The sequence below is a fragment of the Carassius auratus genome, chromosome 37 (assembly GCF_003368295.1).
Source record: "Carassius auratus strain Wakin chromosome 37, ASM336829v1, whole genome shotgun sequence".
NCBI classification, from domain to species: domain Eukaryota; kingdom Metazoa; phylum Chordata; class Actinopteri; order Cypriniformes; family Cyprinidae; genus Carassius; species Carassius auratus.
Window position 1 is genome coordinate 8,731,971 of NC_039279.1, and position 144,179 is coordinate 8,876,149.

The window sequence follows — 144,179 nt, forward strand, 5'->3', positions numbered from 1 at the left end:
GGAACCGAAAATGGTTCTTATATGTGACATCACTGCGAAAACTTCCATATGGAACGTTTAGGAGTGTATCCTCTACTGTGTTTATGTAGGAACGTAATTTCAGTTTCTAAGTGGTGAACTTACAACTTGCAGTGTTACAACTCACCCCATGTTTCAACCATTCCCCGTCTGCCGGAACGTAGTTGAAATTTCTGCAATCCAGGCTTGGGACGATCAGTGTTTGGGATAATCAGAGACCAATACTTTTTGTGACAAGTGCCATTCAGTCTAATGATTTTAGCACTCCATTTTATTTGCTTTTTCGTGTGTCCCAATATTTGAAATTTAACATTTTCTCTTTCATAGTCATCATAATGATATGTTGTGTTAATTCTCACTGGTCTTACATAATAGAACATTTTGATGATTAAAATATAAGCTTAGAAACATTTTTGCTTGGTGAGCTTAATTTTGTAAAACTTACTTTACCATTCACAGTCATTACCATCTTAAAAACCTATCATTAGATTGCCTTGGTAAATGTGCTTTTTTTCTTTTTCTTTTTTTAGCCAAAGCAGCTTACTTACGGAGCCTTGTGATTACTAAACTGGAACAACAGGGTTTCCCTGAGAGCTCCTGATCAAAGCATTGATTGTGGCTTCCGCTTGGAAGAGGAAGATCCAGACACTGAAGTAACAGGAACAGGAGCGTTCAGCAGTGTCTGTTGCACTCAAAGCTTCCATCTAGTGGTCATGACTCTCCTCTGATCTGGAGCTTGACTAGTTTCTCAGCATCTCTTTTGCATTGACTGTAACAAAATCTTAATGTAACATTTGAACATATATAATTAATAGCTACATCAAGAAAAAAATGTACAGGAGATAATCTAATAACACCATGTATTTTATGAAAATTTGGCTAATATTTGGTAAGCCTTTGTTATTAATTTCTTGTTTTGTAACAAAGTGAGATTATATTTTGGCTCCAATTTCTGCAATAGCACTGGAATATTTATTGTGTGTGGCCATTGTTATTTAATACAATCTTGTTAATTGTTTATTTTAAAAGAAAAAGTGCTCGGAAATGTCTGTATGTTTCCCTGAAGGAACCATGTGTAAAAATGGCAAACTGTTGTTTGAATAAAAAATGTTACTTGTTAAAGTCTTGCCTTTTAGGTTCCAGCTTGACAAAGACTATATTTTGGTCCACCGTGTTAAATTCCACAGAACCTTTATAAAGTTTTTTTTTTTTTTTAAGCTATAAAACAGTTAGTGATTAGGCTTTACAGTTTAAAACGCACAGGCCACTATTTTTTTCAACGCAGGCTGTAGTTTAAGTATTCTAGTGAGTGAGTCTAAACTTACTGTACAATCTATGGTCTAAACTAGTAAAGTAAGCACAACTGATTTTTTTTTTTTTGTATCTGCCACAAGGTGGTGCTACAGCTCGGTTTGAAATCCATTTAAGACCACCTGAACAGCACTTCTCTCATAAACACACAAAATATTTAGCAATGGCTGATTTAAATAATTAACATAATGTTAAACATGTTAACATAAAATAGTTAACATGTTATTTTAGAGTTTGATTTACTTAATATAGGCACATAAAATTTAAAGTAAACAGAAAAAGTAGGTAGGCTTTAAAAAACTGAAACCAAACATTTGAATACACTGCAAATATACTTTATTTACACATAATACATGAATGTTACATCAGAATCATTGAAAACAGTCAGCGTTAAGCTATGTGATATAAATGTGTCCAAATGTGTGTTGATGAAAATCTACGTTCACTAAAACGCAATAAGCCACTTAAAAGCAAACCTTCCCAATCTGACATTGTCCAATACAACTTATTTAAAGTGACAGTGACAGCTCACACATGTATTCACTTTCACAGCATTTCAAATATGTGATTTATCTTCAAACTACAAAAGAGTCGTAACCAAGGTAGAGTTAATGTTAGCGTGTCTTTTTATTCATATCAACCTCTAAAATTTAAATTATTTTGTGCTCCATAGAAGAAGGTCATACAGGTTTAAAACAACATAAATTATAGAACTTTTGTTTTTGAGTGAATTATCCCTTCAACAATTAAGAGGGCTCATATTATGTTGCTAAAAATAACATTATTTTGTGTATTTGGTGTAATGCAACAGGTTTATGCGGCTTAAGATTAAAATAAATAAAAATACATTTTCCACATAATGTTTCTCCTCTATGCTCCGCCTTTCTGAAACTCCTTGAATTTTTACAAAGCTCATTGTTCTGAAAACTGAGGTGTGCTCTGATTGGCCAGCTGTCCAGGGCGTTGTGATAGGCCGAATACCTCAAGCTTGTGACGGAAATGTTACATCCCTAACAGTGTTGCCAGATTGGACACTGCAGTGCAGAGGTGCTAATGCTGATGTTGACATCAAGGTCATACTTTTAGCCAATCACTAGGGATCTGCAGACAGACATGATGATTCATGAGTGAAGGGTTTTTAGCGCGATAACGGATCTAATTTTAAATCTATGAACTGTATGAGTTATCATAATGCCTAAATATAAGTTACATGATAAAGAGTGGGAGAGTGTTTTAAATCTCAAAACATAAATTACACCTGTTGAGGGAGAAATGAGACAAAGACTCTAATATCACTGCAATGCCAAAATAAGAGCAGAGTGAAATTATTTAATCAAAATCTATTAATCTATAAATATATACATATATACACACACACACACATACATATATATATATATATATATATATATATATATATATATATATATATATATATATATATATAAATAATGATCCTGTCTTTTATATCATCTTTTTTAACAGTCCAGATTGGTATATCCTTGAAAGCTGCTGGACTTGTTAGTTTTGACTTTGCAAAGATCTTTAATGTTTTACAGTATGAACTTTATGAAAGACTTAAGCCTGATTCAAACGGTAATTGTTTCTAATGTGGACCTCTGTAAAAACACATTAACTTATCACCTTAGTGATAAAACTCATGGATTCAGATAGCGATTATTATTGTTGGATTATCATACAGTATGCATCAATGAATGACAACATAGTTTTGACTCGTGTGCATAAACAAGTGTGAAATACCTAATTATGTTGCCTTTTCCTATCACTTATATTGGGCACTTTTTTGCATTTAAATTCTGACTGTTGACATTGGAAATGCATGTGTTTTTTCAAGGGTATCAGTAAATTACTTTATTGATGTTTTGATGTTTTTCTTTAACATTTTTTTTTAAAAGATGAAGCATGCAATCATGGAAAGGGGCATTACATTTCCGACGTGTGCTTGCGGTGTTTGGCCAATCACAATGCACTGGATCAGTTGGCCAATCAGTGCAGACTGCGCTTGTCAGTGGGTGGGACTCTGTAGAAAACTACGTGTTGGAGAGAGGCGGGGCATAGAGGACCTACTATAATATACAGTATTTGAAAAATAACGCGTTTTTTGAACATTAAAGCATGTCAACATATTCTGTTACACCAAATAAACAAAATAAAAACTTTTTTTTTTTTAAAAACATCATAGGACCCCTTTAAAACTAGCATTGTAGACTACTCTCTCAAGAAACAGTCCTCTTCCTTCATAAAATGCCCTTCAAACATCTGAATGTTCGGGTTGAACTGTTCTGGAACACGTAACTTATGTAACAAATGTAATGTAACTTAACCACTGATTTCAAGTTGTGTCCTCTTTTGAAAGGCTAAACGAAGTAATTTCACTTTTACAATGGCGGCAGCTATACTGCAGTGAGAATAATGGTGCTTTCACACTTGGTTCGCTTGCCTGGTCAGAACCCGAGTTTCGCGGCGCCCACCCAAGTTCGGAAGACAGTGTTCACATCATCCAAACGAACCGAACTCTGACGTCAATCGAATACGGATGCGCACCAAAAGTGTTATTGTGAAAGCGCACTAAAAGTCATTCCTCCTTACATTGCGTGAAATTTTGGGCTGCATTATGCAAATCTTACCACATTGTGAAGTAGACATGGGGGGGGGGGGCATTTTAGCATTTGATTTAACTTCTATAAAGAATCTCTCTTTGTAGTCTTTCCAACTTTACAGACCTTGTTTATGCACCAAGAGCTTGTGCATTCACTCCAAAGAGCAAGAAAAAATTTAAATCGCAGCATATAATCCCTTTTAATCTTAACTTGGTTACAAATGTAAATGAGATATTCAACACTGGTACTGTAAAGCACAGTGTGCAGTAAAAAGCTTTCTTGTTGCACCGACCCAAGTAAATGACCATTATATATATATATATATATATATATATATATATATATATATATATATATATATATATATATATATATATATATATATATATATATACACATACATACACACACACAGAGAGAGAGAGAGAGAGAGAGAGAGAACGGTACTGCCTTGAAAACTGTCAAAATTAATTAGTTTTTGTGGACGGTTTTCAAAGTGAACGTAAGGCTAATGTTAAGGTTATCTAGCTGAGGCTCGTTTCACTTCAGGCATTGGCATTACGCAACTCCGCTTCCCTTCTGCCCTGTAAACCCGCCCAAGTACACAAGCACCCGACTCCATATTATTTCCTCTCTCCGCCACTGTACCCGCCGTAATACGACATGATGCCTTAAAAATACACATCCATTTGGTCTTACTCTAAGCAAGGTTCTGATTTAAGAGGGGAGACCCGATTCAGACTTCGACACAACATCCACATTCAAGAACACTGACGTTTTGAATGTAACTGTATCGGGACTTAAAACCGGTTTAAAGCCGTTTCCAGAAACAATAGCTCATATTGATATAAAACAAACCGTCCGCAAAGCCAATTTTCCCGATACATGTGGTTTCACGGAAGTCGATTTGGGTTTGATACATTAGCTTACAACCAAGCTCTTACTCCATTATCCGATTAGCCTTATAGACACAACCCTTATAAACAAAGTCTTTTCAGCTATAAGTCATCTTTTTGTGCTAAGAAATCCGTGTTATTGAATAATCTGAAACCAATTCAAAAGTTAGAGAACCTCAGTATTTTTTAAATGTACATAGATTCACAGCCATCCAAGCTCAATGCTAACAGGCTAACATGAACGTGATATAACTAACACATGATCGGTTAAAAAGTCACATCTACGTCTGAAACCATACAGGACCAGGACAGGACCAAGATCAACGAAAATAGCTTTTTTTAATAGCAAAAATCGATCAAAGTCGTGATTGTTCGTGTAAACGACTGTCTGATATATTTCTGGTGTCTATATCAATATGTAACAAAGAGACTAACGTTACATCAAGTATAAAATGTGACTGAACCTATAAAAACAACTTAAAAAGTTTTTTTTTTTTTACAACCATCTCTCTACACTGTAAACTACAATGTACTCAATCTATAAATATGTATCCGAATGTTGATTTGCCCTGATATAAACCTATGTACTCAATTACACAAATATATACACTAATATTTTGACGGTGTAAACTAATATTTCAAAGAAAATCACTTTAAACGGGTGCCGTTAATGTTCCCATTCCACAAAGAATGGCGGCTAACAAGCAAAAGCTCACTAGAAGTCGCTATGTAACATTACTACAAATTCATAACTACACTCTACACTAGCGACAACAACAAACAATATGATATAATCAAATTAAACCGTTTACGAAACATTGGATTTGCGATTATTTATATGAATATCGGTAACAAGAAAACTTAGGCTAGCGCCTTTTTGTAGAACACAATGGCCTGGATGTAGAAGTCTATTCTTTTTATTTTACATTGAGCTACAATAACGTAATAATTCTTAAAATTGTTACAAAAACATCAAATGTTTAAAATAACAACGTCTCTCGAATGTTTATTTTAATTTATAAAGCACTGTCCGAAGCCGCAGGCTTTCAGCGGAGTTTCCAGCGGATCATACCGAAAAAAGCGCATGCCGTCCCGCCATTGTTTCTAATCGACCTCGTGGATTCTTGCATTTTCCCGTAGAACACAAATAAAGTAAGGAAATCATAAAAAATAGTCCGAAGGATGTTAATAAGCTTACAAAATAAAAGCAAGTTACTAATTTGAATTACATACAAATCGTATTTAAAACGTAAATAATGTGTTAATCCTCGACGGTAGGTGTAGGCCTCTTACAAGAGCTTCTTTTCCAACAGTCTTAGCTGATCCAGAGCGAGACGGACGGAACAGCACAGGTTTTTTTTATTTTTGCTCAGAGGGTGAAAAAATATCAGTCGGCTAAAATCGGCAATGCTCGTAAAGAAGGCGGGCAGTAAGAAAGTTATTTTACCGCCATCAAGCGTTGGTTGCAATTGGGCAAAAGCTCTCTCCTCATGAATATTAATAACATGTTTGGCGAATAACGTTTCATATTGACGAAAGTTATTTAATATTAATGTTTAAAGTGTCTACGGATCCTCCCTTGGTTTATACGGTCCTATGGAATCTCTTCATATGGTTTGTCCCGCCTCCACCTGTATAGGATTCGCGGAAACAAAAGCGCACAATCTTATTGGTTATACGTCGATTTTAATTAATTATTCATAAGATGCAGTCCCGCGGCCAATAAGTGCACAGAAAAATCAATCCAGAACCCGCCCTCTGACTGTTCAGCCCCTGCCAAGTAGACTGTGTAGACCTGTAGCAAAGCGTTCAGTCTATATAAAGCCGTGTGAGAGCAGTTTTCACTCAGATGCGCTTAGAGCGCACTGGAGTGTAGATCAGGGAAAGGGAAGGGGTTTGCTGGTAGCTACAATAGCTAGTATATAAACACAAATTTAAAAAGCACATTGAATAGCAAGACACGGTGGTCATTGGGAAACCGCCATCGGACAAGTTCCGGACACCATTGGGTGCCAGGAGAGTCTTGGTGGCGTTTCAGAGGTGTTCCTTCTTACAAAGCGGCGTGCCGGGGGAGGACGCGTCTCTTTGAATAGACAGGATGCACGGACCGCCTTCCAGCGACAGCGCATGCCCATTGCGCCTCATCAAGAGAGTGCAATTCGGCGTCCTCAGCCCTGATGAACTTGTAGGTTTTGCTCTTGGGTGGGGGTATTCTCTTAATTCTTTGAGTATTGTTGTATTACTCAAATCATCATCGTGTTAAAATCATATTAAATACAAGTATTAACATACAGTGTCTTTTGTGAACATGTATTTTGCTAACTTAGCCGGCTAGCCACTTGTTCCTCAGTAAGAGCATGTGTTTAGTTGAAAGTCGAAGATGCACTACACAAGAGTCCTGCTTTAACAATTAGCAACAAGACACTGGAAGCCTTGTTTTAAATGTGTGGAAATTGAACTTGTTCTCTTTATTGTTTGTTTATTTTATTTGACAATTGTGAAGTCACATGGCAGACCCAGAGTTTCTCCCCAATTTGCCACATTGTTCCCTAATGTCTACCTTACTGGCAAATAAAATGTGAACTTTTATATGCATGCTTTCACTTATTTAAAATACTCAAATACGTGCAGTTCATAAAGTGCACTATGTTTTGAAATAAATGACGAGCAAAGAACACATTTGAGTTGATGTGATGCTTTTAAAGAGCGATTTAAAAAAACAATTGATTTTTATTCAGTAATGTCGTCATTCTTCAGAGCTTTCAATTGTTTTCAATTTATATTTGATCTTTTATATGAATGCAGACTTTAGCAATCTCTGACACCTCGTTTGCTGGTTATTGTATGTTGCACTTGTGGTAAAACCCCGTTATAGATGATAACTCGTTTACATTTAGAATGTAAAAAAAAAAAACTTAATTTTCCAGGTGACATCTAAATAATTGCTTGTTGCAAACTAATTTTTAAAGCTTTACTTGAGAATGTATTCATTGTACCAATGTTTTCCTGCTGTTGTGAATGTGAGACAGTTTAATGGCATTTCCGTTATTTTCAGAAACGGTTGTCCGTTACTGAAGGGGGCATCAAGTACCCTGAGACTACAGAAGGAGGGCGCCCTAAACTAGGGGGCCTTATGGACCCCCGGCAAGGGGTAATTGAGAGATCAGGCAGATGCCAGACATGTGCAGGTATGTTCATAAACAGATTTTCATCCATTTTTGGTTGGTATTAAACAATTAAAGCTTTTTCTTGTGTCTTACTCCAGTAATTTCAAACCTCTGCTTGTTTTGCTTGTCGTGGTTTAGGTAACATGACTGAGTGTCCTGGTCATTTCGGTCACATTGAGCTGGCAAAGCCAGTGTTCCATGTTGGCTTCATCACAAAGATAATGAAGGTCCTCCGCTGTGTCTGTTTCTTCTGTTCAAAACTGCTTGTGGACGCGGTATGCTGTTTTCAATTTGCCTTTCATTCGTGATTTATTTCTGTCAAAATATTCCTTCTTCCATGGTTCTTCTGATTTAGATCCTTTGGTCAAATTGTTCTGTAGTTTGTTTTAATTTCTAATTTTGTTTTACCCAGAACAATCCAAAAATCAAAGACATCTTGACCAAGTCGAAGGGGCAGCCGCGTAAGCGTCTGACTCACGTCTATGACCTCTGTAAAGGCAAAAACATTTGTGAGGGTGGAGAGGAGATGGACAACAAATTTGGAGTTGAGCAGCAGGATACAGAAGAAGACCTGACCAAAGAGAAGGTACAGACCTAAAGTTCTCGGAGCACACAGGGCAATTTTAAATGTTCTCCGCTGCATTTAAAGCTTGCTCTGGAAGTTTTAAAACTGATTTTTTACTTGCACATCTCAAGGGTCATGGGGGCTGTGGCAGGTACCAGCCACGCATCCGTCGCTCTGGCCTGGAGCTGTATGCGGAGTGGAAGCATGTGAATGAAGACTCACAGGAGAAGAAGATCCTCCTCAGTCCAGAACGTGTGCATGAGATCTTCAAACGCATATCAGATGAAGAGGATCTGATCTTGGGCATGGACCCCAAATTCTCCCGTCCTGAGTGGATGATCGTCACAGTGTTGCCCGTGCCCCCTCTTGCTGTGAGACCAGCTGTGGTCATGCAGGGCTCTGCTAGAAACCAGGTTAGCATTTCTTATTAAACAGTGGGAAAGGACTCTGATGTATTGCATGGTTCCGATAGCTGTTAGATTGTTTCAAATGTTCTCTTAATTTCCACTAGGATGATTTAACACACAAGTTGGCTGACATTGTGAAGATCAATAACCAGCTGAAGCGAAATGAGCAGAGTGGAGCTGCAGCGCATGTTATAGCAGAGGATGTCAAGCTGCTTCAGTTCCACGTGGCCACCATGGTAGACAATGAACTGCCAGGTCTACCTAGGGTAAGACTTACACTGTACTTTAGAAGATCTGAATCCATGCTACTGGAAGAAGCAACAATTGCATGATAATCTATAGTCGTAGTATTAGTAGTATTAATAAAAATATGATCAAAATAATAGTAGTAATCTTTTAATTTTTAAGTATAATTTATCAATCATTATCGTTGTTAGAAATTTTCAAATTATAATAAAATGCATTTGTAAAAAGTGTACACGCAAAATAAAACTGCTACATATGTCGTTGCAGCCAGTTAAAACATGATTGATATTTAATCTGTAATTATGTCGAGTGGGGAATCAATGAAGTGATCAATGAAGACTTTGCTCTCATATGCTCTTGTTTCAGGCAATGCAAAAGTCTGGTCGTCCACTAAAATCTATCAAGCAGAGGCTAAAGGGTAAGGAAGGACGTGTCCGAGGTAATCTGATGGGGAAGCGTGTAGACTTCTCTGCCCGAACTGTCATCACGCCGGACCCCAACTTGCAGATCGACCAGGTTGGGGTGCCCCGCTCCATCGCCGCAAACATGACCTTCCCCGAGATCGTCACGCCCTTTAACATTGACAGGTAGTAATAGCAGTTTTTATCTCTGTGTGAATACACATCTCACTTACAAAATATTTTAGTGTCTTCTGAGAGGTCTCTGTAACTCTGCCCCCCCTTAACTGTACAGACTTCAAGAGCTTGTTAGGAGAGGTAACAGTCAGTACCCTGGAGCCAAATATATCATCCGAGACAACGGGGACAGAATTGACCTGCGATTCCACCCTAAGCCAAGTGACCTTCACCTTCAGATTGGATACAAAGTCAGTTTTGACAGTCTTTTCAGCTTGTTTGTTGAATGCAATGTCATTTTTGGATTTAAAATCTAATTTATTTTTCTTTCTAGGTTGAACGGCACATGTGTGATGGAGACATTATTGTGTTCAACAGACAGCCTACGCTGCACAAAATGTCTATGATGGGCCACAGAGTGCGAATCTTGCCATGGTCGACATTTCGACTCAACCTTAGGTACACTGGATTTCTATGACTTGATCCAGCACATTGTTTATGGATTGATTCGTGGATAGGCACTTTATTGAATTGGTGTACTGTATCATCAGTTATAATTGCTGAAATTGTTACTAAGGTACAGAAAGTTAATGGTCATATTTAACACCTTTTAACATAATGCTTTTTGACTTCACGAAGATTTCAAACGCATTTAAAGAAGAAATTCCTTTCACTTTTAGTGTGACAACCCCATACAATGCTGACTTTGACGGCGATGAGATGAACCTGCACTTGCCACAGTCTCTGGAGACCCGTGCTGAGATCCAGGAGCTGGCCATGGTGCCTCGTATGATCGTCACACCACAGTCCAACAGACCCGTCATGGGTATAGTGCAGGACACCCTGACAGCTGTGCGCAAGTTTACCAAGAGAGATGTGTTCTTAGAGAGGGTACGTATACAAAGCTGTGGGATAAAATTGAATGTGATGAGCTGTTAGGGTGTGCAGGTACTAATAAATCATTTTGTGTTAGGGTGAGGTGATGAACCTTCTCATGTTCCTCTCCACATGGGATGGCAAAGTCCCCCAACCTGCTATCTTGAAGCCTCGACCTCTCTGGACTGGCAAACAGATCTTCAGCCTGATCATCCCTGGGCACATCAATGCCATTCGCACACACAGCACTCACCCTGATGAAGAGGACAGCGGCCCTTATAAACACATCTCCCCTGGAGACACTAAGGTGCAGTAGTGCAGCTCAAATATGGACATCGTTTATGCAATTTTGTTCTCATTTCAATTCATTTTGCAGGTGATTGTGGAGAACGGTGAGCTGATCATGGGCATCCTGTGTAAGAAGTCATTGGGAACCTCAGCTGGCTCTCTGGTCCACATCTCCTACCTTGAGATGGGCCATGACATCACACGACTCTTCTATTCCAACATCCAGACTGTTGTCAACAACTGGCTGCTCATTGAGGGTAAAAAAAATCAGGATTGAAAATGAACAGAAATAGTGCTGCACAATTAATCGAAATGAAATCGCAAAAGGCAATAAATCACGATTTGACAGAAGCTGCGATTGTCATGCGTATCTTTCTGTGAAGTACGGTTCTGTGATCAACAGTAAATATCCATCCAAAGGCCATAGGGCGCTCTCCCGCTGCATATGCAAATATCACTGCACCTGAATAAACAGATGATTCAAGACCTTGATTAGCTTGTTCAGGTGTTTGATCCCTCCAGGATCAACGTTCCCCTCCCCTGATAATCAAACAGCTGTCATTATCGTGAATGATTTCATCAATTTCATAATTCTACAATTAATTTGGGAAAGTCGTGGGCTAGTGGTTAGAGTTTGACTCCTAAACCATAGGGTTGTGGGTTCGAATCTCGGGCTGGCATTACCACGACTTAGGTGCCCCTTGAGCAAGGCACCGATCCCCCAACTGCTCCCCAGGCGCCGCAGCATAAATGGCTGCCCGCTGCTCCAGGTGTGTTCACAGTGTGTGTGTGAACTTTGGATGGGTTAAATGCAGAGCACAAATTTTTTGTATGGGTCACCATACTTGACTGAATGTCATGTCACTTTCATATCGTCTGCGTTTACGAATTCGATTTTGCACAGCTTGTCAGAGAACTACAACTGTGCAATAAATGCAGTTCCACCTGAAAGCAGGTGTTTAGAGATTTACTGCTTATCACAGAACCGGCTTTACTGACTAAATTTGCACTACAATCCCGATTAATTAAATGTTTAAAAGTATGTGCAAATATTTAGTAAATGTATCTTGTCTGCTTCAGGTCACTCTATTGGTATTGGAGACTCCATTGCCGATAAGGCGACATATCAGGACATTCAGAACACGATTAAGAAAGCCAAACAGGATGTGATAGAGGTGAGTTGACATCATTAGGGTTTTAGAAATATTACCGATCAGTGCTTTCGTACATGAGTGCAGTTGTGCATGATGATTTCTTTCTCACAGGTCATTGAGAAAGCCCACAACAACGAGTTGGAGCCCACCCCAGGTAACACTCTGAGACAGACCTTTGAGAACCAGGTCAACCGCATCTTGAACGATGCTCGAGACAAGACTGGATCCTCTGCCCAGAAGTCATTGTCTGAGTACAACAATTTCAAATCCATGGTGGTGGCTGGTTCAAAAGGCTCTAAAATTAACATTTCTCAGGTGAGAGAAGACAGTAGATGGTGTTTAAATCTTAAAATAGTTCAAAAGCAAGTTGCTGCCTTTTCCACACTGATGGTTTAAAGGTGCTGTATGTAAGTTTTTGACTCTACTAAAGCATAAAAATACCATAATATGTTTGCAGATATTTAAGAAACATGCCAAGTTAACATCAAGTCTGAGGAGGAGGGGCCGGGTGAAAAAAAAAAAAAGAAAAAAAGAACCCTTTCCAATATTTTGACCTGCAATACCTAGTTCAACCACTGTGTCAATCCTACATACAGCACCTTTAATATAATCCCAGATGGCATTAATCTCAGTGTGCATGTAAATGTGTTCAGTTTTTCACAGTCTCTGTATTCGTTCTTCCTCATCTTCTATGAAGGTTATTGCTGTGGTGGGGCAGCAGAACGTAGAGGGTAAGCGAATCCCCTTCGGTTTCAAGCACCGCACCCTCCCTCACTTCATTAAGGATGACTATGGTCCAGAAAGTAGAGGCTTCGTAGAAAACTCCTATCTGGCCGGTCTCACACCAACTGAGTTTTTCTTTCACGCCATGGGAGGCAGAGAGGGTCTGATCGACACAGCTGTCAAAACTGCTGAGACAGGTAATGAACACGCATGGACTGAGCAGCTATTGAGGGCTAATACTAAATGTAGTCTGAACTTCAAATCATAATACATATTTCTAGTCTCTAAGTGAGATGTCAAATTGTCATCGGATTTGTGGCTGAATTTGTCTTCATGAGTTTTGAATTTCTTCTCGTTCCTTCAGGTTATATTCAGCGTCGTCTGATCAAGTCTATGGAGTCTGTAATGGTAAAGTATGATGCTACAGTCAGAAACTCTATTAACCAAGTTGTCCAGCTGAGGTATGGAGAGGATGGACTGGCAGGAGAGGCTGTCGAGTTCCAAAACATGGCTACCCTCAAGCCATCCAACAAAGCCTTTGAGAAGAAGTGAGTGCTTTTGTGTTCATTAAAGTTTAATTTGTGTCCATCTACTGTTTTCAAGACAGATTTCAACTTTCTTGCCTCTTTCTTTAATTGCACAGGTTCAAGTTTGACTACACCAATGAACGAGCTCTCCGCCGCACTCTTCAGGAAGATGTGGTGAAAGATGTGTTGACCAATGCCCACGTCCAGAGTTCTCTTGAGAGAGAGTTTGAGAAGATGAGGGAAGACCGAGAGATCTTGAGGGCTATTTTCCCCACGGGAGACAGCAAGGTCTGACCCTTAAGAGCACCCTTTAAAGCGCCATCAATATCCATATGCTCTTAGGATGGGATTATCCTCATTCTGTTACAACTGTATCAAATGAAATGCATTCATATCACTGTATTTGAACACTTCTATAGAATATCCATAGACCCATACTGCTGTGTTTTTTTTCCATAGGTGGTACTACCGTGCAATTTGGCCAGAATGATCTGGAATGCTCAGAAGATCTTCCGCATCAATCCTCGAACACCGACTGACCTCAACCCAGCACGGGTAGTGGAAGGTGGGTTAAACACATTTGTTTGTACTTTGAGCCTGTAAAGGGATGTTAGTTAGGTATTTTTAACTAGCTTTTATTTTATCTTATTTTGACATGCACACTGTATGCACTGCTTTAAACATCTTAAGACTTTCTGCGTTTGAGCGGGTCTCCCAGCTAAATAAAGATTAGATAAAGCCTGCTGACGATTGATCCCTATAGCTTACCACTGTCTTGTGGCAGACCTGTGCAAGCTGATTATAAAGCCCACGTTTACGTCTTTAGGTGTTGACTGAAGAAATGACTTGTCATAGTCATGGCACCACCCTTTTGTTGTGGTATTATTGGAATGAGCTGTAAGCGTGTTGCCTTGTAATGATCGCACATTAATATTTGCTCTGGTTTTATGCAGGAGTTTATGACTTGAGTAAGAAGCTGGTGATCGTAAATGGTGAAGACCAGTTAAGCAGGCAAGCCCAGGAGAACGCCACTCTGCTCTTCAACATCCACCTGCGCTCCACCCTGTGCTCCAAGCGAATGACTGAGGAGTTCCGGCTTAGTACAGAGGCTTTTGATTGGCTGCTGGGAGAAATCGAGACCAAATTTAACCAGTCCATTGTAAGGAATGCTTGCTCAGAGTAATATCTTTTATCCATTTATCAAGTTGTCTCATTGCCTGAAGCTGGACACTTTCTTACTGTTTTTCTCAGGCTCACCCTGGTGAGATGGTAGGAGCTCTGGCTGCCCAGTCTCTGGGAGAGCCTGCTACTCAGATGACCCTGAATACATTCCACTACGCCGGTGTGTCCGCCAAAAATGTCACACTCGGTGTCCCTCGACTCAAAGAGCTTATCAACATCTCCAAGCGTCCCAAGACCCCCTCCTTGACCGTCTTTCTCCTGGGCCAAGCAGCCCGTGATGCAGAGAGGGCCAAAGATATCCTGTGTCGGTTGGAGCACACAACCCTGCGCAAAGTCACTGCCAACACAGCCATCTATTATGACCCCAACCCTCAGAACACTGTGGTGACTGAGGATCAGGAGTGGGTTAACGTGTACTATGAGATGCCTGACTTCGATGTGACCCGCATTTCACCCTGGCTGCTGCGTATAGAACTTGACCGCAAACACATGACTGACCGTAAACTGACTATGGAGCAGATTGCAGAGAAGATCAATGCAGGTGGGCTTGAGATTATCACTGAATAAATTCATGTTAATACAACACTTAAAATGGCAAACAGCATGGACGCCGAGGTGATGGGTAATTTTCTAACTCTAATCTTTGTCTGTCTTCTAGGATTTGGGGATGACCTCAATTGCATCTTCAATGATGACAATGCTGAGAAACTGGTTTTGCGAATCCGCATCATGAACAGTGACGAAAACAAGTTTCAAGACGTAATTAGAATTTTTACTGGTGAGCTCGTTACTGGCCTCTCCTCTCGGTATTGAATTATAATTGTTGAATCTTGTGCCCAGGATGAGGAGGTAGTGGATAAGATGGATGACGATGTCTTCCTTCGCTGCATCGAATCCAACATGCTGACAGACATGACACTGCAAGGCATCGAACAGATCAGCAAGGTATTTTTCATCCTCCTTTTGCCAGTATTTAACTTCACTTTTAGTAAACCTGACAGCCCATCAAAAAAGGCACATGGCACTTAAATGCTCCTGGGTAATAGGGAGTGCTAATTGGTGTCCAACTGAAATTTTAGATGACCATGAGATTGGAGTTTAATTTCTCATTCTCTCTGCCCTTGTAGGTGTACATGCATCTACCACAGACTGACAACAAGAAGAAAATCATCATTACAGAAGAGGGAGAGTTTAAAGCCTTGCAAGAGTGGATCTTGGAAACGGATGGAGTCAGTCTTATGAGGGTCCTCAGTGAGAAGGACGTGGACCCTGTCAGAACCACCTCCAACGACATCGTGGAGATTTTCACTGTAAGAATCATTTTATAGCTTGTGTAAAGTATGTGCTATCAGTCCTTCGATCAAATTCAGAAATGTCTGCTCTTCAATTGCAGGTTCTTGGTATTGAGGCTGTGCGTAAGGCTCTGGAAAGAGAGTTGTACCATGTCATCTCTTTCGACGGTTCTTACGTTAACTACCGCCATCTTGCTTTGCTGTGTGACACGATGACCTGCAGGGGTCACTTGATGGCCATCACTCGTCACGGTATCAACAGGCAGGACACTGGTCCGCTGATGAAGTGCTCTTTTGAAGAGACGGTGAGACTCTTTAGTGTTTTAAAATGGTATTTAGGTTGATCTTTTAAAGAATTGTTTAAAAATGTTGTTCCTTCTGTAGGTGGATGTGTTGATGGAAGCCTCATCTCATGGTGAATGTGACCCAATGAAAGGAGTGTCTGAGAATATCATGCTGGGACAGCTGGCTCCTGCAGGCACTGGTTGCTTTGATCTGCTATTGGATGCTGAGAAGTGCAAGTATGGCATGGAGATTCCCACCAATATCCCTGGTATCAGTGTTGCAGGACGTAAGCCACACTTGCTTTCTCTTTTTGAATGCTTAAACATTGTTTTTTGTCCCCATATTTAAACCTTTGGTTAATCATTGCTTTTCCCACCACAGCCACGGGTATGTTCTTTGGCTCTGCCCCCAGCCCCATGAGTGGCATGTCACCTGCCATGACTCCCTGGAACACAGGAGCCACTCCTGCATATGGTGCCTGGTCTCCCAGTGTTGGTGAGTGAATAAATACTACATACGGTTTTGTTTTACTGCCACCCTTATTTACAGCGCATTTTCTTGTTCGTTTCCCTTTTTTCAATTCGTGCCCTGTTCTTTTTCCCTTACAGGAAGTGGAATGACACCAGGTGCTGCAGGCTTCTCTCCCAGCGCTGCATCTGATGCCAGCGGCTTCTCGCCTGGCTATTCTCCTGCCTGGTCTCCCACTCCTGGTTCTCCTGGATCCCCTGGACCAGCTAGCCCTTATATCCCCTCACCAGGTTACTTCACTGTCTATTTTGGTCTTGTTCTGTTTTTAATAATAATGTTCTTATGTTTGCTTGGTTGTATTAGTAGGTTGCAAACCAAACAGGCCACTAATGCAACCCTTTCCATTTTTCTCTTCAGGAGCCTTGTCTCCGAATTACTCTCCAACTTCTCCTGCCTACGAGCCTCGTTCTCCTGGTGGATACACCCCGCAGAGCCCTGGTTACTCTCCGACTTCGCCATCATACTCTCCAACTTCGCCATCTTATTCTCCCACCAGTCCGAACTACAGCCCCACATCTCCGTCCTACTCGCCCACATCACCCTCCTACTCTCCGACTTCGCCGTCTTATTCTCCAACATCTCCAAGCTACTCTCCGACTTCGCCGTCTTACTCTCCAACTTCGCCGTCTTACTCCCCGACTTCGCCGTCTTACTCGCCAACATCCCCCAGCTATAGCCCTACGTCCCCCAGCTACAGCCCAACCTCACCGAGTTACAGCCCCACGTCTCCATCTTATTCCCCAACTTCTCCATCTTATTCCCCGACCTCCCCGTCTTACTCTCCCACCTCTCCAAGCTACTCTCCAACCTCCCCGTCCTATTCTCCAACATCTCCGAGCTACAGTCCCACTTCGCCCAACTATACGCCCACGTCGCCAAGTTACTCTCCAACCTCTCCATCTTACAGCCCCACCTCACCTTCCTACTCTCCCACCTCTCCCAATTACACCCCAACCAGTCCGAATTATTCCCCCACATCTCCTTCTTACTCCCCAACTTCGCCGTCCTATTCTCCATCCAGTCCACGTTACACCCCGCAGTCTCCCACCTACACCCCAAGCTCGCCCTCTTACAGTCCCAGCTCTCCATCCTACTCTCCCACCTCTCCAAAATACACTCCCACCTCTCCCTCCTACAGTCCCAGCTCTCCCGAATATACCCCAACATCCCCAAAATATTCACCCACTTCCCCAAAGTACTCTCCCACTTCGCCCAAATACAGTCCCACTTCTCCAACCTACTCCCCAACTACTCCCAAGTACAGCCCCACTTCCCCTACTTACTCTCCAACTTCTCCTACCTACACCCCAACCAGTCCCAAATATTCCCCCACCTCTCCGACTTACTCTCCAACTTCTCCCAAATACTCACCCACATCCCCTACCTACTCTCCAACTAGTCCAAAGGGTTCAACCTACAGCCCCACTTCTCCCGGCTACAGCCCCACCTCTCCAACCTACAGCCCAGCCATCAGCCCTGACGACAGCGATGAAGAAAATAATTAAAGCTGGTTGGCGTCTGGGTTTGTCCCTCTTCCCTGATTGGCACACTGACCCTGGGATAAAGACTGAAGGAAAGCCACTCAGCTGGGGTTGTTGTGGTTCACAGGGAAGGCTGAGGAGACCGGGAACCCACATGTGACATCCTCCTTTTTGATTTTTCTCTTTTGGACTTCTTGAACCATTCTTAAATGGCCTCACTAAATGGGCTTCAGTGGTTGCATTTGTTGTGTCAGAGGTTTGAACTACAAGCCAAACAAGGCTGTCTTTGTATTGACTACTTTGGTCGCTCTAAGTTTAATGGGAGAACCATTACTCAAAATTGGTGGAAAGATGCGGGAGATTGACTGCAGTAATTTCGATCTCCCTTAATTCTTTCAAAAATTCAGTGTTGGATGTAAAGGAAATCTAAGAAGAATTGCCAAAAGCCTTCAAACAGAAAACAGTGGATTGTAACGGAAACGTTTCAAATGAAACCTTGCTAAATATCTATAACGTTAATAGAAAGGGGGAGAAACTAACCTTTCACACATTTTACAGCTTTTTGTTTCTTCCTCTGTGTAAATAAGTGCTTGCTCGCGGTTTTGATTCATTATTCCAGGTCAGAACTTAGAACTGTTTAAATATTAATGTTGGTTTTCTGTCTAATTTGAGTTCACTTGTTATTTCCAAAGAAGCAGGAGGTTCAAAATGGCTGTTTATTACAAACGTGTTAAAGAAAGCCGACACACTTTGTGCAGATTAAAAATGTCTTAATTTAATACTGTAATCTGATGTATGCCAGCCCATGGCATGGTTAAGTGTTGTATAGTGATCGCCCTCTTTAAGAATCAGAGAGAGGGAATGGATGCTTGATTTGAGGCATCAACTTCTACTCAATTGTCCCCAAAAGATGCAAGCCTTATCCTTCACCAGCATCTGCCCAGTAATTTACTCTTTCAAAAAACTGCAAAAATAAAAAGTGGCAGCAGTCTTCCACCTCTGAGTGCACAGTGGAGTGTGAAGTTGCTACATTTTTGGTCTTATTTTTCTTTTTAGTCTGAGTGAGGTTGGAGCACGGCTTTACGTAAGATACACTTTTAAACCCACCTTGGTTCAGATCTAATGAGTCCTTCCTTGTCCTCAGCACTTAAACCTTTAATATAATATAAGTGTGTAATTTTTTTTTGTTTGTTTTGATTATTTGCATAATTATACCTGATGATATCTTATGTGAATTTCAGAGGAAATGCATTTATTGTACACAGTTTTTCTTGTGCTGGCTTCAGTGTCGTTGGGTCAGCTTTGCTTTTTGGATTAAGTGCGAGGGGGGTGGGGGAGTGCAGTTTGGTTTGTTTCCTTTCAAACATGCACTGTTTCATATCTGACGTCATTCTGCCCCAGACCTTGTGGTCATTTGTTAATCTAAATTTCATTGGCTGATTCCGAATTGTCGTCTTGAACAGTAGAGGGCGACAGAAGCCGTTTTGAGCCATTTCTATCTTTTTGAGTGCTACCTTTTTAAAACCTGATCGCAAGTGGCTACTGCGGTTCCCTCAACTTACTCTTCCAACCGGACAGTGGTAGTTGCAGGTTTTGTTGACTTGTAAAATACTTTAATTCTCTTGCACATTTCGGATTTAGTTTTAAGGCCTTAGGTCTCACGTGACTGTCTCTTTAATGCCCTTGTTTGCTTCAGTTTCATGGATCTTTCAAACAAGTCCAGTTAATACTCTATACCCAGGCTCCCAGTTACGGTGTGTGTGAGTGTGCAAGTGTGTGTGCATGGAAGCATAAATGGAAAAGACAGGGTTTTCTTGAGTTTGAGTAATAACTGGGTCGGGTTTGTGACGAAAAGAGAATTTAAATTAAAAGAAATTGCCACTGTATAGACATCAAAATGATACTTCATTCTCTGTATGTTTTGTTTGTTTTTTGACTTGAAAAATAAAAAGTTTGACTAAACTATTGTTCATTTTGTATTTTTTTTAGCATGGCTGTTCGGTGTATGGTTTAGACCTAGTTTTCTTACAATCATCATTCATTCGTTCAATCGTCATTCATTTCAATACGACATTGTGCTCTAAGATACTTCTGCAAAGTACTGGATCTTGTAGCACAATGTCATTGAATTTGATGAATTGCATGTCATTGTTCACTTAAATTTGGTGTCACGTTACTTGTGTTACACAACAGGCTGTGTGTTTAGGATGAACTTCTGTTTTATAGCCTGTCGAACATTTAGGAAGAGAGATCTCCATAAGTGCACTGCTTGATTTTTTTTATTTTTTATGCTCGTTTACCAAATGTATCATTTTGAATTTCTAAATGAAAGTGTGCAATTTGAGTATTTCTTTACATATACACATGCCTCTTGTTCCGAGGTACCTGAGCCAATCTTACAGATGTTTTATACCTTACAGGTTCTTGTTTTTAATAAACAACTGAAACCGCAGTCTAGCCTCAGGATTTCCTGAGTGAATGCAGTCAGTTACAGCTACGGAGTGTGTAGCCTAGCTGCATGTTTTAAGTTATGACTATGGGCTATCTATTACGTTCACTTCTTTTGTGTCCACGGGCAAGCCCTGACATTATCAGGAATGCTTTGTGACTGACTGGGTGTGACCTGTGTGTGTATATAACAAGAGAAACCGAGAAACCTCTTTGACTAGATGTGATTTTGAGATATTTTCTACTCTTTCAGTCCACATAGTCCAGGTCTTCCTGCAGTCAAATTTAGTCACAACAGGCCATGCATTTGTTGGGACTATTAACAAATCTGTGAATGTCACTCTCTGTGCCTTTGCCTTTTCCCCCTCAGTTTTTGACATCTGTTAGTTTAGGCAGGGGTGTATTCAAGGGGGCTGGGCCAGAACTAATGCAGGAAGTTATTTTGTACACATTTTCTCTCCTCTCAAATCCTCTTCCTTTCTTTCTTGAAACCGTAGGGTTCTCCAACTTCAACAGCTGCAAGGTAAGCACTGTAAAACTGCTCAGAAACTCACCAAATTATACATGCATAACCCTCGAAATTAGGCCAGATTCATTTTAGAGCAAAGCAACTTAAAGCAGAGAGAGCTTTAAGAGAGAAACTCCCACAGCTCCACACCTTTGTCCTTAGGCTCACATCTAGCTTATTTTTTTCTTAAGTAAATGTGCACTCAAATTTAAAAATGTGTTTGTTTAGAAATGCTGCTTATTAACGTTTAAAACATAAAGGTAAGTCGAATATTTTGCACATCTTGACCTTGACTCTGAATTTTTAAAATAAGGAACTTGGTGAGCATCTAAAAAGAAATGCATTTATACAGAAATAGCTTGTGTTTTCTTGTACACCAAACAAACCCTCCATTGAGTGATTGTTACATGATAACACCTCGATTGCAGCTCCTTCTAAGAAAAAAATATTTTTATGGCTCCACCATTGTCTCTTGCAATTTATCTGTTTACGATCTACTTGCATGAAAGATATAGGCTCTATCTATATAGATTATTTATCGGTTTGCCTTATCAATCTCTTTATCTGTTTTTCATCTCACTTTTCTTATTTAACTGCTTTCTTATCATTGTTTTCTCTGTTATGTAATAATGTTACGCTGACCAGGCATTGTGTTTTTCTTTTGCGTATTTATAAAAAAAATTTTTTTATTTATTTATGAGGCACTTGGCCAAGCTCATATTGTTACCATACATTTTAAGAATTATTAAAGATTTTTATATAAAAAAAAAGTGTTGCATGAGCCACAAAATAAAAAATAATAATAATAATTTTTAAATTTGGTAAACAATAGTTCAAATTTTTATTGTAAGTGAATAACTGTCTTGACTTGGTAATTGTTTTGCATTTGGTTCTACCATTGGTTCATATATTTTTGGAAACTAACCATTTTTGGTCTACATTAACTGGTCATTTGCATTTGTTTTGTAATTTATGAGCCACTATGCAAAGCTCCCATTGTCAGCATACAATTCATCGAAAATGATTAAAGAGCTTTTAATACAAAGTAAACTAATTAATTAGATGACACCTCAAAAATGGTGTCAAAACTAATAAATGACATTTAACGTCTTGACTTGGTAATAGTTTTGCGTAGGATTCTACCGCTGGTTCACAACAGCTGAAAAATTCAACTTTTTGTCTTAGAAACAAAAGCCATGTTTTAAACAGTTTTTCCATCGACTCCCTCTGATGAATGGAGGAAAGATGGATGGTGGCTTGCAGTAATGATCACGCTAGTGCTTAGCAATTGTCAGGCAACCCGACTCTTCTCGCTGTGGGCCATACTCAGCAGGGCCGCTCAGATTATTCCCCCGTGTCCAGTTACTGGACACATATAAGCTAACCAGACCAGGTAAATTCACACACACTGGAACAGGCAGAATGGAGCTGGGCTCAGAAAGCATGCTGGAGCAGGCCAACGGGGTTTTACAGTTAAGTGGACAAGTGTGTTTCGTAGCATTGAGTGCATTCTTTACTTACCAAGGGACACTATGAGCTTCTGTTGTCATCCCTGTCTTCACATTACGCGCATGGGAACTCATTCCACTATCCTGCGCTGTACCTGTATGTTTGTCATATTTCATATTGTTTTGTAGTAGACCGTATACTAATATTTCCAATATTGTGTCCCAATATGGGTGATCACTATTTAAAGCGAAAGTGTGTATTCTTTTCAGTGCTAAAATGCTAAAATCTTTGTGTACATTGCGACAACTACAAGAAAACCATTTGAAGGTTGATTTACAGTAGAAGTGTAACACTGAAGCTGTTTGATTCACTCCCAGCTCACAATATCAGTCAGTCAACCAATGGTGTGGCAGAGGGGGCAGCATTATTTGTTTGTTGACCAAAAGAAAATGGGAGGAGTGTTTAGGAAACATGTCTGAAAACAATCCTGCACACTACCTCTCTATAGTAAACGAAAAGCAGTGCGTTAAATTACTATGCCCGAATTAGTAGCATTCATAAAACACTAGACTGAAGAGCGCATTTAATAGACAACTTTGCACTTGCAGCATGGTGGATGTAGTACATCTGGATTACATTCATACTAAACGCATACATACTTTATATAACATGTTTTTTAACAGTCACAAATTAGTTATGCTTAAATCGTACGTACCTACACTAAAGCTGTGTCCACATTTGCATGCTGTCTGAATTGGTACTACATTTGTTAAGAAGTTTGCGATGATTGTGTTTAGTATGAATGAAATCCGGACATGCTACATCCACCATGTTGTCATTGCCATGTTACTTTTGGGTGTGTTGCTTCTCTGCTATTCACAAATCTTCTCATGTGGCCTCAGGGGTTTGTAAATGCTCCGCTGGATGCAAACTTCAGAATCTCGTCAGAAGTAGTAAATCATCGGGGTACTTTTCGCCTGCGTTTCTAATATAAATTCAGACACAAAACTCTTTTCGTGTACTGTTTTTTGCCTACCAAATAGTAGAGAATATTCGGGCAAGGTGTTAGTATGTGATTTTGGACACAATATTTTGTTTGAAATAATCTCTATAATATGAAAAATATAAAATACTATATAATGTAAAATAATTAGTGCTGTCAAATGATTATTCACGATTGATCGCATCCAAAATAAAAGATTTTGTTAACATAATGTGTGTGTACTGTATATATAAATACAAAAACCTATATTTAAGAAAAATGTTTTGTTTCAAAAAAAATATTTATATATAGTATAAATTATATATATATATATATATGTGTGTGTGTGTGTGTGTGTGTGTGTGTGTGTGTGTTTGTGTTTTTATATACACATAAAACATACACACACACATTATGTAAACAATTTTTTTTGTTTTGGATTGTGATTAATCATTTGACGGCACTAATAATTTTTCTTTTCTTTTTTTCATAGAGGTTATGACTCGAGTTACTTACGCTTATTCTGAAAGGCAATGACCACGGAAAGGGATCATTAGATCCATGTCTGTAATTTTGTTAATGAATGGGTGTTGCATCCTGTTTCAAATCAGACAGTAAAGGGGATCAGGCCCTTATCATGCTCAGTTATTATTATTTGTGAAGCTTGTGGGTCGGTGTGTGTGTGTGTGTGTGTGTGTGTGCCAGCTTGCATGTTCTTTGCCCTCTGGGTTTGCATGACTCACTGTAGTTGTGCGTGTCATACACACTTCTGACCACTTTGCTTAAACTGAGACACTTTCACGTCTGCTTACATGAGAAGCCAGTATTAGTTCCTGCTTTAAACCTTGCTGTAATGTGAGGGTGAGGTGTAAGGCACTCAATGAAGTCAAGACATGTTTGTGACATGGAGGGCACATAAACCTTCTGTCTAATCAGATTAATTGCTTAATGTATGGCTCTCACACAAGCAGGTTAACCAAAGGCTCTACGTGCTCTACATATGATCATTTTGAAAAGGGTCTGATGACAAACCGTCTAGCTCACTTCTTTCCACACTGACCTTTTTTTTTACAACTCATTACATCCTCTATCTTCTCTATAAATGGCAATTGCTAACTGACTGTATTTGAAATATAGAATTTCTTATACATTCTTTGAAACCTATCATAAAGTGATGAACTAGGTTATGCTAAAACCGAAACATAATATTTATGAGGGAGTGATTCCCTGCTAGTGCTTCCTTGTAGTTTATGAGGTGGCATTCCAAAATGGTGACTAAACAGAAAATGTGGCACCGAATGAACAGATAAGGAGGGTGGAGCAGTGTCATTCAACTCTCTCATAGCTGTTTATTTTATCCGTGTTCACAACAGTGAATATGTGAGCAGATTCTTTGGCATTGTAAAACTGGACGTGTCTGAATCACTCTATTGCAGTGGTTCCCAAACTGGGGTGCGTGCAAAGATCGCTCTTTATTATTTTTTATGTATTTAACTGAGGTAAACTTTACATGAAAAGGTTTTATTAGGAAATAAAATTTCACATTTCACATTACACACTACATTACTGTATAAATTACAATTGATATAATTTCATTTTACAAGCACTTGTGTCACAATAGCCCCGCCCTGTTCTTTTAGTTCATATTAGGTGCTAACTGATAATTCGTTCATTTTTTCACTTACTACATTCAACAGAATGGACACCTGGGGCCGGATTCACAAAAATCTTCTTAAGAAATAAATTAAAATATTAAAACGTTCTCAAATATATTCCTAAGAACATCTTAATTTTTTTTTTCTTTTTTTTCGGCTGTTAATTTCTAAGAAATTGACAGCCGTTATCTGAATAAATACATGTTGCTGCTAAACTCACTCCTGTAGATTACCCTAATAATCATGATCATAAGCACGCACCAGACTGTATATTTTTGTTGCGACTTTGAATGGCGTTCAGCTTCATGTTTTTAATGCGGCCTGTTTTTGAACAGTTACTTTTAACTTTTTAACTTTTACTTTTAAAATAGCCTGTCTTAAGCTGTTTCATTAATTTTTGTGTCGTGTTTTTGCACTTTCATCTGAGTGAACGCTTCCGGTATTTTAGTCCGCGCTTCTACAGCAAATGCATCCTGCGCACTCATATGCACCGAATATTGCCAAAGATGATGTATTAATAAGCTAAAATTAACCCTGACTCGTTTCAGGGTTGCTAATGAGTTTTGAAGTCAGCAAAAAGCAGCGTCACACACAGGCTAATCATGAGCGATCATGTTTACATCATCGCTGTCCCTTCAGAAAACTTGTGCACATCTCTAGTCCTCCTAGCTGTTGCTGTAATGTTAAAATATAACAATTAATTTCAAATAACCCAATAAATTCATTAAATAATTATTATTATTTGGATTTAAGACAAGTCTGGGGCTGTCCTAAATTTAAGAAGATTATCTTCAACAATCTTAAGAAAAAATAAGTATATTCTTAAGATGAATTTTTTTGGGAATACAAAATATCCTTAGGTTTTTTCTAAAATTAAAAAATAAGAAAATGGAAGTTGAGAAGAAATTTCTTCTTAAGAATGTTTCGTGAATCCAGGTTAAAGACAGGCTTTAAAGAAATTAAATATTTATATGTATATATCATATATATTTAATGTATATGATCTGTGTGCAAACATGCAGGCCCATCCATCTCACAAAAAAAGGAAGTGATCTTTTATTATTATTATGTTTTCTAATTTACAGTGAATATTTGTATTTAGTTATTGCAATTAAAAATGTGAAATCTAACCAGAGTAAGGTGTTGGGGGGTGCTTGACAGGTGCCAAACACTAGAAAGGGGTGCATGCTGAAAAAAGTTTGGGAACCACTATGGCATGTCTTCGAGTGACATAAGATGACCTTTTAGGCTTCTTCTTTACATAAGAGTGAAGTAATGCAGCTCCTGTCAGTGTCAGAACATCACAATAGCATCCTAATTAGACTGATTGGTTTATTTCTACCATGCCAAATAAACACATAAAAGAATCTGAAATCAGATGTCTGCTAACTGTAGTCTTTTTGGGGACTTTATTTATCTGTTGTTCTTTTTTTTTTTTGATTGTCCCTCCTCGCCACTCTATGTGTTTCTCTGCAGAATGCTCCCATTTCAGGCCGCTCCGGGACAGTTTGGGGATGAGGTCAGGCAGCCGGGACTGAGATGTTGGCGAGTGGAGAAGATGAAGGCTGTTCCTCTGGCCCAAGCTGAGGTGGGGGCTTTCTTCAACGGTGACTCCTACCTTGTGCTGGATAACCGAGGTGACCAGGGAGCAGACCTCCACATGTGGATTGGTGAGATAGCTACTGATTTTCTCTGTTTGTTCATCTTGTCACTTACATCTGTGCTGTCTGAAAGACACTTTCAGTATTTAAGTTCAGCATTGCACTTTTAATAATAATTTCACATGTAACAAAATATGGTTCTATTTATTTATTATCATGATTATTTATTTAATTGTTTTTGGTTGATGTTGATGATTTTAAAGGGACAGAAGATGTGGGTTAAAAACAATTTATTTAACATGCCAATGACTTCAAGAGTCTTTATTAATTCATTTTTTTATTTGTTTATTTATGTTTGTTTCAGAGTCTTCAGAATACTTTCATCCTTAGACTCTGATTTAAATAAATATTTTTGTTACATTTGAAGCTTGAAAGACATTATCATTATGAATGGTGTTTTATGGGGGAAAATATGCATTAATAAAAATCGTTACAAATCTTTTATTTCACATGAATAAATATTTATATTTATTATTCAGTTTTGTACATGTTATCAAAACAAAGAAGAAGACTACACAAACACTAGTACAGGTGTACTGTGATATCATAATTGTAAAAATTCTAAACAGCAAGTTAAAAGAAAGAAATAATGAGAGAGAGGATTTTTCCCAGAGGAAAAAGGCATGGGTGGGTATTTTCATAGCCTATTAATGTTTCAGCAGGCCAGTGACAGCACTTCAGTTAGGTCTATTGTCTTATGGTGTATCCGGTGCTTTAGGTTACACAAAGTTGGATGTCAGCATGATGAGCCATCTTCTCCCGTGCCTTCTTGTTAGCCATGCCTCATCAAAAACACCCTCATCTCTTCTTTACTCAGAATAGCTTTTGTCAGTTCCTAACCCCACCATATTATTCATTCATGAACCTTCTACATGTACCACCATGCTCTAAACATCCACAGACCTCTTGAAGTATGATGATGTACATAGTGCCATGCATAATTTTTTTTGGCTATGCCACAAACCAGAAGGCTGCTTAATTAAAGGGATAGTTCATCAAAAAACAACAATTCTGTCATTTACTCACCCTCAAGGTGTTCCAAGCTTGTATGAGTTTCTTTCTTTTGTTAAGCTCAAAAGAAGATATTCTGAAGAATGTTGGTAACCAAACAGTTGACAGTATTTTTTTCCATATTATGGAAGTCAATGGCTACCGTCAACTGTTTGGTTACATTATACCTATTATTTTTCAGAATATCTTTTGTGCTCCTCAAAAGAAACTTGGAACAACTTGAGTGTGAATAAACGATGACAGAATTTTGATTTAGGGATCTATTTAAGGTAAAAAAAAAAAAAAAAAATATCTTGATTTAAATTATTATTGAGATCATGGTTGTTTTACAGGCCAATTGTTTTTTTTGTATTTTTGGACACATCATGCTTTTATTGAATTAAAGAACACTTGAAATATACTTGTGTTGAAAAAGAAACACAATCAATGTTAAATAAATAAATAAATATTCACAAATTAGACTCTAGAAAAATATTGTCTTTTAAAATCATATTTCCTTAAATCTTAAGTATAATTCAACTGAAAACCGAATTAAAAATCATCATGGGTGGACAATCAATAAAAAAATATAAATCACAATAAAATCATATAAAACTAGTTCAAAATAAAATAATTTACAGTATGTTGTAAGGCACTTCCATAACCTGCTGAAAACTACTAAACATTTAGGAATGTGCAAAAGCTCACCAGTGTAAAGGAGAGGGTGGCGCTTGGTTTAACATGAGACAGAACAAGAGTATCATTGTGAAACAGAATGCAGCACAATAATCATTGTTTACTGATTATCTTTTCAACATAATCGTTGAAAGCCAAAATCGTGCTTGAAAATAAAATGTGGTTAATCGCCTAGAACTACCACACACTGCTTTTCACTTAGGTCAAACAGCTCAACATCTGGTATATCCGACCGAATAACTGTTGCTCAAAATCTAATTGTGCAGATAGAGGATGTGTTTGCGTAGGAGGGCTGAACTGTGCAATATTGCACTATTGTTAACACACACAGCGTTTCCAGGAGCAACCATGTTGACGGAATGTTGAGCTGTTAAGCCTAATTGCTTTCTCTTATCTGTTTTTGCTGACTTTTTTACTGGCATTAAAAGATGAAGTTTTTAAACTATATAGCACATGCAAATTCCATATTCTGTTGGAAAGGTTGAATATACATCATCTTCTTTCTCCGGTTTAGGAGAAAAATCATCCCGTGATGAGCAGGTAGCTTGTGCCATGTTGGCTACCCAGCTGGATAACTTCCTGGGTGGAGATCCGGTCCAGCACAGACAGGTTCAAGGCTATGAGTCCCCAGAGTTCATGAACCTCTTCCCCCGAGGTGTCAGCTACAAGGTGAGATATGAGATAATGTTGTTAGCATACAGTACAAAATACTAACTTAAAGGTACATGTTAAGTGTACATAATATGTAACCGTTTGAAAGGGAACTGCCTCAAGGACAGTTTTCTATCTTTTTTTTTTTCTGAGAGAGCCATGTATACAAACAGACTTGATATAAAAATAAACTTATTGTACTAGTTATACTGTATGCATAATTAAATGAAAGAGTGCTTGTGGTTTTTGTATAGTCCCACTCTTTTGTTTCTACAGGAGGGAGGTGTGGAGTCTGGCTTCAGAAAAAGCTAGTCTGGATCTGGACCCGTTCAGAGGTTATACCAAATCAAAGGGAAGCGTAACATCAGAGCCAAAGAAGTGGATTTGAGCTGGAAGAGCTTTAACAAAGGGGACTGCTTCATACTCGACCTGGGCGAGGTGTGTGTATTTGTGTATGTCTCTCGACTATACACAGTACAGCGTACACTTCCGTTCAAAAGTTCGGAATCAGTAACATTTTACTTTTTACATTGAACATTAGGCAAGAATGCATTAAATTGATCAAAAGTGACCGCTATAATTTCATAAAATGTTTCAAATACATACTGATCTTTTGAATTTTCTGTTCGTCAAAATTACCTGGAAAACATTTGGTACCGTTTCCACAAAAATATCAAGCGCCTTCAACACTGATGATGATTAGTAAATGATAATGTGTCTTGATCACCAAATGAGCAAATCAGAATGATTTTTGAGGGATCTATCACGTTGGAGTAATAGCTGAAAATGTAGCTTTCCCATTACTGGAATAAATGAAATTTTCAAAAACATTACATTATACAGTTATAACAGTTACATTAAATTCAATTCGATTTATGCATTTAGCAGACACTTTTATCCAAAGCGACTTACAATGGATTCAGGCTATTAATTTTGACCTATCATGTGTTCCCGGGGAACCGAACCGCCAACTTTGCACTTGACAAAGCAATGCTCTACCACTTGAGCTACAGGAACAGTAAAATTACAGTTAAATTGTAATAATATTTCAAACCATGTAGCTTTCGTCTGAAATGAATATCTAAATCTTTTGATTCTGCGCAGACGATTGTGTCATGGATAGGATCTCAGGCAAACATGTTTGAGAAGCAGAAGGTGAGGGAGATCGCCGCTCTGATCAGAGACACAGAGAGACACGGCAAAGCCCAGATCACTAACATCAGTGAGGGAGACGAGACTCAGGAAATGCTACAGGTAACAACAATGCCCGTGTATTTTGGCAACAACAACAACAACAAAAACTATTGTTGAACTCTGCCCTTCTGTGATTCTTCCGCTTTACACTTCCCAATTCAGTCACTGGTTATATTACATTGTCTGTCAAAGTTTCCTTGTCTAAAAACCCCCTCAGTACTCATAAGGAAACAACAAATGGTGCTAAAGGACACTCGTTGGGCGCTGTAATGCTACCAAAAAATGTCACGATTCTAACCTATATCTTCATATCCAAATCTCAGACCAGACACAGTGATTAATCCTTTCTGAATCATTCAAATATTGGTGGCCGGAGACAGTTTTTAAAAGCTTAGCTTACAAATGTGCTATAAATATATAATGCTCATTAAGGCTGTTTAAAATGAAGAGGTTTGGACACAGAAGCAGTGTCAGTGTTTTATGTTTTTGTATTAAAATTATTATATAATTATGTATTAAAATGTCCAAAGGTTCTTGGTCCAATGCCAGAGCTGAAAGAAAGCACTCCAGAGGAGGACAGCCAAGCAGATGCATCCAATATTGCCTCCCTCTACAAGGTACCAAGACTACATGTGTATGTTAGAATGAATCCTAGCCTTTAGGTATTTCATCCATACTTATAATGGATGAAAATTCCTTAAAGGTCTAAAAAAAACATACATTGTCATTCCATTTCATGTGCATCCAGTATGATTACATTTTTTTAATTCTTAGGTCTCAGATGCAACAGGGTCGATGAAGTTGACCAAGGTGTCAGAGAAAAGTCCATTTGCCAAGGACTTGCTGGGACGTGATGACTGTTTTATCCTGGACAGTGGGGCCAATGGAAAAATCTTTGTTTGGAAAGGTATGAAAATTGTACATGTTTATCACAATAACTTAGAAATGCAGCTAAAATAGTTTTGTTTGGCCTGTATGTGTCTGGTTTTATTTTATTTATTATTATTATTTTTTTTATTAATAACTTTTATTCAGCACAGATCCTTTCAGCTTATTAAGAGTGACAGTAAAAACTTCTACATTGTTACAAAAAGTTTTTTTTAACTTTCTATTCATCAAATAATTCTCAAAAAAAGTCTCACAATTTTCACAAAAATGAATAAAGAAATAAAACTGTTTTCAACAATAAATGTTTCTTGAGTATCAAATCATAACATTGACTCGTGTCACTGAAGAAGTAATGCTGCTGAAAATTTAGCTATGCATTCACAGAGATAATTTGCATTTTTCTATATATTACAGAAGAATACTACTATTTTAAATTATAGTAAAATTTCACAGTATTACCGCTTTTACTGTATTTTGATTAAATAAACGCAGCCCTGGTAAGCAAAAAAAAAAAAAAAAAAAAAGATGAAAAACATCTTACAGACCCCAAACTTTTGAATGTTTGAATATAGTGTACATACATGGATACACACAATTTGAAAGAAGTATTTCATTGAAAGTAAATTGTTGTAAAATGTTTTTTTCTTTTCTTCCTTGGCAGGAATGGGAGCCAATGCAGAAGAGAAGAGGGCAGCTCTGAAAATGGCAGATGACTTCATTCAGCAAATGAATTACGCCAAGATGAAAACACAGGTCAGCTAATGCTGTTGTGCCTGGCTTAGTTTGACCGCTTAAACAGATTTGACTTCCTCTTGGTGCTGAAAGTTATGTACACGTACAATTCTGATTATAATGAGGGTGAGTGATTTTCAATTAGAAATGCCAAATATCTTCAACTGAATGCAGCATACGATCTTCCCAGTGGTTTACAAAAGTATTCTAGGGTTTACTATTCTATGCTCATTGTCTTTGTTTAGTCTTTTGAGAAATAAGGCAAAATAAATTATAACACCATTCCTCACTTCATAAATAGATCCTAGACCATCTGTAATCTATAAATGTTTTTGTCTTACAGGTGGAGATTTTACCACAAGGCAGAGAGACTGTTATCTTTAAACAGTTTTTTCAAAACTGGAATTAAACTGCATTTCAACCGCATAAACTGTATTCAACCAGCTGTAATGCACTTAAATAAGGCCACAGAGATACTACATTATAAACAAATTACTGTTTTATCAAATAAGATCAGCTTTTATTCGTTGAGGGTTGACGGTAAAAAATGCATATGAGTGAGAGAGGCTTTACTATTTGTCTGTTACCACATTTTTATGGCTTTTAAAAGATGTTTATATTGATTAATACAAATTTAAAAGAGCTTTTAACTATTTTCCCCTATTTTGATTGAGAAGTCAAAACTATTTTGCAGCCTTCATATTGATAAACCCCTGAGTAGATACTACTTCTACTTAAAATCATTATAATGCTACTAACCATTTTCAAGCCAACGCACAATTTCACAGCCTGCTTCCTTTTTTATTTTTACTCATTTTGTGTATGGCAATATGCATGGCAATAAAAAAGCATATATGCAAAAACAGGAGACAATCCTAGGATTATTTCTCAGAAGTGCAATAGCAACAAAACCCTGGAATTCCCCTCTAGACAGAAAAGATAAGATTACACTGATACGGCAGATACAGTCCATGGGAATCCTTGCCCGCTTGTTATGATGTCTTTTTTATCATGATTTTCTTTAGACATAGATGTTTTATTTATTTTTTTGTTCAATGCTGCCACATTAACACAGCCATCAAAATTGTATTTATAAAACTTTATATAACTTTATAAGATAAGTATTGACATCAAGCAATTTAACAATATAATATAAGTTAAACACTTTTAACCCCCCCCCCCCAATTCTAGAAATTAAATTACATATAATGAAATTTAAATGTCAAATAAGTATAAATGTCTTCTCGTGGCTTTTTAGAAATTAAATGTTTGTGTATAAAACACATTGTGTGCAAGTTTAACTGTGTTTATTTAAATAAGTTGAAAGAGCTTATAATCGTTCTATGATTTTTTTTTTTTGTAGTTATGTTTTAATTCTATTTAAATTAAAATACTAAGTACAATTCTGCATCCTGCTTGCTACCTCAAATCAAATTCAGTTTAACTGAAGCAATAAAGTTTATTCATTCAAATCATTTTTTGGTTAACACGAAAAATTCAACTAAACATGGGGAACGTGGACAGTTTCAAGAGTCACAAGTTAAAAGTTGGAAAATGTCAATTACCACCAAAATAATTTCCAAATCTTTCCATCTCACCCTTATGGAATTTTACGGTGTGAAAACATTGTTAATAATGTTGTAGCTGTGTCTTCAGCAGCTGCAATAATCAACAATTCCCCTCAGAAAGGTCAAGCATCATTACATGTTTGGCTGTGATAATACCAATACTTGCTTGTGACCAAACACCAATTAGAAATGATTTATATGAACTGTCATCAAATGAATATCATGCAGGAACTTACTCTATTGGCTTTTCGGGAATTTAAAGTGAGCAAAATTGCTCCGTTCAGTGGATCAAATTATCATACTTTTATAATACTGAACTCTCTCACATGTGGATAGCATTCATTTTTGGATAGTTATACAACCCTTTTACAGTCATATAACCATCAAAAAAAAAAAAAAAAAAAAAACATGCAGAGGAATGATGCTAACAAAATGTGAGATCTTTGAGTATTATGCAAAAGGTTAATCTGATGAACAACTCCACATACAATCTGTTAGAGAGTGTTCAGTGAATCAGTAAATGCACATGTGGCATGATAGCTAATGCATGACAATGCAATGTGTGAGTGTATTCACTCTTCTTTTTTGGCATCATGCCATTTTGACTGCTCTCTGAATCATTGCCGGGAAAGACCATATCTCAGCACGTAGCTGCTCTCCACCTCATACAGTCATGACAGTAATAATCAGGTCCAAAGTTCAGAATGCAGGCAGCTTAAAATAGGGATGACAGAGCGCCAACGTTCAGTTTTGCCAGACACCCTCAGTGTTCACTTGCCTCCCCAACACTTCATCATGGGTAAGTCTCATTTGAGTGTCATGCATAGCTTTATTATGTCAATTATGTCTTATTTTGCATTCAATCTATTTATGAGTTCATGCATTCCTTGGGAATCAAGCCTATGATCAACAGGAATATTTTAATAATGATTATTATTATGCTTTTCATCATCATCCAGATTTAGTGATTTTTAGTCAAATATAATAACACTTAAGTTAATTTGCATTAAAAATAAAAATACATCCATCTAAAAAAAAAAACTTTTTTAAATATGTCTCTTGTATAGGTGAACAGACAAAGACTCTGAAGAGCATCCTGAAGGACAACAGTATGGCTCTTATACATGTTCTCTTTCTCTTTCCTAATATAACACAAGAAGAGCTGTCTGTAGTGCATGCTTGTGTTTCTGTTTAACTGTAACACATTACATTCATTTCAAACTGGAACCACAGTCATTCAAAAGTAATATTTCTTTTCCACTTTGCCCGCAGTGCTCCAGAAGCAGAGTAACTCTGTTGGGGCCGTGCGCTGGACAGTATCAGAGAAAGATATTCAGGTCCACAGTTCTGCCCCCACCTTCAAGAACAGTAGTGGATTTTCTACCCGTTCACAGGTATTACTAACTGACTCACAGATGTTAAAGTGGATCAATGTTCAGCCATGATCACAATAACTTGTACACCACACTCTTGGTAATTATTATGTGTTTGTTTCCAGCAAAGGCAACGTCAGCAAGGCCTGAAAGATCTCCGGAGCCTGGATGAGTGCATCAGATTCATAAACCACTGGAAGCAACAGGTGGCACAAGTCTGCAAGGTAGGCCATGGATTATTTACTATTTACTACCAGTATACTATAAAAAAAAACATATATATATATAAATATTTACGCATATATTTGACCCCGGACCACAAAACCAGTCTTAAGTGTCAAAAATTATCTAAAAACTGAATAAATAAGCTTTCCATTGATGTATGGTTTAATAGGATCGGACAATATTTGGCCGAGATACAACTATTTGAAAATAGAATATAATGTGAAGATGAAAATAATAATAATAGTACTTAGAAAATCGTCTTTAAAGTTGTCCAAATAAATTTTTAGCAATGCATATTACTAATCAAAAATTATGCTTTGATGTATTTACAGTAGGAAATTTACAAAATATCTTAATAGATCATGATCTTTGATTAATATCCTAATGATTTTTAGCATAAAAGAAAAATTTATAATTTTGACCCATTCAATGTATTTTTTTGCCTATTGCTAAAAATATACTTTCGCAACTTAAGACCAGGCTCGCACATGTAAATGTATTTATTTATATAAAGAGGAAAATGTGTTTCACAGCCTAAGTAGCAGTTTCTTGGGAAACTCCTCTCTCTCCTCGCGTGCAAACTCAGTGGCAATCAATGTCTTTTATTATCCATGCTATCATATGATTAGTGTTGCCACGTGAGAAATGTATGATGCTAGATGATAAATTTATGTTTGCCCAGGATAACCAATAACACACCTATATCAATAACATAGTAATTCTTCATGTGATATTCTGGGCCTTATCACACTATGTATGTGGTGAACAGTTTTCAAATAATATTTCAGTTATTTTTATTTCTTTTTATATAACAGCATAAAAGAAAGTAATTTTTTTAATGTCTGTAATATAACATTTATTTATTTTCAAATACATTATCAATTTGTCTACATTAATATGGCTGTTTCGAAGTTTCAGAGAGAAAGGCCTTGCAAGGGCATTGAATATGATGCCTGGAAATATTTAATAAACAGTTTGTCTCTGACATCAAAAACAAAAAATGCATCTGGAGATGGCAAAAGAAGAAAGAGTTTAAGGATACACAGATTTTAGGCCAATATTGATAATTCAGTGTTTGTAGTCATGGTATGGTCTATAAACAATAAACAGACAATATGAAAATAATATCTTTATTATTTAGTTTTAAATAAACAAATGATAAAACACTAACTAAAAATCCTTTTAAATGCTTTAAGTAAATTTAGGTATCCCACCTTTATAATTTACAGTATAGATATTCATTTAGAAATTTGCTAAAAATTACATTTAAAGTGTAATTTTATTTTCAGTGTATTTAAAGATGAAGTGAGCATTAGATGATGGGAAATGTAAAAATAGAGGAAGAGAGCATGCCAAATCAAATATCCAAAATCAACTGCTAATATCTAATATCGTCTAATAATCCATAAATGTGTGTCTGTGATTTACAGAACGAGGATGATCCTGGTGAAGGGTGCAGCAGACAAGCAGAGCGTCAGACAGACCCCAGAACTGAGCGCAGTCTTGAAGAGAGTCGAAAGCTTATTCTGCAGTGGGCCAGCGAGCTTCAAAGTGTAGACAAGGTGAAAATGACTATACGAAAAAAGACAAAAGTCTCAATCGTAGGGTTCTGTTCATCATATATGATGGCTTGCTCAAACTGAGCTTTCTTTGTTCCTGTGTCAACCCAGCTGTCTGAAAAGCATCCGTGGATAAAGGAGAGGACTGATCAAGAGGTGGACACGAAGGAGGATAAAGATCAGAGTGAGGCTGTACATGAGAGGATCACGCAGTGGGCCAAAGAGATTCAGAGTGTGTCAGAGGTGGGACAGCATGCATATCTATATTATCAGATCTCTTATCCATTTGTCACAAAAACATTAAGTTGTCCTAAGTCCAGTCATGGTTTTCTGCTTTTGTGGAATTAGTTTGTCTTGTAAAATGGCACTTTAATATTCCGTGCATTTACATTTAACTAGCCTAATGGATAAGATCATCAGAAGTGATGCAAAGTATGTTATATTTGTTCTTTCTGTCGAAATGCAGAGCTCTGGAGTGTTGGGAGATGAACTGGCACGGCTGTTACGTCTCCTGGGGCTGAAGAAGAAGAAGCTGGTTTCCCTCATGCCACTGCTGGAGTTCATCACTTGGAGTCTGCTGAAAGAAGACGGCAAGGTTAGATGGCTATGAATGCACTTCTGTCACTATTTGTGCTTGGGAAGTGGTGTCGTGTAATACTGGGAATGTTTTGGAAAGTGGTGCCATTTAAATGAGGAAATGGTGCTTATATGAATGAAAACCAGAGACTAATATTTTGTCAGTATTGCAAAACTTTATTTTATTAGGGGTACAAACAATATCGCTTGTTCACATATATACAATAGTTCCATTCCTGTGATAGAGGATGCAATATATTTTATATTTTCTTATCAGGGGCAAGTGTGAGGCTATAAAAATAAATTGCTTTAGAGATAGTGCTGATAAATACATGGATGAAAAAAAAAAAGAGGTTTCACTCAGGCTGTTTACGAGCAAAGAGCAATTGGGCAGCATTGGTTTACAGCAAGTTGACCATTTATTATAATCTTTGAGAGACTTTTATTATGTACTGTATGAACAGTGACAGAGAAACATTATATCTAATTGTTTGTTTAAAAGTGATAAAAAGAATTTCAGAATGATTTCAAAATCATAAGTTACTTCAAACAACAAAGTCTGTAAATACATCATACATCATGTAGTTTTAATCCTAATGTACAGTATAAGAGGGTGTTTCATAAGATACCTTTATTAAAATTGCTTGCTGCTAATTCATGTTTTTTATATTTATTTCAGGGCATGGTTCCTCATCTATGGCTTTCAGCTAAACAACGCACCTGGAAAGCTGGTGAGGGATCCAAAATCTAACCTTATGTGAATAAAGCTGAAAAGTACACTGAAAAGTATTAATACACAAAGTATATTAATACTGATTTTGTAAGGATTTTTTTTTTTTTTTTTTTTGTCAAACAGGCATGCCACGATACATCCCTAATTCAGGTAACTATTGCTTTTATAAAAACTATTACTTTTATTACTTTTATTTCTCCCATGGAGAACATTTGAGATATTAAAAAATGATAGCATTTCTATGACTTGCCAAAAGAGGAAAAAAATATTGAGAAAATGATTAAGTTTCTAAAGAAAGATGATTAAGTTGCTAAGCTAATCAGTTGATTATTAAAATGTGTTGTCTAAACAAAGTCTACAATATTTTTCTCTTATTTTTCAGTATGGAACTGGATTTTGAGTTCAAAAGGTAAGTTTATATAATATTTAAATATGACCCATACCCACGTCTCCTGAAAAAAAGAAATAACACCACACTCCAGCTTTAACAAAGTGTTAAATGCATTAGTCCTAATGCCTTCACATCTTTCTGTCAAATAGCTGATGTAACTCTTGATCCTATGACCAACCAACCTTGGCTGCAGCTCTCTGATGACCACAAGAAAGTCCAGGAGGGTCAAACAGAGGCCAATCTGCCTTTCAGCCCTCAGCGATTTGATAGCTTGCCCTGTGTCCTAGGCTGGGAGGGCTACATGATGGGCCGTCATTACTGGGAAGTGGAATTTGCAAACAATGGTTATTGGAAAGTTGGAGTGACAACCGCTTCATCAAAAAGGCATGGCCGCTTTCCAATGAATCCCTCTACTGGTTACTGGGTCCTGTGGCGCAGCACACGACAGTTTTTCGCATGCACCAATCCCGAAACAACACTCCCACTGCTGCTGGTGCCCCGAAAGATGGGAATATACATCGATTACGAGGAGGGACAGATTTCGTTCTACAATGCAGAGAACAAATCACACATCTACACCTTCACTGGACATTTTCGTGAGAAGCTGTACCCTTTCTTTGCCCTGCTGGATGGCAGGGGAGTTATAAGCATATGGTCTCCTAAAGAGCAGAGCCACTTCTAACAGCAGAGTAGATTTAAAAGATCATCTTTCATTTTGCGCTTCTGTTTGAACATTTATACCTTAACAACTGATTCTTTGGATCCCAGTCAAAAGCTACTTCTTATCGTGACCTTTCCATTCAGACGAATCAACACCTTTGTGGGCTGGAACCACTTAATGAGAGCTATTAAAAGTGATTCCCATTAGTCCCTCAAAATGATTGCTACACTAATGTCTCTCTTTATTCATTTATATAATTTATCTATGCATATTTTATGTGGCTCAGTGATTATTATAATGTATCTAAGCTTGTCTACTTTCATGTATGCAAGTAACAGTATGTGTTTTGACACAAATTATTTCTCCGAGTGTTGTCTGTTAATCCTGTAACCATTAATAAGATGACTACAACAAGATATTTATTAGGCTATATCAGTGTTTATGTGTGGGTAATGTCTATGCACTTGTTAATCGTTTTATTTTTATGGAAGCTCTGAATGATTATACATATATAATAATAAAACATAAAATACAGGTCACAATATGTCTTATTGAACTGCCCTACTGTACTGAGAACACACCTGTAATTTAAGTCTAACTGAACATAGTATTTATTCGACAGTACAGCTTTTATTAAAAAGTAGTCTTTCTTAAAATAATTGTATGTGGACCTGTCATCAGAAAAATGGGGCCAGAAGAGGATCTTAAGCAAGCCTCCTTTATATATATATGTATGCTTGTATGTATGTATGCAGGGTATGTCGTGAATATGTATATACACATATACATAGCTGTGAGGAATCTGTTTATGAAGTGAAGTGACATACTGTCAAGTACGGTGACCCATACTCAGAATTCGTGCTCTGCATTTAACCCATCCAAAGTGCAAACACACAGAGCAGTGAACACACACACACAAACACACTGTGAACACACACCCAGAGCAGTGGGCAGCCATTTATGCATTAACAGCACCCAGGGAGGCAGGGAGGGGGGATCGGTGCCTTGCTCAAGGGCAACTAAGTCATGGTTTTGTCTGCTCGAGACTCGAACCAACAACCTTAGGGTTAGGAGTCAAACTCTCTAACCACAAGGCCATGACTTCCCTAAAGGGCAGGGAAGGAACCATAGTCAGCACGGCAATTTTTATTTAAATATAGCCATGTATAATCATTTTTGCTATAAATCACTGGCAAATTCTCATGAACCTTTAAAAAGCAATGCAAAAGCAGAATGTAAATTGAACCCTTTAAACGACTGGTCAAAGACTAGCGTATGTTCATATAGGCAAGGGCGTCGGACTGGGGGTAAAACCAGTACTGATTACCAGGGACCCAAAGGAAGAAAGGGCCCTTGAAAAGCCTGGAATATATATTTTTAAGGGGAGGGGGGCCCATTAGAACTGCCTATGCATAGGGCCCGGGATCTTGTGCAGTGCCCCTGCATATAGGCTAGTGAAAAACAAGTGAACAACTTAAAACCGTTTCGGTGTGAATGGTCACTTGTTCACAGGACTCAAAATGTAGTCTTTTGTTTCAGTTCTTTGTAGTTGACTGCCCGCTTCATTTGGTACAGTTGTGTCTGTGTTCTTGTTTGTTTTGCTGACTGAGTAACCGCTTAAAATGATTCAGCATAGGTGGAGGGTGAACCAACTCCAGGGTAAGTCTGTTAGACTAATATTAGTGTAATATCTGTATACGTTTATTTGTGTTCACTCAGAATAACAACAAAAATGTTGTGTTTCTGTAAAATAATAAAAGCAAAGATGCGTTTTCTGCTGTCTCGGTCATGTGATCTTGAGCTACAAACTTCAAAACTCTATGTATGAAAAATAAATCTAAGGAGAGTGAAATGTCTACATTCAAATGAAAAAAAAAAAAATTTAATAAAAAATAAAATAAAATAAAAAACGTCTGAGTTAGCATGGATGACATCATTTAATGTGTGCGAAGTGCAGTGTGCGTTTAAGATGGCTTTCAGCTCAATAAAATAAAAAATAAAATAATTAAATTTTGAATTTATTTAACTAAAGTAGGCATGTTGTGATCTGTACTGTATTTTTAAACATATTTATTTTTTGCTATGACAAATCCCGGCCAAAAAAAACAAACAAAAAAAAAACAACGACAACAAAAAATACAACACAGGAGTGGGAGGGAGTCATTCTTCCGGGGTTGAAACGGGAAGGGACGGGATTTTTTTTTTTTTTTTTTTTTGGACTGGGACGGGAGAGATTTGAAAATCTATTCCCGTGTCATCCTCTGCTCCAGACCAAGACGACATCAGTCAGCTTCAGCTTTAAATATTTGCATCAGATCAGTAAGTAATTGTCATTTCTGTTTTTCCTATGTGTTTCCTAGTGTTTACATTTTATGAAAGTGTTAATCCTTAAATTTAAATGTTCTCACGTAAAAAAAAAAAAAAAAAAAAAAAAAAAACTATATATCGAAACTATAATATACAGCTAAATGTTTTGTTTGTTTAATGCTCGTTTTGAGATGAAACATGATATTCGTTTGCTTACTTAAATTCCTACAATAACATTCTAAATAAACATTCTGAGACGATATCATTTAAGTTGCATTGTCTGGGGATTTTTACATTTTTCAGTCTCCAATTTCTGTTCAGTATTTCAATGTTTAAATTTGTGTGTGTATATATATATATATATATATATAAATTTAAACATTCAAAACATGCACTCTCAGAAAATAAAGTACATAACTGTAACTTTAGGGATACAATGGCTTGTCACTGGGGCTTTACCCTCAGTTTTTGTACCCTTGGCACAGGCTTGGGAATATATATGTACCTTTATTGACCCTCAAAAAGGTACATACATGTATCTTGAGGTCCAATAATAAGCCCTAAGGGGTACGTTAGTGTAGATTGTACCTTGGGGGACAGAAATGGACTCCTACAGTACCCCTATAGTACCCCTATTTTGACAGTGTGATATGTGTACTTTGAGCCCGTCAGTCAACATTAACTTGCCGTCCACAGGCTGAATAACACTAGGACATTATATCTCTGCCAAACAATACTATAAAGACATTTAGCTTTCTTGAGTTTATTATAAAATAGCACTATGACCCAGAATTTTGCCCCACCTAAATTCAGGAGCCGCTACTGAATTTGTGTTTAACGTAATCAGTTCAATAAAAACATTTGTGAGCTACAAATGATTTCATTATTTTATTTTTCCACTGTTATTCAAACAGCGAATAAATTATAAAAGGCAACATTTACATATATAAAGAACATTTACATCATAATATTATCACTGAATATAATTTAGTGAAGACATCGTAGCTGTCAGTCAGGACCACTCAGTCAGTTCCCTTACAAGGTAGCCGTGTATTTTGTTGCAATTATTATAATACTTGACCTATAAAAACACATTGTATTTTTTCTTGATTCTTGTTTGCAATATAATGATGAAGAGAAGGTAGTTTTGTGATGCATGCCCACGGTCATAGAATATGAGAGGGATGTGTCTCCCATAATTTTTATAACATATAAATTTTGAGGGGATGTGAACAGTACGGAGCACTAAACACTATCATTTGTGTGTGTGGTTTGGCCCCCATGCTGATGCTCTTCTTAAGCAGTGTTAAAAACATAACTATATGATGACATAATTTCAGGCTTATGCTCTGATTAAAAGGGTGATGTATTCAAGCAGGTGTAGTTGTGTTGGCCTATTTTGATAACAGATGCATTTTAGGGTAGGCCCATCTGATTTTCTCTGGGCCCACCCACATTGTGTTTCCTGGCTACACTATTGATTCTTATACGCCTGGTCGTGCATCTGATTGCACAATGACCAGTCAAAAGCGAACAGCAAACATGCATCCCTTCTATGTGTGAATTGCCATAAAGCGCATTCTTAATCTGCACATTGGGGTCTTGGAAAACGTGTGTTGGAAATGTGCAGATTGCATCTTAATGCACATCGTTGTTGTGAGATTTGTTTATTATAAAAAAAACGCACATTCTTGACGTGTGCTTTGGAGTCACAGAAAACTTTTTTAAAGTGTGTTTATCATAACAAAAATGGGCGTCAGATGTAGACTGATTGGCGATTAAACATTACAAACATGCTGCTACAATAAAACCAATAACATTAAAATACATTTAAAACAATGTATTCCTATAATCCTTCTGCAGTAACTTAAGCAGCGCGCCAGATCTTTGTCAAGAATGTGGTGACACCAGCAGCGTGGACAATCGCCTCGACTTAATGTAAAAATAAAATATCTTTTACGTTTTTTAAGACAGATGTACTTTAGTTCTAAGCGGCCATGCATTATTATTATTTTTAACTACATAATTTTCTCGTGATGTCGACATAAGTTATTTTCTCATTATAACGACTTAATTTTCTCATTATCTCGACATAACCAGTTGTTTTCTTGTTATAACGACTTTATGTCGAGAACACAAGAAAATTATGTACTTTGTTACTAACATAACCTCGGTTCCCTTAGATACGGAACAAGTACTGCATTGTAAACTGTTAGGCTAATACACTACGGGGAAAAGTCCTGTCACAGTGTCTGGGTTGTGTTCCCTGGGTATCCACTAGATGTCCTCTTTTCCCATGGTGTCTGTCACTTCATTAACCACATTCCTCACGTCTCTGCCTAAATCATTGCACCCAGCTGTCACTGGTTATTAATCATTGCACTCAGTCATTTCCCCATTAGCGTTTGTCTCTCCCTGTGTATTTAACCCGGTCTGTCTTAGTATGTGTCACGGAGTCCTTGTTAATTCATGTCCGTCAGTCATCGTGCCCTAGCCTTGTGTCCTTGTCTAATTCATGTTTTGTTTATTCTTGATTTGGTTTTGTTTGGTATCGACCCCTGCCTGGACTGTTTATTCTCTTTGGATTGCCCCTTAAATAAAGACGTAACCACAATTGAATCTCTCACCGTGTATCCTTGTATCACCGGTCGTGACAGCATCGTAAGCTGTTTAGGCTAAGATGCTACAGGGACAATACAATCATGCCGTGCTATCAGGAAGGATGACCGGGTAGTAGCCCAGAGCACTGAGAAGGGCTTGTAACGAATATGTAAAGTATACCAGACCAGGGGAGGGAGTTTCAGCAGTCATCTTACTGACCTCCTACAGTTCTGGCGCCAAGGTGCCTGAGAATATGTAGGGGATTTAAGCTAACACCAAGGACCCAGACACAGTTGATCCCAGGCTGGACAACAAGCAAAAACGAACCATGACGGTGGGATTATGCTGACAAGACCTGCGTTTGTAGCGCAGGAATATCCACGTTGTAGAACCTGACAAACGTGTACGGCGAGGCCCAGCCGGCCAACTCACAGACACACTAGTAGACCACGCAAACGAGGAGGCCATGCTTCTTGTGGAGTGTGCCTTAACTCCTATCGGACATTGGAGCCCAGAGGACGAGTAGGCGAGAGCTATCACATCCACTATCAATCTGGATAGCCTAGGCTTCGAGACCGAAAGACCTTTGGTGTGGCCTCCGAAGCACACAAAGAGCTGTTCCGACTGTCGAAATTAGGCGGAACGGTCAATGTAGGCTCTTAAGGCCCTGACAGGGCAGAGTAAGTTAAACTCCTGATCATCCTGAGAAGGAGGAAGTGCAGAGAGAACAACAATCTGGTCTCTGTATGGAGTGGAGAGAACCTTCAGGACATACCTGTGCCTTGGAGTCGCCAGGCCTGAATTCAAGACAAGAAGGGCTCATAGAGAGTGCCTGTAAGTCTACCAACTCACTTAACTGATGCTAGCTCCACTAGCAGAGCTGTTCAGTGACAGAGAACGTAAGTCTGCAGTCTGAACAGTTTGAAGGGTGGCTCTCTGAGGCCCCTAAGAACCGTAAATAGGTCCCATGTGGGGATTGTGAAGGGGCAAGGAGGGTTCAGCCTTCTGGACTACTTCAGAAACCAAACAACCAAGTTGTTCTTACCCACGGACTGCCCAGCTATAGGAGCATAAGAGGCTGCGATAGCCACAACATAGACTTTAAGGCTAGAGGGAGTAAGACCCCTATCCATTAAGTATTGGAGGAAGGACAATGTCTGAGATATGTCACCATTGAACGGGTCTTCACCCTGGGCTGTGTACCAGAAGGTGAAAACTTACCATTTAAGGCTATAGAGGTGCCTTGTTGATGGAGCCCTAGCCTGTAATATGGTATTCATGATGCTCTCTGGGATGTCTACAAACTCCCATATAGAGGCCATATATGGAGAGCTCACAGCTCACGTCTGGGGTGCCGTATCATTCCGTTCACTTGAGAGAGGAGGTCCCATCTCAAGGGGATTGGCCATGGCTCCGCTAGTGACAGCTGCAACAGGTCCATGGTTGGCTCCTCCACAGAGGGGCTACTAGGTGGACCTTGTGGGTATCCTCCCTGATTCGTCTGATGACCTGGGGGATCAGATCTATCAAGGGAAAAGCATAAAGGAGGAGCCTGGGCCAGTCGTGGGCCACAGCATGCTTGACTTAAGTACTTAAGTATTTTACTCGTACTGAATGTTGGCTCAAAGATGCACTAGTCCTCAACACAAAGAGATATTGTAGGTCAATGAAAAACAAGAAAGTTTATTTTTGAGGTTTTACCTCCTAATATTGAAAATAAATCAAACACCTCAATATTTCGACATGGCAGAACAAAACACAGATCAAACAAGTCTGTCCAAGTCAAACTCAAGTGTTCAAAAAAAGGCATGAGTAAAACATTTTCACAAAAGGTATTTTCAGTAAAATGGACAAAAAATTCAAATCAGAGTTAACTTTGATATAATGTACCTCTCGGTCTCAGAGAGGGGCAATATTTTCATTCAACTTTAACAATAGCTGGTTTTCAAAGTTCTTGGAATTTATTCTAGCTCTTTTTGGACTTTAAATGAGGCCAGCAGTGCTAAAGAGTCCCTCACAAGCAGCAGATGCAGGTAGGGGAGTGTTGAGCCTTAATGACAACTTCTATAGAGGTGGGAAGGAAAACCATGTCATCAACAGCACACATCAAATAGCCATTAAGCACTGCTGGTCCTTGTTGTGCCTGGCATGACTTCAATGGCTTGAAGAAATCCTCTTCCTCTGAAGAAGTGGCATCACTTGTAAGCTGAGAGGTCTCCTCCATATTTCCCTTTATGAAGTCAAGACCTACAATATAATACACATTTAGTAATGTTTCTTCAACAATTTAATTCAAAAGCATTTTTAGTTCTTTTAAAAATATAAAGCTCATGTGTACTTATCCAGTTTCAAATATTGTCTCAGCATTCCACAGCTCAAAAAAAAAAAAAAAAAAAAAAAAACACACATTACTGATAAAAGTAAATAGAATATTCCCAAATGTCCCAAAAATTATATGCAATACTAGAACACCCATTATTTCATCTAAATGTTTGTTAGTTCCAAAATCAGTTTGCAAACAAATCTGCACTAATTAGCATATCACTGCATTTCATTTAGTTTTATATGCCTGTCAACAAACCAAGTTTGAGGATGGCAGCATCAGTTGTCCAATAGGTTTTAAACTTTGGAAGCAGGATTGCAGCCACTATCAGCTCAGGATCATTGAGAATGTCACCAAAGTACTTGTTCACACCTGCAAGGATTGCATCTACCAGTCTCTTGCACGGTTTCATGAATATCTTGGCTCATTTAGTTTGGAAACCATGATGTTGAGAGTTGGAACAAGCCATCCCCTGGTTTCTCCTTGCAAGATATTAATCACTTTGGCAACAGGGGCCATGGTGGTGACATATTCCCCAATAAAGACTTTTTCTGCAAGAGTGAACCTATAAAAGAAAAACCTTGTTTAAGACTATTTAAAGTATCTGAATACTGCAAAATATAGATGCTACTCAATCATTATAGACATCATAGGATAATAGAACATTTTGCACTGATATGAAGTGATTTGTTGCTACCCCTCCTGTATCCCATTTTTGAATTAATATTAAGAAAATATCCATTATTTCATCTGACAATTCAGGATGCCTTGATGGCATACAAATATTCACTTTTGCTGGTGGAAAAAGGCATAAAGTCTCTGAAAGAAACTATCTGAAAGAAAAGTCATTACATTATAACAGTACTCACATGGGGATAAACTGCAAACTACAAATTCTCTTCCATCATCTCTACAGCTTTGTTGGACTGGCCACTCTTGTTCCAAAAGGCCCAACATTTGGAGAACGATGATCTTGATAACCTTTTGTATGTTTCATCCATTTAAGCAGTGTCAACATCCATGGTGGAAACCAGGTTCAGAAGATGGCAATCACAACGTTGGTTCTTGGGCAAATGAAATTCAAGATCATCCATGGCTAGAATTTCAGTAACCTCAATATATTCAATCTCCTCACATTTCTCCTCATCTTGAGTGTCAGATTCATCCTCGTCTTCCATGTTCTCACCTCCATAGAAATGAAATGCTTTCAAAAAACTTTATCCATTTTCTGTTGTTATACAGACAACTTTCTCATGGATCTCAAATTCAGAGTGTATTTCATGTATCGTAGCAGAAAGTACATCAAACATGTGAGACCCCTTTAACTGTCGACAGGCAAGTGCTGCAGAGCATCAGTGTAGATTGTCTGGGTCAATCCAGTGCGCCGTCATACCTATAAAGCTGCGACATCTTGAACTCCAGCAATCGGTGGTTGTACAGATGTATTCTCATGGCTTCTGTTCAACTTTTCTTCATTTCTCCTGCAGCTTTCTCCTGCATTTAACCCCATCTTGGAACAGATGGTTGATCATGACCATTCAGTAGAGTCAGGCTGCAAGTCACGAATCAGGCCCTTAAATTCATCTTTTTCAACCATGTTGAAAGGTTGGAGACCGCATACAATGAATCTCAGTACAGCTTTATCAACGGTTGCTTGAGAAATTAACTTGGTCTCTCCAATGTTGAGTTGTTTTGTCAGGGGCTCCATAGTTATGCTTATATTCTCTTCTGAGAGGTCAAGGTCAATTCTGAGTTGTTATTCAAGTGGTTTGGATGTTTTCTCTAATAAAAATGAAACCGAGGTGCAGTGTTATATTTCAACTTAGTAAAATACATATAAATTAAATGATAAATAATCACAAATTCACAGCTAAATACACCTGATGCACAATTTATATTTGGTTAGCAGACTTCCCATATAGGTCATTAGATTTCAGTGACTACATTCATTCGCAATGCACAAAAAATTTGTTGCAGTGTTTTTGTTTAACTATTTGAGTAACTGTATTAATTTTTGGTATTGCTAACAAACTGCAATGCTTACAATACCACTGTAAAGTCAAACATGGTCTATATATATTAATTTGGCTAAATCTACATAAAATTGGCACTAAATAGGCTCTTACCTCAATGTGTTTCCTCAAATTTGATGATGAACTCTTAAAAGCACTTATTTTCATGGCTCGTGGCAAACAAAGTAGACACTGCATTATGTAAGAGTCATTATGTACACCGGTAAATGAAAACATTTCTTTCAAATAAGGCCAGGGTTGGTTATCATAAGTGCTGGCACTGCATTATGTGCTGGCTTTGGATTCATCAGTAGCTGCAGCCATTGCTAATTTACTTGAAACACCTGTCGTTTGGCAGGCTGCTAATTCACATTCACAACGGAGTAGAACATATAGGCAAATAACATCCAGTACCTTCAATAACCTGCAGATGGCGATATCGCCTCTTATGCTGTGTTCACACCAAATGCGAATAGAGCGTCAAATTCGCGTCTACCGCGTCTAGTTTGCTGCTTGAACATTTTGAATGCATTCGCGGGTCTAGAGCGAAATAGACGTGCATAGAAAGCAAAAGTTTGAAGCGAAATTGACGCGCGTCTGAGGCAAAATCCGCTTCTTGTGGAAGGGGTGAGTACTAGCGGTTGTCTGTTTGCAAGATGGCTGATGTTGATCGAGCACTCGGGCCTTTTCCACTTTTTCCTGCACACGTTCTCTGAATAAACACTTTATCTTGTTAGCGAAAAGTAGCTGTAGGCTATATAAGGGGGAAATAGTTGTAAAAAAACAGCGGTAAACGTGTACGTGACTCAAAAGTTAAATATGTATTTACAACACACTCTTCCAAGTGAGGTCCTTTTTATTCCTGAAATATGAACTTGTGTGTGATACTTGTGTCATAAAGCTCCGGTTGACTGCTCACTGACAACATCAGTTGTTCCTCCGTGTTGAATGAGTGACGCCAAAGTTTAAATTTTCCAACTTGGGCGGCAAACGTGAATTTGCGTCAAACACATAAATGCACATAAGAACAATTCGCGTGTAACACGCCTATCGTGCCAGACGCTCAATTTGCGTCATTCGCGTCTTCCTCGCTGCGCTAAACGTCTCAAGGTGCGGTCACACTAGCCTTTGAACGTGCAAAATTATTTCGGACGCCGCTGCGAATATGGGCGGGAGCAAGATATAACGGTTTCCCCTCAGTTATCACAACATGGATTTATCTGTGCTTGTACTGTGTCTTTTGCGACGGCGTCGAAAGCGTCTTATTATATAGTACTCTCCGTCTCTCTCTCTCTATAAATACACACTTAACAATAAAAAAATTATAGAACGTGTCCTCATTTAAATGTACCATCTGTTCCTGTTCCTGTTCCTGTGAACCATGCAGCTTCTTTTTTTATTATCTTTTAAATATGTATTATATAAAATAGGATGCTGCTAAAATTAGCACTTCCTTCATTTTTTTATTTCTGTACAGAGAGGTCACGCAGTATTGATCATCTACTGGACACAAGACTTCACATGATGCAAATTCGCAGGTCAGAGTTCACCAAACTTGAACTTTCGAACGCAGCGAAATGCGAAAATTTTCGCATGAGCCTGCGTTTCCGGTCTGACGCATTCGCATGCGTATGAATGGAAGTCAATGGAACGAAAAGTGCAGCCCCTTCATTCTCGCCACGAGGCCTCCAGACGCGCGTAAACGCGCCTTTGCATTGACTTAACATTGAAATCATTCGCGCCAGATGCTCTATTCGCGTTTGGTGTGAACACAGCATGACACAAATGAAATAAGCCACGACAAATAAAGTTGACTTGACGTCCACAAACACAATGTAGCGAGTAACAGTAAGTGTCAGTTCAAATGTAGTGGAGTAAAGAGTACAAGTATCAATCAAAAATGTAGTTGAGTAGAAAGTAAAAGTTGCTTATATTTTTGATACTCAGTACAAAAATATTTAAGTACAGTAACAAAGTACATTTACTCAAGTACTTTACACCTCTGTGCAAGAATATGGCTCTCATATGGGTTGAGTCAATAATTGTCCCCAGGAACGTGATATGATGGCTTGGGGACAAAGAACTCTTGGAAAAACTGATCCTGAGCCCCAAACAGTCTAGGTGGTTGAAGAGGAGGGATCTGTGAGCCACCAGCTCTGCCTATGACTGTGCCAAAATGAGCCAGTAATCGAGGTAATTCAGCATGCGAACTCCCATTTGTCTCAGAGGGGAGAAAGCCACATCTATGCACTTCGTGCAGGGAGCCAGGGACAGCCCGAACGGATGGACCGTGTATTGATAAGCCACTCCCTTGAAAGCAAATCTCAGTGATGGGGGGCTATCTGGATGTGTAAGTAAAGCATCTTTCAAATCCAGGGAAAATAACCTCATATTTGCACGAGAATCTGCTTGATAGTGATCATTCTGAATGTAAGCTTCATCGGGGCAAGGTTCAGATGTCTTAAATCGAGGATCTGTCTGAGACCACCATCCTTTTTGGGGATGATGAAGTACCGGCTGTAGAAGCCTGACTCGCTCTGTGCTGGGGGGACCACTTCTATGGCCCTTTTCACCAGCATTGATTTAACCTCTGAGTGAAGGACATGCGCATCCTTTTTGTGCAGCGGTGAAGCACCCGTGAACCCATCCATAGCGGGACCGATGAGACCAGCAGGGGAGACAGGCGAGTCGAGGAAAACAGTTTTATCTGCAATCTTGATCTTTGTCATATTCAGCCAGAGGTGGCTTTCCAATACCACAAAGCTGGCCAACGAACATCCGATAGCCTGGGTAGTGCCCTTAGTAGTGCGCAGGGCAACTCCTTAAATGTGGCCAAGCTGTGCCCCGCTTCATCTAGGTGGGCACAGGTGGGCAGCCACAGCTTCATCCACTGGAGGGATCTTCCCATTTTTTCGATTTGCTAAATCCTGCGCACAATTTACTAATTAATTCTCTCGATTTATAAATTATGTACGCGATTTAACAAATCGAGGGAATTAATTAGTAAGTCGTGTGGACAATTTATAAATTCAGGGCGTGAAATAGTAAATTGTGCGCACGATTTAGCCTACTTTTTTGACTGCAAGCCATGTGCGGGGCTCCGTAGATGAGAAGGAAAACGCATGCACAGTATTTTTAGCACTGCGTGTGTTCGGTTTTAAAGAGACAGGAGCCTATAAACACACTGCCTGTCATTAATGTTAATCAAAGAACAAAAGAAAATCATTCACTGACCTTGACTGAATGTATTTAATAACTTTTAATTAATATATATTTTATTTATGAAAAGAAAACTATGCAGAATGTTTTTACAATTTTAATTACAGTTTCTGTATATGACATTTGGTTCAGTTGTATATATTTATGCTATTAATGCATGCCTTGTTTGTTCCTATTTTATTATTTACTGTTTCCTACATTTTTAACACAGTTATATTTTTAATTTATATTAATGTAGTTCTTTTTGCTGCAAAATTCTGAATGCTGCTGATATTTTCTCAGGCTATTCAGCTGCAATACAATGCTTTGTAAAAAGACACAGAATAAATGTTTGATTAACTTTTATATTAGATTTTTTATCTTATTGGAATTGAAAATAGAAATCGATTGGAATCGCAATCGATAAGCAGAATTGGAATGAGAATCAATAAAATTTAAATGATACCAAACCCTATATATGAATACTTTGGCTTGCCATATGTGTATGATTCAGGTGTGTGCGTGCACTGAGGCGATCTATGACAGTGCATTGAGATATCTTTCATACCATCTTGCACTTGAATTGATTAAAATCACTTAATGCTAAACTGACAAGCCTTAAAACCCATGAGAATGATAAAACTTCTTGAGGAAGCATCTCTGGCCTGATCGCTCAGATAGTTTTAGAGGGACTGAGATGACAGTATGGAGGCTTACAGTGAGCCCACTTGTAAATAGTCTAGAACTCCCCCTGTGCCGCAATAAACACTTTTCAATTAATTTTCACTATATTCGTGACGGCAATAATAGATTTCATTTTGCAGGTCATTTTTTTCCAGTTTCAACTTATATTATCCATCTTTGTGAATATGTTGATTGCATATTTGCTGTTCTTGTTGACACTAATAAATCCCATTGTGTCCAGAATGCAGCTCACGGACTGGAAGGAAACAACACCAATGTTCATGAAAAGGTTTGTGATATTACGTTAATTTTCGTTTGTTACGCTTGATGGTGCACAGAAAATATGTAATGCCAACACCACAACAATTATTATTACTATTGTAAAACCCTAGTAAATTTATATAAAATCTAAATCATTTGGTCTTGGAAGCCTTCACAATCTTTTCAAAATCCAAATCCATTTTTTTATTACACCGGCATGGGCCGGTCTGACATTTTGACGGTATGATGACCTTAAGCAAAAATATCACGGTATCATGGTATTGTCATTACAGCTCTAAAATGTGTTATTTTAAAATGACCGGGTTAAAATAAAAAAAAATAATAAAAATAAATATATGAACACAATATATTTTGTTTTTGAGCAACACAGAGAATATTAGTAACAGTAGAATGTGTTTTTTTTTCTTTAATTTGTTTCCTAATAATAAGAAAAATAAAAACTAACATCGTTATTTAACCTAAATCTGTAACTAATTAGTTATTTAATTTTAGTTATATAATTCATATACATATAATTTTTTTTAATTTATATAATTTCATATACATAATTTGATTTAATAATAACTGAATTTGAAGCAAAACAGAATGTTCTGATGACTAGCTTGAGAAATTATACAGGTGCTGGTCATATAATTAGAATGTCATCAAAAAGTTCTAATTCCATTCAAAAAGTGAAAATTTTATATTATATTCATTCATTACACACAGACTGATATATATCCAATTTTTTTTACGATTTTGATGATTATAACTGACAACTAAGGAAAATCCCAAATTCAGTATCTCAGATAATTAGAATATTGTGAAAAGGTTCAATATTGAAGACACCTGGTGCCACACTCTAATCAGCTAATTAACTCAAAACACCTGCAAAGCCTTTAAATGGTCTCTCAGTCTAATTCTGTAGGCTATACAATCATGGGGATGACTGTTGACTTGACAGTTGTCCAAAAGATGACCATTGACACCTTGGACAAGGAGGGCAAGACACAAAAGGTCATTGTAAAAGACGCTGGCTGTTCACAGAGCTCTGTGTCCAAGCACATTAATAGAGAGGTGAAGGGAAGGAAAAGATGTGGTTGAAAAAAGTGTACAAGAAGCAATAGGGATAACCGCACCCTGGAGAAGATTGTGAAACAAAACTCATTAAAAAATGTGGGAAAAATTCACATAGAATGGTCTGCAGCTGGAGATGCTTCAAGAACCACTACACACAGAAATATGCAGAAAATGGGTTTCAGCTGTCGCATTCCTTAGATAGCGTCAGAAGCGTCTAAAACCAAAAAGGACTGGAATGCTGCTGAGTGGTCCAAAGATATGTTCTCTGATGAAAGTAAATTTTGCATTTCCTTTGGAAATCAGGGTCCCAGAGTCTGGATAAAGAGAGGAGAGGCACACAATCCACGTAGCTTGAGGTCCAGTGTAAAGTTTCCACAGTCAGTGATGGTTTGGGGTGCCATGTCATCTACTGGTGTTGGTCAACTGTGTTTTCTGAGGTCCTAGGTCAACACAGCCATATACCAGGAAGTTTTAGAGCACCTTATGCTTCCTGCTGCTGACCAACTTTATGGAGATGCAGATTTCATTTTCCAACAGGTCTTGGCACCTGCACACAGTGCCAAAGCTACCAGTAAATGGTTTAAGGACCATGGTATCCCTGTTCTTAATTGGCCAGCAAACTCGCCTGACCTTAACCCCATAGAACATCTATGGGGTATTGTGAAGAGGAAGATGCGACATGCCAGACCCAACAATGCAGAAGAGCCACTATCAGAGCAATCTGGGTTCTCATAACACCTGAGCAGTGCCACAGACTGATCGACTTCATGCCACGCCGCATTGCTGCAATAATTCAGGCAAAAGGAGCCCCAATTAAGTATTGTGTGCAGTACATGCTCTTACTTTTCATGTTCATACTTTTCAGTTGTCCAAGATTTCTAAAAATCCTTTCTTTGTATTAGTCTAAAGTAATATTCAAATTTTCTGAGATACTGAATTTGGGATTTTCCTTATTTGTCAATTATAATAATCAAAATTAAAAGAAATAAACATTTGAAATATATTAGTCTGTGTGGAATGAATGAATATAATATACACGTTTCACTTTTTGAATGGAATTAGTGAAATAAATCAACTTTTTGATGATATTCTAATTATATGACCAGCACCTGTCCTACATGCCTGAATGAAACAAACAGCAGAAAATCTGAATGAGATTGCAGATTTACTCTCTGACAGCAGGAGGAGCTCATGGAACACCAGATACAGTGTTTTCTTGGTTAAAGCTGTAAACAAAGCAGAGCTGCACTGAAACACTGCTTTAATATTAACTATACGGAGACGAGATGAAAAGAAAATACCATGTAAACTTTTCAGAAGACAATCAGTTCCCCTCAGAAACACATTAATATAAACCCCCAAATCAATATTTCAGAATTTCTACCAATAGTTATTTTATTATGAACAGTGTGAACAGAGTTATCTGCCTGCTACAGTATTTTTCTCTTTGCATCCATCTTCAATGTCTCTGGCCTGTGTCAACGGCCATTTACAGACTTCATATTTTCACATAAATTACATTTAGGAAAATTATTGCATTGCAACGCAGTTTGTGCAAGTCCAGAACAGAGACAAGCTGCAATAAGACAATAAACGTCTGGTTGCCAATTGTGTAAGTTCCAGTGGAAGCTCCTTTAGTCCTTTAGGCCATCCTACACACATGACTGACTGCTCGCTTGCACCCACAGGAGGAGAAGGGTCGTGTTACTCTCTACACTACACTCAAGCTGAGAGATTCCTACACTTTCAGTCTTTGAAGAGAGATTAAAAACAGCACATATCATAGGAACGTTACAACGAAAATTGTTAATGGTTTTGAAACTGTGAAATTTTCAAATTCCGGTATACCTTGAAACCGGTAATTGGCCCAAGCCTACTTGTGACTAAAACTTTATAATAATTATATTATATTCACACCCCTGCATTCATTTCGTTGTGTTTTTCCTCTCCATAAGTGCCGTGTTCCCTTTAATTAGTCATTCCTTGCACCTGTGTCTTCCCAATTCTTCTGTCTTTAAAAAGCCCTTTCAGTTCTTGTTTGTCGGGTCTACTTGTTGAATGTCCTCCGTGCAGGGCCGCGGGAAGTAATTTTGAACAGGGGGTGCTGTGATTTTTTTTTTTTTTTTTTTTTTTGACAAAAAACCTATGACCTATAGGCCTATTTAAAATACATTTTAAAAATAAATACATTGAGATTTACTACTTTATTGTCATATACACTACAGTGCACAGCCAGCCAGGGTCTGAAACACACAGACATCAGTTCTCAGATATGCGCAATCCGTTATTAATCTGAAGCAGAATCAGAAATAATAGTTTAATAATCGAAAGAAAACGAAATAATTACTTTCATTACAATTTCAGATAACCTATACATACATGCAACTTATTTAGATACAACAAATAATATTACAACAAAATATAATATTAATCAAACTTCACAATAACGCTAAAACAATGCAATCGATTTGGTCAGCTGGCTTGAGTCACTGCACGTTTATTTCACACGCAACTCTATTAACTCCAAAATCTTTTTACGCACACCAGAAGGAAATAATCTCTGACTATTTAAGCAATTTGTTTATTGAACAGTTCTCCACATCCATTACGCAAAGAACACACGCACAGTATAAAGCTTTCTGTCTCCATCTCCAACCTTTTTACACAAACAAAAAGGAAATAATCTCAGACTATTTAAACGTTATTTAACAGTTCTCCACAACCATTACGCAAAGAACACACGAACGAAATAATACTCTCCATCTCCATCCCCACCACCTTACAAAAATACTATAGTGTACTACTTACAATTGCTTCGCTAGTCAAAGCTGATCCCACACTTGTTGCCACAAAAATAAATGTTACAAGCGCGGCAGCACAATGCTCTTACCTGAGCTACATGCAGGCGGGGTGCCCTGGTTACAGGTGTCCAAATGTCGAGGTGCGCTGTATTATATAAAGATGGATGTATTCTGCATGGAACGAGCGGGAAACCTCGTTACTCGGCGACCAAACCTGCCTGCCAGACGTTGACAACGTAACTTCCGAACCTGTGTTGATTAGGCCTCAAAATATGAAATTAAAATCCAAAATATATACGTAATAGCCTACGTGTGTCAAAAACATTTTCTAAAATATTCATAAGGAATTTATAAATTGTGCAAAATATTTTAATAGGCCTACATTTTTTTTATCTCCCTCTCGTCACTAGGGGGTGCTGCAGCACCCCCAGCACCCCCACTTCCCGCGGCCATGCCTCCGTGTTCCCAGTTTCGTTTGGATTATTAAAGACTATTGGTCGTTTTACTCCAGAGACTCCTCGTTTCCTCACAGCGAAAGTAATTGTGACAGAAGACCTGACCTAAAACAATAACTTCCATGTTTTCCTTTCCATTTGTTTTCTCGTTTTGCTCCCAGTGTTTATCTTTCCGTTGTGTGCCCCGATGGATCCCCTCCTTCGCCCTGAATTCCTCCTTCTCCTGCTGGAGCAGGGAGACAAGGCTCTCACCAAATTGTTATTTTTGGTCACTAACATCACAAGCTACCCAGATGATGTGCTCTGCTCTTTCTATGATGCAAGCCTGAACGTGAGTGCATCCGTCATCCGAAGATTGTCCTTGGGAGGAATTTGCCGCCTTCGTGGAGTGGACTATGGCAAGAAATGGGTTGCCACAAACCATCTGCCCCATGAATGATCTCACCAGATCCACTCTGGACACAGAGCCAAGGCCACCATCTCCCCGATGTGCAGAGCCAAAAGCCTTCCAGTGCCTGCTCCTAGAAAGCACCCTCCATGGCTCCTTCCTCTGTCGGCTCTACCATGGGCCACTATTATGTCTGTGGCCTGGGTCCTGCTGTGCTCTTCCTGCTCCGGGTCCCTCCTGGCTCATCCCTCCATCGTCTACACGGTGGAATTGTTACGTCACAGGACACACCTTCTGGGAGGGTGGAGTAATGTCACGCTCCTGGACTTATTTCGTTGTTTTTCCTCCCCATGTGTGCCCAATGTATATTTGTATTATTTAATATAGGTGATCTATATATCACAATAAGAGTGCCGTTTTTCTCCAAATATAAGCATGATAAGAAATGTAATATTGATTTAATACAAGTTTAATTCATTTAGTATTACAGTAAGTTACTGTAACGTGGTTGTGGTTGCAGTAACAGCGCACAAAGAAGAAGTAGAATAAAATAAGTCTTTAATAAACATCAACAAACTAAGACCATTGAAGTGAACAGTAATCCAGGACAAAGGAAAAGACAGAAACTGATGGCTTATTAAGACAGGGAATCAAGGAGTAAACAAGATGAGTAATATAATGCAGGTGAACAGAATGAATGTTAATTAACTAAATGTTAAATATGTTAAATAACACCATTTTCCTATAGAACACAACATTATTTAATGAACAAAATGTGAATTCTGTCATTAGTTACTCTCTCTCATACTGTTCCAAATCCATACACTTTCCATTCTTCTTTGAAACACAAATGAAGAGTATTTTTTTATGAAATCTCTGTGCTTTCTGTCCCTCCACTGACAGACTATGCAACTACCATTTCAAGGTCAATACAGTATAGTCGTCAGATTTCATCGTTTAACAGATGCTTTTATCCAAAGCGACTTGCAGTACATTCGGGCTATCAATTTTTACTTATCCTGTGTTCCCGGGGAATCGAACTGCCAACCTTGAGCTTAATAACACAATGCTCTACCAATTGAGCTACAGGAACACTATGTATGGGAAAATGTACATTAAAATACAGAAACACATTGCCGTTTTACATATTGCATTGGCATGTTGCATATTACATTTCTAATTGGTTGTTGCTACCCATATGCTTCCATAAATAAAAACATAATAGATAAAACCGAATACAAACCCATGATAAGAAGCAGGGGGTGCTTGGGATGCAAAGTACAGCAGCAATTATGACCTGCCTTTAGAAAAGAAACAGAAACACCATGAATGTCATGTACTACTGTCCCTTTTAAACATGACTCACATCAACGGACATCTGACACATCCCAACTCTTTACGTCAGTCAAGACATCAGTCAAGACTAACTTATTTAAGACTCTCACTCTCCAAAAAATGAATTTTGAAAATTTCCCGTGCTTTTGTCTGTGTAAGTGAGAGAGAACCGATGTGCTCCTGGCACATTACTTTCCTGCAGAGACCTATACTTGGGCATTCTCTGCACATGAATGACATGCTTGCGTTCACAGACAGCGTGCCAGTAAAGTTACAGAATTTTTGTGTGTGTGTGTGTGTGTGTTTAACATAAACAGATAAAATGTATAAACCTACTTCGTTTGGCAGAAAAGGTGTGTTATCCTTGAAGAACTCTGTGATGTCAGATCTTCACCTAGTCGTATAATCTCTTTTAAATAAAAAGTCATAATGTTAATGGTGTCTTCTTTTCTTGCCAATTACTCTACCAGCTCCTGTTGAAAGCATAAAGCGCTCTAAACACAGTTGTACCGCACTTCAGATTTAACGTTATCACAGCTGCTCAATATCACCTCAGTAACATTCATTTGCCAGATGCTTTACGACACGCTTATTAAAAAAAATTATTAACACTGCATAAACAACAATAAAAATGTTATAAACCTTTATTTATAAAACTGAAAGTGAGCACTGTAACACATACCTCCATGTCGAGTAACCTTCAGATGTGATGGTATGCTGAAAATGTTGAATGCGACAGCTCCGACATTCATTTGCCAAAAAAGCCAGGCAGCAACTAAGTTAACGTTACAATTTGTTACATTTTACAAAAAAAAATTTACAAAGAAAGTGTTAGAATCATTATCAAAATCCTAAAACCGACTTTAAAATGAAATTTTGACCGAGACTATCTCCGTGAATAATGGCGCCTGCTCAAGCACTGGTTTTGCGCAGATTGTCGAGCTTCTTGTACCCACAATGCAAAGCGTAATTTAAAAAATACGGAGAAACTGTAACGGGGAGTCAGAGGCATTCGGATTGGTGGATGGCTTCCATTCGAAGATAATTGGTGACTTGACTTGGCTAGTGAAGATCATTGGTGACTTGACTTGGCTCGTGAAGATCATTGGTGACTTGACTTGGCTCGTGAAGATCATTGGTGACTTGACTTGGCTCGTGAAGATCATTGGTGACTTGACTTGGCTCGTGAAGATCATTGGTGACTTGACTTGGCTCGTGAAGATAAACTGTGACTTGACGTGGCTCATGATCAACTGTGACTTGACTCACAGAGGTTAATGGTGACTTGACTTGGCTCGGCTCATGAAGATCATTGGTGACTTGACTTGGCTCATGAAGATCAACTGTGATTTGACTTAGTTTACGGAGGTTAATGGTGACTTGACTTGGCTCATGAAGATTGTTGGTGTCTTGGCTAATGAAGATCATTGGTGACTTGACTTTGGTCATGGAGATCAACAGTGACTTGACTTGACTCCTGAAGTTTAACTGTGGTTTTACTTGACTCATGGGTTTTAATGGTGACTTGACCTGACTCTGGACGGTCAGCAGAGACTTGACTTGACTCTGGATGGTCATCGGTGACCTGACTAGACTCCGGAAAATCAACAGGGACCTGATCAACAGTGACCTGACTAGACTCCGGGAAATCAACAGGGGTGTTAGGGTTAACCAGATCAACGGGGACCTGACTTGACTCATGAAGTTTAACTCTGACTTGACTCTGGAAAGTCGACGGGGACCTGACTTGACTCTGGAAGATCAACTGTGACTGCCATCTGTGCAGTGGTGCTGGACTGGCGGCCATCTTGTGAACAGACTTTGGGCTTCAATGCTGTCCTCCGCCTCTCCCACAGTGAACGGAGAGTCACATAATATCAGTGTAAAGTCCATGATTTAACTTAAACTGCCCTTAAACTCCCCTCCAGGTCCAATGATTTAGTTGGTTCATTGTGTCCAAAACGGAACAAGTCCTTAAACAAAACTTCATTATAGTACTGTACTTGATATGATATCTCACAGAACTGTTGAATATACTCTTCAGTAGATAGGGCTCCTTGATGAAGGTGCAATAGCTGATCTACTGGGTCAATGATAGAGCGGGAGAGTTGATATGCTGACCTTGAAGTAGGAACGGACATCTCAGTAACAATAGTATACCGGGCTGTTGGATCCTGGTATGGCGAAGTCTTCTGTAACGGGGACACAGAGGCGTTCCGGATCCATGTGCAGAACTTAATTCAGAGAATGGTCTGACAGGCAGAAATCAGGAATGGCGTCAGGTATGTTAGGGGTAACCAGAATCGAAAACAGAACCAAGCAGAGATCGGGGCAGGCAGCAGAGAATCAGAGTCGAAATACACAATCCAAGATAAGACACTTATTGGGAAGAACAAACACAAGGGAAAACGCTCGGAAATGCTACATAGGCTAAACAAGAATTTGCAGTGAGTGAGAGTGATTGTGGTGCTTATATGTGTGTGTAAATGAGGTGAAGTAGTGATTTCTAAATCTACTTTGACTTGTATTTCATTGCAGACAATATGAACACAAAATAGTTCATGTTTTGTCTGGTAAACTTCATGTCATTTGTAAATATGCATCCTTTCCTTTCATTCAGACCTGCAACACATTTAAAAAAAAAAAGTTGGGACAGGAGCAATTTAGGGCTAGTAATATAGTAATGTATATATAATTGAGGTGTGTGTGTATATATATATATATATATATATATATATATATATATATATATATATATATATATATATATATATATATATATATATATAAATTTGGGAAGGGGGAGTTCTGCTTAGGGCACTCATTTGGCCAGCAGTGGCCAAAACATAAGCTTGTATCATAAAAGTTTCAAAACTCTTGACTCTTCTGACACATCCTTGTCTTTATTGTTCAAATTGCCTGCACATAATTTCACTGGCTTCTGCAGCATATCACACTATAAATAAACACATATTTGCTTAATGTCCTCTGTGTTTATTTCTGTATGACAGCACGCTGTGCAAATATTTATAAGTGCACAGTTTTCCCACAGAATTAGTTTTGAGAAGCGGTTGGGTGGATTTTGTTGTGATAACCTGGCGACCCTGTTCGTATTGTTCTTTTGCACATGATGGTCAGTTCTGTTCACACTGAAAATAGATTTTCTCTGATATTGGCTAAATTTAAAACAACAGTGTGAACAACTATACAAAAAAATGGATCTTAGCAAAAATTGGAATTGAGTACTGAGGCTTAAAGTGTGAACTTAGCCTCATAAAGCACCTGCATGTGCTTCTTTCCTCAGCTGACATTCGCTTCTCGTGACCTCTGGATTAATATTTCACAGTTTGTTGGATTTTTCAGATATTAACATTTGTCTTCAGGAGGACATATTGCTCAGATCAGCCTCAGCCCTGAATTTTTCTCTCTCGCTGAGAAAAGTGGGGCTCAAAATCCTTACATACATAGACGATTGACTGATTTTAGCCGATTCGAGACAGAAAGTGATACAAAACACCGCTCGTGTTCAGCTTCTGAGTGAATGTGGGCAAAATAATATCACTTTTGCCAAGAAGGTTATTTTTTTTGGGTTAGGAACTACACTGAACAAAAATATAAATGCAACAATTTAGTTTTTTCATTTTTCATGAACTGAACTCAAAGATCTAAGTCTTTTTCTATGTGCACAAAATGCCTGTTTCTCTCAAATATTGTTCACAAATCTGTCTAAATCTGTGTTAGTGAGCACTTCTCTTTTGCCGAGAAAATACATCCACCTCACAGGTGTGGCATATAAAGATGCTGATTAGACAACATGGTTATTGCACAGGTGTGCCTTAGGCTGGCCACAGTAAAATGCCTCTGTAAAATGTGCAGTTTTATCACACAGAACAATGCCACAGGTGTCACAATTTTGTAGGAGCGTGCAAGTGCATGCTGACTGCAGGAATGTCCACCAGAGCTGTTGCCGTGAATTGAATGTTATTTTCTCTACCATAAGCCATCACCAAAGGCGTTTCAGAGAATTTGGCAGTACATCCGGCCTCACAACATCGACCAGCCCAGGACCTATATTCAGCATCTTCACCTCCAAGATCATCTGAGACCAGCCAGCCGGACAGCTGCTGCAACAATCGGTTTGCATAATCAAAGTATTTCTGCACAAACTATCAGAAACCATCTCAGGGAAGCTCATCTACATACTCGTCATCCTCATCGCGGTTCTTGACTTGACTGCAGTTTCTCATTGTAACCGACTTGAATGGGCAAATGCTCACATTCGATGGCGTCTGGCACTTTGGAGAGGTGTTTTCTTCATGGATGAATCCCTTTTTTCACTGTACAGGGCAGATGGCAGCGTGTATGGTGTCCTGTGAATGAGCGGTTTGCTGATGTCAGTGTTGTGGATCGAGTGGCCCATGGTGGCAGTGGGGTTATGGTTTGGGCAGACATATGTTATAGACAATGATCACGGGTGCATTTTATTGATGGCATTTTTAATGCACAGACATACCGTGATGAGATCCTGAGGCCCACTGTTTTTGCACACTCTAATGGCTAAAATTGCCCCACAATCCATTGCGCTTTGGTGAAGGATTCGGTCCAGAACTACAAGCATGAATAAATATGTTTTAGAAAAACTACAAATGTGGAGGATGTGCATAATCGACATGTAGGTAGAGAGGTTTACAAGTTTACAGATATTTGAGTTACTAATGGTCAACATTTAACTTGGTTGAAATTTGTTATTTCCAGAATGTGAATATAGTTGTGAAAAAGTGGTGAATTGTTTAATGAATTCTGTGTTAGTAATTGAGAAAAACTAAGACAGCATTTAGGAAAATGTAAACAATTGGAAACAATCTTTGGTATAAGTAATGTACACTGATTATATAAAACTATACTGTCAGTACATCATAACTAAATGAAATAGTTAAATGCATTTTTTTTCTGTTTAAAAGTGTGGAAATAGAATTTTTTTAAAATAAGTTTTAAATCGTCCTTATCCTAATATTAAATATTCTTCATCCTGTGGCTCTCTCTAGTGGACAACATTAATATCACAGCTTTAAGCCATAGGTTAAGTTGTCACATAGGGTTTGTTAATAAAATAAACTGCATAAATAATTTAGTTTTTTATTTGAGCACTCATTATAATTCACTTTTCAAGCAATATCACCTAAAATTCAATTGAAAATCATGTAAGCCTATTCAGCGACAAACATGGAGCATCCAAATATATTCACAGTTACTGTTTAAATAATACAATATAATATAGGCTAATTTTACTCACACATGTGAACTTACTGGTAATATGTAATACAACACATCTCAAAAAAAAAAAAAAATCATTTACTAAACAGTAGACCTCATTTTTGAAAAGTAGATAATTGTATGATCAGCAGATGTATGTCTGTTATTTCAGAGTTCATTTTTTTATTTTTTTTTTTATTTTTTTTTATTAATGCCATACAGCTGCTTATTACAAGAGCATGTTCTTATAGGCTACTCTACATGTTCATATCAATAGCCTATATATTGATAAATAATTAATAAATGTTACATGAAGGCCTATTTGAAAATGTTTTGAAACCGGTCTACCAGGTTTGTTTGACTGGTCTTCAGCCTTCTGTGAATTTTATGATAAAATACAAACAATAAATGTCTTTTTACGCTCTTTAATTTGTAGTGAGATAATTCGCTTCAGTTCTAGCTGCATATGAATCAATTATATTTTCCTCTTTAATATTTGAAGCACGAAATAAACATGAATATTTGAATGCATGTTGAAAAAATTCAGAACAATTTAATACAAATGAATGTCTCAGGATTCGATCAATCAGAGTTAAATGATGGATGCCACAGACTTTTTTTTTTTTTTTTTTGGAGTAGGCCTATAGGTGAAATTTTCACATTATCTTCAATCAGTATAACATGGATTTATTATCGTAATTTTGACTTTATTCTTAAAATATTAATAATATAGGTGTTAATGTGCCAAATAGGCTACTGAATACAAAAACAACCCTGGAACAGCAGCCAAAAAGCAAACAAAAATAGTGAGGGGATATTTAAATTAATTGTTAATAAACAAATGTCAATGTTGCAAAAATGAATTTTTAAAGTGAGTCACTTTAGACTCGCGACTAAATTTTCACATTTGAATCAGTGAGTTTTCAACCCTAGAACAGCTGCAATCGGATCATTCTAATTCGTAGATGATTTAAAAATAAACATGAATTTGATTTAAACAATTTAAAAGTTTCATTGAAAAGACTCAGTTCGTTCATGAACCAGAAAGCACTTCTTTATGAAAAGTAAGTGACGTGACATTCAGCCGAGTATGGTGACCCATACTCAGAATTCGTGCTCTGCATTTAACCCATCCAAAGTGCAAACACACAGCAGTGAACACACACACAGAGCAGTCAACACACACCCGGAGGAGTGGGCAGCCATTTTATGCTGTGGCGCCCGGGGAGCAGTTGGGGGTTCGATGCCTTGCTCAAGGGCACATAAGTCATGGTATTAAAGGTGGAGAGAGCACTGTACATGCATTCCCCCCACCCACAATTCCTGCTGGGCCGAGACTCAAACTCACAACCCTTCGATTGTGAACCCGACTCTCAAACCATTAGGCCATGACTTACCCTCACGACCTCATGTTAGAGCATGTGATATATTATAGGGAGTATGTGGATGTTGTTGTTGTTGTCTAAAATTGTTGTAACTGTTGATAAGGAAGTTACTTTTAGTTTTTGGGGGGAAGTCGTGGTCTAGTGATTAGCGAGTTTTACTCGTAACCCTAAGGTTGTGGGTTTGAGTCGGCAATACCATGACTGAGGTGCCCTTGAGCAAGGCACCGCTCCCCCAACTGCTCTGTGTGTGTGTTCATTGTGTGTGTGTTCACTGCTGTGTGTGTGCACTTTGGATGGGTTAAATGCAGAGCATGAACTCCGAGTATGGGTCACCATACTTGGCTGTAAGTCACGTCACTTTCACTTTTTTAAAATCTCTGTATAGTGCCTTTTTTGTAAATATTGCGTTATTTATTTTCTTATTCTCCTCACCCACCCAGTTTTTTTCTTTTAGATTTTTTTTTTTTTGTGTGCAGACAGTTTTTTTTTTAATAAAGCTGATTGTTTCGTCTAGCTATTGTAAGTACTGTAAATATCACTTCACTTCAGCACGCAAGCTATAAGGTTTGGCTGCGACTTTTTTTGCAAACTGTTCTTTTTCTCCTGTTTTTGGTTAGTCAGGGAGTCTGTCCCTGTGTTTTTTTGTTTAGTCTTTTATTTTTATTAGGCTAGTGATAGTGATTCCCTTTGGGAAAAAGTCAAACTCCATTTGTATATTATTTTGTCCTTGGCCCTACCCTGAAGCCTATTTGCTTCGAAAGAATTAGAAAAAAAACAAGAAGGTTTGTTGATGTGCTAAAGAATGAGGTTTGTACTAGAAATGCAAACAGTAAAATTTAGTGTTTCTACAGTAAACAGTTGTGTGTGTGTGCTCTTGTTTTTGTGACATATCAGGACACAACTCTGTATAATGACATGGGTATGACACAGGTATTACAAGGAGAGGGTGACTGAGGACATAACCCATGTCCCCATTTTTCGAAACGCTTATAAATCATACAGAATGAGTTTTTTTGAGAAAGTAAAAATGCACTAAGTTTCCTGTGAGGGTTAGGGTTAGGTGTAGGGTTGGTGTAGGGCCATAGAATATACAGTTTGTACAGTATAAAAACCATTACGCCTATGGGATGAACCCACTTTTCACAAAAACAAACGTGTGTGTGTGTGTGTGTGTGTGTGTGTGTTTGAGAGAGATATCAGGAAGACTTGAATTTGGCTTATTCATTGCTCAAATGTTATTCCCATCTATGCAATACAGTGGAATACTGCAATAAGTTCAGTTCAGTTTAGTATACATCCTTACCCTATTAGTCAAACTTTTATTTTATTTATTTATTTTATTATTATACCCTCATGAAAATCTTAGAATCGCCCCTGCTATATAGACACACATACATTTAGTTTAGTTGCAATAATGTTGCAAAAAAAAATAAAAATAGACATACACTGAAAAAATATAATATACATTATTTCATAAATTAAAACGTTGCATTAATTTTGCAAATGTAAACATTTATTTGCATTAAATGCACGAAAATTAAAATACGAATAAATACCATAATCTAAAAACAAAATGAAAATTAATAGAATGGGGGCTTTTATTTTGAAGCCTGATTGTTTTTGTTTCTCACTATTCACGTGTGACAACGTTCAGATGATTCAAGTTTTCGCTGAATCCACAATATCTATGGACTTTAGACTGCGCGTGAAATAACGCCGAATTACTCTTAACACTACTGTGTTTGAAACAACTAAAATGGGCATAATATTATACAGATGCCTGTATGCGTTTTCGAGTTATGTGTTGTGCAAATCCAGACAGTTTTCAGTCAAGTTAACTTGATTGTAAAGAGCATGTCAATATAAAGAGCTGACATTCAGTGAACTCTAGTCGTGCCGTCATTTCATTTTCGCAAGCTGCTTAATCACCAATAATGTCTCTTGTGGAGTCTGATGAAAACACTCCGCTTCTCAGAGGCGATATTACAAGGTATGTTTTGATAATTATATCTGTAATAACGCAGTCTGGCAGCGCTGATCTTGTTTTCTGTTCTGAAATGATGTCTGTACTGTGAAAGTTTTTGGGTCGAGCATTTAATATTGTTGCCTGTGTGTTATTTCACAAGGGTTTTTCTGTCACTAATGCAGGACATGTGTGAACGTTTAGTCTTACTAAGAATGGTGATATGAATGTTTCATCTTTCATGAGCTCCTGTCATAATACACACATAACATGCATGATGCATGGAATCATTGTAATTAAATAGGCTTAAGTGTAAAAAATCAAGAGCTATGATTGTAATTTGTGTATCCATGAATGTTAATAAGTTGTGTCTTTTCCTCTTTAAGAAATGAGAATGCAGAGAGAAGCCGCTGGAGGTCCATCAGGGTCATGTATTTCACAATGTTCCTTAGCAGTGTTGGTAAGCAACATGTTCTCACTATCTCATAGTCATATTCCTGAATTGACTATCTTACTGATCAGACAGTGAACTAGGGCTGCATGATTATGACAGAAATTATAATTGTTGATTATTCCCTTGAAATTGTAATTGCGATTATTCATTACAAATGGTTTGGTTTTTACTTTAAATAAAAAACGGCATGGTATTATAAGCATGCAGAATAATGTAAGTCTTTGAATGATTACATTATTGCAACAGAAATTTGATTAATAGTGCAGCTCTACAGTAAACATTGCTGTGCAGATGTGTTGTGCTGTCCGGTTCATTTAACATAAATATATGCATTCATTGTAGAGCTAAAAATCCTGCTGTAACCTGCAAGATGTTTGTCAAGTGTCAGGACAGGCTATTAATTGTACACTGTGTGCAGTGCAATTCAACATTTTATGCATATATATAAGCATATATTCCTATTTAGTAGTAGATAAATCAATGTTAGTTGCATTGTTTGTATAGTACAGAGTAAATGCGTGTAATATGTATTAGTGATTGCAATGTTTTTTCTTAGGTTTTACGATTGTCATCACCTCCATATGGCCATATCTGAAGAATGTAAGTATATTTGCATTTACACTCTAAATTACATTGTACTCAGGCTATACATTTTATGAGTTGATTCATTGCTTGGGAATCAAACCCATGACCTTGTGTTTCTATAAGTATGTTATATTGTTATACTGATTAACAGGAGCAAAGTGTATTCTATGCATTTGAGATATGAGTGAAGTGAACGTTCATAAGTATGGCAATTCTATAAATTCTGTGCAAAGTGATATCCGAAGTTAAACTTGACTTAGAAACTGGAAGTGAAACAAGGAAGTAGATATATGTGCATTTCCTTTCTAAGAAAGCGCGCCCTGGGTTCTTAAACGCATCAACTGAAACCTGTTGAATTTTTTAATTTAGTGATTTTCCCCTGAGATCCTTAAATGTTGTCTAAAATCTGTTTAAAGTTTAAGCTGAAAATATGTAGAGGTTTAAATGTGACTAAATATATATATATAGGACCTGAGATTGTTTTTTTTTTTTTTTTTTTTTTTTTTAATACATTTCTTTTGTGTAAGACTTAAAGTTTATTTTGCTTTATTTAAATGTATTTAAAAATACAAAAGTTGATATTCTGATTATATTTTATTTCCAAGCACATTTTACCAATTCCAAACCACATCAGTCTTAATAACTACAATTAACTTTGTCCATAATCATTTATAAATTATATATAATTGTTTATGAAGGGTGGAAGCGAAAAACACCTTCTATTCAGGTGTGGATAATTAAGCAGGTTTTCTTTTATAGATTAAATGAATCATAAAAGAGATTTAACTCAAGACTGAAAAGTCAAAGATTATTTAATGGCTGTGGGAAGAATGCAATACTAGAAACTGCTAAGTTAAGGCATGACCATTGAAGAGTGAAATGCTCATTGGGTCAGAAAAAACTGCTGGAGAACAAAAGACACATTAACTGCAAAATATTTAAAATTAAAAGTGAAGAATTAGGTGTGAAACCATCAGGAACCCTTTAGTCTCAAGATCCACCATTTTCCAGAACGGGAGTCTCCAGAACTACAAATTGTGAGGTACTCAGGGACTTAGGGTTTTAGTTTCAATACTAATTTCTAGTATTACATTAGTATTGCATCCTTCTTGTGGCCATTTAATAATTTTAGATTTTTAAGTCTGAGTTAAATTTCTTTTTTGGCTCATTTTATCTTTAAAAGAAAACCAATAATTATGTATAATAAATATAATTAATAATTATGTACACCTGAATATAAGGTGTCTTTCACTTCCAACCTTCATAGACAATTATATATCATTTATAAATTATTAAAGACAAAATAAATAGTAGTTATGATTTATGGGATTTGGAATTGGTAAAATGTGCTTAGAGAAACAAAAAATGACAAGAATATCAATTTGCATAATATTTATGCACACACTGTTTTTTCCCACTTGCTCGGTTGATAAAAGGCATTAAAAGCAGACAACTGTAGTGGAAAACATAAATATTTGTTGTTGATTTATTCTGATCGGGTCACTTGAATCAGAATGCCTAAATATTTTTTCATTTTTCAATTGTCTTGTAAATCCATCAGTCATGCTCTATTTGTCTTTTTTAGATTGATGAAAGTGCAGATGCCAGTTTCTTGGGATGGGTGGTTGCTGCATATAGTTTGGGTCAGATGGTGGCCTCACCCCTCTTTGGATTGTGGTCCAATCACAGGCCTCGGCGAGAGCCTCTAGTCTGCTCTATATTCATCAATGTCTCAGCTAACATTTACTACGCCTATGTCTACCTACCTTCCTCATACAACAAAATTCACATGCTTTTGGCTCGGACATTTGTGGGCATTGGAGCAGGTAAACTTATATACACATTTCTCAAAAATAGTGGTCAGTAAGATTTCTTTAGAGAAAGAAATTAATCAATTTATTTAGCAAGGATGCATTAAATTGATCAAAAGTGGCAGTAAACATTGTAACGTTTTGTAATGTTAAAAAAATCTGTTTTTTGACCTTTATATTCATTAAAGAATCCAGAAGTTTCCACAAAATATATCAGCATATTAAAATGATTTCTAAAGGATCATACGATATTGTAAACTGAAGTAATGGCTGCTGAAAATTCAGCTTTGCCATCACTGAAATAAATGGCATTTTAAAATATAATAAAAAAAGAAAACAGTTATTTTTTAAGTAGTTGCAGCATAGGTGAGCATAAGAGACTTCTTTTTTTAAAAAAAATCTTACAGCCCTAAAAATTAAATTAAAATTATGCATTTAGCAGATGCTTTTATCCAAGGCGACTTACAATGCATTCAGGCTATCAATTTTTACAAATCATGTGTTCCCGGGGAATCTAACCCCCAACCTTGATAACGCAATGCTCTACCAATTGAGCTACAGGAACACATTTTAAAGTTATATACTTAAAAAAAAAAGATTAGCAATCTAATATTATGTAATATTCAGAAATAGTTATTGTACAAAACTGTAGCAAATGCAGATGCAATTATTCTTTTATTCATTAATTGAATTTTTAACAGTTATTATCAAGCACAAATTAAAGTACTTTATTTGTTTGCAGTGTTAAGATCCTTTACCCTGTCCTGTAGGTAATGTAGCAGTTGTGAGGTCTTATGTGGCTGGTGCCACTTCCCTGAAGGAGAGAACCAGTGCGATGGCTAATCTGAGCGCTTGTCAAGCTCTCGGCTTTATACTTGGCCCAGGTTTGTGTGCATCCAATAAAATCATGTTAGTTGCAGAATGCATTTGAAGTGAATTTGGTCTGTAAGAACAGTAATTGTTCCCAACTTTTTACGTTAGTGATTTCTTAAATGATTTAATAGGGATCATTAACATTAAAAGATGTTGACTTTATTAATTTCTCAGCTCTGCAGGCCATTTTGTCATTCATTGGAGAAACTGGCGTCAGTGTAAATGTCATCCAGCTTCGGGTTAATATGTACACCGCTCCAGCTCTGTTGGCAGCCTGCTTCGGGGTCATTAACATTCTGCTGGTGATATTAGTCTTGAGGTAATGTTTTAACCTCAGTATTTTGCAGCATTACTCCACAATAGTTATATGAAAGCAAAGAAATACATATACATTTTAGTGTTTTATTTCAGGTCTGACCGAATACATACAAGCAATACATAGAATAAAAATGGTTTCATTTATTTAGGGAGCACTTTGTGGATGACCATGGAAAGCTTATCCGTGCAATTAACTACACCCCAGAAGGTAAAATATTTATTTTACTGTTTAAATACTTAAGGAGTGTACTGTTGCATTACAATGGTGTCTCTGTACAGTCTGCTTTATAATAATTCACATAATAATTCCAATGATTTTACACAGTGCTTTGTCTTTCTGCCTTTAGAGCGAGTGGATGTGGCTCCTGAGGTAGAAGGTGATATCGACCAGATCGCAGTGTTCACATCTAATGTCCTTTTCTTTGTTATTCTCTTCATTTTCGCTGTGTTTGAAACGTAAGTGGTGATACTTTCATCTAGACACATTTTTAAAAGCTTCTCTAATCATATCAAATTGATGTGTATTTTTTGTCGCCTGCAGTATATCTACTCCTCTATCAATGGACATGTTTGCATGGACGAGAAAAGAAGCCGTTTTTTACAACGGTATCATATTGGCTGCCATTGGCTTTGAGTCCATCCTGGTCTTCCTGGTGGTAAAAGTGGTCTCAGCACGGTAAAAAAAAAAAAAGTTTACGATTTGTCATTTGGAATAGCTTCGTTTATGCCATTTTGATTTTGGTCATTGGATTCCCGCCCCCCAAACCCCCCTCCCTCAAACATCAATATTAGTCTAGCAGGAAAAATAGGGTGTCTTGTACCTACTTTTTGTAACCCGATTTTTAATTTTTAACCCGATTTAATTTTTAATGTTGCAGAGGTCAACAAATGTTTGTTTAGCTGCCATCTTGAATTGATGTCAATGCAAGTGGTGAAAAATGCAGATTTTCATAACTCCAGAACCACACATACAAAGACAAAAGAACCCAACCACTATTTACTGGTGAAAAACCGGCAAATGTCACATTTTAGGCTCAAATCAATGTAACTTTTGCTATTTTGGCATGCAAGAATTTCCTGCATTCAGCCAAATGAAACTAGTCTTTTCTCTTAAATCATGTGCAAGGTTGTTAAATTGATGGCAATCACTACAAGTGGCATAGATTGGCAATCTGAACCATCATCAAAACCCTGTTTCACCGAACATCCTTTTTCTCCACCTCACCAAAAGTGACCCCACTGGGGTTTTTTTTTTTTTTCAATATCCTTGCAATGAAAGCATAATCGAAACCAAGCAGGTACATGGGACCATATTTTTCCTGCTAGACTGTATCTGTATTTCTCAACTAAAATATCAACTCATTTATTTTATATATTTTGAAGAAGCCTGAACTTTTAAACCTGCTTTTTTACTTCATTCTGACACATCAACATCTCATTGTAGATGACTAGCCATAAAACCTCTGATTGTTTTAGACTTCCAACAGGTCATCTTAGGAAAACTTTATGTCAGTTCTGCTGTACCCAAGATATATACAATGGATGTTAGCAGTTTTTGAACATGACTTTCTCATTGCTCTCAGATAAAATCAGTTCTGTTTTGGGTTTATTTTCAGGGTAGGAGATCGGCCACTGCTGCTTGGAGGCTTGATTCTCATATTTGCAGGTTTCTTTATCTTGTTGCCATGGGGAAATCAATATCCTAAAATACAGTGGGCAGGTGAGATATCTGACTAACTTGGCAAAGTTTTATTTTATTAAAATAGCTATATACACTACTGTTCAAAAGGGTTTTTAAAGGCACGTGTCTTATTCAGCAAAGATGCATTAAACTAAAAAGTGACAGTAAAGTGACACTTTATTTTAGAGTGTCCTTCTTACATTTACTTACTGTAGTAATAGTAACAGAGAATGATTCATGATTACATGCAACTAACCCTAAACCAAACCCAATTCCTAAACCTAACAATATGGTAAGTATATATATATATATATATATATATATATATATATATATATATATATATATATATATATTACTTGGTACTTCAATGTGTAATAACACTTTAACTGAGGCACCTTAAAATACAGTGGAACCAAGATATATATTTGAAATAAATGCTTATGAATGTTTTTTATGTCTTCTCGCTTCTGCGAAAATTATTAAGCTGAATATTGTTGCTGAAAACTTACCATATATATATATATATATATATATATATATATATATATATATATATATATATAAATATATATATATATATATATATATATATATATTCTCAAAAATGAAAGTTATTTGTATTTTTAATTAAATAAATACATCCTTTGTGAGCATAAGATATTCTTCTAAAAACATACAATCATTTTACCAACCCCATACGTTTGAATGTTAATGAACAGTATATTAAATTTGTGTTTACAAAACTTATAATATCTCCATAAACAGACATTGAGAATAACACTATGCCAACAACCACCCCACCCTCAAACATGTCTCTGGAGCCCACTGGATGCCCGTCTGAACAGACCTGGTGCTTTTTTACCCCTGTAATTCATCTTGCACAGTACATTACCTCTGACATCCTAATTGGAGTGGGTTATCCAACATGCAACGTAATGTCCTACACTTTATACTCCAAGATACTGGGCCCCAAACCACAGGTAAAACACTTCTCTTTTGACATTTTAAATCTCAGATTAAAGTAATATGATGATTAATTAAATCAGTGTTATTTATTCTATTCCCCAATTGCGTGTGAACTCAGGGGGTTTATATGGGCTGGCTGACAGCATCAGGAAGTGGTGCGCGGACCCTCGGGCCTGTGTTCGTCTCTTACGTCTACACCATCCTGGGACCCCGATGGGCTTTCAGTGTTATATGTGGCATAGTACTAGCTGCAGTCGTTCACCTCAGTGCTATGTACAATCGACTCATTGCCTTCTCTGTACGCCATGGAAGGATTAATGACTAGGGATGTTCTCTTTGGTTATTTTTCCTAAGCGATAGTTAACTGTTAACCGACTAGATTATTTTAAATGAGAACTGAATTAAATTAGAAAGGATAAGTGTATGTGACCCGTTAAAATACTAACATTTGTTAAAGCAAACCTTTTTTAATTATTTGGATAAATTACTGAAAGAATAATTAAATGACTTTTTTTGATTGTATTAATCAGTTAAATCTTCTTACGGTCGGTTAACCAGTTAAAATGAGCATCCCTATCAATAATGTCATGACTGACAGGTGCCTCCACCAACTACACAAGGACAAGAGAAATGGGCCTGACTTAAAGATGGAAAACATCATGTATGTTCATTCATAGACAATTGTATAAATTGTTTAGCTTTTTGTGTAGCAAAATCATGATTCTGAAGAGCCTTAAGTGAGTGTACATGTAAATATATAATAACTTTATTATTTCTGAATGTTGAACTACAGTTTCTCTTGTTACAGTACTTAAACTGTGTATTGAACCACTATTGAAGCAGCATTACATGGCTCCACATCATAAAAAAGTGAACAACGGCAGACTCTAAAAAGACCCATGTGAACCGCAGTATTATAAATTATTGGCAGCTTAATGGTTTCTGAAGCATCGCAGATTATGAGGCCTAAGGACTGTGCTGTTGTTTAACACTTTATGATTGTTTTGGTTTTAATAATCTATTTTTAATAACTCAAATTTCTGGTGTTGTAAAACCTTAACAAATGTGTCAGGTGATTTATGTAAATCTACGTTGATGGGACAGGCTTGAAGGCAATGTTGTTGTTTCTTTCTTTTTAATAACACTAAGCTTAAAAAAAACTAGATGCTGAGCATCACATGATTTTGGTTGAATCCATAATTACTGCTGATTATCAACTACAAGACCATTTTAAATTCAAGCCAAATGTGTTTTGCTTGTCAAAGCTCATAGAATTTTAAAGTAGAATATTTCTTGAAAACTGGCAATAAATTGTTTTTGAAAACAGGAAGTATGACATGCTTTCTGAGGCCAATAATTTTTTTAATACATTAATTCTTTTTTAATATATTAAAGATTATATATTTAACAAGATATCTGTTTGTCATTTTTGAAACATACAAAAAAAGGACCCATTACAGTTATACAGTGGTTGTATTCAATGGTTTTATCCACAGATCGTCACTGTTTGAGCCACATAAGCTGGAACAAAGCTTCTTTGAAATGCCACTCCAGACCGTGGATGAGGTTTGTTCAGACAACGTGTCGATTGTACTGAGAAAGTTCTAGTGTAGGATGAGCTTGTGACAAAAACAGGATGCAAAAAGACCACTGTGGCTGTACATACACAGCAACCCTCTTATATACATGTAGGTTTAACACCAGTTAGTCGTTTGACACTTCGTGATCTCACTTTGTGATTATGATGCAATTTTCACCAGCCACAAAACCATCGTTCTTGTAATGCACTGCAAGTAAGATCATGTAACTGATCTTCTCCTCATGTTCATAGTTGTGGATTTTCCAGCAGTGTTTCAACAGGCCTGAAGCACCACGATCCACCACATCCGGCACAATCATTCTGTTTGCAAAATGTGTAAGAGAATTTAATATCAGAGTAGAGTTGAAAAAACACTTTTGAAGTGCCCAGGTTTCAAGTAAGTTTTTTTTTTTGTTTTTTTTTTAAGTTAAATATAATAACCCTGGTTTATAATCACCATTTATTGTATTTCTTAGGACAGGCTCCAAGTTTGTGTTTTTGGCTGCCACAGTTGAAAGTTGAAACAGCCAGTTTGGCTCGTGCCACAATGGTGATCAGGGAGAGCACAGTGACCACATGAGGAACAATGATGCCATGCTGGAGAGAGAATAAGAGCAGAAAGAAAGTGGGGAGAGAGTAAGAAATAAACACAGGAAACAGTTTAAATAAATTCAGATATGCTTACAAGGTTTCACAGACCGTCCACATTCTTGGCCATCCTGTGAGATAAACAGGGAAATGTCATTTAAGATATATTCCTATTCCAGAGACAGACTTAGACAACAGAAATTTCCTTTGATGGGCACATGTCACACTTTGGATGGTGTTTACTGCTGACATACAGTACAGACCAAAAGTTTGGACACACCTTCTCATTCAAAGAGTTTTCTTTATTTTCATGACTATGAAAATAGTAGATTCACACTGAAGGCATCAAGGTCTATTTGAGCAAGAAGGAGAGTGATGGGGTGCTGCGCCAGATGACCTGGCCTCCACAGTCACCGGACCTGAACCCAATCGAGATGGTTTAGGGGTGAGCTGGACCGCAGACAGATGGCAAAAGGGCCAACAAGTGCTAAGCATCTCTCGGGGAACTCCTTCAAGACTGTTGGAAGACCATTTCAGGTGACTACCTCTTGAAGCTCATCAAGAGAATGCCAAGAGTGTGCAAAGCAGTAATCAAAGCAAAAGGTGGCTACTTTGAAGAACCTACAATATGACATATTTTCAGTTGATTCACACTTGTTTGTTATATAATTCCACGTGTTCATAGTTTTGATGCCTTAAGTGTGTGTGGCGAGTGGGGCGGGGCCGAGAGGCGTGGGAACGAGGAGTGAGGCCAGGTGTAGTGATTGAAGATGAGCTGCACCTGCGCCCCACCGCCAGTATCGAGTCCCACGTAGGAGATGGAAGGATATAAAACTCGAGCGACGACCGTGAAGGACGAGAGAGGACCAGGCCTGGGACATTATTTTATGTTTTGGCTTTTATTTGTCTGTTTTGTGTTTATTTTTGAATATTAAAGTGATTTTTGACTGTGCGCCGGTTCCCGCCTCCTTCTTCCCGATGTTTACAAAGGTTATATCGTTACAGTGTGAATCTACAATTTTCATATGAAAATAAAGAAAACTCTTGAGAAGGTGCGTCCAAACTTTTGGTCAGTACTGTAAACTGCAAAATCTGAGAAGGAATGAAAAATATTAGAGGTAATTATTAAACTACCTTGAAGCAGTTAATAAAAGCATTTATAGCAAATTACACTCCAAAATAAAATGATTAAGAGCATGTTTAATCCTCAATGCAATTGAAATATGTATGTTTTTTATTTATTTATATATCTCTTCTGGGTCAAAACAAGCTGTTTGTTTTTTTGTGCACATGTAACTTTCATCCTTTGGTAGATGATATCTTTGGGGCTCAGATTGGTGAATAGTGGAACAGGTGACTTCTTACGGCCTGGCTGTCTTATATAGAGGGTGGTTATCATAATCAACCCGAGAATGAAGAATAACACTGGACTATTAAACCCTGTAAATGTTTTATGATATTTATATTTATGTTTATTTATATTTATTAACATTAACAAAATATTCATATATATATATATATATATATATATATATATATATATATATATATATATATATATATATATATATATAAAATAAATCATGCATGGCTTAGGAAAGAACGCCGTTCCTCATGCCTTTATTCTGATATTTCCAGGTGATTGACATCTGAGAGAAACTGTTGGTTAGCGGCTTCACTAGGCCTCCAAATGGGGGTCTGTTACATTGACTTCCTTGGCTCCTCCCTCCTCACTCAGAAAGCCTTGAGTAAACATGACCGCTTCCTGCACAACAGCGTTATCTTGACTTATCAGAATGTACTACAGTGACCACATTTGACGTCAAAGGACTTTTTGTTTTTTACCTCATCATCAAAAAGGTGATGGTTGAACATATTTATAGCAGCAGAACTCCTCTTGCCCGTTAAACTGCCAGTACCTAAGAGGGCAGAAAAACAAAGAGGTTGATGGCTGCAAAATGCATGTAGTGCAAGTGTCAACGTGCATTTCAGAACAGCTAAATAATAAAGCCACAATCTGCCGCTATTTCCAAAACACTGCAGGTCAGCAAGAGCAGACATAATCCTGTCAGTTATAAAACCACACACACACACGCACACATTTATATGCATATTCAGCAGGCTTTGGCTTGTTAAAAGGGGCTACACAACTTTTTCAACACATTCCACAGATGAACATAAAAGTGCTTGCAGGAGGACGACCAAATGCATACACTTACTCTCTTGTCAGTCTTTTAGGTAACGGTAAGTGATTTTATTGCATATTTCAGTGACAAAGAACACAACTAACTGACGTTTTCATTAAGATATAGACAGTATTAGACTTTTTAAGCACTTCAAGAACTGTGTAACTTGATAATAAGCTGATGTTAATGGATAAGCCTTGTGTTCAGGCTTCTTAAAAAGTGTGATTACATTTCAAATTTTCAGTTCCTTGCTTTGGCTACGCATATATAAATACAACTGTTGGCCTTCATTGTGTTCTAGTAAAGGCTTGCTGAGACATTTTGTGCATTAGCAAGAAATCAGAAGTCATGAGTCAGAAGTCATGTCCTCTGAGAAAAACTAATTTAGAACATTTTGTACTTTTTGCATTTTGCCTTACATTCACTGGATACTGCAACCGTATGAACATTAAAAACTACTGTGATGCTACTGATGTTTCTGCACATATAATGCCATTAGCTCAGAGAACTTGGAGAGATGGCAGAGAAAGACTTTAGGTCTTTATCAGAGGAAATCAGTTCCTTCTGTCTGGTTGCTGAGGCTCGTTCTGGGACACAAGTTATCCAGCCCTTCCCACGCTCTCCAAAACTGATCAGGAGAACTGGAGCCATCTCTCCAAAACCCTTAGAGGTAATGACAGATTTTCTAACCTGCCAGAAAAATACATATAAGAATGCCATGAATATTGTTAAAAGTTGAACATAAAAATGAATAAACTTTAAGACTTGCTTTAATTTTAAAATATTTAGGCTTGGTAAGATTGATATATATACTTTATATATATATATATATACAGTATTGTTCAAAATAATAGCAGTACAATGTGACTAACCAGAATAATCAAGGTTTTTCGTATATTTTTTTATTGCTAAGTGGCAAACAAGTTACCAGTAGGTTCAGTAGATTCTCAGAAAACAAATGAGACCCAGCATTCATGATATGCACGCTCTTAAGGCTGTGCAATTGGGCAATTAGTTGAATTAGTTGAAAGGGGTGTGTTCAAAAAAATAGCAGTGTGGCATTCAATCACTGAGGTCATCAATTTTGTGAAGAAACAGGTGTGAATCAGGTGGCCCCTATTTAAGGATGAAGCCAACACTTGTTGAACATGCATTTGAAAACTGAGGAAAATGGGTCGTTCAAGACATTGTTCAGAAGAACAGCGTACTTTGATTAAAAAGTTGATTAGAGAGGGGAAAACCTATAAAGAGGTGCAAAAAATGATAGGCTGTTCAGCTAAAATGATCTCCAATGCCTTAAAATGGAGAGCAAAACCAGAGAGACGTGGAAGAAAACGGAAGACAACCATCAAAATGGATAGAAGAATAACCAGAATGGCAAAGGCTCAGCCAATGATCACCTCCAGGATGATCAAAGACAGTCTGGAGTTACCTGTAAGTACTGTGACAGTTAGAAGACGTCTGTGTGAAGCTAATCTATTTTCAAGAATCCCCCGCAAAGTCCCTCTGTTAAAAAAAAGGCATGTGCAGAAGAGGTTACAATTTGCCAAAGAACACATCAACTGGCCTAAAGAGAAATGGAGGAACATTATGTGGACTGATGAGAGTAAAATTGTTCTTTTTGGGTCCAAGGGCCACAGGCAGTTTGTGAGACGACCCCCAAACTCTGAATTCAAGCCACAGTACACAGTGAAGACAGTGAAGCATGGAGGTGCAAGCATCATGATATGGGCATGTTTCTCCTACTATGGTGTTGGGCCTATTTATCGCATACCAGGGATCATGGATCAGTTTGCATATGTTAAAATACTTGAAGAGGTCATGTTGCCCTATGCTGAAGAGGACATGCCCTTGAAATGGTTGTTTCAACAAGACAATGACCCAAAACACACTAGTAAACGGGCAAAGTCTTGGTTCCAAACCAACAAAATTAATGTTATGGAGTGGCCAGTCCAATCTCCAGACCTTAATCCAATTGAGAACTTGTGGGGTGATATCAAAAATGCTGTTTCTGAAGCAAAACCAAGAAATGTGAATGAATTGTGGAATGTTGTTAAAGAATCATGGAGTAAATATTAGTTTAGTGATTCACAGGATTGCTAAATCCCAGAAAAAAAAATGTTTGTACAAAATAGTTTTGAGTTTGTACAGTCAAAGGTAGACACTGCTATTTTTTTGAACACACACCTTTCAACTAATTGCCCAATTGCACAGCCTTAAGAGCGTGCATATCATGAATGCTGGGTCTTGTTTGTTTTCTGAGAATCTACTGAACCTACTGGTAACTTGTTTGCCACGTAGCAATAAAAAATATACTAAAAACCTTGATTATTCTGGTTAGTCACATTGTACTGCTATTATTTTGAACAATACTGTATATATATATATATATATTTAAGGATTACTTTTTTTAAGTCTTATGCTCACCAAGGCTGCAGTACATATAAGATCATAATACACTGAAAATAATTATATTGTAAAATGTTATTACAATTTAAATAACTTTTCTATTTCAATAGAGAGTGTCATGAAAAAATAATTCTAATATGCTGATTTGGTGCTCAAGAAACATTTCTTATTGTTATCAATGTTGATAAACGCTTTGCTGCTCAATATTTTTGTGGACAAATATACAAAAATGATAACAGCTTTCAGGGTTCTTTGATGAATAGAACATTCAAAAGAACATAATTTCTTGAATTTTCAAATTTTCGAATTTTGAATTAAATTCCAACCTCAAACCTTTGAGCAGGAGTGTGCAGTAATAAATCAATAATTCAAAAACATAATAATTGTGTAAACAGCTGCCAGTCTGGTTGGAGGACTTGAAGAAGGAGAGGAAAAGAACAGAGTACCATCTGGAGTCTATTAAAAAGCGGCAAGCAAACCTGAATGTAAGCTGATTTGATTTTGAACTGTGATTTATATGACCGGTGGTTGGTTGTGATGGGCTTGGTGGCATCAGCCAAACAAGGAAGTTGATCTGAGGCAAGAACAGTTCCCACATTATCTTCTGAATAACAGTCTCTGATGAATCATTCAAAATAAGACCAAGAAAGAAGACTGAATGTGATAAAGCCTCAACTCTGCTGTAAATTACAAACATTATTAAATAACTAATGAAGCATACATCTCTGCTGAAGACGAGTTCAGAGGCAATGAAGCAGCAGGTACAGGAGTGCTTTGAAGAGCTACTTATGGCTCTGCAGAGGGATGAGAAAGCTGTTCTGGACATGATAGAGCAAGACCGCCGTGAGACCAGCAGTAAACTAAACCGAATTCTTCAAGACTGGAATCAACACCTTGGTCTCCTGCAGAAACACATCAGCACTATTCAGTCAGCTCAACAGAGCTCCGCAGAATCCATGAAGCAGGTAACCATCAAATGAAACGTGTTTTTCATGTCATTGTTATAATCTTGTTGACAAAATCTGTGGATCACATATATTCTCTTCTGCTTGTTCTCTGTTTTCAGCCTTTTCCTGAGGATTTTACGTAAGGCCATGTTTTTAAATTTCACAAATAATGGATATTGTGTTAGGTCTTTAATACAAATGTTTTACAGCAACATGCATTAGTTCTCTTTAATCAGAAGCAAACATGATATACATTACAATGTAATGTGCAAATTACAATGAATAAAGTTAAACATCTATATAACTCCAATGTATCTTATTCAAGTAGCTGTCATAAGAAACTGGACCCAGCTGAAGAGGAGATCAAAATGAATGAGGAAAGGATCCAGAAGCTCATGAAGGTTCTTAGGAACATCTCAAAAGATCTGAAAGCCCAGCTACAACGAAAGAACCTGATGCTGGGTAACACCATTAGCCCCTGAAATCCATCATTTTGATCTGTAGAAATCAAGTTCATGCTAAATATATTCTTATATATTCATACACAAACACACACACACACACACACACACACACACACACACACACACACACACACACACACACACACACATATATATATATATATATATATATATATATATGTGTGTGTGTGTGTGTGTGTGTGTGTACAGTATTGTTCAGAAAAATAGCAGTACAATGTGACTAACCAGAATAATCCAGGTTTTTAGTATATTTTTATTTGCTACGTGACAAACAAGTTACCAGTAGGTGCAGTAGATTCTCAGTAAACAAATAAGACCAGCATTCATGATGTGCATGCTCTTAAGGCTGTGCATTTGGGCAATTAGTTGAATGGGTGTGTTCAAAAAATAGCAGTGTGGCAGTTGTGACGACCCCCAAACTCTGAATTCATGCCACATTACACAGTGAAGACAGTGAAGCATGGAGGTGCAAGCATCATGATATGGGCATGTTTCTCCTACTATGGTGTTGGGCCTATTTATCGCATACCAGGGATCATGGATCAGTTTGCATATATCAAAATACTTGAAGAGGTCATGTTGCCCTATGCTGAAGAGGACATGCTCTTGAAATGGTTGTTTCAACAAGACAATGACCCCAAACACTCTAGTAAATGAACAAAGTCTTGGTTCCAAACCAACAAAATTAATGTTATGGAGTGGCCAGCCCAATCCCGGACCTTAATCCAATCGAACTTGTGGGGTGATATAAAAAATGCTGTTTCTGAAGCAAAACCAAGAAATGTGAATGAATTGTGGAATGTTGTTAAAGAATCATGGAGTGGAATAACAGCTGAGAGGTGCCACAAGTTGGTTGACTCCATGCCACACAGATGTCAAGCAGTTTTAAAAAACGGTGGTCATACAACTAAATATTAGTTTAGTGATTCACAGGATTGCTAAATCCTAGAAACAAAAACGTTTGTACAAAATAGTTTTGAGTTTGTACAGTCAAAGGTAGACACTGCTATTTTTTTGAACACACCCCTTTCAACTAATTGCCCGATTGCACAGCCTTAAGAGCGTGCATATCATGAATGCTGGGTCTTGTTTGTTTTCTGACAATCTACTGAACCTACTGGTAACTTGTTTGCCACGAAGCAATAAAAAATATACTAAAAACCTGGATTATTCTGGTTAGTCACATTGTACTGCTATTATTTTGAACAATACTGTATCATGAAAACCATATATGCACAATGCATCATGGTTTGCACAAAAAATATTTAGCAGCATAACGGTTTTCAAAATGTTTCTTGGGCATTATTCTATATATCATACTGTATTGGAAGGATTAGTTAATGGATAATAAGAAATGTTCTGAATGTGTTGTAAATCAGCTGTTTCTGAATATTCTTGCGTTTTATCTTGACAGACTCCTCTAATGTGGTGTTTGACAAACGGACCTGTCACAAACAGATCAAGGTGACCTCAGAAGGACGGGGCCTGTGCCTTTCCTCAGAGGACTGCAACATTCCAAATGACCCTCAAAGGTTTGATCAGTTATACTGCGCCTTGGGCACTGTTGCTGTTAAATCTGGGCAGCACTACTGGGAGGTAGATGTGCACTGTTGTTCATCGTGGGCTGTGGGCATGGCTTATGGTAGCCTACAGAGGAGAGGTCGGGAAAAAGGTGCCAAGCTTGGACGGAACAGGTGCTCGTGGAGTCTTGAGTTTCAGGATGGGCATCTTACGGCCTGGCACAACGATCGACATGTGGCACTACCAGTCACAGCAGCTCGGGCAGCACCGAACAGAGTAGGGGTGTTTGTTAAATATCAGAAGGGTCGTTTGGTGTTTTATGATGCTGAGACTATGAGAACGCTGCAGGAGTTTTCAGCTGTGTTTGACAGAGCACATCATCAATTCACTGAGCCTCTCTACCCAGCCTTCCGCTTTTTTTCACCCAAAGACAAAGGCCATCATCATATGGAAATCTGCAATCTCAGTCTTTAATTATTGTTAGCAATATTGAAAACGGCTGTGCTGTTAATAAAAAAAAACATTTATTTAAAGAATAAATCTTTGGTAACATTATTTTATAATATTATTGTCACTTTTGATTAATTTATTTGATCCAGTCTTTGAACAGAAGTGTTAATTTCTTTAAAAGACCCCAAACTTTTGTATGGTAATGTATGTTAGACTTCTTAGATACAGGAAATCTCTCTGAGCATCAGTTATTAATACTGCAAGTATACTAACTTGTACCAAAAAAGCAAGGTAAACTTTAAAGAACAGTCTACTGTTCTACCTTATGCAAAACAATGTAAAAATGAAGCGTTCAGATGCAAAAGCCTCTAAGTGCCATCTGAAATGTTCTTCTAAAATTAGCATTTTTATCAGGCTCCTATGTTTAGGTTCAGTAATTTTACTTCAGTGGCAATGTATAGGTCCTTCTCTGTGCTATTAAAGTGAAATAAATTAACATTAATACAGGAGCCTGATAAAAATGCTAATTTTAGATGAAAATTTCAGATGCCACTTAAAGGCTTTTGTGTCTTAACTCTTCAAATATAGTATAGGATTAAACTCCAAATACTCAAAAAGAGTGGCACACCCTCTTAAACAATTTTAATGATATGTGGCTATTTAAGCTTGTATTTGCAAAGAATTATGTTGTATTGTGTTTACCTGTTATCAATAAACAGCAATAAACTCTTCATTGTGGGTGTCTTGGCCTCCATAATTTAGTCACCTTATGTAATCTGTGATTGTGTAAGAGAGAATCATTCAATTGCTAAGTGTTACAAATGTGGAGATACATTACATTGGATATTTTGCCAGTTTTACTACAGGAAAATAACTGGACGCACTTTAAGACTTTTTAAATATATTAAATATATTTTATGAATGATTTTGGTGGGTCTGTTTATCTCCAATAAACAGACATGCCAATATCTTATTTGATGAGTGTAGCATGGATGATTAATTTTTAAAATAAAAGTTATTTACCTAGAGCAATATTACTGATGACTGAAAAGAGGCATCTTGGAGTTGTTCTGGTCTTCTCTGGCAAGTATACTTGCCTTAAAGGTGCTGTAGGGAACTTTTGTAAAAAAAAATATTTTTTACATATTTATTAAACCTGTCATTATGTCCTGACAGTAGAATATGAGATAGATAATCTGTGAAAAAAAATCAAGCTCCTCTGGCTCCTCCCAGTGGTCCTATTGCCATTTGCAGAAAGTCATCCGCTCCTGGTAAAAAATAACCAATCAGAGCTGCGGTCCGAAACTTTGTTTGTGTTCTAAATGTAGAAAAATGTATATAATAAGCGAGTACGCCATGAATCCATTTTCCAAACCGTGTTTTTGGCTTGTCCTGAATCACTAGGGTGCACCTATAATAAGTGTTTATATTCGGACTATTTTAGATTGCTTCGGGGGTACCGCGGCGGAGTAACCCAGTACCTTTTTGATTCTTCATAGACATAAACAGAGAGAAGTAGTTCCGGCTACGATGTTCTTCCGCAAGACGCAAGCAGTTCTGTTTATTAACCTCTAGAGCGTCAAAAGTTCCCTACTGCAGCTTTAAATATCTGATGTATAAATTAAACGAATCAAGTGAATGAAATGCTAAATCTGTTTTTTTTTTCTTTGATTAAGTTTACATTTTTGTTGTATATGCAGATTATGTCTTACATTCTTGTGTTCAGCTGTTTTTTTATTTTTTTTTATTTTTTTTTTACTTTTTATAATTACCTTATAAAGCTTATTTTATTTAATACATCAACTTCTATATGTTCTTGAAAATCCTGTTGCACACAATCTACTATGTAGATTCCATGGTTTAATTTATAAAAATAAGACTTTTATAAATGTAGAATTTTTAGACGTTCATAATATAATGTCAGGCTTTACAGGATATAATATATATTCATCTTATTTTATTCAAACTTACATTTGTTTGTACAATTCTTAGCATTTCATCAAAGAAAACACTGAAAAAATAAACCTGTTAGATTAAAACTGTTAAAATAATAAATACTGTTAGTCCTATTTAACCTTTTCGTCTTCCCACTGAAAAAAGTTGCAATCCTTTCTGTCCCAACAAGCAGAACACGTGTAAAATCTCCTTCCTTTCTCCTCTCCATTGCCAGTTTTCTCGAACAACAGAGCTGGTCCTGAGAAAAACACGTATCGATGATTACATAGTATTCATTATATCTACGAACAAGAAAACAGACATGGCACCAGTTTAAAAGTATAATTGATCTCATACCATGTGGACACCATGGTGCTGTATTACTGCTTTAATTTTGAATAATCACTTACATTCCGCCACCTTACACGACATCATCCTGTATTTTACCCATATTTACCTGAAGCCTTACCTGTGAGAATCAAAACACTCACATGCATAACAGGAGGCTGCCATAGTAGGAAACCAAATATGTCACACACATATTACGACATACACATCAGTCAATTACAAGCTTCTTCTTCTTTTTTTATTGATCTTTAAAAATCATTCAGACATATTTCTCACAAGTGCACATTTTGTAAGTAAAAAAACAAAACAAACATACCTTAAAAGATCAACTCTAACAACTGACTAATTTGCCACATTTTTCATGAATACAATTAAAACCATGAGTGCACAATTTTCCACACCACAATCCGTCAAGCACATCTAACCAGCAATCATACTCTCATTCACATCCTTCGCTTCACTCTCTGAGGTCTCCAAACTCATCCTTTCTAATCATCCTACTACTTGTTTGGTTAATCATATTCCATCTCATTTCTACAAGCCATTTCTCCTGCAGTTGTACCTTCACTCACATCATTAACACATCCCTTAACACTGATGTTTCTCCCTCAGCATTTAGACAGGCTCGTATAACCCTTCTACTTAAGAAACCCACCCTTAACTAATCTTTTTTAGGCAACTACAGACCAGTTTCCCTTCTTTCTTTCATTGCAAAAACATTTGAACGAGCTGCGTTCAACTAAGTCTCTGTCTTTCTCACACAGAACTATTTCCTCGACAGCAACCTGTCTGGTTTCAGAAGTGGACATTCAACAGTGACTGCCTTGCTCTTAGTTGTTGAAGCCCTAAGACTGGCAAGAGTGGGTTCCACATCTTATCTTGTTGGATCTGTCTGCTGCTTTTGACATAGTTAACCACCAGATCCTTCTGTCAACCCTATTGGCAAAGGGCATCTCAGGAACCACACTCCAGTGGTTTGAGTCTTACCTCTCAGATATGTCCTTCAAGGTATCTTGGAGAGGTGAGGTATCCAAGTTGCAATATTTAACTAGGGTGCCTCAGGGTTCAGTTCTTGGACCACTTCTCTTCTCTGTCTACATGTCATCATCACTAGATTCTTTCATGAAAAACATGGCTTTTCATACCACTGCTATGCTGATGACACTCAACTCTACCTCTCATTCCATCATGAGGATCCGGCGATAGCTGCTGTCATCTCAGCTTGCCTAACCAGGCATTTCTTCCTGTATGAAGGACCATCACCTCTAACTCAACCTTGCCAAGACAGAACTGCTTTTGGTTCCATCAAACCCATTGTTTCATCACAGTTTCATCAACCATAACTCCTTCAAAAACAGCCAGAAACCTTGTAGGTTATGATTGATGATCAGCTGACTTTCTCAGACCACATTACTAAAACTGTTTGGTTTATTCAAAATCAAGAAGATCAGACTCTTTCTTTGGGAACATGCTTCACAGCTCTTGGTCTGTCCAGGCTGGACTATTCAATGCTCTCTTGGCAAGTCTTCCAGCCAGATTCGCTATCTTGAAGAATGGGCTTAAAAACAAATTCCTTCCATCTTTATTTGACCTTCTAACTCTAGCACTCCCTATTCTAATTCTATTCCTTAAAAAAAACTTTTACACTTGCACTCTATTCATTTTCTAAATGCTTGTTTTCTTAAAGAAGCACTAGCTTCTCTGGTCTTTTTGTATCTATTTGTTTTATTATAAAATTAACAAAAGCGAAAAGGTCTCTAACACTAGCTTGCTCTATTCTATTTGTTTTTATTTATTTATTATATAATAAAAAAATGTTGCTACATGTACTGAGACTTGTAACAGACTTGTTGTAGCACTTGCATATCATTGCTCTCTTTTTTTATTTTAATTGCTTGCATTTTCTTCATTTGTTAGTCACTTTGGATAAAAGTGTCTGCTAAATGACTAAATGTAAATGTAAAAGAGAAAGAAACAAAATCGGGTTTTGAGTTATACTCCATTTAATTTGATGAAAATAAAATTTCCCTAATAACAAAAACAAATCGATAATAAATATGGTTATTTTAGAAAAGTAATATTCATCTGAATGAAGTAAAACAGATGATACATTTAAGACTAAGATTTTAACACTTAGAAATTGTGACATCTCAGACCAAAACAAAGATGAACAGGGACATTAAAAAAAAAAAAAAAAACACCTTAATAAACTTACAAAGAGAATAAAAAAGAGAGCGATTATAATCTATATCCAGATGAAAAAAGTTACTTTAACAGGATATATTCTATGAGCAATTTTAAAAGACACTTTTGTTGTTTTTATTTGTAACAATTCCGACTAAGAGCTGTTCCCACTCAAATGAAGGAAAATTTTTCCCAAGCCAATTTAGATGGAGGATACTTACAAAAATAGATATAATCAACTGGTTACTACAGTTAACATTAATAAAAACAAATTCTTTACTGATGCCATAAAAAACGGGATGAATGGTACAGAAACAATATTGTAATGTACATTGCTTAAAATCAGAAAGAATCTAGATACTGTGAAAAAACGTGGTTATATAGTTTATTATATTTAACTGAAGAGACGAGAATTATGAGAATACAAAATATTTATCAACAAATAAATAAATAAAATAATTTATATAAAAAAAAAAGAATACACTATGCAACCATCTAGGCCAGGGATTCCCAAACATTTCTGTCAGCCAGACCGCTTGGATCTAAAATATTTACATGAAATAACCACTAGGATTTTAATTCACTAATTTAAATTTAACAAAATATTGTTCAAGTAGGCTATCTTGTTTGTTAAAGTAAACAAATAAAATTGTATTTTATGTTTTTATGATTTCGTTAATTATTAGCTTTATTGCATTGGTTGCAATTATGTTTTTATGACTCAAATTAGACTTATTATTAGCTTTATAATATCAATCAACGAACCCATTTCAGTTCCCTCAGGGGTCCGCGAACACCATCCAGTCCAGTAAATGGCGGTAGTGAACTTTTTAAGTCGGTTTGTCAAACACCTCTAAAAACAGAAGGAGGTAATTAATGAGCACCTGCTGTCCTGTTCATAAAAGGATCTGAAGTTCTGGCTTGTGTTATTATTATAAGCATGGCTCCTCGAAGAACTAGAAAAGTCAGTCAGGATTCTGAAGAGCAGCACAACTGTGACCAGAAAATTAGACTTACCAAGAGAAAGGAGCTGTTTATACAACAGTTCGAGAAGGAAGGTCAGTCACTCATTTAATAACATAATACATACTCAATCATTTATATATATGTATTTAAAAATGAACCCAGTCTTTTGCTTGCACCGGAACAGCACAGGACCGGATAAATGAAATGGAGGCTAATCTGAACAAATTACTGGCAACTGTAGACCGTGTCTTTAAAATCGAGCTGATGAAAATGCCGCAATCCTTCCACACCACGCTGATAAAAGACCTCATGAATGGTACGACGATCACAGAGCCTGTTCGTAGTGTCTTTATAGTTTTATGGTTATTAGTATTTATAATCTCTAATGTTTTTCAGACAGTGACACGTCTGTGGGGGAGGTCACGATGGCAATCACGGTAAAATAATGATTTTGCTGGCCTCTGGTGTTCGCTGAAGGTAACTGCATCGCTCAAATTGGTGCTTGTGGTTGTTTTCGGTCTTTCTTTCTTTCTTGTAGTGCGCCTCTCCAGAAATTCGCAAACCGCTATCTCGAAAACCAAGCAAAAAAGGTTTGAGGCAACTTATGAAGTCATGTTTTAAATGTAACTTTAATTCCTTTTAAGGTAAGCTTTCATTTCTTTTAGGTTTAAATGCTGCAGCAGTCCAACAAAGGTCATCGGGTCAAAACAAGACCGTGGAAGGCCTAAAGGTACTGACCCTCCATTTGTTTAGTCATCTTTGCGGGTGCCTGATTTAAATGTTACTTGCGAGTCTTGTCATCACAGAAACCTGCTAAGAAGACCCTACACAACAGCAAGAGCACTGGAAGCCTGAGGTAAACCTTTTTTCGTGTTTTATTTTTTTGTTTTTGTTTTTTCTGACACCTGTTATATGAACACAGAAAAACTGTGGACATAATTAGAAAATGCTAAGTGGTCTTCAAAAATAAGTTTTGACACTTGGAGTCTTTCTTTCCGCCACAGGAACGAATATACAAAGCAGTTTTTTTTTTTTTTTTTTTTTTTTTTTTTTTTTTGTTGAGGGAATTCAATATTAAAATCAGCCGTGTTGAAGTAGACTTTAATGATAATTAAATCTAACTCTTAAAAAGCTAAAAGCAACTAGGTAGTATGCAGCACTCTTTATACAGGCATCTAGTGGTTACACCCTGATATTATACATGATTTGCTTTATTTTTCTCACCAGTTGTCACCAGTCAGTCTTTGATGCATTGGATTATAAAAGCCTTTGCTGTATTTTTAATATTAACTATTAATTAAACGTTTTCTAGTACGTGTTTTTTAGTGGTTGACACATTGTCTAGTGACATGAAATCTCAGAATACAAATTACTTTTGATGTGTCCTTAAAGATTTGCTTGTCGTCGTCTTTCTGTTTTGACTGCAGAAGATCTTAAGTGTAATTCCTAAATGAGGAATGCCAGAGGGTTAAATAACTCTGTTTGTCCATGTTGTGCTCATTCCTAATGGTTAGATATTGTTTATCAATTAGGATTCCTCTTGACTCTCATTGCCAGGTGTGCGTCAACTATCAGTGCAAAAAGGACCCAAGGACGAGTTGTCAAGATGAGTGATCAAACATTTGGATTAGGGGGTAAATTCAGGTAACTTTTCCCTGCATTTTTTTTTTTTTTTTTTTTTTTTAAATCAGTGACTTTCTCTTCAGAAATGGATTTTCATTAAAAAAAAAAAAGCTGTTTTTCTTTTGACAAACAGACAAGCAAGTCGCTCTGTCGGTGATGAAATGATGGCTACAGCAACAATAGTCACTTCCCATGGAGAAGTGAGTGAGTGTATATTGCGACATTTATTTTGCTCCATAGCATTCAACAATGAGCCTTTTCCACCTTTTCAAGACGCTGTTCCTTTCTGAAGACAATAAAGATGACATCAGTGTCGAGTTGCTTGATGATGTGGCTTTAGATCAGATGCGAAAGATCAAGGCGAGTAGTTTAAAACCCTCATCACGTCAAGTGGCTGCTTAAAGAGGCAAACGAAATGTAGCATAACCAGACATTTGTGATCATTACAGGATCTAATGGACTATCTGTGTAACAAAGTGGGCCTCAATAACACACGCTGATGCTTTTTAATTGCTTAAGCTGCAGCCAGTATTTAATCAATTTTAAATGTAAATGAATAAATATAAAGAAATGCAATAAAGTGTTTAAAATTTTGTCTGACATGCAGTGTGATTGCCTTCTCCCAAAGTGATGACAAAGCATATATTGTTATCTTAAGATTATTAATTGGTGTTGCTTTTGAAAGTGCATAGATATGTTGAATGTACAGCGTCAACTCGTCCAGCTTTGACTTATAGTGATCATTAACCTTTGTGTGGAGGCTTGGTGAGTGCCACCAGAGGCCCCTGGGGGCCCCAGTCATATGTTGCTACAGATATTGAGTGGGCTCCTTTCTTGTAACTGACAGGCACGTGCACACACAGACATCAAAGGGGGCTTGAGCACCTGCCCTTTTTATTCCTGGAGAGAAAGTGCCCTTTTTTCTGGGGTGTTTTTCTTTCTTTTATTTTTTTTTTTAAATATATTCCTGTTTGCGCACAGCTTCCCTGTCAAACAAATATATTTATTGAAGAATAGTGTATATATAAATATCAGGTCAGGAGTTATGAAGCGCTCATTGAAAACCGTTTCTGTCAGACGCGTCTGATTCGTCGAGTACCGAGGAGCTGATGATACTGCGCATGTGTGATTCAGTGTGAAGCAGACTGACTCACACAGCTCGTCTGAACCGAACTGATTCTTTTGGTGATTGATTCTGAACTGATTCTGTGCTTATGTTATAAGCGCGGGTAAACTGAAGGCTTGAATTAAGGGCAGTCATCGCTAATGACATTACATCGAGCGCAAAAGAACCGGTGAACCTTTTTTTTTTTTTTTTTTTTTTTTTTTTTTTTTTTTTTTTTCCCCAACTGGTTTATTTGATCGAATTGTCCGGAAAAAAACGGTTCACTTGAGCACCTGCTCCTTTGCCTCAAAAGTGCTCTTTTGTCAAAGCAAAATTTCCTCGAATTTTTTTTTGTAATAACATACCCTTTTGTGAATGCCTGCCAACGCCCAATCATAATATTATTACAATGTATTAATAATAATTTAGTCGTAAATAAAATGACCAATATGATGACCTTTCACCTGACCGGGAAAATTCCTCAGGCCGAACGTGCATTTTTAATTGTATTTTCTTTTACTGTCTATGGTATTTTCAGAACCGTGGCAGCTGGCAAGTGGTGTTTCATTCTCAGTGAAGTGATTTGGATGTTTATTTACTTATTATTTTAAAAGAACGATGTGATGTGAGAACATGCAGATAAGTTGCTGTGTGTAGCCTGTAGTAGTAACACTAGCGAGCTGTTTGAGGGAGAAAGGTTTCACAGGCATCGAGGGGTCTGGTCTTTGTTATTTGACTAAACTTTTATTATATTACAGTACTTATTTATTTTTTAACACGTTGAGTGCCTTAAAAATAATTATCACAACACTGGTAAGGCTTATTCAGATTTTCTCATTCTCTGAATTATCATTATAAAAATTCAGGAATTATATAATTATATTTTAAATGTGACGCAAATATTTTTTTTTCTACAATAGCAACAGTGTTTACAACAGCAAGACCACTTTAGCCTGTAAACTCAATAATATCTCTCTGGAAATAAATGTAAAAATATCAATGTCAATAAAAAAATGCATGATAAACCTGACCTCAAAGTGCAGTGTGAAGGATATGAATAACACATGTAGCCTGTCATTTGTTAACATTGCAAAGGTGGTCAATTTTAGACAATAACAACTACAACAGTAATAATAATATTAATCACTATATTCCAGTGGATCAGTTTTTTTATGTTTTGTATCAATATTTAAGGTGGACTTATTGATTAGGTGCAAGAGTAGTAGTGATGGTTAAAATAATAGATTAATGCTGAAACCGAGAAGAAAAAGCCATCAGGTTGGGACAATTTAAGACATTTCAGTTTCTAATCCCAGAGCTATTATTATTTTAAACTTTGTCTTCTCTATTGTTTCTTTGCTTCAAAGCATTTGCTGCTGTATCAATACATAACCATCCATATCGATACGTGAATCCGCAAGGAATGCATCACAATATATTGCTGTATTGATATTTTGAACAGCGCCATTTAAAGCCTTGTTCCATGTGCCCCTTTTATACTTTGAGCACCTGCCCCTCCAAAGGTCTCTGCACGGCCCTGGTAACTGATGAATATTAATAATAGCCATTTCATTTTGATTATTGCTGTAGTTAACTCCGGAGTTTGATAATGTCATTCCCTCACATAAACTACATTTCCCAGCCGCCCGCTGTCGCTGTACGTAGCAGTCAGATAGCGGCTCGTGCAGGAATGGTGCTGAGGCAAATACGCACGAGCGCATCACAGCCACACGGCACCACCCGCTCGTGCATGCGGCCGCAACGCTGCGCACTACGGTTTTTTTTCACCGATTTTACAAGACCCATCAACGACTTTTCTTGATACGGAGGTGCGAGGGCTTATGTGGCGGAGTTATTTTTTTATTTTTATTTGTTTTTAATTATTCGCTTCGTTGGCTCGAGCACTTTGACGAGCACCGGGCGATTGAAATATGTACGGAGCGCGCTGATAGCCGAGCGTGAGACATCCATGACACTGGACTCTGAAACGGTCTGCGGATAATAATGAGCACCGGTGAGTACTGTATGTTGGGAGTGTATCACGTGGGTTCACCCACCCATCCACCAGCGCTCATTAAGTACAGTGCAGCCCTGTAGTATGTACTACTGTCAAAGGTTCAGAGAGGTTGTCTCTTCAGTTTAACGTGTGATTTAGCGTGGGCAGGTGTTAAATAAAGCCACATGAGCCCACTGGTAATTTGCAGCTATAGTGACACACACACACAAAAAACAATTCATAACACTTTGATAAAATTACTACTGCTGAGAGTCTTAAGGTCTTTGTTGCAGTGGGCTTATTTTATTTTTGGAAAACTAACACCATTTATCTCCGGTGTTGTTTGTTTTTTTTCATTTTCTCGTCTTTATTTTTTTAATTTTATTTTTTGTAAGTCTTAAATCCGAAAGATGGTTCTCCTTTATTTTTATCCCAACAATTAAATTAAATCCTGTGCATAGTCACAATAAGACTGCACCATAAGGTTCCATAAGTTAATGTATTAACATGAACGAACAATGAACAATACGTTTATTACAGTATTAATCTTTGTTAATGAAAATAGTCAATCATTGTTAGTTCATGTTAATACAGTGCATTAACTAATGTTAACAAGTACAACATTTGATTTTAATGCATTGGTAAATGTTGAAATTAACATTTAAGATGAATAAATGCTTTAGAAGTGTCATTAATTCTTAGTTCGTTAACTGTGAAGTAGTTAATGAACCTTATTGTAAAGGGTTATGGTCACAATTTACCAGTTTTAGGAACTACCATAGGAAGTTAATTATCTTCTCCTGCATTTCTGTGACTATTTTAACAATATAGTAGGTCTACAACACCATCATTCACTATCTGTAGTTTAAGTTAACAATTAGGGCGTTAAGCAGAACAGCTGATAATTAGAAGGATAATCTCTGGTATTAGATGATTTTGCTGTCAATGTGGTCAATATCTCTGACTTTAATCAATATTCTCCGTAGGTCATGGTTTTTTATGTTTGGAATGATGTTCTGTAACATCGATTCCTGAGTTGCATTTCCCAAAAGCACCATAATTTGAAGTAGACTGATGAGACCCTGCTAAATCCTTCTGTTATCTACGTGGTGTTATTCTCTCAGGTTCATAAAATAGTTGCTTTATTTGTTCTTCATAGTGAAATTTAGTTTTAAATGGTTATATTATTTGCCTTTATAAATGTTCGAACCAAAATGTTATATAATTTGGTAAATAATTTACCTTCTGCATAACCTAGGTCCGAATAATTTGTGCCAGAAGCTCACCTCATGTGTATCTGACCGATGTCATACCAGAGCGCTAAATCCTCATGGGAGTGACTTTGGAGTGAGGCTAATGCATTAGGGCAGTTCTCAACTAGGTTTAGTTCAGGATGAAATTAATTTTATATCAGGCGTCAAGTGCTGTCCCCAACACTGTGTCAGATGTATCATTTATATATAAATGAAGAAATTCTGTACAAAAGTAAACAAATTTTTTTAAAGTGAAAGATTAAAAGTAAGCAAGAGTTTACAGCACGAAACTCTTTGTAATTGGCACCAATTTTTTCCATTTGCTGGTGAACTATTCAAGTTTTTGTGTTGTATTCTGTTTGTTTATTTTTATATATTGCATAATGTTGCTTATATATTTTACATTGTGCATTTATATTAAGGGGTTCTATTTTACTCCGCAGAGTTAAGGCTGCTCTGTGCCTGGTCAAAATTAGGTTCAATGCCAACCTTATCTCATTGTAAATCCCTACATGTTTTACTATTTGTATTTGGCTAAATGTGCTTTTGGTCTGCCTAATATTTAATGTCATGAGACAAACGTTATCATCAGGACATAGTCTTAATGATTGTTTTATAAGATGGACCCAAAAAAACGTATACAGTTCCTTTCAAATGTAAAGAAGCTTTTATAGAATTTTATATCCAATACTTTTTATATCAGTTTATTTTTTGTGTACTACTGTATTGTTTTTCTAATGTATCATTTTTGCCATGAAATAGACTGTGAAGCTGATGTGGCAATAAACTTAAATTGAAACCAAACCATTTGCGAGGTGGCTAATTCATATGAATTCGTACTGTATGACCTCACTTGTAAGAATATGTATGATTTGTGAAAAATGAATTTGTACAAAGGATCACCCCTGGCCGTGCCCCTAAACCTACCCTCACAGAGATAAACAAAACAATACGTGTGAGGTCGTATGAATTGGTCATGACGGAGTGTTGGCAGGGCTGTTTAAAAGCCATGCTATGCTTTAATGTTGCAGCATTAAACAATCTGTGTAAAGACCAATAAATACCATTTCAGGAACGCCACCTTAGCAGTTTTTCATTAATGACAGATGACTCTGTGCCAAAATAATGGATGCATGCTATTTGACATTAACAACAAAAAATGTGAATTTATCCTCCTTTTTAAAAGTTGATAAGCCTATTTATTTTAAACTTTGCATGATTTTGTGGTTGATTGCAATCCACCAGGTGAGAACTGCTGTATTAGGGTATGCAAGTTAAGACAATTGTTATGAAATCTTAAAAATAACGACATTATGGATCTATGCTCTTTGCAGAAACTGTGCATACTGTTTTTTTTTTTTTGTTTGTTTGTTTTTTATACAGCTGTTGGAAGTAAATAGAGAAATAGCTGGTGATGTCACTCCTGCTACTGTAAGTCCCTGAGAAACAGTCACTAGCAATTAGCCCTGAAATCTAGAGTGGGCCTGTGACATTTTCCTTGTCCTGGTTTTATTGGTACTGACTGAGAAGAATGTCCTCCAGCTTATTCATCAAACAATAGCTAAGGTAGGGACAAAATCAGAATCATTTTTTATGTAATGTGGAAGAAAAACCTAGAAGCTGTTTTCAGTGGTTTAGGGTGTCATTCTGAACTGTGGAAATCACAAAGGAGATACAAATTTAATATATCAGTGCATGAGAAAGTATTTGAAATGTACACCGTTGCTTTCTAAATGAACCCTGCTGTTTTTTTTAATTGAGCCTTGGATGGATGCATGCTGGGAGAATGCCATTTCATCATCACATCATGTGTGTTTTGAGGGACATTTCAAGAATAGTGACGTTGTATTCGATACACTTGTATGCAGCATTGCCTGTCATATAGACCTTATTCAGGGTAGCACCATATTTTGTTGTTGACAGGAAGGAAATCAAGGCTGTGAGGTCAGAAGGGATAGTGCAGTTCATTCAGAAATGTAGTTTAACAACATACCAGTTTGTTCACCTTACAAAATGTCTTTAGACAAAAACTATAAAACTGTATAGAAAATTGTGATTTGGTTAAATTTGAATGGTATAGGACATTTATACATTGATGTGCAAGTGTATGCCTGTCCCTCACAGCCTCATTCTCATGTTTAATTCAATATAACATCTAACTTGAACTCGAAGGTCTATGGGTCATTTGATGTGTCTGCTCAAAATACTTGGTTAAAGGGGTCATATGGTGCTTCATGCGCTTTTACTAGTTGTTTGAACTGAAATGTGTGTTGGCAGTGTGTACACAACCCCCCTAAAATTATAAAAATCCACCCAGTGAACTTATATATGTATATATTTATCTGCTTTACCCCTTTTTCAAATCAAGGCGATCACATATGCCTGTCTGTGTGATGTCACAAAAACAGGCCCCTCCCACCATAGTTTGATTGTCAGTAGTGTTTCAGTACAGACTGAGTGAGTGGTCATCAGTCCACCATTGTTTTGACGCTGGGAGCAGAAGTAGACAAGAATGACTCCCTAAGCGAGGTGTTGAGGTGTTTTGTTGTTGGTTGTAATTATGAACTTAGCAGTTGTCATTTACTCCCGACATCTGAGCATTTAGACTTTTATACATTTCCCTTTTTTATTATTAATGTTATGATGTGATTTTTCCTACTATGTATTATTTTCAGTTATAAAACATGACTCATAATTGACTCATAAAATAACTTTTTACTGTCACGTTTGTATGATTGTACAAGAGTCTATGAACCACAGTAATAAAACTCAAATGATGCACTTTGCTTTGAATGTTTTCATTATTTTATTAAACATAGCTCTGCTGAATAAAGTACTGCTGAGTCAGTGTTGATGAAGAGTTTGCATGTCACCCCAGATGGAGGTTCATCTGGTTTGAGCTTATTGATGAAATACTGAAACAGTGTGAACCCACAAGCAATTCTCATGCATGCATACTCTTTCCTTAATTTTCTCTCTTTGAATATGTATATAAATATATCGTCTGATCAAGCATGCCTCTCTTCCCAGAAGTCAAGCCAGAAACATCAGATCTCAAAAATAATGGTGCTTTTATGGAAGCTCCTTTGGTTCAGCAAAAAGCATCTTGTTGCTTTTTGATGTGTAGGGTTCTTGAATTGGATAAAACGAGTGAAAGAAATCAACGTGAGCAGATCTAAGTGTGATGCGACACATTCATATTTCACTTCAATCAGGACCACCGGTATCTTTACTTAAATTGTTTTTTGTTAGTTTTTTTGCCAACTGAACTTATCTTGAATTTGTGTCAACTTTGTTCATTTTGGTGGCTTTTTCCCAAAGCCCTGGTTAATTTCTGGGCTTGGTGTGTGTGTGGTGTTGTTTATGTATCTTTGGCTTGGAATGGAATGTTACAGCAGAGTGTGATGATCTACCCATCACCCCTTTCATCCTTCCATGATAACCAGAAGAGTGCTGAGGTTATGGGGACAGATCTAGAATGTAGCGTCCCTGTGCTAAACAGATAGGTCAGGTCTGGTTTTACTGGCAAACGGTGTTCTCATCTTAGGAACTGTAAAACAGCAGAAATATTGGCTATTATTGTTTTTTTGTTGTTGCATGTTTTGGTAAAAATTAAAAGGAAAACTGTAGTGAAAATTTTTGTGAAATCAGAACTCAAACTACTGTAATATTTTTGTAATACAATGTTTTTTTTTGATAGCTAAATCAATTTTTGCTATAATGATTGTTTTAGAACACTCCCCTGACTGCTGTTAGTAGCACAAACATATAGGCCTGCCATACTTACACCATTGGTTGAACCCGTGTTACTGTGTCATGTTTGAAATGTGCTTTCATTCTCTTGACTGAAAAGAAAGAATCTGTTTATGCATGTGTGTATATATATTTATTTATATTTAAAATAATCATAAAAAAATATTAAAGATCTAGATTTTGGCTTTTGGATGAAATCAACCTACCCTATAAAATGGTGTAGGATTTAAATTGCTAGTAAATTTAGCAATAATTAAAAAAACAATTGACCTTGAAATTCTGAAGTTGAAATACTGTTCTCACCCTCAGCTGTGTGTGTTGCTGAGATTTGACACCTGAGCACCGCTGCTGTGCTTTAGAGGAGTCTCTGGTTATGTGGAGAGAGTAAAGGACCTCTGTAAATTATTCATAACTTGAATCTTAAGGGTGTCTGAGCTTGAGCAAGCAGAGTATATCCCCATCCCAATTTCTCTCTCACTCTCTCTGTTATCTCCTTCTGTGGCCCCTATTACTCTCTCCATTAGCTCAGACAAGTTAAAGTGTTGAAGGACTTTTAAATGAAGACCAAAGTGTATAGAGTGAATTTGAGCTTTTTTGACACTGGCAGTGTTCTCGTATGTGTCTGTGTGAGTGTGTACATCCTGATGAGGTTTGATCCAATCTGTGAGATAATGGAAATGGTACACTTTATAGTACATACTGTTTTATTTATAGACCAAACATTTAGGCTAGAATATTCCCAAAGCTTATTTTGTAATTTATAGTTATTTAAATAAAAAGTATGTGTGTATGTATATATGTATATATATATATGTGTGTGTGTGTGTGTGTGTGTGTGTGGTTTTGGTGTTTTCCAACTTATCCGCCTCTGACTGTCCTACCGTCTCTATTGATTCTGATGTGAAGATGATAAATAGCCTGAAAATATCCTATAAAGCAAACTTGTTTTAAGAAGATGTGACTACATACAGTGAAGAGAACATCTTTACTGTATGTAGTCTTTGAACTTTTGCCACCTGGCTGATGCCTCAGAGCCACAAATACCAGAACAGTCAGGCACAATAGCAGTTTCTTCCCCCAGGCAATCTACCTCATGAACAGTTAAATGTTCCCCACTTATGCTTATGCAATAAAAATGTGCAATATCCTTATATTTATGTTACCCCTCCATCCTAGTACATCCCTGCATCTTACTCAATCATATTCCATTATCATTTATAGCACAATTGTTTATACTCTTATTTATTTGCCTAATTTTTTTATTTTTATTTATTTTGTCTCTGTGTTCTGGAAGTACAGTGTATGTACTGTACGCGCAAGCATACTTGGCAATAAAGTTCTTTCTGATTCTGATAGGGTCTCAAACTTTGGGAAAAAAAAACATCCCAATGGACAGAAAAATGAGCACAGATTAATCCGGTCCATTCTCTATGTTTGCAAATCCTACAAAGGGAATTATATAATGTTTTCTCTGAAGGCCGAGCTTGGCTCTCTCTCCCCATCACTTCTTTTTTCTGTTTTTCCATCTCTCACTTTAGAACAATGCCTCTTTCATTATTGTTTTTTTTTCCATGGATTGCCAGAACAGCTTTTCAGCAGTGTCTAAACAATCATTTTTAATGGTGCTGCTTACACAGTAAAACACAGCACAGTAAAAAAAAAATAATAATTACCATAATTGGTTACCTGTTTGGTTTTCCATTTACATGGATCTTTGACTTTGTTAAAGTAAATCTCTATGGAGAGGAGAAAAACATTTTGCTGTTCTAGTGAAGAAAGTGCTGGAAATTCAAATGGCCCTTGCCTTTATTGCAGTAGCCCCTGACAGGTGCTTGCTGAAGGCTCACAAGCTTGCTCATTATTCAGGACTTACAGAGGACATGTGAGAGAGGGAGATAGAAGTATGACATTGACTCGTTCTCTGCAATTAGACATCAAAGAGTGAACCGTGTACAGAGATGGAGCTGGAGTGAGAATCAGGGGTCTTCAGAATGTGAAAAGAGTTGAGCCCCTCTGAACTCATTGCATTAATTAAATGGTCCGGGTGTGTGAAAAGTTCTGCGGTTCATGAATGCCTGCCATGACTCTCTTCATACTTCAGAACTTTCATTAGAGCAACTGCATTCAAGTGTAGTCTTGCTAATGGAGCACTGATGATAAAATCTCAGCTTGTAACTGTTGTTTCAGGCGTCTGATCCATCACAATCCAGTCCTTTTCCAAGAAAAGGTGGATTCAAAATGACAAGGAAACACAAGAGTCAATATAAAACATGATCTCATGTGCAAAGGAATGTGGTAATAAAAGTCACAATATAAAGAGTTCTGGCGGAGTCAGACAGAATGTGGCATTATGGGATAGCAAAGGCTGAACACTGCAGTCGGTCATTCTGTTTTTCATATTTAGGACATCTTAAATTGTAAAAAAAAAAAAATAATGTTTGTAGCTATATCCTTAAGTCAATCCATTTTTACTTTAGATATAAACAGACTATTTCTATTAGATTTTGGGGTTTTCATAGTTTTGACACCTTTTCTTCATTAAAGTGGCAGAAAAGTGTGTGTGTGTATGTGTATATCTATCTATCTATATCTATCTATATCATCTATCTATCTATCTATCTATCTATCTATCTATCTATCTATCTATATAGTTTGTTATAACATTAAAAAAAACATTTAACAACATTTAATTAATCTTATTTAATTTACTTGTATTCAAAATGTAACTTAATTTAATTGTATATAATATAATTTTCATATTTAATCGTATAGAATTTAACTGTAGGCTATATTATGGATAATATGAGAGTTCCAGTTTTTGACAAATGGATAAAAGGAAATCATGGAATATAAAACATATGCTTCATTACATGTACATTAAAATATCGTTTGTTTACATTCCATGCCATAGACCTGATGTTAGTTTATACATGACAAATGAAGCTGAAACCTTTATTTAAATGTTACTCACGTTGATATTTGGAAGTTTCATAAACTGTTTTCCCAGCTGGGCTGAATGAAGGTCCATATACGTACCTCACGCAGAGATAATACGGTGAACGCCCTCAGATATTTGGGAAGGGGTGTCATGTTTTTGATCGACTAGTTTCTATTTATAATGTATTGCTACAGTAGCCCGAACGAGTGGCGGGAATCAAATGACCTGCGTTCATTCCTGTAGTAACGCTGTGACGCGCGCTGGAGGAAGCGCATTTCTCCGACGCTCGCGAGAGGAGCTCGGCTTTAACATGAAGTGAACGAGACCGTTGTGCTGCACTGAATTATACCGTTGGATATATTTTTCAAACAGCGGGCTCATTCTCTTATTTACAGAATAGTCGTGATTACGGGAGACAATGCCTGAAGAAAAAGGTAATGTTGCGCTTTGACGCCCCGGTTAGGTGTTATTTTATTATTTCATTTGGTGGTTCTGCACTTTGTCAGTGGGAACCTGTGTCATCTTACATGTTTACGATACACGAGTTTATTTTCGTAATTTCGGGGCTTGGTTGTATTTTGCAGTGTTATGATATTAAGCCTGTTTATCATCATTGAATTTTTAGCTTTGAGAAAAGGAAATTTCATGAGGCATTTTTGGGACGCATGGCAAATATACAATCATGTAATGTGTGTGTGTGTGTGTATATATATATATATATATATATATATATATATATATATATATATATATATATATATATATATATATACACACACATATATATATATATATATATATATATATATATATATGCACACACACATATATATATATATATATATATATATATGCACACACACATATATATATATATATATATATATATATATATATATATATATATATATATATATATATATATATATATATATATATATATATATATATATATATATATATATATATATATATATATATGCACACACACGTTTGTTTTTGTGAAAAGTGGGGACATCCCATAGGCGTAATGGTTTTTATACTGTACAAACTGTATATTCTATCGCCCTTCACCAACCCTACACCTACTAAACCTAACCCTCAAAGGAAACTTTGTGTATTTTTAATTTCTCAAAAAAAACTCATTCTGTATGATTTATAAGCGTTTTGAAAAATGGGGACATGGGTTATGTCCTCATAAATCACCCTCTCCTTGTAATACCTGTGTCATACCCATGTCATTATACAGAGTTGTGTCCTGATATGTCACAAAAAAAGAGCAAAGAGTAGGCTATATTGTGTAAAAAAAAAAAAATTATTTGTGAGTATCATTTTTGTTTGATTGTGGCTCAGCTAACCTTTTTGAGGATTGCCTATTGAAACGACAACAATAACAAACAGCCCACCTAGAGACCATACATCGTTTTGGCAGAAGGACATGCTGTTGCACTCCAGGAGCTAATGCAATCTGGCCTTCTTGGACAGCAGTCTAGAGATGTTTTTGCTTGTGTGTGTGTGTGTGTGTGTGCGCATGTACATAGGTGTATGTGTGTGTGTGTGTGTGTGTGTGTGATAGAAGGAGACCATGAGAGGGGAGGGGGAACAGATAGTGACATGCTTACATGATATCTGTTCATTTATTTGTATTTATTTTTGAGTAAGAATTAATGAGCGCTTGATTACTATTAAAGTTTTTTTATATTTAGTACTGTGAGAAAAGTTATAATTAATTATTGTCATGTTTAGACATTGCAGTGAAGTCTGAATAAGAAAGTAGACGGATAATTGCTTTTAAATGTGTTCGGTGTGCATTAAGTTTGTTTGAATGAATCAGTGGTTGGTGGCTGGTGGCTGATTGGTTGGTTGAATGAGGAGAGAAGATCAAGCACAGTTTACAAGCAAAAAACTGTTCTAAACTAATATTGTGTTGTTTTTATTAGCTGTTTAAAATCTCATTCTGACAGCAGAATGGAAGATAATCAGATAATCATTATCAGGCAGTATTGACACCCAACACTTTGAGATCACAAAGCAATACTGTCACGTTTACAAGGGCAAACACATGATATAACTTTTGGGAGAGATGCAACAGGTGCAGAAATACCCTAGTGCTGACCGTGGTGACAGTAAACAACCCCCTTCCTCTGCTCTGCCTCTTCTCTAATGCAGGACAACAGATCTGCATCTGGATGGAGATATGAAATATTATAGGTAGTTGTTTTCTGTTAAGATTTGAGCTGAATTGATAAATTCTGATTCCTGCTCTCTAAAATGTACTAGTGCATCAGAGGTGTTTTTTTTTTTTTCATGTGTCCTTTGGAGTGCGAAACTGATAGATCAATGAATGTAAGTGCACAAATATAATCTGTGGCACTGAGTCTTGTATGTTCATCTCCCACATTGAGTGAGATTTAGATTAATTGCTTTAAATCCATAACTGATGTTTCTGATGTCGTCCTCCCTGGCTGAAAGATGCTGAAATGGTTGCATCAAAATAGGCACTCTGTGCTCATGAGCATGTCATTTGCTTTAAAATCCTTTAATCATCCTGCCATGTCCGAGGATCATCCTCATGCAGACAGCTGGAAGCCTCATGGACAAAGTAGTGCTTTAAGTTTCTTATAGATTTAAGCATCTCTTGGACAATTTGCTGGGACTTTACCAAATCTTTTAATTTTGCAGGAATTTTCCTCACCAGTGCACAGTAAGCTCCTTTTTTTTCTAAAATTGGTTTTCTGAAAGTTATTGGACATTTATCTCTAGAACTAAAAGTAAAGAAGTCTGTACATCTTCACATTGATGTATGCACTTACTCATGGATTTTCAAGTTATGCATCCTCAAATTAAAATTTCTGACATTTGTTGTTTTGGTCAATATTTTGATTAGGTACAGTATGCACAATATATCTGTCACACTACGATGTCAACAAATGCACAGAGATGAAGACGAAGGTTTATAAACGACAGGGTAGAGTGGACGAGACCAGACAAACACTGGGGAAGAACACTGGGTTTAAATAAGAGGGAAAATAACAAGAGAACTGAACTAAACAGGTGAACTTGATGATTATTAGACACATGAGGAAAACTAGGTACAAGGCTAGGATGACGACTAACATAACTGTCAAACTGTGACAATATCAGTACTGTATTCACTGAATTCATCCTCATTTAGCAGTCATCTAACACATTTAAAGTTCATTTTTAAAAACATTATCAGAATTCATTTGACTTTGTAGCCTTAAATGTACAAAATATGATCATTTACAAAGTAGTATAACATACAGTATTTATACATGTTTTTATTGGGTGTCTGCCCTAACATAAAAACTAATAACCAGATTAATCCCTAATGATCCTTCATCCCTAATTTATCTAAATAATTATTAATACTATAAATGCTTTTTGGTGTCAGTGAATTTCTTTCTTTCCATGTTTATCTGCCTTGCTCACTGGATATTTCTCATTGGCTGTTTCACCTTGCACAGCTGAGAACCTGAGTGAGATTTAACACAGAAGAATCATCAAAATGTGTCTGTGACCATTAGGCCACTTTGAGGTCAAGACGTGACTTAATTTGTTTCCTGAATCTGTTCACTTCAGTGAAAGTGAATGAAGAGATGGTAAATGCAGTAGATGAAAATATAAACCACCTCTTCTCATTGCTCATAGGGAACATCAAACAACTTTGACATGCATAGTGTGATATTTGAGGAATATTTAACTCATAAATATGGAAGTATTGTGTAATATTGAATTATGCTGCATCAGTAAAAGTGTGAATGTTCTAGCATTCAAAGGCTTTCTATAATTCAGTCTTACCCCCAAACCCACAATTGCATTTGCAAAAAAAGGCACATGTCGAGTGATTATTGGCTAGTCAAGTGGCAGAGGCATGCTGCGGTGGTAATCTGAGCCTTTCAAATACACAGACATGCATGTGGACCTCAAGCAGAATGTAGCAGGGCATGATGGGATCCCCATGGGTTGACTAGATGCTCTATTTATGGAGAAGCTGCTTAAAGATGGGTGACTGTCTGTATGAGCGAGCAAGTTGGTGAAAATTATTGTGTGTGTGTTTAACAACATGTGGTACAAACTCCTCCCCTTACACAGAAGTTGGTAATGCTAACAGAGGTTTTGATGATGTATGATGTGGACGTGTGAAGCATGCCGAAGAGTGTATGAACAGAGCAGGTGCAGCAGTGATAGGGATCTTACTACTGCAGTACAGCATCATGCCTTTATTACTTTAACCACAGATTTTTGCCTGAGGTTGAAAGGAATCAGAGGTTTGGAAAAACTCTCGATTGTTTTAGTACTGTACTGTACATGACAGTAAACTTGATGATGTTCAACCTTGACTTATCAAGTTCTTATCAGAGGAGATGTAGTTAGATCTATAAGATTCAATCACTATTTTCTCTCTTTTATGATGTGGTTTGCTATAGTTTATGAAAGTTTTGTGCTGGCTGGCACCACAATCCTCTTTATACACTCTATAGTGTATGGGCTTTTACACTTGACAGTAATAGTTCACCCTTTCTTTCTTCTGCACAGAAATTATTTAGCAAAATGTTTCAGTGTTTTATTTTTCTTTTTGTATATATAATGCAAGTCTGTTGTTGTTTGGACCCAACATACTTTTTTTGTTCAGCAGAAGAATCAAAAATAATCAACATAAATCAATTCTGGTTGACATTCTCTTCAACGTTAGAGTGATCATTGGAGTTTCCTTTTTCACACAAAACACACACAAAAGTGCCTTAAGCACTTAATGAGGTAACCTATTAGACGGTTTATGACTGACTGTTTTTTATCATAACATTTAACCTCCTTTCAAGAACTGTAATGAATGTATATAATATTATTATTCCAGTCTCCTGTCCCTGAATACCGTAACAATTATATAGTGTTTTTACATTTTGAATTAGCTTCTTAATTTTCACTTGTAACGTTTTCATAATTGTATGCACTTTTGTCATTTTGTGCTGTTTTTTTTTTAATAATTGCATTTAGCTTTAATTTTTTCTTTTTTTCAGTTTAAGTAATTCCACTACTTCTAGTTAAACTTATTTCAGTTAGTTAAAAATGCAACATTTTAAAAGTGTAGGTTTTTATTTATTATTTCAATTGTACTTTATTTAATCTTTATTTCGACTGATTTTTGACTGACTTAATTTTAGTTATCAATATCTACACTAGGTTTGCCCAAGTTTTAAAAATGTAGATGAGCATGAGTCTAAATTTATGGTAGACTACATGCAAAACAATTCCATGCTGGTCTAAAATGAGGACATTTGTCCTTCCTGTCCATTCTTTTTTGGAAGCACACTTTATGGAATAAAAATAACCTGTAGAGCTGTTTCTAAAAAATATTATCTGTCTTCAAAAGATTAATTCAGGTATAAATCATTGCCAAATACAGTCAGCATGCTAAAAGTAAGTTGTCCATAGTTTTTCAATGCGTTTTTAGGGTTGGATTGTCATGCATGTCCAAAATTGTTTAATAACTCTACCTGATCTGTGAAAGCAGGAAATAGTTTTTGTTTTAAAGGAGTCTTTAAATATTCCCAGCCTGCTGTTTCTGGGGTTCAGCAACACAAGAGTCTCTCTTAGGATCTATAAAAACAAGTTGATGCAGTGGAGGTTTCTAGAGCGTGTTTGTTTAAGTATAAATTAGATGTCATGCTATTTGTTGGATTAGTGGTACAGGTAAAAGGTATTGACAAATTAGTAAGCCTGTTTCTGTTTTTGTATTGACAGATGGGTTGTCTTTTCCTGTGACATGACAAATACAGACAGGCGCAAGTGACAGCTTAAAGATTTACACATGAGAGCAGAGCCTTCATTTTTAATATTCCTGGTTACCTTTAATTATAATTTTTTATCTTTATTTTTAGTAATTGTAGTTCATCAAGCTTTCAAGCTTTACCTAATATTTTTTTTAGTTACTAATACATGCACAGGCTTTACTCAGAGTTTAAAGATTCATGAGAGAAAAACAAACTCTATTCATGGCGACTGTTTTTTTATTTATTTATTTTTAAACTAGAGGCTTGAATGATATTCTTAGATGTCAAAAAAATCACAACAATGGCACGATGTAGACAACGTCAGGATTTTAACTTTTCAAAGGAACATGCTACATTATTGTTACACCTAAAAAATAAATTAATACAAAATAATTAATATACAGTATTCAATATTGACTATTCAATGTATAAATCTGCTCTATCTGCTCTTATTATTTCTGCTATCTTTAGTTATAGAGGACCATAGACACATTTCCCTCAATATTCAGATTAAGGACAGGTTAGATTAGTATAGGTTGTCGACTAATTCCTAAATGTTTCTGTACCTGTCAGTTTATGATGTATTTGGGGATATAACAATATATTTTTTTTTGCCAAACTCTTTTCTCACTGTGTCTCCACAGCTTTTCACCAGCAGGCTGTTCACAGTTCCCCGGAACAGCAGACGGGACAGCGGCAGAGCGGCCCCATCCCGTGTCAAAACTGTGGCAATCCGTGCAAAGGCGAGGTGCTCCGGGTGCAGAACAAACACTTCCACATCAAGTGCTTCGTCTGCAAAGGTAACTCGTCAGTTATGACCAACTCCATTTATATGTACTGTTATTGTGTGGCAGTTTTCAGACAGTTCTGCAATGGCTTTTACACTTCAGGAATAATGTAAGGTGCTTTGATTATACATCTTCTAGAACATGAAAACAAAACAAATGTGATGAAAATGCCACAGTATTTTGTTGTGCAGAGTGGCACTGTATTTAGATTAACAAACTCAATCGTTCTTCATCAGTGGAGTGAGTGGGGTGCATACTGTTGTGAGAGCAGTCTGCCACAAACATAGAAGAGATGAAGTTTATTAAGGTGACACTGTTTCATCTGTTTGCGACCTGATTTCTTCAAGAATAGCTCAAATTAAGCCAAACACGTGGGTGAATGTGGTTTTCTGTTTTGTCTGTCATTGTATGTGTGCCTGCGTGTGTGCTTACCCATAAGCAAGAGCATTCCTCCCAGCACCGCCTGTTTTCAGCTTGATGTTGTGAACACAGACAGAGGTTGCTAAGTGACCTCAGGGCTGAGACAATGTGATTTTCTTAATAGAGTTTAGCATGTTTATTCTTACCTCAGAACAGTGTGATTACTACACCCCATTAGTTGAATTACAGTTGCTGCTCTTATTTTTTATTTTTTTATAACCTCAAAACCATAACTTTTATTGTTTTAAATACCTGTTACTTTTTTGGGCTATTCTCAAATAATTATGGATTTAATATAGACTTTTTTTAGGGGGTCATATGACGTTTTCCTTTATCTTTGGAGTGTTGCAAGCTGTTCATGATTATGAATATATAAGATCCCTAAAGTTGCAAAGATTAAAGTCTCAAACCCAAAGAGATATTCTTTGTAAAAGTTAAGACTCATCCACGCCCTCATGTCTACATCACTATGTTGGAAGATTTGCATAATGCTGTCCAAATCCTCACACAAAGAAAGAAGGCATAACTTTGATTCTCGCTGTAGTATTGTTGCTGCCGCTGCCATTTCATGGAGACGCTATGTGTTTCGATGTGAAAGTGAAACTACTTTGTTTGGCCTTCCAGAGAGGACACAACTAGAAATCAGTGGTTAAGTTGTATTTACAACACTGTCCTAGAACAGTTCAACCCAAATATTTGTGCGTGTGCAACACATTTTATAATGGAGGACTGTTTCCTGAACCTTCAATTCCGTCTGTTCTGACTCACAGACTGTAAGTATGTTTTCATATTTAAAGAACTTGTCACTGATGATTCAAACGCGAGTTTTGAGCAGTATAGACTACTGCTTGTTGTTTGTCATTTCTCCGATCACAAATGAAGACGAAGGGTTTTATGTTTACCCTGGATGCAACAAATGCCTAGTTTGTAATGGGTTTTATTGTTTTTGTTGCCAGGACACAGCATCACAATATGGTAAGGGGCGTAACATTTCCGCCACACGCTTGAGGTATTCGGCCAATCACAACAAACTGGATAGCTGGCCAATCAGAGCACACCTCGGTTTTGAGTCCGATGAGCTTTGTAAAAATCAACACATTTCAGGAAGTCAGGGCATAGAGGAGCAACAATAATGTACAGTATGTGGAAAATAATGTGTTTTTGAACCCTAAACCGCATTAAACACATTGCATTTTACCAAATACACAAATTAATGTTCTTTTTAGCAACATCATATGACCCCTTTAAGACTAGTTTTGTAAAACAGAACGGACAACGTTACATGCAATTCACCCTTATTTTGTGGATGAGTGTATATTTAGAAAAAGTTTTTATACTCTGAATTGACAATGCTTTTTTGTTATGTGTCTTATCACACAGTAAACTAGGGTTGAGAATGAAGAACACATCTTTCTTAGCATATGCTTTCAAGTGAGTTTTAAAAGAAAGAAAAATTCAAACTTTTTTTAAACAAGTATGCATGAAATTGATCAAAAGTGACAGTAAAGAGACTTGTACTGTTACAAAGGATTTCTATTTCATTTCTTTTGCTGTGCTTTTAAAGAATCTTGAAAAAAAGGATCACAGTTTCCACAAAAATATTAAACAGCGCCACTGTTTTAAACATTGACAATAAGAAATGCTTTCTGAGCTCCAAATTTTGCACATTAAAGTGATTTCCAAAGTATCATGTTACAATAAAAACATGTGATCGCAGTTTTTCCATCGCTGAAATAAATGGCATTTTACTGCAACAATAGAAAACTGTTATTTTAAACTGTAATAATATTTTACAATATTAATGTTTTACTGTATTTTTGATTAAATTAATAAACTTTACTAACCCTAAGTTGTTGTGTATACAATTCAACTTTTTTCATTTTTAGTAGTAAATATTACTATTAGGTAGTAGGGCTGTGCAAAAAAATCGAATGCGATTTTCATGCGCATCTTGTCAGTAAATGCACTCTTGTGATTAGTAGTATATCAGGATTGCCAGGCTTTCAAAACAAAACCTGCCCAAATACTTCTCAAAACTAGCCCAATGGCATTTCGTTCCGGGCAATAAAATACACATTTTTTTGGCGGGGTTACCTTGATAACATTTTCATTTTAGGGGCTAAACACGTTATTGGTATTGGGGTTGCTTCGACCCATGGACATGAAAAACAACAGCACACTTGGCAACACTGGTTGGCCTTTACTACAAAGAGCCGTAGTTCACTGACAATCTACACAAAATCAATTTCAAAATCGGAGGCAATTCTTTGTCGATTTTGAAAGCGATTTTGTGTAGCTTGTCGGTGGACTATGGCTCTGTGTAGTAAATGCCGCTCCACCTGAACCAGTGTTGCCAAGTCCGCGTTGTTTTTCATGTCCGCGGGTTGAAGCGACCCCAATACCAATAACGTGATGTATGGCCCCTAAATGTGAATTTTACCAAGGTATCCCTTCCAAAAAACATGTATTTTATCCCCGGTATGCAATTTTTCATTGGGGAACCTCCTGGAAACACTATTGGGCTAGTTTTGGACTAGTTTTGAGAAGCAAGTGGGCAGGATTTGTTTAGAAAACCTGTCAACCCTGATCTGAACCCTGTCTGAGCGCCTTTACTGGCGAGATGCGCATGAAAATCGCATTCAATTTTTTGCACGGCCCTATTGGGTGGATATTATTTTTGTCCCTTTAACATCGACAGTGGTGAGACTGACTGTGATTTTTATTCATCCAGTAAAAAATTATATAATAGTTGTATTTCCAGCACTCTTTCCAGCACTCAGTGTGCTTTCGCACCACCTTCAACTAATTTGTTATGTAAAACATCAAACAAACCAGATGATATTGCTTCATTCTAAGATGTTTTGGAGCCTTCGTATGGAGAAGAACAGAGACACACGGGGGAATTCACTTATCATAAAACTGCTTGTATTTGTTTTATGCACACCATGACAACATGGTTATGCTATTCTGCACAGTGGGGATTTCATTGCTCCATAAAGGCTGGACCGAGCACGCCCAACGCTCATTCCAAACATGTGAGCTCAAATATATAATTCAATCAAACTACGCATATATATTCATAGAAATGTGTATAGTACATGCAGTTTTTCTCAGCAGGTTTGAATAGAAAAGAACACATTTCTAATGTATAGCATTATGGACATAAACATACCCTTAGTGTATAGTATTTATGTAAATTGGAGTAACTGTAATGCAACTGGAGAGCGATATCTGTTCAAAACATGCTCAAACTCTATATGGATAAAGCGCTGCATATCAAATATAAACCATTTAAAATGTAAATATTCTGTGTGTGTTTAATCTTCCTAAAGTGTGTGACCTACACCCCACTGAAAACACCCTAATACAGCTGCCTTTTGTTTGCTCGAATCCACTGGTAAATCTTTTAAAATCAATACACAGATACACACTATCTACATGGACACACACACACGCCACAGTAAAGTCTTGATTCTTGATACCTTATCTAGGAAAAATGTTGAAATGATTGGATTCAAATTCTTAAAACAGCCTGTGTTGCTGCTCTCTGCTTTATCCTGATGGCACCAAAGTTTAACATTTGTAACATGAAGAGCCACATATATTTATATGTGTGTGTTTGGCGAGTGATATGCTTTCACATACTGTAGGCCTATACATATGCTCGCATGTGTATGCATGGTCATTCACATGGTCCAGGTGCGTAATTCAAAAAATATATTGATTATAATGTAATTTTCTGTGTTCTATAGGGATGTGTTTAAATACAGTAATGTAGAATTCATATGTATAGATGGCTTATGTCATAATATGGACTATAATATAGCTTTTGTTCTCTCACAAATTGTTTATTTGTTTAGCTGTCAGTATTTCAATGAAACCTCCATGTATTTCCTAGTGAAATTAGAGCCTGTTTTTTTTATTTAACACACTAAATTAAATTGTTTCCCTCTCAAGGACAGAGAATAATGTGTTTGTGATACGTCAAGTGTCTCATTTCAGACTTTTCCCACTGCAGCTGAACAGCATCGACCTTTTATAACAACTCCTCAGATCCAAGCAGAATTAATAAATGACAGATTTTTAGTTCCTCTTTTAGTAGCGCTCATCAGGGAAATTTAGCTGCAGAGGATTTCTATTCATAATTTAACACTAATAACTCAACAATTGTGCATTGAAACCATGGATGCTGTGAAATGACAAACATGGATTTCCCACATTCTCTCACATTTTCATTGGATTTGGTGGGGAACACATCATTCTGTAATCCCATCGGTCAAAGTGGATTATGATCATCTAAAATTCACTCAAAAAACATTGAATATCTCTAGCAAATAGGCAGGATGTAATTGCATTAGGTTATTTTTTTTCTTTTTTTTTTATTGCTGCTCATTTACAGATGCTGGCTCATTTGTGAATAAAACAACATTCTGCATACAGTAGTATACTTTTAATTAAGTATATATGCTCTGGTTGTGTGTTTATGTGTGCGTCTGTGTGTAGTGTGTATTTGGAATTTTGCATGGATCTACCATAGTTTGGGGGTTAAAGTTGTCCAGAGAACTAAGCTAAATCTAACAAAACCATTTAGGGTTGTTTCAACTGAAAAAAATAAATATAAATAAATCAGATAATACAAAAGTATTTTTGATGGTTAACGTTGGATATAAAATAGGGGTGGGAATCGCAGGGTACCTCACGATATGATACGAATCATGATAACTTACGATACGATAATATCACGAATACAGTGATTCTGAATTAATCAATATATTGCTAGACAATCCTATATTGATACATCCCAATATCTGTCTAACTATGAAAACAAAATGTCTGTGAAAAGGTTAAGTGCATGTTTTCTCTCTTTATTAAAGTCCTAACTGATAGAAAACAGCACAAAAAGTTATTTAAATCAAATTTAAAATGTTAAGTAAAGTAATAAATGTATTCTTGGACTTATTAAAAGCTTACACATTTCTTTGTGTGTAGACTAACACATTTAACTGCTTATCAACTTATCAAATGTGCAGCAAGCACACTTCTGCACCGCATTACGGCTCTGACAAAGTTTTGTTTCGTCGTCCATGCCATAAGTGCAGATTTATGTTTCTGCCGGTCTGTGCCCACTGCCCACACTGCATAATGCACACTTGAAATATCTAAAGAGAGACAGAGCATCCAGTTTTATTCACATATAACTGGACATGCCAGCGCCGTTCTCTCTTTAACTCATGTAGTGAGGGAAATCCACCTGCGATCCGAGCGGAGAGGTTAGGCTACTCTCAATATGTCGGTCTCAATATGTGCTCTGCAATGATAACTTGATTTTTGCCTACATTCCACGCTGATAGCTGTTCAGGGGCAGTTTTTTAGTTTTCATCTCCATAAACATCTGGTGCATCTCTGATTTGTTGTTGGTCTACCATTACGCTTGTATTTCTTCTTCGCTGTGAATTACAATTTAGATCTTTTGTATGTTAAAAAAAAATATTGATACTGGGTGCCAGAGTATCGATAATGCCTCATGGTTGTAAATATTGTGAAAAATTGGCACATTGATTTATAGACCCACGCCTAATATACATACAAAAATACAGTACACTATACTTCAAAAGTTTGTAAAACTGTTTGTAAAAGTAAGTTTTTTTTTTCATACATTATTTTTATTTAATAAATTATCATAATTAAACACATTTCGCTTTGCTCTATTGGAAGAATGGTCAGCCTAATCCATTTTGTATATATGTATGTGTGTGTGTGTGCCAGACCTTCATATGCTGTGGTTTGGATATGTCTATGTATGTGCTTGTTCAGAGATGTGTTTTCTTATCATATTCCATTTTCTCTGCTGTGTAGAAAGTCATGTACTTGTAGAAACATGCCCATTCTTGTTCATTATACAAGTGCACTTTAATTTGCTCTCATGGGTTAGATATCGATTAAGTTTGTGTGTAATTGCAGGCCATTAGAGATAGTCAGCATCAGGTAGAACAGAACAAAACAGAACACTCTCAAGGCCAATGTCACAGCTGAAGCTTGTGATCCTCTGCCAAACGAAAGTGATGATGCAGGAGTTCTTCTGATTATCAGGTCATTGATGTGAAGTTTATTGCCAAAGGTGTTTTGATACTTAATAGTGTTGTTTTCTGCAGGATATGCATTATTGTGATACTGTGTTAACAATGAGGCAGTCGGAGCCTCAAATGTACCACCCACAGCCATTTAGCAGACTGTCTTTTTCATTGCAATATCGTGGGCAAAATCATCAGTCCTAGTCTAATTGGCTAGGTCAAAGTTATGTTAAACTTCAGTTATTAAAACTTAATAATGTTTCACTTGATTATACATTTAGTCAGGAACTAGAGTTTGAAAAAAGTCTAACTAGTAAAATGTTTAGACGCTATTTGAAAACTAGTACAAGTATATATATATATATATATATATATATATATATATATATATATATATATATATATATATATATATATATATTAGTGGTGGGCTGTTATCGGCGTTAACGTGCTGCGTTAACGTGAGACTCTTATCGGGCAATAAAAAAAATATCGCCCGAATCTATTCTCAAAGTTGGGTTGGGAGCTGGGTCTATTCTAAGCAAGCTATGATGACTTTCACCTTGATATTTTATATAACCGACTGGCTCAGGACAGTTGACGGGCCACTGCTGCGCATCGTCACGAAAGCTTATATTTTTCATGTGTTTTTAAGCCTTACCGCTTGTTGATTTAAATATTAAAGCATCCAAACACAAGACGCGGAAAGGCTAAACAGAGTAGCTGGTTACTCGCACGCTGTGTTCGGTGTGGAGAGAGAGAGAGAGAGAAAGACGCGTATCACGGACAGCGACACTGAACCGAGCTCTCTTCTGCGAAGTTCTCCTCGAAGTCCCTCCTGCACCTGAACGAACTACTACAAATTGCAGTTTGAACAAACAAAAAGATGTGAAAGAAACCAATTCAGTACTCGAGGTGTTCTGGTGTTCAGGGCTCACACAGAGAAAGGCGTCACATAGCACAAAACACTTGAACATCGAATTTTCTTATTTTTGCTCTTGTGCTGACAAATACATACAAAATGTGTAAAAATATCCACCTTGGAAATTATGCTAGAAAAAAACTGTCAGTTATTTCTTATGTGAAAGTAAACAGTTGAGGAAAAAAAATGGGATGCGTATTATATTGGATGCGTTTATCGTCTCTTAAAGTGACCGCGCCTAATTTAGCTACTGGCTGCTGTAATGTTAATCCAAGAAAATGAAGATGAAAATCACTCACTGCTCTTGATTGAAGGCATTTGTGAGTCCTTCCCCTGTCACCAGTGATTTCACTAATAGCTACTGCAATTTTGTGTCTGGTCCACACACTTCCCCAACTCCCTAGAGGGCCACCCCAGATCGGAGTTCCCTATCATGGCCAGGAGGACCGTCCCTCACTACTCAGTTTCCCTTCCCCAGGAGGGCCATTCCTGACTCCTCAAAGTTTAAGCTTATGGCCAGTAGGGCCCTCTCTGACTCCTCTGACTGCCCCTTTACTGCTAGGTGTGCATTTTCTGAACTCCTTGAGTTACTTACTGGTCAACTGCTCTGCCGTGGCCTTCAGATCCCCTGCTGTTTTCTGTTCCTCCCTGGAGGTCCACTGTTCATTCGGTGCAGCCTCATGTTCTCAAGCTCAGCCATGGTGGTCTTCTGTTCTGCTGTGGTCACCATCTAAGCCGGCCTTGCTGTGGTGGTCTCCTGATCCCCAGTGGTCTTCAAGTCCACCCTTGTGGTTAGCTTCACCGGCGCCAACCTGCTTACAATTTTTGTTAAAAATTCTCTCAATTATATTAATGAAAATGTCATGGTAATAACACTACAATGTATAAAGGAAGCAAATGTATGTAAATTGAGTTTTTGCTTCGTCAAAGCAGCTGCCATATATGTGATCTCATTGAATGTCTCTACAGAGTACTACAGAGTCAGTTATAAATTATCATTACTTACCTATAAGGGCCTAAATGGTTTAGCTCCAGCGTACCTAACTAGCCTTCTACCACGTTACAACCCATCACGCACCCTAAGGTCACAAAACGCTGGACTTTTGGTCGTTCCTAGGATAGCAAAGTCCACTAAAGGAGGTAGAGCTTTCTCACATTTGGCTCCCAAACTCTGGAATAGCCTTCCTGATAATGTTCGGGGTTCAGACACACTCTCTCTGTTTAAATCTAGATTAAAAACACATCTCTTTCGCCAAGCATTCGAATAATGTATCTTTTTAATTGTGAGTGTAGTTGCATCTGTTCAAAGGTGCATTTTTATTCATTAACTTGGGTTAAACTAATTTTACTTTGTTGGATCAGCAGCTATGCTAATGATGTCTGTATTTTGTTTCTATGTTTCGCCACGGGATTTACATCCCGTGGTAACTAGGATTTAAACAAGCTCCAGTCTGGATCCAGAACACCTGAGAAGAGATGATGCTGACCCTCAGAGGACCTCAGATGATGCTAACCCTGAATCAACAAACAGAACTAACAATTATTGCTAAATGTGTGACTGAATCATATAATAACTTAATTAATAATATTGATACTTCATCGTCTAGCTGACTACGTCTTGTATTATTATTATTATTTTTATTTTTTTCTAAAATCCTGTCAAATGTACACAAACTACTAGCTACTACTAAATATTGTAGAAACATAATTTTCTGTAAAGTTGCTTTGTAACGATTTATTTTGTAAAAAGCACTATACAAATAAACTTGAATTGAATTGAAAGTACTCAATATGAAGTGCAACTCTCGTTTTCTAGTTTTTTTCTAATGCAGATATGACATCAGAAGCATGTCTACTGGATTGTTACTGAAAGATTGACCTCATTATGTGAAAATGCAACCCCTCTCATGTAGAGGAACAGCAGACCCTCTACAGCCAGCCAACTCCCTGAAAGCATGCAATCCAGCTCCATTTTAGAGTATTCAGTTGGAACACTAGAACTAGCTAGTGTTGGCTTAGTGTGTGGTTTATATTACCCTACAGGAATAAAACGCTTCCCTCTGTTGATGTGAGTCCTGCCAATTACATGTCAACGGAATTAGCTTACGTAATTCCTTGAGGTAAGAGATTTAACCCTGCAGTTTCACATTGACCTTTCACCCACAGTTTCCTTGATCTTTCCTTGTTGTTTTTATATTCCCAATTTTTTTTTTCTTTTGTAAGCCAAATTTGCTGATGAGGTGTCCATCTGGAGCACTTAACCCCAGGGAGGGCTGTTCCTGGAATTGTTCTGGTATTTGGATGAAAACATCCTCTGGATTTCAAAATGATAACTAACATATTATAACTTGCACACTTTCAGTTGAGGAAGGACTTCTGCGTGTGTTTGATCATGAGAGCAGCATTGCTCACATTCCTTGCTCCTCTTATTCAGGTGTTGTCTTCTGTCTGCAGCTGATCTAAATATACCGGCACAGTGAAAGACACACCCAGTGGTGCCCAGTGTTGAGGACTTCTTTTCATTGCGGGGCTTGGGTTACATTCTTAAGTACTTAATGGGCAAAAGTGTGCTTAGACCAGTGGTTTTCAAACTGGGGGTCCCGGGGGCTGCAATGGGATGCTTGGGATATATTTTCACACCTTATATGCCTATAACCTAGCTAACCTTCCATATCACGGTGACCAACCAATCACTCTTCAGCAGCTGTGGAAAATAGGTCTGCCATTTCCTGAGCACCATTCTTGTGTTATTGTTTGGATTTTTACTACGAGCAGAACATTACTGCATTGTGTTGCTCTAACATGGGAATTAGTGCACGTATTAGTAGTATGTGTTCATTTGTGTGCATGTGTGCGTGTGTGCGTGTGTGTGTGTCTGTGTGAAAGAGAGCAAGAGAGAGGGCCTGTTTTCTGAGTGCTTAAGCTGTTAAGCTTATTATGTAACAGCAGAGTGAGGTCATTTAAGATGGGATCTCACAGAAACAGGTGGATTACTGTCGGGTGCTCAGGGAGAATCGGATGCGTACTACAGTATATATTACTGGGTTTATAGCAATTTTACTGCTCAGAAGTTGCTCTTTTAAAGCAAACCTATTCTTAAATGTTTCTCCTATATACATTTAAGATAAACAGAAAAAAATTAAGCAGTTGTTGACATACAGTAAGAGTATAAAGCAATAAAATGAATGTAGATAGCATAGTCCAGATTTGCTTTTGATTTTGAATTGACAGCGTTTCCTTCTGTACTGAAGAAAATATGTTACAGCTATTTATACTTGTATTTTGTATTTATTAAACTCGTTCAAAAGTTTCAGCTGTGGTTGCTAGAACTTTAATGTAAAAAAAAAAATTAAAGTAGCAACTTGATTTTAAATTTCCTGTAAAAAAAAAATGAAAATATAGAAAATGGCAACATGCAATAAATGTTAACAACCTAAAATGTAACTTACAGCTCTAAGATACATAAATTTTAAATATAAACAGAAAGAAATGGAAATGGAAAAACATAAAATGTGAATTCTGGGAATGTGGATTTACTGTTTTTCACTGTAAATGATAAAATAACAATGTCTTTTCCACTTCCAAAAAACTCCTGTGAATTATTTTACTGTAAAATTACATGAAATGTCCCATTAGATTTATTACAGTTTTTATGGTATAAAGCAAGGATACTTAATATTAACCAATTAACAGTTAAATCTTTTACAGTTTTAGCATTTTTAGAGTTTTTACTGTTAAAATTATATGATTACAGACAAATACAAGTACTGAAGAAAGAAGTGCACTTGTTTTTGTTCATTATTCAGAATGAGATATCTCAGCTTTTGACAGACAGAAAGAAAAGCCATGGGAGAGAAGGAAATTCCACAGTTATCATGTGCCTCAGAGGAGGAGAAAATGGATCAGCCCTGAGAATGATGAGTGTGTCTGTGTGTGAATTATGTTCCTGATGTAATTCTTGTTTTAGTGGAAAAAAGACTGTGAGAAAAGGAAAGAGAGAGTGCAGAGAGATGGAGGGAGTCACTGAGGTAGAGGGGAAAATTAAAGGAAGGTTGTGTTTCATGTCGTTTTGTTCTCCCCACTCATGCACCTGTCCGGTCTCCAGTCTCCATGTGCCTGCATGAAGTCATGGTGTGCTGATTAGAAACTCAACAATTACTCTGCTCACATAAACAACTGGACACACACCCAAACATATGTTTTAGGTAGTCATAATGGATTTTTATTGACAACTAGGGATGTAATATGCACATTTGTTCCTAAAACCACTTAAGTGCAAACCCTGCCCTGCCGCAGATTCTAAAGATTCAACTGTCTCTCTTTTTTTCTGCAGTTTGTGGATGTGACTTGGCTCAGGGAGGCTTTTTTGTGCGTCAGGGTGAGTATATCTGCACTCTGGATTATCAGCGTCTTTATGGCACCCGCTGCTTCAGTTGTGAAGAGTTCATTGAAGGGGAAGTTGTGTCCGCCCTGGGCAAGACGTACCATCAACGCTGCTTTGCCTGTGCCATCTGCAAGTAAGACACGTGCAAACACACTAACATTCATTCACTTTGGTACTTTTAAGTTTTTGCTTTACATTTTCAGCTGAACATTTTGATTTGGATAAGGTGCGCATAACATTTCTGACAGATAATAACATGATGTTTTTTTGTGTTTGTGTAACTGAATGTGGTATTTTGTCAGCAATGACATGTCTGTGGCCTTTTTGATTTCTGTCAGTTTAAGTGCTGGCGATGCAATGTTGACATATTGCTATGAAAACAGAAACTGAAAAAAACCCCATCCCAACCTCTGAAATAGAACTTTCACAAAGAACAGCCACTCTTTGTTACTTTTGCTATGTCCAAAAAGCTATGGCGTCACTAGCAATGCGCCAACAGACAATACAGAGCAGGTTACATTAGGTATGAAACAAAGTCTTATTTCTCGCCTCATTTCAAGCAGCACGTCAACTGATAATTTTTTCCTCTTTACTAGTTATAGCACAAAATAAACAATGAACATCAAATATGTCAGTACACACTGTTTTTCAAGTTCACGAACATTAAAGGTGCACTAAGCAATTTTTTTCCAAACGATGTTGATATATGAAAGCAGCAAAACAAACACGCCCATACCCCAGCAGGACCTTGCCCCTATTTTAATAACTCCGCCCATGCATATGTACACCACTCTGGCAGCGATGATGGCGGAATCTGCTATGCCTGCCGAACAGTGTTGTGGGTAACGCGTTACAAAGTAACGCGTTAGAGTACTCTAATTACTTTTTTCCTGAAATGTGTAACTTAACGCGTTAGTTTCGTGCGGAAGTAATCAGTAACTTCGTTATTTTTAAAAAAAAGTAATCCGTTATTTTAAGGAAAGGAAAATCCCGACTGCAGCCTGCTTTTTGTCAGACAGTAGGCCTAGGTCTACTGTGCCACCTGCGGATGTATCAGCGGAGCCGAAGCTCTGTGATCGTAAAGTCAATGGCTGTGATGCGTCTGTGCCCTGCGCCTGACCCTGTGTGTGTGTGTGTGGTTTTTTTTTTTTTTTTTCTAACTCCCGTCTAGATGGCAGAGAGGACAGCGTTTGGTTTATGGAAGTACGCACATTATTTTCAATTTGTCAACGAAAAAGAAAAGAACATAACGGTAAAATGCACACTCTGTGAGTGACACTTTAATAATAATTAGTTCGGCTATTAAGCGATTTGTCATTTGCCTGTGTGGCAGTGAAGGATTTAATTCGGTCGGTTTGTTATCATTTTTGTTTGACAGGCAGCTGTTAATTTCTGTTAGATCGTTGGCTGGCTGGTTGTTCATCATTTCTAAATGGATTTAAATCTGCAAGCCTGTTTAAGGTTGTGTTTACAAGTAAGCATACTTGTACTTTGATAACTGCATTATTTAAAGTCAAAGAAAAATCAGGAGTTATCTTGTGGTGCTCATACAGTAGCCTAGGCTACCCGGGCTGGGTAGGTGCGAATTTTGATTAATAATATGTTCTGTGATAATAAATAAATAAAACGCCATGTGGAATAGCCTATTGCTGACTGTCTTTCCTGTTATTGTTATCCTGCAGTGTTAATTTAGTCGGATGACTGACGTTATTCATTGTCGGGAGTCACGACTTCTAGGTGCATTTAAAGGGGCCGGGGGCTGTGTCTGTCATGTGTGAGCCGCTGCAAACGGCTTTTAATTTTTGGTAACGCATGAGTACTCTAACGCGTTACTTTTATGAATAGGTAACGCTGTATCATAACTGATTACTTTTAATTGATGGTAACGTTGTAACCTAACTAACTACTTTCCAAAGTAACTATACCCAACACTGCTGCCGAACGAGGGTATGATGTCATCAATAGGTAAAAAGCAATGTGTGTTACTATTGTAAATCAACATAAAAATCATCGTATTTCATGTTCAAGAAGCAACCTTGGCATCCGATTCCAGGCCTTTCTGCTCCTTGAGTTCTCTCCACCACTGGAAAGCTACTCAAATATTTATGTGGGTCCTTCCTCACTCCCCTTACTGCTGATTGGCAGTGAGTGTGTTTTGTGACTCGGTCCGATACTGTGGTCAAAAGCGTATTTCAATATTTTTAACAGCAAATTACTCATTCAGAAAACAAATGATATTTTTGAGGTCCAGACCGCAATGACCTCATCGCTGGCTATGGCCATGGGAGGCTTAAGCCATTGATAGGCGACTAATGCGGTTATTAATTTGATTATTACAGAGAGAGAAAGAGAGATTAAGTGCGTGTTAATTACCTCTATGTGTCTGTGTCTCTCAATAACATTTAGCAGCAGTATCTCTACTAATAGCAAAACTATAAGTTCATCTTCTTCAGTAATAGTGCTGTTATCACCTTGTTAGTAAAAAAATGTTCTGTAGCTTTAAGCTACTAAACTATTTTACTGATAAAATCATCAGAGCAGCATTGACAACACATTTATGTGTGCATGCATGTTTTTGTGTATGCGAGTGTTTGTCATTACTGTTCCTTGTGTTTGTTTGTATGAGAGAGAGCAGGAGAAAGAGAACATAATAAATTGTAATTTTGTGGCAAAAACATGGAAAGATTAGTAATTTTTATATTGTTGATTGTTAACTATTGTCGCTTGGTCAGTGTATCTGTGGGTCATTTGGTGGAGTGATATAGACGTGTAGCACGGTCAAAACCTGCCTGGAACTTTAGCCGTGCATTTCCTTGAAAATAATAGGACACCTTAGAAAGTTGGTCAGCCAATTATTCATAATTATTATTAAATATTTGTTTTATTTTATTATGAAATAATACATATTATTATTGCAATTAGTTTATCTTTATTATTACAAATACAAAGCTTTTAGATGACCAATCATGCGTCAAATGCATCTTTATCAAACTCAGCACTTCCTGACAAAATCCATTTGTATCTCATGGAGATTCAAAGTAAGTGAACTAATTGAGTTTCGGTGTATGCATTCATGCTAGCTAGTGTAGCTGCCATTTGTGGTGTTTTGTTTTGAAATGTTCTTCCACTGACTGTGTGAGTGAATTTCATGGCAAGGCAATCTTGTTACTTAGGGAGGGTAAGGAAAGGGGACCTTAGCTTTCAGTAAGAATGTTAAGTGTATGCTCTGCTTCCGGGCCACTTATTTCCAGAGAGGTGTAGGGTGTCCCTCAGTCTCTGAATGGATGTTGTGTATGTGCATGTGACATGTTGCTCAGAATGAGTCCCTCCTACATTTCCATAGCGATGCCTATGTTTCTGTGGACACAGTGTACCCGGTTGATATCTTGGGTGCGACTGGATCTTAAATCACCTCGTAAATACCTAATTTGTAGTTACTCTGGATGACTCTATTCCATCACATAGTGTTTCTTTGCCAATTAGAAATTAGCATTACTGCAATTATTATAACTATAATGGCAGGCTAGTAGGTGTGAACAGAGGTATACAGAACAGCTCTTGTTTTAAAATGATGGCATTTTTACAAACTTTACTGGGCTAACAACCAAAGCAACAGAGTATTTATTGTTATACCAGGAAAAACAGACAACCAGCATCGATCCAGAGTTTTGGATTAGGGCATAAGATTAAAATTCAGTATCAGGCAATAGTGTGTTAATAGGACTTAGACATTCACCCTTACATTGGGTGATGAGAGCATGAGAGCATGAGAGCTGAGTATCAACATACCGTGAGATCATCAGCTCTCGTACTGAACTATCAGCCAAAGAGATGATTGGACATGTGCCATCAAGCCTGTCTTAAGATGGCCTGCTTCTACTAAGAGGTCTTATAGATTGTGCTGTAGCACCAGTAAATTATTTAAGTTAATAATATGGGGTGGTGTTGGCGCAGTGGATAAGTCACATGCCTTTGGTGTGAGAGAGTGAGGGTTTGAATCCACTGTGAGACACCAATGTGTCCCTGAGCAAGACACTTAACCTTTAGTTGCTCCAGAGGCGTGCAACCTCTGACATATATAGCAATTGTAAGTCGCTTTGGATAAAAGTGTCAGCTAAATTAATAAATGTAAATGTAATATATGATTCATTAACATGAAACTTCTGTGGAATGTAAAAGGTATTTTTACAGTGTATTTTCAGTGAAATTTACTAATATCAAGACTATAAATGCTGCATGCTGCTTTATTTGAAAAGCAATAAAAAAATGTTAGTTAATTTGATCTTTGGAATTATATTTTTTTATTTAATATGATTAGTTTAAGTTACACAATAAACTACACAATAGTTTCTAGTTATTTTTTGATAGGACCTTTTTTTGTCAAATCAAATGAATTAAGTTACAGTACTCAAAAATATATATATTTTTACTTTAATTGTTTTAAGGCAATAAGTTTTATACTGAATGGGCTGTCAAGCTCTAATGACAAAACAAAGCATCAAAAAAGTAGTTCAAAGGTTTGCAATTATGTATGTGACAACTTGAATCTTTTGAATGGCTTTTCTGTTTGAAGGACAGACTGAAATGTTCGTAATTATTCACTAAAAACATGTGCGTCATAACTGGTTGTGATGTGGTAGGTTGAAAATGCAAATATCCAAATTAGTATTTTTTTTTTTTTTTTGTCATTTTTTGGAGTCTGTATCTATGTTGAAAGAGGAGGGGGCTCAGTAGATTTTCCATTGCAGGTTTTTATACAGCACAGCATCCATCATCATTGCTTTTAAATTTATGCAAAATGTCTCCCTTAGTAAATAGAAAGCTTCCTTTTTTTAGTACATGTAAATAAAATTTGGGGTGAACCAGGCCTTTGAGAAACTAGTTTAAAGTTCATCCTAATGTGAAAGTGACTTTATAATTTAAGTGAATGATGAGGTTACCGTGTGTGTGTGTATATTTCTGGCAGGCAGCCATTTCCAGCTGGGGGCCGCGTGACGTTTAATGGAAAGGAGTGTGTTTGTGAGAAATGCATTCAGCCAGTAAACAGCATGGCACCCCCACAGGCTGTGCACAGTAAGTACTCTGTGTTTCTGCATTGCAGTCTGTTCCATTCTATGTTAGCATCTTTCTCTCTCACACACACACACATTCACTCACTCATTTATTCACTTCCTAAATGTCTGCAATGACAGCTCTCCCTGCCATTTCATTAGTAATACACTACACTTTGTTTTGCTCTCTCTGCAGATTGCTGTGGCTGTGGAAAGGAGTTTAAAAATGAGCAGTCTCTGGTGGCATTGGAGAAACACTGGCATCTTGGCTGCTTCAAGTGCAAAGTGTGCAATAAAGTGCTAAATGCCGAATATATCAGCATGTTAGTCCCGCTCTTACTCTTCTCTGCATGTGAATGTGTAGATGGGTGCTTGTGTGTACTTTATCAATCATAGTAATGTGATATGGTAATCTGCGAGTCTGCTGAACCCTGTAGAATGACTCAACGTTTTTTGATGTGCTCTAATATAAAAGAACGGGATTCTCAAGACCAGTGAGCATACAGAGATCTGTCACCATCCTTGAGTTCAAGTGAAATACATCATGTGTGTTGATGTTTTGCAGGGATGGAATTCCCTACTGTGAGGCAGACTACCATGCCATGTTCGGCATCCAGTGTGAAACCTGCAGGAAATACATCACTGGAAAAGTACTTGAGGTTTGAAGAAATCTTTTCTATTTGTTTGGTATCCTATAAAGGGTTAGTTCACCCAAAAATGAAAATTAGCCTGTGTTTCACTCACCATCGATGCATCCTAGGCGTATATGTACAGTCATGGCCAAAAGTATTGGCCCCCTTGGTAAATATGAACAAAGAAGGCTGTGAAAATGTTTCTGCATTGTTAATCCTTTTGATCTTTTTTTTTAATATTTTTATCACACAAATCTAACCTTCATTGGATACTAAGAATTTAAAATAGGGGGAAATATCATTATGAAATAAATGTTTTTCTCTAAAACACATTGGCCACAATTAAAGGGTTAGTTCACACAATAATCAAAATTATGTCATTAATAACTCACCCTCATGTCGTTCAAACCCGTGAGACCTCCGTTCATTATTGGGTGAACTAACCCTTTAATGGCACCGTTTTATTCAGTGCTTTTTTAAACCTCCATTTGCCAGTTTAACAGCTCTTGAGTTTTCTCCTATAATGCCTGATGAGGTTAGAGAACACCTCACGAGATCAGAGACCATTCCTTCATACAGAATATCTTCAGATCTTTCAGATTCACAGCTTCTCCTCTTCAGTTCACTCCTCTCATTTTCTGTAGGGTTCAGGTCAGAGGACTGGAATGGCTATAGCAGAAGCTTGGTTTTATGCCCAGTGACCCATTTTTGTTGTTTTTGAGGTTTGTGTTTGGATTACTGAATGGTTGGATGATCCAAACATGGTCCATTATAAGATTTCTAACAGAGTCAGTCTTTTTTTTAATGTGTGGGTATTTGATAGAATAAAAGATACCATGTATCTATAATAGCTTACGACATTAAAAATACAGCAGTATACTTCATTGTACACAAAGGTTACTTTTTTTTACTGGTGGTCACCAAACTCATCTTGAGTGTTTGCTGCAAAAAATATATATTTTTTGTTTCATCTGACCATAGAAGCCAGTCCTATTTGAAGTTCATGTCGTGTCTGATAACTGAATATGCTTTTTTGGATGGGCTAGGAGAATTTTTCTTGAAACCCTCCCAATGATGTAGGTGCTGTTTGACAAGTTTTTAAGGTTTTCTGATCCCGAGACTCAACTATTTTCTGCAATTCTTCAGCTGTGATCCTTTGAGTCTCCTCAAACTCTCCTTCTCACCGTGCATTAGGACGATATAGACATGACCTCTTCCAGGCAGATTCATAACATTTTATGTTGATTGGGACCTCTTAATTATTGCCCTGATGGTGGAAACGGAAATATTCACTGATTTACCTCATTTCTTAAAGCCACTTCCTAGGGTGACAATATTTTTTATTATATTATATAATATATTTATATATTTATGAAATTACCCATCTAAAGCCTAATTACATTATAGAACAATATACAATATATCTCCTCATATTCCATCTCCCTCTCACTTTTTCTGTTTTGTTCACTCTCTTTTGTTCTTACATGCAAACTCTACCTTATTTTTCTTCAAACAGCTATTTTGTTACACCCTTACAAGTAACCTATTGATGTAGTTGTTCTTTGTATCTGCTAAGTTTCCCACTGGGTGGTCTCATATGAATAAGATAGGTTAGGTGTGTATTTCATATCTGTCACATATACATAAATAACTACATAAATAACTTTGTGTAGTTTGAAGCTCCATAAATAAATGTATCTGTGTGTGTCAGGAGTGGGACACTTTCTAATAGTGACTATCCATTGGCACTGCCACTTGCTCTCAGTAACCCAAAATTATTTCAAGTCACAGTGTGACATCATGGTTTAGGATGGTAGTTTTAACTGCACAATTTCCATGCCAAATGCTTTGAACAGATGTAAATTAAAAGAAGTTATGCAAAACAATATATTGGCATATTGTTTTGCCCTTGGCAACATTTTTTTACATGAACTGAAGACTAGTTGATACAGGTATTCTTATGTTAGCCAGAATGATTAGCCCATCTTTCAGGAGTGATGCCAGTTTACAAGCCTAAACAGCATCAGGGAATTGAGGTAATTAAAGGTAAAGGTTTTTATCGTGTATTTGAGGGGATTTTTGTAAATTTGTTGTTGTACAGTTTGTAACAGAAAGAGAATAAAGCCTTGTCTACTCTGAAGCATTGATTGGGAGCTTTTCAGCACAGTACCATTAACCTACTGCATCCCTGTGTTTAATAAAGTGTGTACAGGCATTGTGGACCCACCTATACTAACACGCTCTTCTAATAACAAAGAAAAAGCATTGTGCCAGACTTTAGACCAGGTTTGAGTTGGTCTATGGCGCAGTCTATTTTCAGCTCCTTAAAATAGCAATGCACCTGAACGCACCTCTTTTTTTAGACTACCACGCCCATGGGCGCACAAATGAGCGCAAATGCATTGGCTTATTAAACGACGTTGCGCTGGACAGGAAAATGCAAACGGCGCCGGACTAAAACTAGCAAACACATTTACGCTGCGCCTTGCGTCGCATTGCGCCGGGTGTAAGATAGGGCCCATGAAGTCATTGAGAGTTTTCTGCTGTGAAATTGAATGACTGATGTATGCTCTGCTCTGTGTATATTACAGGCTGGAGAAAAACACTATCATCCCACATGTGCCAGATGTGTACGTTGTGACAAGATGTTTGGGGAGGGGGAGGAGATGTACCTTCAAGGTAATTTAAATATAATCAAATTTAGATTTGATTCAGTTAAATTTGATGATGTTTAATTAAAACATATCTTTCAATATCATGAAGATTGTATCTATTGTTTCTTTGAAGATTGCTTCTTCATTTGTGAATTATTTTAATGTGACAATTAATGTGTCAACCTTTTGTGGATTATATTATTAAAAAAGAATAATAATATCCAATCAGTAAAAAGACAAAATAATTGCTGGCTATGGTAAGCAACAGTGAGAACATTTTCCTCATTCTGCAAAGTTCTTTAAATTCAGACCCTGAAACCAGACAGAGAAGCACAGACAAAGCTGAGGCCTACTGACAAGGATTTTGTAATCATTTGTGTATGTATTGGTATACGTGGAGTTTTATGCTTAAGAAAACACATCTGTTCTCACAAAACCAAGAATGAAAAGATTGTTTTGTATTTTAAACAGCAATAGACAAGTTACATGAAGCTAAAAGCTCAGACCAGTCACTAAAACCTGAAAACATTCTATAGATTAGATAGTCTTAAATTCTAAAGAACAAAATACATATTTGACATAAGATAAATGTGATTTTATTTATTTGTGTGTCTTACCTCAAACATTGCAATACTTCAGTATCTTGTTTAGCTCTACCACAGAAACGTACTGCTCTGTAGTTTGTCGAAGGAGATTTATTACCTCATATTCTTTTAGAAAGCAGAATAATAGGCTAGTGACAAATGGTCAAAAAGTGCTTTAGTTTTCGAGATACCCCTACCGGAGGTAGAACTAAACCCAACAATGTTTTTCCTCATCTCTAAGGTCTCCCATATATGAAATGGATTCTTGGCTAAAAATATTTTACTGCTAAGATTGTTAAATTAACAGATATTGTTATACACCACAAAACCAATAAAGGACTAAAATATAGCCTGTCCGTATGGGAGTTAAGGCATATAAACTAATGCAGATCAATCACACAAGCTCTGAGAGCTTTGAAACTTGACATGTCAGGAAGTTGATTTAACTACTAGAAAAGACTGGATGTGAATATCTTGATGTATGGAATAAATAGACACATGTAAACACATATCTAAAATAAGCGGACATGCACAAATTTAATATCTATGCAGAATGTTTTCATTTACTTTGTGCTTGCTTTGCCTGGCATTATCATAGAAACACATATGATGGCTTGTTGGAAAGGTGGGGTTGTGCTGAATCCAGCAATACCAAATATGATATATATATAATAAAAGAGAAGTGTTCTGTCACTCAATGTATGAGGTGTCCAAAATGAAAGAACACTGGACAAAATAGCCTCAAGTCCAAATCACATTATCAGTGGTGAGAAGAATGTTGACAAATTCATTGTTACTGCAAAGTAACTTACATTAGGTAAGTGCTGATCTATATTTATGATACATTTAATAATGATACATTTCATAAGGCACAGTATACTATACAATTCATATGAACCACAGATCCAATTGAATCAGGTTAACATTGGAATGGAACACCTTTATTAAAATATCGTCACTGACGGGCAGAATCCTCGCATGTCCAAATTTTGTCTATTTCATATTTTCAATTCAATGAAAAATTAATTCAATGATATTGGTCAAACCCCACGTGGTAAACAATCTAAAGTGTTGAAAATAGATTGAGAGCAAATCTCTTAACTTCATTGGGCACTTCAACTGTCTGAGAATCCTCGTAACTCCACCTCTTGTTCACTCCGCGGCAGGAGGTTCCACGCCATTTTGTGTCCTCAGGATTTAAAGTCACAACGATTGAGAAATCCTCGTCGAGCAACACATAAAGCAAGCCTTAACTCTGATTTTACCTGTTTTAAACTATGATATCAGTTATTGATGTATTTTAAATGTCTACTTATTACTAGGCAAGGCAAGGCAAGTTTATTTATATAGCACATTTCATACACAATGGTAATTCAAAGTGCTTTACATAAAATAAAGTAAAATAATCATGAAGAAAAATTATAAAAATAAAGACAAGCAATTTTAAAACTTTTTTAAAATTATGAAAAAAACTACTTAACTAAAATGAATTTAAAAACAGTTAGAAAATGATTTTACATAAAAACAGTGAAAATATAGTGCAATCAGTTCGGACATAGCACAGTGCTCATTCAATAAATGCACAGCTAAACAGATGGGTTTTGAGTCTAGATTTCAATGTGACTAGTGTTTTAGCACATCTGATCTCTTCTGGAAGCTGATTCCAGCTGCAGGCAGCATAATAACTAAAGGAGGACTCCCCTTGTTTTGTGTGAACCCTTGGTATTTCTAACTGACTCGATCCTAGTTATCTGAGTACTCTTTTAGGTTTATATTCAGTGAACATATCTGCAATATATTTCGGTCCTAGGTCATTTAGTGACTTATATACGAGTAAAAGTACTTTAAAATCAATCCTAAATGTAACTGGAAGCCAGTGTAAGGACCTGAGGACTGGTGTGATACGCTCAGATTTTCTGGTTCTAGTCAGAATCCTGGCAGCAGCGTTCTGGATGAGCTGCAGCTGTCTAATGGTCTTTTTGGGAAGGCCGGTGAGGAGGCCATTACAATAGTCCACCCTGCTGGTGATAAAGGCATGAACAAGTTTCTCCATGTCTTGGCTGGAAACAAAACCTCTAAATGTTTTTGAGATGATAGTATGCTGATTTAGTTACTGCTTTGACATGACTACTGAAACTCAGACCAGTCTCCAGAATCACACCAAGATTCCTGACTTGATTTTCAGTTGTTTGACCCCTAGAGTCAAGGTATGCGTTCACCTTGAACACTTCATGTTTGTTTCCAAATGCAATGACTTCAGTTTTTTCCTTGTTTAGCTGAAGAAAGCTCTGGCACATCCAACTATTAATTTTATCAATGCATTGGCAGAGGGAGTCAATAGGCGGATCTTTTGTGACGTCATTGTTTATGTTTGTCGCGTTGCATCATGGGAATCGTGTGGCAGGAAACACCGCTACCTGTAATTTGATTGTTTTTCACGTTTGGAGGAGGATTTAGAGAAGAGGATGGTTCACTCTTGCTGTGTGGTCGATTGTACGGTTAGTTGGGGGCCTGATAAAAAGTTTTTTCGAATTCCCTTCGAAAAGGATAGCGAAAAATGAAAGAAATGGTTGCGAGCAATTAGGCGATTAAACCTGGACGTTCCGAAGAAAGCCTGCAGCTTCTGATCGAGTTTGTGAGGCACATTTTGTTCATGGTAAGTCTTAGTGACTATGTATTTATTGAAGATTGAATAAAAATAAATAAAACTGAGTCAAATCAACCGAGTCATATGTTTTCGCTTTCTGATTCAGGTGTCCCAAACCGCAATCCACAGCACCAAGACTATGTTCCTCACATCATTCTGCTTTCTGTTTGGCAGAAAAGATTGGCACAACTTTTCGAGAAACAAAATAATCATAGACCTTCAGACTTTTGAAAGCCTTTAATCTTTCATGAGTGAAGGGTCCAGGGGTTTCTATTAAATAAGAATAAATGTCTCCCCAACAGATTGGTGGCCAAGATACGGACGAGTCGGACCAACGTTTTTTGTCATCCCAGATCTCATATGGGCTTTGAATAGCTTCGATTTTGTCACCAATACAAATTTTTAGCTTCTCTCCAAACCTCCTCCTGTCTTCAGATGTTAAAGTGCTTATATATTAAGGATTTTGCCCGCTAAAGGCCCGTTCACACCAAGCACGATAACTATAAAGATAACGATAAAGATATAGTTCTAAAAATCGTTCTCAATATTAAAGAATAGCAGAGTCTACACCATAACTATAACGATAAAGGCACAGAGAAACGATATCGTTGGAATCACTTTCAGAACGATTTTTTCCGCCCTGATTAAGGATAAAACATTGCCAACCAATCAGAATCAATCCTGCTGTAATGAGCTCGAGAATTTAAAGCAGCAGATGTGCCGCGTCCGCTTAAAATACACAGACAATATCGTTCGCTGGTGTGGACGCTAATATCGTTATCTGTATAGTTATCGTGTTTTTTATAGTTATCGAGTTTTCCAGTCTCTGTAGAAGTATGTTATGATCGATAGTACTAGGGTTATTATTACTAGGCTTATTATACATGTGCATTGAAGTTTTAAAATGTATCTAATTTCTAATTCTACTTGTATTGAATTAAATGTTTTGGATACCAGCATTAAATTATTGTTTTAATTATTATTTTACTGACTCAAAGTTGGCACTGTGCATGTAAAATGCCCCAAGTAGGCTAACAGGTTTTATTTATGGGAGAAAAAAGGTCTGTCTACTGGCGCCAAGTAAGCCTATCTTTGCATAACTCTGTTTTTTTGTTTTTTTTCATTTCTTACAATAACGAATGAAAATCGTTAGGTTAGATACATTTGAGTAGGCTTGTTTTGTTAAAAATCCATAGCTGTAATGCTTCGGTAATGCTCCACACAGCTGTAATGCTCCACACAGCTCACGCTGAAAAGCGACGCAGTGCCTTACTCGGAGACTGGCCCCATTCTCTCTTGCACGGCTGCTTCGCTAGCATCATCGGATGCCTATCAGAATCCGGGAGTTAAGACCGCAGTTTGAGCCAGTGGCTTGAATTGATATGGCTCAGGCCCTGGCCCTTTGTCCTCAGATACCATCCTCCACTTCAGGTGAAGGTGGGGGAGAAAAGTCCTCTACTTCAAATGAACGCTCTGTTGCAAAACTACTTGCGTCACTAGAGTCACTCTCCATTTTAGCGACTCTAACAGCAGTCAATTAATGTCAATTAATCTGTCACTGAGGGTCTCAGGTTCACGCCCCACCGGCTCAGCCCTGCCCTTGGTTTGTCCCCTCTATCTCAGCTGTGCTCTGCCCACTTTTCAGCATTTTTCAAATATTGCCAGTAGGTGGAGTCAGGCTCTGACCAGGGGTTTAGTTACCCCTTAAAGCCTTATCTCTTGTCAAAAGGCTCGACACGACCGCAGACTTTGATGAATTCTGCTGGCAGCAGCGACGTCTGTGTCTGTATCATTCTTATCAATGAGTGCATAAGCTCGTATCTCCCCGCTCCCAAGTCATAAAAATCTCGTATTTCAGATTAAACATGATTTTGTCCCACCCTCTTTGTTTTTTGATGATGGAAGCATAAAGAAGACAACAGCAGCTGCCCAAGTGTAAAAGAACCATCAGCATATATCATTGATGGCATGGATCTTCTTCAAATGCTCAATGATTCAGCCTTTCAAATGTTCAATGACCTGGGTGAGTGTGTCTGGAAAAAGATCGCAACTTTAATGGGAAAGGAAGGTAACAGCTGTGTCGTTATAGTTTTTGATAGATATGACCACCAACACTCAATCAAAGATCTTGAAAGACAAAGAAGAGGCACCAAGATGGGCATCCTAGCACCAACCTGGATGAGCTGAGGTGTCAGCAGCAAATCTACCCCCAACAGAAGATGGCTTCCAGCAACATGTGCTGAGAGCCATGTACCAAACAGTAGTGTGGCGTCACAGCCACCTGGCCAAAACTCTTCTCTGGAACCCAGTTGGTAGAGGATGGAGGCTCAGAGAAGGTGGCTGCATTTAATCTGTGATGTTCCAGAAGGCACCAGCACCTAAAGGAGTTAGAGACCTCACCCACCTCTACTGTAAAGACGGAAACTGTGCCGATGTCACCAAATGCCAGTGTCTTTCTGTGGGCTTGACCTGCACAGGGTTTTGCTCTTGCCCTGACTGTCCAAATATGACCCACTCTGTCACTGGTGACAATGTGGATGAGTGGTGTGTTGCAGTTGTAACATCATGGGGGGTTGACCCCAAAATGTTTCAAGAGGGTCTGGCTGCAGGCTTGTACTTGCACTCTCAGACTTGCACACTCAGACATTTGCACTTCCGCTAGTGACATCACTTGCAGTCTTTATTTTTTATTTTCTTTATTTTTTTTATTACTTTTCGTTTGAATTTCCCAACATTTTATAAAGCCAGGTGGTAAAGACAAGAAAAAAGAAACTAAATTACAATGTCACTTGCAATTGCTACTTGAACTCTCCGCTACCTGTGACGTCTCTAGCTAAGCGTAGAAACAAAACACTTAACATGGCTTAATATATTAAGATGCTATTAAAATATCAAATTAAATGTACAGTTCATTAATATAAGGAATATGTATATAGTATTTTCCTCACATACCGCAAAATGTGGCATAATGGACATAGATGAGAAAGGCCAAACTCATGCTTCTCTACTTTATTAAAATACACAACTAATATGTATAGGCAAGCAGGTGAGCCCAGAATAAACGCAACACGCAAAGTTTCACATTAAGCATTTTTCCATATAGAATAAACTGTCTCCAACTTGTTTATATCACTGTCTTTGTCCATTAACCTGCATTATGTGTTTTATTTATAATGATTTTCTATAGGGGGAAAACGTTTAATGTACAATTTAACGCACTGCGTTCTGTACTCGTCTGCTTGCCTGTACGGAGTTGATCCTTTTAAAATCACTTAATGCATAATGCCCTTTCATATTTGCTGGTCTGTATATACTTAGAGTCAACAACAAGACATATAGCCTTGTGTTCATAGCCATCTGCGTGCCTTGCAGTACATTGAATAATAACTATATATCGAATTTGGTCTTTTAATTGAACTTAATGTGTCTGAATACATTATGCCACATTAAGTGTTCGTTTTTTTCTACAGGAGGAAAACACTTAACGAAAGACTTTGTGCATTGCGTTCATATTCTGCTGTTCTGTGGCCAAGGTCACATGTCACTGTCTTTTTCTTGCAGGACCCTGTACGTTATAGTACTAAATTAGTTTTAATCGTTTAATCACCACCACAGCGTCTTGTCTCCAGTGGCAACATGCTAGATTTGTGTTGATTGCAAGTGAAGTCACAGGTAGCGGAGAGTGCAAGTTGTGCAAGTGCAGTTATTTTTTCTTGTCTTCGCCACATGGCAACTGTTATAAAATGTTGGGAAATTCAAACAAAAAGTTATCAATAAATAGAACAAAATAAAAAATAAAGACTGCAAGTGACGTCGCTAGCAGAAGCAGTGTCTGAGGGTGCAAGTGCAAGTCTGCAGCCAGACCCTTCTCCAATGGTTACCAAAAGCAGTTGATGTTCCAAATGGTTGCTGCTAGAAAATAAACTAAACAGCCTGAGAAGACAGGGCTCATTTCCCCGAAGAGTGTTTGTTTCTTTAGTTAGATTGCCATTTGTTTTATTTAAGACAGTAATTTAAGTTGTATTGTGTGAAGTTAAGTTATAGTTTTATTAAAAAGTTAATTAAGTTAAAACTCCTGGTCTCCTGTTTGTGCTATGGTAAGGTGTTATCTTTCGATTTCAATCTTTGTTTCCATATAGTACAAGGTGCCATATTAAATATTTTTTGATGTCTCTTATATTTGAATTTGTCAACATTCTTCTCACCACTGATAATGAATGGGTTTGGACTCAATTATGTCAGTGTTCCATTTTCATTCATTTTGGACACCTCATACATTGAGTGACAGAACACTTCTCTTTTATTATATATATATCATATTTGGTATTGCTGGATTCAGCACAACCCCACCTTTCCAACAAGCCATCGTATGTGTTTCTATGATAATGCCAGGCAAAGCAAGCACAAAGTAAACGAAAACATTCTGCATAGATATTAAATTTGTGCATGTCCGCTTATTTTAGATATATGTTTACATGTCTCTATTTATTCCATACATCAAGATATTCACATCCAGTCTTTTCTAGTAGTTAAATCAACTTCCTGACTACAAACATGTCAAGTTTCAAAGCTCTCAGAGCTTGTGTGATTGATCTGCATTAGTTTATATGCCTTAACTCCCATACGGACAGGCTATATTTTAGTCCTTTATTGATTTTGGGGTGTATAACAATATCTGTTAATTTAACAATCTTAGCAGTAAAATATTTTTAGCCAAGAATCCATTTCATATATGGGAGACCTTAGAGATGAGGAAAAACATTGTTGGGTTTAGTTCTACCTCCGGTAGGGGTATCTCGAAAATTCAGGGGCATTGTCACTAGCCTATAAGTTAGAAGCCTTTTTTCAATCTGGCTAAAATAAAATGAAAGACTGCTGACTCATTCAAAGGGGGAATGATTGTGTTACTTATAGTTTATGAATGCCAGTTGATATAGTGGTATATCTGAACATGCTAACTCCAGAGGAGATAAGTTATGCAAAATATCTTAATTGAATTAAGAGCTGAAGTAGTTTAAAGATACAGTGGGCCTGAAATAAAGATCAAGCCTCACTTAAAAATCTAAACTATTGTTATATTGCTGATTTGGTGCTCAGGTAACATTCCTTTTAATTATTAATGTTGAAAACAGTTTTGCTGCTTAATATTTTGTTATTTTAATATAATAGTTTTTTTGTTTTTAAAAATGTGATACTGGAAGAGAAAGTTCAGGATAACACCAACTGTAATAGTTATGACATTTATAATGTTATAAAATATTTAAACAGTATATAGCATCCTTTCAAAATAAAAGTATTACATTTTTTTTTAAATGAATCACACTGACTAAGCTTTTTAACAGCAGTGTATGTCTTTGTGATACCTGTGTAACCTGATTTCAAAGACGATACAAAAAAACATACTTTTTGAAAAAAGGTTTGTCAAATGTGACATGCAGTATTTATAATTGATGAAATCTACTAATAATGAAACCAGCTAGTCAAAAATAATAGCAAAAAATGGTTAAGAAAAAAACTTAATTCTAGCAGAATGACTTTGAGCCATTTTGAGTGTCTTAAGTGTCAAATACTTCTTAGGGCCACTGTATTTTTTAACAAGGACTTGTGAGTTATTTGTGGCTTTCTGTTTCAAAGGTTCTTCCATTTGGCATCCTCCTTGCAGACAGGCAGCACGTAATGAGGAGAAGAGTAAGGTAAAACTAAGCAAACTGTAAAACTGTAACTGAAGACTACTGCGATCCAATATGACCAGGAACTAAATGCTCTGAAAAATTATTCTTTTTTTTTGTAAATTAAGCTAATTATATATTGCACATATATTCAAAAAATGCACTACTTTTTCCCACAGAAAAATGGATTGACTGAATTCTAAATACATTTTGCTCAAAAAATGATTGAATAGTTGGTCGTGGCAGATGTTATTCAAGAAGTAATGGAGAAAAATGTTGTAATTGGGCAAGTGTTCAGATGCATGTTGTTGTGCACTTTTGGCTTTTAAAGTGCTAATTATGGTGCCTGGATCACAGAAGTGGACTGATGCTGTACAGTCCCATTAATATATTGTTGTTATCGGATTTACAAAATTTCTTAAGTAAATAGGGCACTAAAACAATGTAGACAGCGTCTGCAAATAAACACTGCTATCAGCAGATCCATGTTGCTATAAAGAAGACATTGTCAATACATTAATTATAAATTAAAATACAAATAAATCTTTCATGTTATTGTAATAAGATTCTCAATGGTTTTTTATGGTTGCTTGTTGTTTGTTGATTTTAAAAATGGCAGACCATTATTGTTTTTTGTTTGAAGGTGAGGAGAACCTCTTCTGAGAGCATCACCTCTGCTCCTGCCTCTAGTGCATCTGGCTCTCCTAGCAGAGTTATCTATGTAAGTGCATTTGAAAATGATTATTACTTTTCATTTCTTCAAGATCACCACCAGTGGGCAGCAACACACAAGCCTAAGAATAACTGTATGTGTAGAGGGAGTTATATAAAGCCATAATGTCGCTCTTTCTTAAGGCAAAGCTGGGTGATGAACTTCTGGACTACAAGGACCTGGCTGCTCTTCCTAAAATCAAAGCGATCTACAACATTGACAGACCTGACATGCTCTCATACTCTCCCTATGTCAGCTACCCTGTGGAGGATAGGACTTTTGGAGAGGTACAAACACACACCTTCATACATGCTTACATGAGGGAATAACAAATACATGTCCTCTATTTGCTGTTTCTCATATTTGATAGTTTTTTGGTTTTTATAGGTGAGTTAAAAGCAAAAGGATTGCATAATTACTCATATGACAGCTAATGCCATTTTGTTATCATGAAATGTTATCATCTGTACTGATCAGCCAACATCATGCAAAATAGCTTGGCCAAAAATCATAATTTCATTAATTCATTGATGTGTTACAGTAGTTTCAGCCATGCAACTTAGTTAGGAAGAAATCACGAATTTCATGAACATGTCTATCATTGCATTCAAGTCCATCTTAACTCATTTGCTTTCTTTATCTACAGTCACCGCAGCAACTCACACCTACTCCAACTGAGGTATAGTAGAGCTGACAAGAAGAAACAGGACTTGTTATTGTTTCACTGGGTCTCATTCTCTAATCATGGCATAGAAATTGTTAACTTCTTTTTTGTATGCAGAATCTGTGCCAGATTAATAATGTGATGCTCTGAAATACACAGGGAATTAATGTAGGATCACTTAGTTAATAATAACTATTTTTTGAATTAATAAATAATTTGCCATTAATAAACATTAGAATACATTTACTGAACTTGATGAATCACAATTCCTGAATGCAAATCTTTCACACATATTTTACACACAGATATGTGCATGATTAGTGAATGAGACCTTGTGTATCCTCATATATTGTGAACAGCTGTTTGTGAAGTAGAAAAGTTATTGTGTGTTTTTCACCATCTTCATTTTGGAAACTCTGAGTGAATTTTGTAATCACTCAATGATCAACTTACTACTAGTTAGGACTGATTATTGTAAACTGGTCACATCTGTGTTTTTTTTCAGCTTTATAGTCTCCTGCTGTGTGTCAGAGTGCCGTAGTGATTACCGATGAACATTGTTAATTGTCTGACGCTTTCAGTTTCATACTGAAATACCGTTTGTTTGTTTCTAGGGAGATGGGGAAAAGTCTCCCCGGCAGAGGAGGCCCTCCAGCCCCAGCTCCAACAGCTCTGTAGGGGGTTATGGCCGCTATACGCCTTCCCGCTCGCCTCAGACCTACAGCAGACCAGGTATCCCTCCACATACATCATGACACCAAGCACTTCCTATAAGCAACTTATGGTTAAAACTATTTTTCTTCTTTCCTGTCACTTTTTTGGCATTTTTCATTTTTTTGCTCTAGCTTCTGTACTGCACAAGCTCTTTACACTCTGCACTGTGGTACAGCAAGTATTGTTGGCTAGTTTATGATAAATTGCTTATGTTCCCCATTTTATTTGTAGATTTCTATATATATTATTATTTATATTAATTAAACATTATGTTTATTTAATTATTATATATTATTATCTGATATATTATGTCACTAATTTAATTATTGCTAGAAAGAATCAACATAAAAAGGTACATTAGTTAATTTTCAGCCCAAATTTCTGCACTATGTATTTTTATACACTACCATAGAATTTATCATAAGAAATATTGAGGAGCACCACCATGACTGAATGAATGGCTGAAAAAAAGTATTAACAAAAGCATTAAGCAGCAAAACTGTTGCCAGCATTGTTGTATTAAAATCAGCTTTTGTACAGCATTTCAAATTACCCACTTAAAGGGCTCATGAACTGCCTTTTTTTGTTTATTTTGTACTGTTCTCTGAGGTCGACTTATAATGATATACAACATTTTACATCAGAAAACATTATAATTTAGAAGTTACAGGCTATTTTCTGTCCTGTTTTGACTCCCTCATCGGAAAGCTCTATTTGAATAGGCGTGGGGGATTGTAGAATTGGAAGTAACACCCAAAGCTATGATTGAAATTGACAGCCTACATCCCTCATGGATAAACGCTGCTGTGATTTAGATTAAAAACACTTAAATATTTTGTACATATCAAACGATCTGTAATAACAGACAAAGAAATAGTTATCATGGTATAAAAACATGTTACTCACACTTGTGTGGCGTGACATTACTGTCAGACCCAATATATTTGGAAAAGCATCATCTTTTAGTTTTAGTCTTTCAGATCTGTAACTTTATTAAAAATAAAGTTCAATCACTCTTTCCTAATGTTGGGATCAGAAGGAAGGCACTACAAAGACTATGTTTTTCCACAACTTGGTAATGTACATTGTCTTGTTGTCTTTGGAGCCATCTTTATCGTTTGATTTTCTATCTTCTGCCTCTCTTGTTATTTACACTACATGTGCAGATTGGTGGGCGGCACTAAATAAGCAGTGCTGTAGAAGCAGGCGTTGATCTTTTTCTTTTGCGGCGGTGCTTAGTCACACTATTATGTCATAAAGTGGTACATTCCAAAACCTGTCGTTATTTAATATAAGCTGTTTTTAGAGTAACAAGGAAGTTTTGGGTTCTGAAACTTACAGGATGTTTTTATAGTACAATGACCTCATGACCTTATATCAAAATATCAAGGGAATTTTGATTCCTCCATTCATGAACCCTTTAAGAGGTTCAATTCAGGTTGTGAAGACAGTAGGCAGCATGACGATTCAAAATATGGAACAAGATTCCATTCTAAAATGACATGAATTTAAACCACAAGAAACTTATTTGATGCAGAATTTAATGTAGAAAATAATTCAAGAATCATTTGGTTTTTAAGTGTATTTGCTGGTCTCATATAACTGCCATTTTTCCCTGACCGGCTGGGTCTCTTGCTCAGATCAATATCTAAGTGCCAAATACACCATTCATCCAGAAAATGCCAATTTGTTGGCTGTTCCAACTTCGGGGAGGAGTAGTGTCCATGGTAGTGCCAGAGGCTCCTCCCCACTACCTTTGTACAGCGGCAGTGGTAGAAACACACCACAGGCAGGGAGCGGTGGCATGGCCCTGCCCCTCAACCCCACTACTCTGGCTTTGCTCCAACAGCACACCTACATCCCTTACTTCAGAGGTACCACAGTTCTGCCTGCAGGATTTTGCCCAGTACAAATCACCACATGCTGCATGTGTGTGAACTTATGGTCATGGATACAATATTAATTTTCCCTTGACAATATGAATTAATGAGTTCAGTATTGAAATTGCTGTTTTAATAACTTAAGACTAATGTCATAAAGTGCATGATGTTCCTGCTGTTGGAATTACATTTAAACACACTTGAACCATGGATCAAGCTCCAAAACTCTTAGTGCTCCAAAAGGGTTTGCATTCAAAATGAAGGACTAGTGAATTGCAGACATGAAATTACTACCCTATCCTTCATCCACCTTTCCTGAACAGGAATTGAGACAGGATTCAAACAGGAAGCAAAGTCTGAAAGTAGGCCTAGGACAGCCCTGCACATCAATTTGCCTTTTTATGGTAAACCCTAAAAACCAGTCTCTATTTCATTGTGTCATCAGTGTATTACAGTAATGTGAAATTATAGGTGTACTGCAAGGTTCAGTCCTTGGACCAATCAGTTTTTTATGCTTGCTGGTATTGGGTCTCATTCATGAAACATTCGTAAATATACGAGTCAATATCTGAGTGATTTGCGCGTAAAGAGAACTTTCCAAAAACTCTTCTCCTGATTCACAAAAACTTCGTAAACGTCAGAAGTGATAGTGAAATGTGTGTGTTAATGAATTCCAATCAGTCGTAAATGGGATGCGCGTGCACGCTCACTCTCAATTACCATAAATCCCGCTTATTATATCCGACTGACAACTACATATGAGCATCATATTATGACACCAAACAAAGGATTTCAACATGTCTTCTCAAAAGCGACTGAAAAAGAAACATTTCTCAGCTGCAGAAATTTAAGTTTTATTATCAGAAGTTCATTCAAAACGCCACATTTTATTTTCAAGCGTACTAGTGGCGTATCCGGTCCTAAAAAAGGAAGTTTGGCAGCATATTACAGATCCTATTACTGGCTCTCATAATAAAAGTTAAAAGAAAAACCGTATGTAATTAATATATATAATATTTTTTTCAAAATGCTGTGTAAATATGTACCCGATTAAGGTGAATTAAAATGCAGCCGTATTAATGAGCAAAACGTTCAGACGTTAAACGGACTATTTACGCGTGGCTGGGAGCAGGTGTATATTTCTTTCGTACCAACTAACATTTGGAATATACGAATGTTTTAATGAATCCGAAAATTTACGCCAAAACCACTTTACACGTGATTTACACAAAAATTCGTTCTGCTTGTGTTTCATGAATGAGACCCATTGTGTCTAAATAAGAGTTTGTATGTTCAATTGTTTTGCATGGTAAACGTGTACATTCATATTTGACCTGAAACAGTAACTTAATGCACAAAGACAAATGTGAACATTGGTGGCAAGCATCAGTATGCATTTATTTGTTGTACTGTAGTTGATGTTGTGTTTCATCTGTTTAGGTGACATTTCCCCCAATTCATCTGATATTCAAAGTGACTGTCTTTATGTTTGTGTTAATTTTGCGGGAAGTAGAGAGAGCAGGAATAAAGTTTGCAGGAGAAGATTAAAGGGGTAAATTTATGAACTGTTATTTTGGATCAGTTTACCAGGTGCAGTGGCATAAATCTAGGCCTTGTGCAGTTCCAGGCCAGCCCTTTAAGGTTGCATGAAAGTACACTGAGGTTGTGTTTGGAGTGTGCCGTTTATGATTCACTTTACCTGTCTAATTTACTTCTTATTGGTAAAGTAGTCACACATGAGGAAAATCGTCTCTTCCTTACAAATGCAAAACCTCAATGACTGTAGCTGCCTTGATCTTGTTGTATCGCCCTCTGAGTTTGGTTTCTACTAATGATATATAAAATAAAGATGGAAATCATTCACAGAATATGTGTTACTGATAAAATGATGTATTACTCCCAGTGGATATGAGAAGGGTGTTGCAATCCATAAAAATCTTATTTTAATGAGTAATGGGGGCATTGAGACCTTCATACGCCACAGTGTGCTCCAGTGCTGATTTGTGTATGTTTGGTGTATTTTATGACAATTTCCTGCTCCCCCAGCTCCAGATGTGTGGAAGATTTTCCCCTGATAAAGGGTGAATTTTTACTAACAGCACTTTGTATGTTAAATGGTGTGTGCATGTTCCTGAAGAACAGTTGCAAGTGCGTGTGAAAGAGAGAAAGAAAATACTACGGAGATAGAGAGAATTGTGTATACATTTTTTGCTTACAACATTTGGCAAATAACTTTTTTTTTAAATAAAACATTTTAGTTTGTAGTTTAATAAGATATGCTCTCTCTCTTTTACTCTCAGTTTGATAGAAAAAATTGTGATTATAAATACTTAATATGTTCCCAGAATATTATTAAAACGTCACAATTCAGCCTGCCAATGACAGTAATTTCTGTCTGATTTGTATTGACTTGTCTGCTCAATTAAAATGATAAAATTTTATTAAATTAGAGCTGGCTGTATTGTGAGGAATTAGCCTCAATGAAGACTCAGTGTTGAATAATTCTG

At 37.0% G+C, this 144,179-nt stretch overlaps 6 protein-coding genes, 1 long non-coding RNA gene and 2 pseudogenes across 17 annotated transcripts in view; 7 read left to right on the forward strand and 2 right to left on the reverse strand.

Annotated features, from left to right (window-relative positions):
- Positions 1-1,648: 1,648 nt before the first annotated feature.
- On the reverse strand, positions 1,649-6,205 carry LOC113056094 (uncharacterized). The gene is made up of 2 exons (XR_003277658.1): positions 6,140-6,205; positions 1,649-2,430 (listed from the first exon to the last, which is right to left on the reverse strand). It is a non-coding gene; the product is annotated as an uncharacterized LOC113056094 (long non-coding RNA).
- A 739-nt stretch (positions 6,206-6,944) lies between these two features.
- Positions 6,945-20,104, forward strand: LOC113056093 (DNA-directed RNA polymerase II subunit RPB1-like). Its single transcript, XM_026222582.1, has 28 exons — positions 6,945-7,031; positions 7,902-8,034; positions 8,152-8,288; positions 8,426-8,599; positions 8,710-8,991; positions 9,090-9,251; positions 9,598-9,818; positions 9,925-10,057; positions 10,141-10,265; positions 10,487-10,697; positions 10,780-10,989; positions 11,059-11,227; positions 12,051-12,145; positions 12,236-12,439; positions 12,822-13,044; positions 13,212-13,395; positions 13,491-13,662; positions 13,834-13,939; positions 14,328-14,533; positions 14,626-15,097; positions 15,215-15,315; positions 15,397-15,501; positions 15,684-15,866; positions 15,950-16,153; positions 16,233-16,419; positions 16,515-16,628; positions 16,742-16,891; positions 17,019-20,104. The coding sequence occupies exons 1-28, from the start codon at positions 6,945-6,947 to the stop codon at positions 18,164-18,166; spliced, it is 5,898 nt and encodes a 1,965-aa protein (XP_026078367.1). The 3' UTR covers positions 18,167-20,104.
- Positions 20,105-20,971: 867 nt separating this feature from the next.
- Positions 20,972-32,864, forward strand: LOC113056096 (macrophage-capping protein-like; annotated as a pseudogene).
- Positions 32,865-33,374: 510 nt separating this feature from the next.
- Positions 33,375-39,634, forward strand: LOC113056095 (nuclear factor 7, ovary). Its single transcript, XM_026222583.1, has 11 exons — positions 33,375-34,363; positions 34,632-34,673; positions 34,837-34,958; positions 35,063-35,161; positions 36,593-36,724; positions 36,833-36,964; positions 37,188-37,316; positions 37,977-38,028; positions 38,154-38,180; positions 38,413-38,439; positions 38,571-39,634. The coding sequence occupies exons 1-11, from the start codon at positions 34,291-34,293 to the stop codon at positions 39,101-39,103; spliced, it is 1,368 nt and encodes a 455-aa protein (XP_026078368.1). The 5' UTR covers positions 33,375-34,290; the 3' UTR covers positions 39,104-39,634.
- Positions 39,635-41,271: 1,637 nt separating this feature from the next.
- LOC113056097 (major facilitator superfamily domain-containing protein 8) lies at positions 41,272-75,149 on the forward strand. 2 transcript variants are annotated; one of them, XM_026222585.1, is made up of 13 exons: positions 41,272-41,401; positions 52,449-52,496; positions 67,515-67,588; positions 68,139-68,182; positions 69,753-69,993; positions 70,749-70,862; positions 71,026-71,170; positions 71,319-71,377; positions 71,517-71,625; positions 71,711-71,845; positions 72,786-72,889; positions 73,619-73,833; positions 73,938-75,149. In XM_026222585.1, exons 2-13 carry the CDS (start codon positions 52,450-52,452, stop codon positions 74,142-74,144), a joined length of 1,494 nt encoding a protein of 497 aa, XP_026078370.1. In that variant the 5' UTR covers positions 41,272-41,401; position 52,449; the 3' UTR covers positions 74,145-75,149. The 2 variants fall into 2 exon arrangements, with proteins under 2 accessions (XP_026078370.1, XP_026078369.1); XM_026222584.1 differs by lacking the exons at positions 41,272-41,401; positions 52,449-52,496 and adding an exon at positions 66,797-67,155.
- A 2,429-nt stretch (positions 75,150-77,578) lies between these two features.
- Positions 77,579-84,739, reverse strand: LOC113056494 (zinc finger CCHC domain-containing protein 4-like; annotated as a pseudogene).
- On the forward strand, positions 78,091-84,065 carry LOC113056098 (tripartite motif-containing protein 14-like). 5 transcript variants are annotated; one of them, XM_026222589.1, is made up of 7 exons: positions 78,091-78,224; positions 78,672-78,842; positions 80,977-81,066; positions 81,316-81,546; positions 81,648-81,667; positions 81,854-81,990; positions 83,428-84,065. In XM_026222589.1, exons 2-7 carry the CDS (start codon positions 78,690-78,692, stop codon positions 84,006-84,008), a joined length of 1,212 nt encoding a protein of 403 aa, XP_026078374.1. In that variant the 5' UTR covers positions 78,091-78,224; positions 78,672-78,689; the 3' UTR covers positions 84,009-84,065. The 5 variants fall into 5 exon arrangements, with proteins under 5 accessions (XP_026078374.1, XP_026078375.1, XP_026078372.1 ...); XM_026222590.1 differs by having other exon boundaries at positions 78,092-78,230; positions 78,634-78,842; positions 81,857-81,990; XM_026222587.1 differs by having other exon boundaries at positions 78,092-78,230.
- Positions 84,740-89,325: 4,586 nt separating the features above from the next.
- LOC113056540 (borealin-2-like) lies at positions 89,326-91,643 on the forward strand. Of its 2 annotated transcripts, none has more exons than XM_026223315.1 (10): positions 89,326-89,509; positions 89,602-89,733; positions 89,814-89,854; positions 89,956-90,007; positions 90,098-90,147; positions 90,224-90,273; positions 90,975-91,061; positions 91,174-91,240; positions 91,314-91,400; positions 91,490-91,643. In XM_026223315.1, exons 1-10 carry the CDS (start codon positions 89,392-89,394, stop codon positions 91,538-91,540), a joined length of 735 nt encoding a protein of 244 aa, XP_026079100.1. In that variant the 5' UTR covers positions 89,326-89,391; the 3' UTR covers positions 91,541-91,643. The 2 variants fall into 2 exon arrangements, with proteins under 2 accessions (XP_026079100.1, XP_026079099.1); XM_026223314.1 differs by having other exon boundaries at positions 89,330-89,509; positions 90,083-90,147.
- Positions 91,644-93,711: 2,068 nt separating this feature from the next.
- LOC113056100 (actin-binding LIM protein 2-like) overlaps positions 93,712-144,179 on the forward strand; it is a 72,426-nt gene continuing 21,958 nt past the window's right edge. For 2 of the 5 annotated variants that reach the window (XM_026222591.1, XM_026222593.1), the window contains exons 1-13: positions 102,275-102,519; positions 108,525-108,680; positions 120,415-120,598; positions 125,432-125,538; positions 125,713-125,839; positions 126,082-126,175; positions 128,740-128,827; positions 137,668-137,726; positions 138,346-138,423; positions 138,558-138,701; positions 139,061-139,093; positions 139,693-139,810; positions 141,433-141,666. In XM_026222591.1, the coding sequence (XP_026078376.1) occupies positions 102,504-102,519; positions 108,525-108,680; positions 120,415-120,598; positions 125,432-125,538; positions 125,713-125,839; positions 126,082-126,175; positions 128,740-128,827; positions 137,668-137,726; positions 138,346-138,423; positions 138,558-138,701; positions 139,061-139,093; positions 139,693-139,810; positions 141,433-141,666 (1,438 nt within the window). In that variant the 5' untranslated portion in view covers positions 102,275-102,503. Of the gene's footprint in view, positions 94,160-102,274; positions 102,520-108,524; positions 108,681-120,414; positions 120,599-125,431; positions 125,539-125,712; positions 125,840-126,081; positions 126,176-128,739; positions 128,828-137,667; positions 137,727-138,345; positions 138,424-138,557; positions 138,702-139,060; positions 139,094-139,692; positions 139,811-141,432; positions 141,667-144,179 lie in introns of those variants that run through there. The other 3 variants (XM_026222592.1, XM_026222594.1, XM_026222595.1) reach the window with 3 other exon arrangements.

Bases quoted from the DNA above. Each gene is read 5' to 3' on its own strand.
- LOC113056093 (XM_026222582.1), top strand. From the start codon at position 6,945: ATGCACGGACCGCCTTCCAGCGACAGCGCATGCCCATTGCGCCTCATC. The intron at 8,992-9,089 runs GTTAGCATTTCT...AATTTCCACTAG, and splicing joins AGGGCTCTGCTAGAAACCAG to GATGATTTAACACACAAGTT. The intron at 13,045-13,211 runs GTAATGAACACG...TCGTTCCTTCAG, and splicing joins TGTCAAAACTGCTGAGACAG to GTTATATTCAGCGTCGTCTG.
- LOC113056095 (XM_026222583.1), top strand. From the start codon at position 34,291: ATGACAGAGCGCCAACGTTCAGTTTTGCCAGACACCCTCAGTGTTCAC. The intron at 36,965-37,187 runs GTGGGACAGCAT...GTCGAAATGCAG, and splicing joins AGATTCAGAGTGTGTCAGAG to AGCTCTGGAGTGTTGGGAGA. The intron at 38,181-38,412 runs GTAACTATTGCT...CTTATTTTTCAG, and splicing joins ACGATACATCCCTAATTCAG to TATGGAACTGGATTTTGAGT.
- LOC113056097 (XM_026222584.1), top strand. From the start codon at position 67,100: ATGTCTCTTGTGGAGTCTGATGAAAACACTCCGCTTCTCAGAGGCGAT. The intron at 71,171-71,318 runs GTAATGTTTTAA...TCATTTATTTAG, and splicing joins CTGGTGATATTAGTCTTGAG to GGAGCACTTTGTGGATGACC. The intron at 73,834-73,937 runs GTAAAACACTTC...GTGTGAACTCAG, and splicing joins TACTGGGCCCCAAACCACAG to GGGGTTTATATGGGCTGGCT.
- LOC113056098 (XM_026222589.1), top strand. From the start codon at position 78,690: ATGGCAGAGAAAGACTTTAGGTCTTTATCAGAGGAAATCAGTTCCTTC. The intron at 81,547-81,647 runs GTAACCATCAAA...CTCTGTTTTCAG, and splicing joins CCGCAGAATCCATGAAGCAG to CCTTTTCCTGAGGATTTTAC. The intron at 81,991-83,427 runs GTAACACCATTA...TTATCTTGACAG, and splicing joins ACGAAAGAACCTGATGCTGG to ACTCCTCTAATGTGGTGTTT.
- LOC113056540 (XM_026223314.1), top strand. From the start codon at position 89,392: ATGGCTCCTCGAAGAACTAGAAAAGTCAGTCAGGATTCTGAAGAGCAG. The intron at 89,734-89,813 runs GTACGACGATCA...AATGTTTTTCAG, and splicing joins GATAAAAGACCTCATGAATG to ACAGTGACACGTCTGTGGGG. The intron at 89,855-89,955 runs GTAAAATAATGA...TCTTTCTTGTAG, and splicing joins AGGTCACGATGGCAATCACG to TGCGCCTCTCCAGAAATTCG.